Source organism: Clarias gariepinus, chromosome 6 (genome assembly GCF_024256425.1).
Source record: "Clarias gariepinus isolate MV-2021 ecotype Netherlands chromosome 6, CGAR_prim_01v2, whole genome shotgun sequence".
Classification (NCBI taxonomy): Eukaryota; Metazoa; Chordata; class Actinopteri; order Siluriformes; family Clariidae; genus Clarias; species Clarias gariepinus.
In genome coordinates, this window is record NC_071105.1 from 26,481,388 (window position 1) to 26,625,566 (window position 144,179).

A 144,179-nucleotide genomic window follows, 5' to 3' on the forward strand; every position below is an offset into this window, starting at 1 on the left:
GAATCAGACTTGCAGTGCTCAGTCTAACAGTAGCAATTTTATGCTTGGCGAAAATGTGTTGGAAAAATAAATAAAAACTTAAACACGGAACATGGAATGCCCAACATTAGTAGAACAGCGGCAGAGTGGTCACACTGTGGTCTCGCACCTCCAGGGTTGAGGGTTCGATTCCCACTTTCCTTGGTGGGTTTCATCCATGTAATCCAGTTTCCTCACACAGTCCATGACAAGACATGCAGACTCGGCTAATTGGCCTTCCCTAATTGCTCGTAGTGTATGACTGGGAGTGATTGTATGTATGTGTGCTTGTGCCCTAAGAACACCATCCATCCATTTATCCATCCATCCCCCACGCTTATCCTGTGTAGAATCATGGGTGGCCTGGAGTCCATCTCAAGGACCTCATGACAGAAGATGGGATACACCCTGGATAGGTTGCTAACCTATTATAGTGGAAGCACAAGCACACATACACACAATCACACCCAATCAGACAGTACAGGCAATTTGGAAAGATTTATCAGCCTATAGCATATGTCTTGGGACTGTGGGGGTAAAACTGAATTACCCAGAGGAACAAGCAAAATCTACATACATCACTACAACTACTGGAATAACTACAAATAGGGTAAAGTAATGAAAAAAAAAAAAACTTCTAATTCTGTCTAGATTGAGACAGATTGGCTGTTTGGCCAATGTTTTTATCCTCCAACCAAAATTGTTCTTCCGCAGTTCCATCGATCAGTGAAACTCAACACAATGAAGTTCAGCTATTAGAGCGCTGACACACACCGGGGTATCTGCTCATATCATATGTGTAATATGTTAGTTAAATTAGTTACTGGTCTCTTTCCATATTCAATAGTGACTTCGTATTCCTATGAAAGCACTTCAGAGTCTTGCTCCTGCCTACCTTTCTGAGCGTCTCCATCCTTACATCCCGTCGCTTGCCCTCAGGTCCTCCGGCAGCAGACTGCTTGCAGCTCCCTTTCCCAAGCATTTTTTTTTTATTGCAGCTTTCAAAATTTCAGCTAAAAACTTTTCTTTCACCAAAGGTTTTTCTACTCCTTAAAGGTTATTAGGTGTTATATGCACTGTAAAGCCACCTTGGATCTACAGAAATTTCAAACACATAAGTGCTTTAAAAAAATCTGTTTATTTATTCATTTCTGTTTTTCTCGCATGAATTTGTTCTAAAACCAACCTGTAGGCATAGCCTGGTCTGGACAAAGATTTTTCTTTTACAGGCAAGAAACATCCCCTGGCTGAAGAGTTTGTGGTGTAGAGTGCAACTTTTTATCCTTAGTAAGCCCGGGTCTTTACCAGCTCGGGCTAAAGAAAAAGGCTGTAGCTGTAGCAGACTCTCACTGCAACAACTGCAAGGACTTGACTTTGTATCCGGGCTCGATACTAGATCAACACGCATATCTACTGCAGAACTGTCTCCAGTGCCCTTGTACGCTCTTCAAAAGCCGACTGGCAAAAGCTTGAGCGAGGGTAATTTCAGATACTACAGAGCAGGCATTTTCAATCTTATCCAGAAAGGGCTGGTGTGACTGCAGGCTTTCATTCCAAGCATGCAGCAGAAGCCACACCTGATTCCACTTGTTTAATGGGTTCATCTTGATCTCCAATTAAGTGTTCCTTCTATTCAGATGGAATGAAAGCCTGCAACCATGCTGTGCCTTTGTGGATAAAATTAAGACCCCTACCTCAGAGGTTCCTGGGTTATTATTGTAAAAATCTTGCTTCATCCAAGGAAGCAGGTCATGGTGTTTTAAAGAGAATAAATGTTTTCAGGTCAGACACATGATAAAGAAGATGACATGTTCAGCATGGGTACACCAAGTGTCATTAAAACAGTTATTATTTTGAACATTAAATAGACTATTTATTTACCTTTCATATCACTTATCCTGTTTACGCTTACAGAGGCTCATTCACACACTACGGGCAATTTGGGAACCCCAATTAGCCTAATCTCTGCGTCTTTGGACTGTGGGAGGAAACCGGAGTAACTGAAAAAAAACCCTGGAAGAACATGCAAACTCCAAGGCAACCATGCGAACCACTATGCCACTGTGCTACCTATTAAACCTACATCAATCAATTAATTTTTTCATTAACAGTATAGCTTAAGGCAGTGTAGTGGTTATCACTGTGGCCTTAAACCTCCAGGGTCAAGGGTTCGATTCATGCTTCGGGTCTGTGTGCAGAGTGTGCACGTTCTCCCCCTGCTTGGTGGACTTCCTCCGGGTATTCTGGTTTCCTCTCACAGTCCACAGACATGCAGAGTAGGCTAAATTGTGTTGGCAAATTCTCTGTAGTGTGTGAATTGATCACCCATCTCTTAGTGATACGCCTACAGTAGTGCACCAAGTCCGTGGGATAGACTCAAGGCTTATCGGGACACTGTACAGGATAAGTGGTATAGACAATGAGTGAGTGACAGTACAGCTTAAAATACACCTAAAGCTGGAAGTGTAGTTTGTGATCTAAGAAGATTAAGGTGTTCAGTGAACTATGACTCATTATTGAGTTAACTGTACTTATATAACAGGGAAACAAAATCTACTTTTTTATTAAGCTGATTAAGTAAAAACGACAACCCCTAATTAATGTATTAGGATTAGTGGTCCAATCATAAAACAGAAGAACTTGTCAGCATGAGGCTTTCATGATTCCTTTAGAAACACTTGGAGTAGAGCTGTCAACCTAAGGAGTGCAGAAAATAGTAAACCAGCATAATGGAATTCTCAGTTAAAAAAACAAAAAACAGGTCTATATAGTGGCTGTGTCACATCTTTAGCAATAGCTCAGCTGGAACTGCAATCGCTCCCAGCTTTAGACACTCTCCCTTGAGAGCTTCTCAGGGCTGCAGCTGACATTTCCTGCTGATATGCCTTCCCTGCTCGTTTATCGTTCAGTGACTGCCCCTTGCTGTTTTACTTCCAAAGAGACGAAAGAGCACAACTGAAACAAGCTAATCTTCCATTAGTCAGCATCGAGGGCTGACAGGAGCGCGAGTTAGGTTTCAAGATAAACGGCATCCGAGCGCCTTCGCTTTCGCGCTGACTCTCCTTCGGCACATGAAAAAAAAAATGACGAGGCCCGAAATCATAAACTTGAACGGCATGATTACAGGTGGTGTACGAGTTTAATAACTGTAGGGAATGAAAGAAGATTTTAATATAATGAAAATATTTTATATTTCATTTCAAGCTATGATTGAAAAGTTACAAAAATATTACACGCAGAACAAAAAAAGGATTTAATATTACATTCATTTAAAGTGATTGAATTCAAGGTAGACATACTGTAGTCCTCAGCACAAAAAAAAAAAAAAAAAGTCCATTTTATCTTCTTGGGTCCCTGTGAACACTCACTGATTGGGCTCGTCCTCGTCGTCACTGTCCAGTTCCTCAGTATTCAAGACGCGTATTGTACAGTGACGACGCTCCAAAAGAGCTGTATCGCTTGCAGTGTCCGTGATTCCGACTTCACCCAGAGCTCCTGACGTCTGCGAGCTGTCTGTTTGTCTCAGTCCTACAACCGCTCCCTCTCCGTCTCTCGCTGTGCTGCTGGACTGAACGCTTATTTGAGGCACGTCCTGGCTGATCCTCAGCTCCTCCTCCAGCCTCTCTCCCAGCTCCTGGATCATGATTTTTTCATGCTTAAGCTCCTGAGAGCAGGGGCAAGTCACTGCTGCTGCTGGTCTATCTTTTTTCTCCTTGTCTTCGCTCTTAGGAACACTGCTGCCATGCTGCTCTCCTTCCTCACTGCTGGAGCATTCTTCTTCGTCCTCGCTGCTGGTGCACTCTTCTTCTTCCTCGCTGCTTGAGCATTCATCCTCTTCCTCACTGCTGCTGGAGTCATTCTCCTGCTCATGTTCCTTTGCTGGCGTTTCCTTCTTTATTCGCTCTTCCTTTTCCTCTTCTACCACCAGCTCAGCGGCTTCCTCCAGAATCTCGAGCTCCAGGTCCAGATCGTTCTTTTGCAGCTCAGCTTTGTGTAACGCTTCAGCCAGGGCCACTAGGTGTTTGGACCTGAAGGGAGAAACAAAGGCAAGCAGATTAAACTAGAGAAAAGAGTCTTCTACAGCGACGCACATGACTGGATAAAGAATGCAATGGTCTATAAATGCAATGTAGTGACTCTCTTCCTTTCATGACAGCCACTCCTATCCTGTTAGATTTGTCTTAGGTCGTTCATATTTCCTTCGCTTTTGTCAATGTGCTTGAACCCTCATGACCCTGTTTGAGTCAGGAAAAAGAAAAAAAAAAGTGGCACATTTTGTTATTGTGTATGATAAAGGACAAATTAAATTTAGGTGTGCCATTTTGACGAAAAACAAAAACAAAAAACAGCTAAATTCACTGTTATATGATCTCCATGCCTTATTCGCACAGGAATACTACACACTCCATGGTGCACACTAATACTCCATCTGAATAGACCTTTAGCTTTAACTACAGCACACAAGGTGTTGTCCAGTTCATGTGTGAAAATGATTCCTCATGCTCCCAGAACCATCTTTTCCCAAACTGGGATATTCCTGTGGGTCATCAGGCTAGACCTGGCTAACTGAAATAACCCCAGATCATAACACTGCACGATGTACAGTACGACAGGTCCATCTACATACACAGCTGTTTAGTCCCAGTTCTAATCACACTGTTAAAACATAGATGTGATTTCTACTGATGATTGACATTTATGATGCAACTTAAACTAGCGTTTAAGCGATCACCGATATTGTTCCAGGTTTTAATAATGTGTTGGATAGTTCTTAACCCAAATCCATTTATTTTGAATCTTCTCAGAGATTTTGTTTTCTTTGCTTGATCCAGGCCAATAATTCGACTATTCTGGAATGGCTTTTTGGCTAGTCAGTGAGTATGCCTGAAATCTGCGGTTTCCTCCCCAACATTTAGGTGCATTCAAGATTTTATTTCAACATACTATTTAATGAATCAGGTCTTTGGGCAAATTTGGGTTATTTACACATTGGGTTAAAAACTTGGCATATATTGGGCCAGTTATCTCTCCATTTTATTTTTGGATAATGATTAGTTATACATGTGTAATTATAACTAGCCAATTTATATTAGTTGCTTGATTAATTTCAATCTTTGCCTTTTAAATCAACGCATTGAAATCATCTCATTATTTCATCCCTGAAGTTGTTGTTTTTAGTCACTGCCAATGATACGCATCACTGTATGATGTGAAACCTCAGCACTTGCAGTAAAAGGAGTCTAGATGTTATAATAAAGTTAGTCTGAGTAATACTGGCTCATCCACTACATTTCCTGGAAAGGTAAAAGTTTATGTCATTACCACCAACCTTGGAGGAACAGGGAAGTTTATTTAGTCTAACAGGAATGTCCCTGCCTAAAACAAACTGGTCTAAAATCAACAATAATATTTATGTCATGGCTTGGGCTCATTATTAGTTTCATGATGTTGTTTTGCCATACTTTATAAAATCTTATGTTAGTTATGACTGTCAGTCAAATGTCGATTACGCGTCTGCCTTTCATGTCAAACTCCCAATTGCCGCACCAATAAAGAAGTCACCGGGTCGAATCGGGCCACCCTATTGGAAAAGGTCTAGCCACGCCCCTTGGTAGTGAACAGAGCACAAGGGTTAACAAAAGCATTATACTTGTTATTGTTATCCTTAATCGACTAGACAGTGAACCTTTAGTGTGGGGGATAAAGTTCTTTTGTTTCCAGGCATGGCTTGTCAGATACACTTAGAGTTTTGTGTGTGAGTAAAGAAGCCGGTACACAGACGATGTTAGAATTCACCTCACAGAAAAGCAGTCTCCATGACTACTGTTGGGAGAACTCCGTAGTAGCACTTCAGTGCATGCTTATCAATCCTGCTCTCTGGTGGAATAATTATTTTAGGAGCGAGACAGTTTTTCACACTCACGCACAGACACACAGACACACAGACACACAGACACACAAACTTACTTGCACACTTGCATACCCACCGTTTGAAACATTTCAACACGTTCATATTTCTGATATCCCAATTTCCCTGCAAACAGTTGTGGACGTGCAATTTGTTCCAAAAAAAATAATAAAATAACAATACTTCCCAAACCAAGTGCAGCACTTTAAATAAATACAACAACCTGCGCCGATTTCAAGCTCTGCTAAGGACTCACTGAGCAACACGACAAAGCTGCCCTTCGAGAGGAAAGAAAAATCTGCTACAATGTGCTGCATGTAAAGCTTATAATGCAAAGGGGCCCCGGGAACATGCATTATTCATGCGCTGAACAAGTCCGGGTCGTTGCTAACACTCAAGTGGCTGCTACTGAGCACTCCAGACAGCTAGCGGTCTACATCGGCATGGTGATTATTGGAGCGTCCAGAGTGCTTCTGAGGTCGCGACTTATTCACCGGGGATTGGTGGGGGGAACGAGAGGATACGCAACCATCCCTGCTTCAATTAACCCACCACTGAGAAGCGAGATGCCTCCCTATTAGGGAGCGGGGCTAATGATCTCCCGCTTGGTGAGCAAAGCAAGCTATTGAGAGTGGGAGAGTTCAGCTAATGCCTTTGGAGGAGGCTGTTTATACAGCGCTTTAGCCTCGAGTGCCGCGGTTTAGCAGCCACAGGTTTGGGGATGGTAGAAGGTGGAGAAAAGAGCAATCTGTTACAGTGAGGCGGGAGAGCGAGTTAAGAGAGCGTGCCGCCGAGTCTGTGTTTGCGTATTCTCGTGGTGAAAGGCCGACGAGGTAAACAAACGCCACGACTCCAAGAAGTCTTAAACACGCAAACCTCCCATGTTGTGCAAGAAAGCCACAACGGCTTTCATGATATATTTGCAGTGATGGTGCAATCAATAATGCCTAGTATGCCTGCAAACAAAGCCCAGAAAGCCTGTAGGATGTAATCTAATCTTCTGAGAAATCTACAGGTTAACAGTCAGAACCGAGCCATCCGTGCAACACAAGATTTCCATGACCCGGGATCATGTTCTTTAGTGTTAACACAAGTCAAAGGAATAATGTCCTCCAGGGCAAAGTTGATTAAGCAACTGCTTTCTTCTTCAGAGCTGTTCGTTCAATACGGCCTCGAGCCATGAGCTTCGGCCGACCACGAAGATGGTGAACGCAACACGATCCTGTAAACACACCTGAAAGCAACTGTAGAAGCTCCTCCAGCACTGTGTCCAGGTCCATAAAAAGCAGCGAGGTGCTTCCTGAAGCGATGCTGCTGCAGGAAGTCCCATGGAAGTAGCGGCACTTCAAACACAGGCAGTATTCTCTTTCTCCCCGTGGGAAGTCATTATTGAGTTAGAGCTGCAGAGGCGTGCTTGTTTTCTCTCTCTCTTTCCCTCTCTCAACCCATACCCCCCCCCAACCACCCCCTCCTTCTGCGCTTAGAGAATGTGTGCTTACGGTGCAAACAAAAGCTCCCTTTTTGGGCGAGGGATAATGTTGTATGTGATTCAGTCACTGGAACAGCACTGTCGTGGCTTGCAGTAATTAAGTGACGAGAGGTGGCTTTCAAGGTTGGACGGGGGAATAAAATAAAATTAAATTATAGCTTGTCATGACCAAGGGGAAAAAAAAAAAAAAGAAAACAAAAAACACACCAGAGACAGTCTGGGGAAACGGAATCAACTTTGATAGCAAGTTATGAAAGGTTGAACTCCTGTAAAAGGAAAATCAAAAAAGATTTCCAGGCACACACTGCAATGTTTTACAACCGCTTAACAGAATCTAAATGCGACTTCACACTCTTTTTCAGAATTCATGAATATAAAAGGGAACGACTTGATAAACAGTCGGTAATAAGTAATATGACTTGTCAAATGATCTCACTTATTGAAACTAAGCAGGCAATATCCAGCGATACCACGGCCATCCACAATTAGCTGCATACTCTCTCACGCAGACGCCAGACACCCGGTTCGTCTGTGAGCACATGGTCGAGGAAGAGGGTAGATCAAGCATTTGTCAGAGATGAGAAGTTTAAAAAAGATGCAGCTGGTCGGCTTCACCCTCAGTGTTTCTAGCGTTTTTAATTCAAATCAAATTCAAATTTTCTGTCACGTACACAAGCATACACAGTATGATATGCAGTGAAATGCTTACACAACTGGTTGTGCCCTAAAATATGGAAAGATAAGATTCCATAGCAAGATGGAAAGATTTTACCGCAATGAAAAAAAATTGCCCCAATATAAATCTGAACAATTTACAGATTTGCAATTTACAAAATTAAGATATAAATATATGAAATGTAGTAATTATACAAGGTGTGCAGATTGCGCAATGTGAAAGGATATATAAGGGTAAAGATTTGGCAGATAAGATATGATGTAGGTATGAAAGTAGCAGTATGAGTGAACAATATCGGATGAAATGAAATGATGTGTGTTTCGGCAGCCGTGTTATTGTTTTACCGTAAAGAAGAGCTGAACAGGGGATGGTATTCATTTTAGAACACTACCTCTAGAATACCTGAGATACAGAGCATACGGGTTTCTGGGATCTGCTTAAATAAAATACTTGCGTTGGTACTTGCATTTAAGATTAAAATAAGCTTTTTGTTTATAGGATGGACAAATGGACGTTCAGAACATGCAGCTTTTTTGGGTTAACAGTTAAAAAAAAAAAAAAAAAAGAAAAACACTCACCCTAAATCTTATTGATATTATAGATGTTCTTCACAGTACGTCGAAGTATATTTAAGTATAATCGCCTTATAGTGGTGTGACCCATCTCGATCCCACAATCACAGCGCAAATCCCAATGCCCGTTGCACTACACTGAGGTGCGATACGCAGATTAATTAGCATGCACAGATGACGGATCTTTCATCGCAAGCCGTCATACGAGTCTCCTGTTAGCACCACATGTAGTCACCTTGCATTAAATACGGTAGAAAGGCAGAACTTTATAAATAGAGTAATTTGCCTCTATTTTGGCACTCACTTACTCGGAGGAAATCCACCAAGCACGGTGAGAACATGCAATCCCCATACACACAGAGACGGGAATCGAGCCTGGCCTGGAATCGAACTCGCACCCTGAAGGTGCAAGGCGACAGTGAGGTTAGGTTTTAGTGTCAGCTAAGGAAGGTAAAGCAATCCTGGAGCAGAGAAAGTTAAGGGCCTTGCTCAAGGGCCCAACACTGGCAGTTTAGCAGTACTGGGGCTTGAACCCAGAGTCTTAACCATTTAAGCCAATTTTGTACCAAAATAAATAAATAAATAAATGAATGAAACAAAATAAATAAGTTTAATGTCAGATGCAATGACCAGATTAATGTCAGCTCATACCTGAGACGTTGACCAATGATTCCTGACTTTTTCTTAAATTCTTAAGTACACTATTTTGTGCAGCACTATTACGTTTGTTATAAGGACAAAACAACACATGGTACTGGACAACATATACTGTAGGAATTTTTACTTGCCCATTATGTAGGAAGATTTTTTTTATATGTCTACCCCTTGTAGTAACTTTCAGGGTCATCTGTAGTTGCCTTTGAAGTTACAGAAAGATAAAGAAGAAATATATCCCTATGTTCCGCTCACTTGTTTTTTTTTTTTAAATGTGCAATGGAAAAAAATGCTGTGAGTCACTGGCCATGCGAGTTCACTAGAGCCCATGCTGAGAGTGAATTGCCATGCAAGTCCCAAGACCAGAAACCCTGCCCTCTAAAGCAGTAGGACACTTTCACCCCCACATAAACAAGACTACTTACTGCTAAAGTTTCACATATTGCATGTGTGCACTCAAGTTTATGGATAGAGACAACTGGAGCAAGGGATCGACCGGATCGTTATGCATAATACCATAGGTTTGCAACGCATTAAACACGGCTACTAAAAAAACTACCTGCAGAAAAATTCCATCTGGAAGCGCTTAAAATGAACATTGTGTAAATAACGACTTACATTAATTATTATGTTGCCTTAGCACTACAGGATGCTTAAACTCTCATGAAAAAAATGCAGGAAAGTTCAATAGCAAAGAATTTTTAGAAAAAAAAAATAGATGGCAGTACTAGGGCATGTTTCCAAGAAAAGAAGCCGTTATAATAAGAGTCGTCTGAATAAAAAAGTGCTCAGGGAACTGTAGAACAAAGATGTCAGAAACGGTTCTAAGACAAAAAAAAGTGCCTTTGTTTTTCCATGCAATGAGCCAAATACGCCTGAAATGCTTTTCTACTTTACCAACAGCATAACGCTATGAAGTGTTCTCTACAATTTACAGCTTTTAAAGCTGAACGTTTGTGCAGCACATCCAACCCAGTCTCACAAAGGGGAAAAGGGCAAAACAAAGAACATTGCCTCAAAAGACCTTTCAATTCAGACAACCATCTGAAGCCAATTTCCTTGAAAACCAAACGCCTACACTCCACTTGAGACATTTCCAACTTTATTTCCCTGACTGCTTCTGAGGTCTTTTATATTTTGATTGCCCCCCAATGCAGGTAGAGGCTGAAACTCATTTTCCCACAATTCCCCACTGCAAAGTGATTTAACACTAGCTGACAGAGCTCAAGTCCACTCCAGGGGGTGGACTGAATGGTTTTCCAAAGATCTGACCAACATGGCCCCGGCAGGCCACCATCCTTGGCAGCTCTGTAAGACTACCGCAGAGAAGCTTCTGTCCTGTGAGAGTAACGCTTGGCTTGTCACCAAAGTTCAGACAATGTGCCATTTCTTTCGGTTTGAAAGAATGAAAAGCCAAGTCCTGAAGTCCGGCACCCTGCGTTGCTATGGGTGCCCTACGGAATCCAATTGACCCAATTTAGTAGTTTGGAAACAACCAGAGAATGCAAGGGAAGATGACAGGAACACACGGAAGAAAGGGAAAAAAAACAGAGCTTGTCTTATCTTGTTGGCAGAAATAGCACGAAGAGAATCCATGCTTGGGTTACTCCAACAGTTTGGATAAGGAGGAAAATGATAAGAAGGAGGCGAAAAACAAAGCGCAGTCTGGCACCATTGCTGTGAGTCCTTGGCATCTCGTCAACTTGCTAAAGCCACGCTGAAATGAATAACACAGTGTAAGCATGCCTGGAGTCTCTGTCTTTTTTTTTTTTTTGGCTGAAATGGATAGCAGAGATTCCACTACTGCAAACTTTCCTCCAAATCAAAACAAAGCATGAACGGACTGGGCTACCGAAGCTAAAGTGAAATATTTAGTGAAAGCCTGAAAATTTGTCAGTCAAAACAAACCATAACCCAGTATTACTGAGAGAGGCAAAATGCACATATTCGAAAAATTGGGAATGACATTTGTAAGAGCTGAGTCGTGTAAAGTGCTTGACTCCAAAGAAGCAAAACAACAAAAAAGGTTTAAATCTCTTAAAGTTAAAATAAAACCTAAGCAACAGATTTTTTTAGGGTTGGAAAGCAGATAACACTGGCTGGTGCTACTCCGGGCATGATAAGTGATAAAGATTGTGATAGCCTGGCAGAAGTCCAGGGTGGTGTCTCAGGAAAGGCATTCAGGGAAGCCCGTCAGTCAAATACTCGTTTCCGCTTCAGTCACTGTGTCCCGTTTCTGATGGGAGGAACCTCACAGCAACTTAAATCAATCCCATGCCATTTACGAGGCCGTAAATCGCAACCTGCCTTTTCAGCAGACGAGGCGAGTGGATGGAGAAATACTCTGAGCGTTACCAGCAGTCGGATTTCAGGCAGATGTCGTAAATCATCCGGTGAGGTAGCGCTCATTAATCCCTTTGTCTATCGCAAGCAGCTGATTGTGTCAGCGTGCCGATGAAAGATTTGGGGAGCCTTCACACAAGTGGAAGCGATCAGATAACGTCTCGGGCTGAGGCAAATCTCGCGGATAACCGGCAGAGCAACACGGAGTTTAAATAATCTGTTATCAGATCTGTCAGGAGTAGAAAAGCTTGCCACAACAAAGTGCGAAAGATACTAGAAGAGCTGCCTATGCAAACCAGAATGGTTGGGATTTTCTTGAAAAAGCTTCTTCAGTCGTTTTGCATGACAAGTAGGGCTTCTTCCACACAGCAGGAGCTAGGGTATAAAAAAAAGCAGAAAACGCTCAGCTGCAAATCGATTCTCAATAAGATGTCGAAACAAACGGAAAATAAGGAAGCGGCAGTATCTTTTCCTTCAACGAATGCCTCGAGGCTAGCACGAAGAACCCAGGAGCCTGTGTGCTGCCTGTCTTGCAGTTCTAGCTTAAGGCTAACAGTTTAAAAAAAGCAAAGCACTTTGAGTTGTTTACTGAACTGGGAGAGGAGAAAAGAAATAGAGGCACCATTTGATCATGGGTCAATGCCATCAATATCTCGGTCGATCCACTTTGCAATAGATGAAAGGCGTGGAGGAAGACAGTATGCCAAGTTGATATTTAAAGGCAATGGAAGGAAACTGTTCTTCCTGCTGTTTCATCTCCTTGATGATCTGGATAGGACTAATCGACTCCTTCAGCATGTTGACGGTGGGAGCTGCTCCACGCACTCTGCAATCAAGACGAAGTACTTCTCTGTGTTCCCCTTACTTTTCCTGTTTTATTATTTTTCTGGGAATGACCTGCTGTTGTTGAAAGAATGCTGGTTTTTGTTCGATACATCGAACATCATGGCAAAAAAAAAAGAGGAAGTGCAATCAAAAAAGTTGTGCAAAAAAAAAAAAAAGGTTTTCAACTTAAGAGGTACTATACAGACTTGACAACCTCAGAAAAAAAAATCTTCCTTGGACAGCTTTTTTTTTCTCTTTAATTAGGTTCTGACAACGTTTCCCCTCTGTTTTTTCAGAAGGGTAAGATTATTGGGGTGCATCAAACAAAGAAAAGAACTGATGAGATTTGAAATGACTGGAACTGGGTTAAGAACCTTACAATACATTGCCCAAACCTGGAGGGATAGTGCTGAATTGTCAACTTTGTGGAAAAAATCATGAATTAAGATTACTTAAACACTTTGCGTGACAAAAAATCTTCCGTAAAAACCACAGCTTAATAGTGTTTAAAACCACATGTTTAATAGTAAAAGTAAGAGCATCTCCAGACATGCACAATGTGATGAGAAGTTACAGGTCTGGGACTAACCAGGTGTGTGGCAATAAAAAAAAAAATAAAAATAAAAAAAAAAAACACTCGTTAGTAAGACTAATAAGAAAAAAATTGCTAGGGATCATAAAGAAATGACTTTGGAGCGATGAAAAAAAAGATCATGTGGTTAGATGAGTTCAGATTAACCCCATATCAAAGCGCTGAGTGTATGAGGGTTATATGGGAAGCTCATGAAGCGATGCACATATCACGCATAGTGCCCACTGTACAAGGCAATGTTAGGATTGTTGCTTCAGTTGATCAGGTCTAGGCTCAGCGATGTTATGTGGCAATAAAATGAAATCAGCTGATGACCTGAAGGTACTGAATAACCAGGATATCACATCAATGGAGGTTTTCTTCTCTGATGGCACAGGACTCAAAATGTGAAAGACTGGTTCTGGAAGCATACACAGCTCACACACATACATTGCTAGATTTCATTTTATATTAATGGACTCAAAAACAGCTTTATTTAATTTACCACAAAGCAAAAAGGCTATGTATTTTAGTAGGAAAATCAACTCGACACACATGCACAGATCAAAAGCTTATTAACATGATATGATGGGAAGCGAGTAAGACGTCCAGTAAGTGGCAGGTAATAGAGTTCAAAATGCCTGCACAATTAGCAATCATTACATACTGATATGTCGTTTGGCTCATTTTCTACTGAATACGTTTGAGCAATTACTCATACTCGTACTCCAATGTTAATATGAGAAATGTGTAAAGGCTGGCAGGCCTGGAGTAGTGTGATGCCAAAGCACCTGCAATGCAAAACCCATAATTCTATCATTTTAAGTCATAAATCACAGTTTGCCACCAAACATGAAAAAAGGGCTTGCTGGGAACCGCTTAAATTCCAGATGTCAAACAAAATGCAGAAAGCATTTTTCCTAAAGGCAATCGGAAGAATACTATATTTTAGAAATGCACTTATTTAAATAGCATTAAAATATATAAATAAGTGACAATTTATATAGAAAGTACAAGCTTAAGCTGGGAAATATCACTTTAATCCTAAGCATATCAGTCTGATTTAGTTTTATTGCTCCTGACTTGACTGACCCGACTAAGTCTGATTTGTATGATTAACCCAGTCTTGTCTTTTTATTATAAGCAAGGTACACATGTTTAAAACCAATAAAGAGCATGTAACCAATAGCCCATGTTTCAGTGATACTTGTGTGATGCCACAGGCAAACTGCAGATATTCTAACATTTACGGTATTTACAGACTGAATTGATGAGCAGTATGTGCATTTCACTATTACAAAAATACGTAATAACTTAATGAGGAAATAAACCTATTTTGGAAAGTTTTCATCAGACTGATTGATGAGTCTCTTATATGGCTTCCAGTAAGCTGAGGCAAATTAGTAAGTAAGTAAAATGATTTCATTGTGGTTTTCATGAAATATATGCTACCTGGCTACAAAAGGTCACGGTTCCACAAGGGTCAAATTATTGGCCTGCATCGAGCAAACAAAACATATCAAAGCTTAGAAACATAGTGCTGATTTTGCAACTTTACATAAGAAATGTAGTCAGAATTATTATTATTTTTTTTGTATTCCTGAACGGCTGTGATGGGAGATCACGTAAACGTTTGATGAAATTGCATTATTAAAAACTGACAGTACTATTAAACATGTTTAATGTCCAACAGTAAATGTGAGAGCCTTTCAAAACGCACAATGCAATGAATCATAAATTACTAGGGAGCATAATTTTGAAGCAATAGAAAAAGGTCATGTTGTCTGTTGAATCCAGATCAAGCCTGTTCCAGAGCGATGTGCGCATCAGAGTAAGAGAAGAAGTGCATGAAGCGATGCGCCCATCATCATTCATAGTGCCAACTGCAGAAGCCTCTGGAGGATGTGTTAACATCTGGGGGTGTTTCAGTTGGTCAGGTCTAGACTCAGCAACGTTATGTGGCATTACAACAAAGTCAGCTGAGGACCTGACTGTACTGTATGACCAAGTTATCACATCTATCATCATAATAACAATTATGTTCAATAATTAATAATGAGTTTATTATTTGATAATAATATTAGTTAATAACAAAAACTGCTTTCAACTGCAGTTTACATGACTGACCTGATTTAATTAGAACAGGACGATGTCTTTAATGTCTGATGTTTTTTATATACAGTGTGGTTTTACGATAGAAAATGCCCGACACTACTCTGAACAGACGATTGAATATTACTCACTTAATACTAATTGGCCGTGAAGACTTTTGTCTCCAGAAAAATCCGTGCCAGACAGAAAGGGGGAAGGAATCCACCGGGTCCTCACAGATTTTTATCATCTCTGCATCTGGGCACCAGGCCTGTAACATCAGGGCTATTTTTCCCTGCTGGAGCCTTTACACACAAGACTACAACTTCGCCTGAATACTCGCCAACAGAGCTCGTAGCTCATTACTCAATTATGTGCTCACTGGTTTAGATTTTAAACATGCAAGTAATTGTAGTCAAAGGATTTTTTTTTTTTTTTGAGGGAGGGGTGGGACTGCATTACTATTTCCACTAAATCTGAGAAGACGGCTTTGGTTCTGCATAACAAACAAGAGCTTGAACATCGTTCATCCAGAATGAGCTGCAGGACTCTTAAGGCGAGCACGGGTACACAAAGCCATGACACCAACCCGAGTTTTCAATTGTGATTAAAGTCCTTATTCCTACAGCAACACAGAGCTGAGCTCACGTTCACATTCCAGAACAGACTAAAACCACAAATACGCCTGTGTGCAGAAGGGAAACGATTCAGATTTAAACATTTTTTTTATCCCTGCTTCCAGCTCGTAGCCTTGACAGAGGATCAGATGGTGTTTGGACTATTTTCAGAGCTCAAGTATTCATTTATACAGTATGTTTTACCTCCCCCCTCCCCCGCACACCCCTCAACAGCATATGGGGCAATAATTGCCTTCCAGTCTGACCTACACAAATTAGCTCCGGGCCACTTCACATTATTTGTTCCCTAATTACAAACCCGCCCCCTCTTCCACCGCAACATCAATTTGAGTTCCCTTAAACTTCCCATTCAGCCACTTCAAAGGAATCTATGTGAACTTACTTAACCCGCTGGATCCAAACGCAGTAGTCTGTGATGTAGAGGTCGTTGAGGATGTAGGCCGGCTCGTTGTATCTGAAGATCTTATGGATGGCTAACAGGCATTTCAGGACAAAGGCCTTACCTGGAACGAGGAAAATCATTCAGTAGATTAGCCAAGCGGCAGAGAAGAAAGGAAAGCCTGTTTACATGAATCACTGAGGAAGAACTTAAAGCCATGATTCTAGGAAAAGATAAATGATTACTGGTCACTTATTCGACAAAACCTTTCCCTATTTTTAAAAAGACGGAGTTAAAAAGGCGTGCGTGTTTGTAGTGGAACTAAGGACAACAAACCTACGTCTTGAAAAATGGTACATAGAGAGAGAAAAAAAAAAAGATTGCTAACATAACACCATTCTCCCGAAGAAGGTGTAAAAATATCTCCCCTTAGTGCATGATAATAGGAAAATTGAAGAGGCATGAAAGGAGAGAGAAGAGAATAGTGCGAGAGGTGCATGAGAGGATACTCCGGGCCTCTCGCAGAGTAGCCTGGCAGCTGGTGGAGACATTCCAGCCTCATGCAAAAACAAACAGTGCTCTTGCACTGAGGAAAGCCTTGTAGAAACATTTGGTTCCCGTTTAAGCAGGGGCTCTTTTCCCTGGCAGGAAAGAAAAAGACTGACTGCTGCAGCTCCATGCAAGAAGACGAAAAAAAAAACCCTCTAGGGATCTGAACCTCTCTTTACTTCTCTTTCTCTTTACTTCTCTCTCAACAACTCCATGACCTCATCCATCCATGTGGAACCTTCTGCTCGTTTCCTCTCTACTCTGGGTTTAGTTTCTTTTCTCGTGTGTGTGTGCGTGCGTATACAGTATATGTAAGCTATTGTTTCATTAGTAGTGCTGAAGTCCCAGAGTGGGAGTTTTTTTTTCTGAGAACTTTAGATTTGCTAGACTTTAAAGAGAAGCTGAAAGACCGGAGTACTGTAATGTAAACCAGAGGGATGGGGATGACACAATGAGGAAAGGCGCATGGAGAAGTGGTGGCAAGGTTCGATTCAGAACGTCATCACGCATCGTGCAGTGGAATAATGAAGGACTGTATTAGCATATCGACCGTGCTATTCGGTAGGTTCGAGATAGGATTCAGAGCCATTGCTGCCAAACTAAACCTTTGTAAGACTTATGATTATGTTCTGAAAAGGGAAAATTGTGTCTTTGTTGGTTTCCCAGTCAGATACTATGTGGTGCGCTGGAAAAATGATTGCTTTGGATAAGATCAGTTGTGGGGTGTTTTTGAAAATAATATACTTTGAAATTTCTGTCAGGAAAGCAGATGAATTTCCCCCAAATAAATGGTTCTGTTTTAAAAGCTTGCCTAAGCTTTCTTTAGCCGACTGCCTACAAGGACACATGGTGTGACGAGCCAGTTTAACAAAAGTAGCTGTAAATGCAGTCAGTCTGTATTAGGATGTCTAAAAGCTTGTTACGTAAGCGTGTTTTTTGATATACAGACCATGCCATGATTTAAACTGATTATCTAGGCGCGACAGCTACGTATTCATACGCGTAATCAATACGTTTTGTAATCCAGCTGTCAAAATGGTTGTGATGCTTTATTGCTATCAAAACAGGAGACACGCTATAGATGACATTTTATGAATGTGTCCTTTTGAGGCAGGTGGACATTTACAACATGGCACCTTTTGTTTCCAATGATCAAAATTTTCAGGTCATGTGACTAGCAGGTCTGAAAGTCTACTCTTGGTTTAAGCTCTGGGATATCACATGCAAATCCTGCATTTGTTTTGAAAAGGATATACCAATATGCAAACCAGAGAGCTGTCTGTAGAAAGAAAAAAAAAAAGCACGCCATTTTGCAGCCGAGAAAAGAAGTGAAATTCTTTAGATCCATTGCACGGGACAGCCAATGCAACAAGTTTAAATGCACTGAATAAGAAAGCCAAACGCTCATACAGTACTAACAATCTGACACTGGAAAACAGCAGGAGTTGGTGACAAGCATTATGAGAGCTGTGAAGAAAAAACACCACCACCAAACTGTAGTCAGAGGAATTACCAAGTGCAGGGATGACGGTATCACAATCCACAGTTTGATGGAGCCATTGACAGACAAATATAGAGGCCAAACCACAAGATGGAGAACCACTGTGAGAATCAAAAGGCAGGACTGGAATTACTGAGAAAACCCGAAATGAGCCACAAGAGTCCTGGAACCAATATTAACCTTTACTGATGGTTTGTTACAGAAAGGAGTGGTTCATGATCTAAAACATGCATGGTTTTCACTCAAGCACGGTGTACAAATGTCAGGGCTTGGGCTTCTAGGACATGCACAGGAATCGTTATTGATGATGTAACTCATGATGGTACTCTAGTATCAGAATAAACCGAGAAGTCAGCTGAACCATTTGGTCTACCAGTTTACAGAAAAATGCATCCAATATACAGTAATTGGGAGGAACTTCAATATTCGGTGAGTCCCAAAACACAGAGCTAACACAGCAAAGGACTTCATCTGAGAAAAATGGGTAAGGTTTAAGACTGTCCGAGTTAATCACCAGATCTTAACCCTATTGAGTAGCATTTCAGCTCCTGGAGACGAGCCCATCAAAACAAACAACAACTGGAAGAAGCTGCGGTACAATGCAGAAAAGCATCTCCAAAGAAGAATGTGGTGGTTTGGTGATGTCAGCGGGTCACCGGCTTTTTGAAAGCAACAGATATGGCAAACATTTTTAAACGCTTTAACTCGAGACTAAAGGTTCCTATACTTTAAATCACCTAAAAACCCAGGTTGTCTGCCACCAATGATGCCATGCCACTTCACTTTTTTTTCTTTGCATATTTGTCTCACTTAAATGCTTCAGATCATCAAACTAATTTTGATGTTACAAAAAGATAACCCACATAAAATACACCATTAAGAAAGAAAAAAAAGCTGTCCAAACCTCCCTGGCCCTATGTGAAAAAAACGTAATAGCCTCACTGGAGGGTTTTTTCGAGCATGAACAGCCTGTTTAAGGTCATGTCACAGCATCTCAAAGTCTAGATTTTGACTAAGCCACACCAAAAAAATTCATTTAGGTTTTTTAAATTTTTTAATTGGCCATCTAGAGGTAGACATGCTGGTGTTTTTTTGGATCACTGTCCTGCTGCATAAACCAAGTGCACTTAAGCTTGAGGTCACTAACTGATGGCTGGACATTCTCTTTCAGGATTTTCTGGTATAGCACAGAATTCATGGTTCCATTAATTAATTGGCAAATTATATATATTTGGATAGCGTTTTTCCCCTTAATACATGGAATCATCAGGAAAAAAAAGAAAAAAAAAAATCACAGCACTGTAGATGCAAGCTTTGGAAAATGCAAGCTGACATTATGAAATATAGTCTCAAATTGTTTTTGTTTTTTTAATCTAATTGAGATACGTTTTCAACGTTTAGCAAAAACTAAAGAACTGGTCTTGCTGTTCTAACACTTTAAGCTATATATGGTGCTGATCAGAGTGATGACTCATTTCCCATTGGAAATCTATAATTCACACAAAAGTGCAGTAATGTTTTCCCATAAGTAGATTAGATTATAAATGTGGAGACAGGCATGATGATGTAATGAAATCTTCAAATCGGATTTTCTACCTTTTCCTTTAAACGCTTTTAATAACTTTACTCTGGCACTCGATATGTGTACCTGTTCAGAACTAATGTGAAGTGTTACACCAGGATATCACACATATTTAAGGAACACTATATATTACATATATATATATATATAAAAATACATAAAAATACATACATACAGTGAAACCTCGGATTACGAGTAACACTGTTTGCGAGTGTTCCGCAAGACAAGCAAAGATTTTTTTATAAATTTTTGACTTGGAAAATGAACATTTCTTAGTTTAGGAGTACGGAGTATTATGTATCACACATGCGCTTCTTGTTTTCACAACTGAGCCAATGTTTTTTCTCTCTCCTGCACTGCGGAATTGTGGGTAATCGTCTCCCCTGCTAGTCCGCGTCTCTTACTGGTATAATCAACATCCGTGCACACATGTACTGTTTACTATAACACTGTGACTACGTGTGTGTGTGTGCGTAAAACATATTTTATTTTGTCTGTATGCGTGTGTGTACAGCGCATGTGTAAAGCAAAAGCAAGTCTCATTTGAGACGTTAAAAATCAATTTTCTCTCTCTGTAACAGCCTGCACCGTTGGACACAACACGTGTCTCTCTCTCTCTCTCACACACACACACACACACAGAAACCCACCCCTGCTACTTTTACAGACACACACAGACACACACACTCTTTCTCTCTGCTCTTCACAGAAACACTGCTCTGTCGCGATTCTTTTCAAATGTAAAGTACAGGTTAATTCGTTTTATTTTTACTTTACAGCAGTGATTCCATTAGTGTGTCGCTCAATCGAGTCTCATTAGAGAGATTCCTTGTTCATTTTTCTGATAAAACAGTGTTTTTTTTGTTGTGTGCGCACGTGTGTGAAAAGAGTGGAGGAAGGGTAACTGTGTAAGACTGGGTAATTGGTCATTTTTCAAGCTAATTACTCTAAATAAACTTCTTGTCTGCGGCAGAGGTAGGTTTTGGTCTCGCCCTCCTGGGATGGCCTTCATGAGAGCCAGTTTCATTATGGTGCTTGACGAAATTTGCAAATGCACTTGACAATACTGTTCTTGCAAGAACTATTACTGAAAGGCTGATCTCTGTGTCTTAAAATAACAACTAACTGTTGTTTTTGTTGTTGTTACGTAATAACCTAATTCCATATGTGTTATTTTATAGTTTTGAAATCCCCGGTATTCAGTATTGTTGTGGAATGTAGAAAACAAATCACTAAACAAAAACAAAGAAATTTGCAAGTGACCCCAAACTTTTAAAACGGTAGTGTATATATACACGCACACAGTGGACCCTGGATTATGAGCATAATTCGTTTTGGAAGCGGGGTTGTATTTTATTATATATATATATATACACTTAAACTTTAGTAAGTGTACTTTTTGCCTTATGTTGCCACATTATGTCATCTGTTGATTTTCTTACAAGCTAAGTTAAACCGTGCTTGCCTGGAGAGTGTTTGTCATCCTCGTGGTTCCATGTTGCTGAGTTGTTCCACAAAAATATTTAGCAAACACCACCATCAAAGCCATGAATCTCTGGAAGCTACATGTTCTTCAGAACACCAAACATGCTGCTGGAGGGCTGTTTTAATATTTACCCCGGGTTTCATTTCCTACATGGCCCTCCCCCTGACGACAGGACCTATAATGCATTCGTTCCACCGATATCTATGATGGCTTGCTTTACAGCCGTTTTCGCTCAAGTGGATCGGATTGGGGAGGGGTGCGCGGGTCTAATCGGATTTCCCCTGGGAATTTAATTAGCGGGGAGTCACGGCGTAATGAAGCGGTTCATGTTTTAACGTGAAGTAGTGATGGAGGTTGCCGGTATGGCTGGTGTGGTTTGTTAACGCCGATGATGACACTGATGTCGTGGTGGATGTGCGGTATAAACTTAACAGGACGAACGTGATTATTATTGCTTTTTAATAATAGGACCTAGAATCATAAGGAAATGCTGCAAAAGGTTTGAGGTTTGTGTTTTTAACATATTTGGGCTATATTCATATTTAAATCGAAGATTTTTTATTGATTTGGTCTCTTCTTCATTGTTGACCGAGTGCAGAAACAAGTGCATCGTCCGCTTAGACATTAAGCATTCCACAAGTAAAGAAGTTAGAAATCAGTACAACAAATATTTAAGTCCAGTTAAGCCCTGAAATGAATTCCTGAGATGGTTGCATATAAAAATTCCATCTTTGTAAAGATCTATGCTCAGCCACAAGAAGAAATGTCAAGCAATATGAATAATTTTGTTATTCCGTCCAACATCCTACAAACCCAACCACCAGAAATCATGTGGCAGGTTGTAAAAGGTTTTTTTTTTAAGCTTTTCTATAGAAGACCTAGGAATAAATAGTAATTTTCCAAACTAATCCTATGACACGATATGCAGAACATATCAGCTAATAATGCATACAAATCAAAGCGCATACCTGCTTTGGAGCGGAAAACAAAAACAAAAAAACAATCAACTGTTCGTCTCCTGTGATACCAAAAGGATTTGCCCTCCGAAAGACAGCGTGCGGCAGCGAGTTAGAGAAGAGTTAACACGAGCTAATGAGCTCGCTCGAAACCAGTGCAGCGAGGTGTTCACTTTCTAATGAGCCACGGCCGCGCTAATCCAGCAGCTAAAAAGCCCTTTAATTGCCATCATTTACAAGCATTAAACCAACATGCTCCGGATAAGCTCACTGCACACATCCTAAATGTATTTACACAGAGTGAGTCGCCCCTCTCCTTCCCTCCCTCCCTCCCTTCCTCCCTCTCCGTCTCTTGCTCTCTCTCTCTCCTGCTTTTTCTCTCAGTCAGACACTTTGATTTAAAGATTACTCTTCCCACAGAGATATCAAAGTCAAAAGCGTGTACGCTGCAAATCCAGCGCTCCCTGTGAAGTCTCTCTCCGCCTCTCTCTCTCGCTGACAGAAGCGGTTAGATATCCAAGCGTGAGCTGAAGCAAATCTGTTGACTTTACTAAGAGTAAAGACTCCTTTAGCCATCACACTCCGCAGGACAAGGACGGATTTCTGCGTGCTCAGTCCTGACTGTTTCTCAGCTTGTCGTTGTGCTGCCATGTTTTCTTTGTTCCTGTTAGTTCAGTGAACAAAAGCACTCGTTCTCCAAGACACTGTTCCATCGATCCTGTTTAAAGGAGGGAAAAAAACAAAACAAAAAAAACACTACTCTTCCTCTTGCCATCGAGCGGACAAAGGGGCGACCGGATAAATTCTTCTTCAACAGAAAAGCAAAGCTGTTCAGCTCTTATTAGGGCCACACAAGGGAATGAAAGGAGGAAGAAAGGCAGACTCTTCTATGTGAAAGCCGGGTCACGTTAAGGTCTTGACCCTCGACTTGACCCCTGGCGCTGTTTGAAAACCACTCAAGGGCCTTTATTGTGACAGAGTCCTGCTGCTGAGAGAGAGAGCGAGACACAGGGGGAGAAAGAAACAAAATGTGAAAACTCACCACCCTGGAAAATGTGAGCAGCGTCCTGCACCGCCGCGGTAATCAGACTGAAGTGGCGGTACAGCGGGTAACACAGCACCCTGCGTCCATACGACACCAGAACCTCTTGTAGACTGAGATATGTCTGAAAAACACACACACACACACACTGATCTTAATATCCTTTTAACATCCTTCCATTATTAATTAGTGCTGTCAATCAAATTCAGTTAATCAGTCATAATCCTTTTATCAATCACGATGAATTACAATTCTAAAATACTCAGATTTACCTGTATTATAAACATGCAATAAAGAAAAAATGGTCAGAGGAAACAGATTATGCACTTTCATAATATCTTAAACATTAATATTTAACATTTAATTCAAATCTCTCAAATGGGACTGCATGCAGTGACTGAGTATTATAGGGTGTGGCAAGTAGTATGGGGTGTGGCTTGAACCCGGAACCTTGAATCCAAAAACCAACAACCTAGAGCCGTAGCCGCCTGAGCCACCACTCTCACATCTTACATTTAATGTATTCTTGTAAAAATAGTTCCCCTTGACAGTAACAAGAGAACACAACTTTGGTTTTATCCAAATTTTCAGCTAGAAGCTTCTTATAATGCAACTTGCCGTTCAGCACACCTGTGATGTTTCCTCAGTCATCCTATTAAACGTCATTATCACACACAGCCTCGTTAAACCAGGTTGCAGATGTGGGAAGCCAGTAGGGTCAAACTTGGTCAGATGATAAATTTCTCGTAAAAAAATAGGAATGTGATAAAATCTCTAGATTATTCGCATGTGTTAATGCTAATTCTCAGGGCAGTAAGCCGAAAGTCCTGCTCAGATACTCAAGCAAAGCTAATTTCTATCCCGGCAGGTGACTGCCGAAAGCTCAAAACCTCCATAATTAACAAGATGTTTCGTCTAAATGCCAGCCCAGCTTTCCACACACACACACATTCCTACACTCTGAATTCATCTCCTCACCTAAGGCTCATCATTAACCTGCCCTACTCAATAAAATCCACTCATAGTTTTCCACGAGCCCCTTGCTTCCTCGCTCTATTCCTCTCCCTCTTGCACTCAACACTTTACTTGTAACTGCAGCAATTAGTGCTCCAATTACTCCTAACGACCCGACGTTTTATTGAAGGGGTAAACACAAGAGCCACTCTTAAACACCTTCTGACAGCTTCAAATCGCCGAGGCTTAAAAATACCATATCATCTCTGATACTAGACATTTCCACGGGAGGAAAAAAAAAAAAAAAAAAAGAATCTTCGTCTTCCTAACTACCCCTGCCGCCCCCACCTCCTCCCTCCCGGCTCTCTTCTTTCAGCAGCTTGTTAAGAATGCGCCCCGAGTCGTTGTAGCGTGTCATCGTAGCTCATGCACTCCCCCGGGCTATTAAACAGCGGTGTAAATAAACCAGCGGCGGGAGGCAGAGGACAGCGAGACTGGTAGGAGGCAACATTAGTCAGGCTGAGTGGAGAGACAGAAAAAGAGAGAGAGGGCGCGAGGGATGGGGTTGGAAAGAGATGGAGATACGGAGGGCAGTTCCTTGACAGCAAGAGGAAGAGTGAGAAATTGAGGCAGCGATAAAATAAGAGACAGACGGATAGTCTGAGAGATAAGGCTGGCGATACAGTGAGATGAGGGAAAAGATAGCAAGTAAGGGAGATAGAAAAAGAGAGAAAAGAAGACAAACATGGCGATGCGTCTGTGAGCGCCTCTATTTGTGCGTGTGTGTGTGTGTTGGGGATAGGTTTGGACGCAGCTGGAGGATGTCATTAGCCGGTATCCATTATCAGAGTGTTGGCTCGATACTGAGAGGAAGGTTAGGTTACTCTCCCTCATTGTCACACTCGCCGCGCAAATGTGTAGGATTAAGAGCTGCGGCCACCCTGGCTCACAGGCAGGAAACACACACACACATACACACACCAGTGCAAAAGTATGCAATACACCTAGAACAAAACAAAGATAATCAAGACGTGTTTCGTGTGTTACAAGCATGTGTAAAAGTTAGTGCCCCCCAGTTTGCTGGTTTGAAGCGTTCAGGTGTGTGTTAACACAAGGTCACGAGGAAAAGACGTAAGCAATGATCTTAGAGAAGCAATTGTTGCAGCACATCAGTATGGGAGGGGTTATAAAACCAGTAAAGTAAAGCAATTCACAAGTGGAAAGCAATAAAGACAGCCGCCTATCTTCCCAGGAGTGGACGCCACAGCACCTTCACCCCAAGGTCAGACAGGCCTCACCGAGCATGTTAAATGTTAAAATTCATCATAGCACGATTACAGTGTGTTTGGAAGTGCTGCCAGGAGAAAGCCACTTCTGTCTAAAACACACAAGGCAGCATGACTAGGATTCACGAAACTGCACACGACTACTGGAACAATGTCCAATGGACAAATGAGACTTGGTCAGAATTCCCAGCGCCATCTTTGGGTATACCAACTGTCAAGTACGGTGGCGAAGGGATGATCATTTGGGCTTGTTTTGCAGCCAAAGGGCCTGGGCAGCTTGGTCAAGATTCAGTCATGCAACATGAAAAATCTACATCAGAATGACAAAAAAAAAAAAAAAAAAAATCTAGATTTCGTAGTGGCCTAGTCAAAGTCCGAACCTTAACCCTCATTGAAATACTGTGGTGGGACCTGAAGAGAGCTGTGCATGAATGAATGCCCAAAAATCTCAATGTTTGTAGCAATGTTGTAAAGAAGAACGGATCAAAATGATGAGATATTTATAAAGTCATATAGAGAATGATCACTTCTTGTTATTGCTGCTAAATGTGGATCTACAAGCTATTGAAACATAGAGGGTACTTAGTAATACCCATGTGTTTTTTGGGGCTTAAGTTTTATTAAACTTAACTGGATGAACCGGAACACCTGACCTCGATAATGCTCTTGTGCTTAAATGAGCACATATGCCAACCGCCAAAAATCAAGTGGGAAGCCATCTCAGAAATGATGCTTATTATTAAGGAAGAATAAATCTTTAATAGGGTGTTCAACAAAAGAATTTTTTTCAGACGACGTCTGTCATTTCATGTTCGCATTCGGACGGGACTAACATCTCCGTATTTATCACGGAGGTAGGAGTGTCTGTGTTTTACATGTGGGCGTTGCGCAAGATCACATGTCCAGGATCTACATCCATTATTGGTGCGCAAACTTGAATACCGGTGCGCTAGAGACAGTACGGTAGTTCACGTTGACCAAAACACAAAAGAAAATGCATCTATCACGACGCACACGACATTCGCATTCAGACGGGATTAGATCTCTTAGAGGACCTCCGAGTTTGCTGAAAAACAGTAGGTAATTTGCTCTGGACTTTTACAGAGGTCGTGTGAGAGGAAGACAGACATGGCAGATTCGGACGAGATTAAAATCACAAAGTATGTCTGTGAAACAGTAATTTCTCTAACGACCCCCTGTAAAACTAGTCCCGTCCGAATCGGGCTAAAGACATATAAATGTGATGACACTCGGTGTTTGACCACATCTCTCAAATCACCCTAATGACGCCAAATATCTTTCCAAATCCACATAAAATTCTTTAAGGGAAAGTCAAATCCTTAATCCATAATGACAATCTTTGTTTTTAAATTAAGCACTACTGATAATCGGTGGTTTAGTATAAAGTAAGAATCCCATGTGCACAAACTTAAAAGTATGAGAAAGCTTAAAAGGTTTTTAAATGGAGGACTGTAATGAGATCCCTTTAGCCTCAAATCACTTACTTTCATTCTTTCCACTGCATGTGTTGGAAAATCTTGATTAATATGTAGAAACCAGAATTACTGTGGAATAGAGTACTTCTGACTCTACAATACGACATACTCAAAGGAGACCTGGGACTCGATTTTGATGTCAATGACTTAGACTCATTTAAAACAAAAATATTAAACTATTTTACTGAATCCAGCAGTAATCTTTTCCCCAATTGAAGCTAGAGAAGCTCTTCTATTGAAGTGGACTACACGGGCCAGCTTTCACTTCCCATGTGTATCAGGGTGCTTTGGGCACCCATGACCCTGTTGCCAGCTGACTGATTTTCCTTACTTTTATCACTTTTGGTATGTCCTGACCACTGTAGACCAGGAACATCCCACAAGAGCTACAGTATTGGATTTGCTTTGACCCAGTCCACTAGGCCATTACAATTTGGCCCTCCTCCCAGTAGCTACAGTGCCTTGTTACAGTGGCGACTGGAAATGGGTGGGATATATTAGGCAGCAAGTCAACATTTCCTGAAATTGATGTCTTGGAAGCAGAAAAAAAATTAATAGGCAAGCACAAGGATTTGAGTGACTTTTACAAAGGCCAAATTGTGATGGCTAGACGACTGGGTCAGAGCAACTCCCAAACTGCAGATATTAATATCCCTGGTCTGCAGTGGTCAGGACCCACCCAAAGTAATCCAAGTAATGGAAACTGGTGAACTGGCAACTAAGTCATGCTTGATTCAATAGAAGCGCTAGCGTAGATCAAATTGATCAAAAGGTTAATGCTGGTTGTGATACCATCTTAATTTCCAAGGTCAACATCCAAGCTATCAGACAGCAAAAGAATGAGCTGAAAGACGACTCGTTCCCTGATGACTGAAGCACTTTGGGGTAGTCGTGTTCCCAGAGATACTCATTCAGATAGCATTCGCCTCCAAAGATTATGCTGTTTACAACAACACAATGACTGGATCTCAAAAAACCTGCAGCTAAGGAACATCAGATGCAAAAACAGCAACTTCATATTCTGTGAAGCTACACAAAGCAAACCCCAGGGGTAAGTCGAATTAAAACGAGATAACCATTAGTACACACAGTCTACACATCAGATGCATCTTTCAATTAAGTTAAGAAATTGTACCTAGAAAGTGATGAACACAAATTTTAATAAGCCTGCGTGAATGCACTATACTACTTAAGTTATCTAACATTATGTCTTCACGTGTAAAGGCCCACATTATAAGTTTTTCTAACAGGTTAATACGGGCCTTAAAAAGAATCCTCCCAAAGGATGTGTGTTTATGTTCCGCTGAAAAACCCATCAGAAGAAAATTAATTTCTTTATACCATCACTCCTCCTCCAATTGTGCTGTTTCAGTGTCTATGTAAGTCCCTTTAATTCGAACCTTAAATACCTTTAAATATGACTTAGAATTTGAAGTCCAATACTGAAGCATTACTTCTGAATTTGCAAAACAAGGCTCCAATGCTCTGAAAACCGCTGTTTTTAAAAAAATAATGCACTCAAAATGTGTGTGAAAAAAAAAATGTCAAGGCCACATAAGGCCATTTTTGGCGTTTTCTTCTCGATGCTTCCTCTCTTGGCGTAATCATGAAGGCTTAGTCACTCCATCTGTCTGCCTGTCAGGTACAAACACACACCTGCTCCAATTCCTAACACACACCACTGCAATTCTCACCTTTCAGTCTCAAGTGGCCTTACATACCCTTACACAAACACAGCCCCCCAAACAGCCACCCACATGGCCAAAAATAGAGCTTTTGCCCAATAACATCTGGAAGCACTCCAGGAATAGAGTCACTGAGTGTGAGTGTGTGTATATGTGTGTGTGTGTATATGTGTCTGTGTGTGCATGCAGGTGCTTAATTCAGCATCTGGTTCGACATGTCTTGACCGATAGCTCATTAAGCAGCTGCCACTGCCCTCACCTCATGACACATTTGCGCAGTGTTGGTGCAACGTGTTACAAAGTAGAGCAAAGTTAGAGGACTTGGATTACTTTTTTGATGTAACGATTAATCTAACACATTATGGCTGCCATTTAAGTACTTAGTTATTAATTAATTATTATTAATAAGTTATTTAGTTACTTTTTTAAAAATGTAATCCGTTATTCAGAAAATTTATGCAGTCCGTGAGCAAGACAGCAGCCATTCCCAATCCGTTATTGTATGTGTGTGTGTGTGTGTGTGTGTGAGAAAGTAGTCTTACAAGCCCTGCCCCCGATACCCCCCGTTATTCCTGCTGTTATACCCCTATCTCACCTATGCGGATTGACTATGCAAAAACTGACGCGCAGAAAGATGGAAACCTAATCACAGCGCCAAAACTCGCGGTAAATCATGATGAATCGCACTTACGGCTACCGCACAAAACCGGGTAGGTGAGATAGGGGTATTCTAAGTTAACAGATTATGGGCCAAACTTCGCTGAGTGATGATGGTAGAATAATTCTAAGTCTAAGGCGCTGCGTTCAGGTTGTAGTCTCTCCTGGAGGCGTGGGTTTGACATCCCACTTCTGACTTCTTTTGCGTTTGGTAGGGCAGTGGTGGCTCAGAGGGCTAAGGCACTGAGTTTACCGACCGGAAGATCGGTGGTTCAATTGCCACCGTTGGGCCCTTGAGCAAGGCCCTTAACCCTATCTGCTCCAGGGATCATGGCTGACCCTGCGCTCTGACCCCAGTTACGCTGGGATATGCGAAGAAGGAATTTTACTGTCCTGTAATGTATATGTGACAAATAAAGGCTTAACTTAACTGGCATAAGCCACAATTCCCCACCAAAAAAAAGATGATGAAAAAAAATAAAAAACTATCCCGGGTGCCAATAATTCTGGAGCTGGCTTTACAAAACCGTTTGCTATTATCATGCCTTTAAAGATGGTCACTAAAATCAAGGCTTTTGGCATAAACAACTCTCTAGAAAGCCACAAATCTGGCTGTGTTATCATCCCACTGCTCTACAGCCTGTTCACCCACCACTGTGTTACCGAGTGTGACTCAAACCCCCTCGCCAGCACCGCTGATGTCACTGGGCTCGTGGGCTTGATGACAGCGCAGCTCAGAGGAGGTACGCCTCCTCCTTTCCTTTTATTAAAGCAAGTTTAGGATTGTGACTTTAAACATAAATGAGGCATCGGTTAACTTGAGCACTAAATTTGCCTCTACTACCTACTTATTTCATCATCTTGATAGTAGTATTTAATTAAATTGCTAAATATTTTTAGAATGATTTTAAGGTATGAATTAGTGTTCATTCATCCTTAGTCAATGCCTGGTCAGGGTTGCGATCATTTACCTTCAGGCAAATACATTTTTGAAAGATTTCAGGAAAAAGAAACAGGAAAATTTGCCTGAAAATGTCATGGCATGTAAAACCAATTGCGACAAGGTGAGACCCGAGTGATGTATCGGAGGTTGAGAAACCATGCTGATGGTCTTGGTATTGCTATGGCTTATTTATTTATTTTACAGTGTTCTTGAGGAGTAGCATTTCTATTTAATTAAAAGAAAGAAAAATGACCATTAGGGTTACAGTCACACCCACTTCAGGCTTTAATACGAACACCACCAAGGTACTGATACTGAGTGTGTTCATGTGTAATACACCTCATTCCAGACTCCAGATTTCGACATGGGGATCTTTTTCTAAGATCTACAGGTCTGACTTCGTTTTATTAGGGGACATTTTACTCATAAAAACTTTGCACAACTGGCAGATAGTACCAGTCAAAAGTTTGGACACACCTTCTAATTCGATGTTTTTTCTTTAGTGAATTATTTTTTACATTCTAAAGAAATACTGGAGATTTCAAAACTATAAAATAACACACACAGCATTAGGTAATAAAGTAATATCATCATCATCATCATCATTAGTTAGTTGTTATTTCAAGACATGAAGGTCAACAGTTCTGGAATAGTTCTTGCGACAACAATATTGCCAAGTTCATTTACAAAACCAAACAAGCACCATGATCATCCTGGCTCTCATAAGGACCCTCTCAGGAAAGTAAGACCAAAACCTACCACTGCTGCAGAGGAAAAGTTCATTTAGAGTTACCAGCCTCAAAAATAAAAAATGATGGCTATCTAAAAAACAGGCTAAAGGCTTTCAACAGTTTAAAGGTTATCTCAGTGGAGGTCAAAATTTGCCTAATAAGGCTTGGAAACGAGCCACCTACTATAAAAAAAAAAAAAAAAGCTATACAGCTGTTTGAAAGATATAGGAAAATTAGATAGGGCAACGGTGGCGCTGAGGTTAAGGCTTAGCTCATCAAACAGTCCCCATTATCACCATGGTGTCATGGAGTCCTTGAGCAAGATTCATACTTAACCCAAAACTGCCCAGTCCTACTTCACAGAAAATGCAAATGTATACAAATATCCTGTTCGAAACGTTTTATCCTTGCAAATTTTAATGACATATGCCTGATAAGGGCTCCATGAAGACACGGTTTTCCAAGATGTAGTGGAAGACCTTGAGTGGCCCGTGCAGAGCCCTGACCTCGACCTCCCCGAACACCTTTACGCCACAGGACATTTTCCTGTTATCAGGGCCTGTTACTGGCTGAATGAGAGAATTCACAGTCATGCTGTAAAATACATAGGAAAGGCTTTCCAATAGAGAGGGGGTTATCATAACCACAAAGACGATCCTGTTTCTGTAATGTGATGTTTAAGAAGCAACAATGTGATTGTCAGGTCTCCACAAAGTTTTGAAGACTCATGCATTCCATTTTAAAAACCATAACTTGGTAAACTTCAGTAGAATTTGGTTCTTCAGTTCTTGGTTGTGGACCAACTTCTAAGCTTTTCAGATTTTAATGATGAGAACATTTGCCTACAGAGCCTGTAGCCTGCTAGCAGATCATGCAAATGCCAGCAAGCAACTGTTTGTCCTGCTGCAATCTGGCAAGACATACTGAAGTATTCAAAATGATCCAAACCTATTTGAGCTACACACGCTTACAGACTTCTCTTATAACACTAAAATATTGATGTAAAATACACTGACTTATTAAATTAATAGAAATGCATGTAAAAATGGCCATTTGTAAAATGAAGCAAATCAGCCAAACACAGATCCTTGCAGCCTTTTAAGATAGTATGGGGGTTTTCACATTAGGGATCTGGGATTGTTTCGGTGAATACTTGCCCTCAAAGTCTGGTTCATTTTGATTAGTAAGAACACAAACGTTACCGTAAAAGGTGTTCCTGTGGACGGTACAGCATACTCGGGCATGGCTCGAATCAGATAAGAAAGCCAATTTGTACCAGAACACAGAAACGGACCGGTGTTTAGAACCGCTGCTCATCTGGAAACTCCATGTGCAGACGCCAGTCTCATCCTCTGATCTACACACCCAAAGCTAGTAATAAAATAATTTCCCAAAAATATCAGTAATAAGAGGCAGTCTCAAAAAGTTTCTAGACTAGTTTTGGTACACACCAACAAATGGCAGCCCGTGGCTATAGGCACAGTCATAGGGAGCACAGACCTTCATAAGTCAGTCTGCCAAAAGACGTAGTCCTGTGTACATCGGGAGCTGTGCAACTGGTGCTATTCTGACAATGTCTGCTGTTTCATCATGGACAGCAAGTTAGAACAAAGTGAAAAGGTGTTTTAAGTGGTGCACACACTTCAAGAGCGGAAAAACATCTCTGGAAGACGTAGAGAGATCACAAAGACTTGTGCATGATGATTGTCGGAGAACTAAGCTTAAGAGCATTGTGTTATACCAGTACTTCACTTCTGTCTTTAAATAGCTTTTAGATTTGATCCAAACTGTGTCCAAGTACAACGTATCTTAAAAAGATTGTCTAGAGATTGGTACTCACACAGAATCTCTCACGTGCCAGGTTCATCCTCTGACCAACACAGCCATAGCTGATAAAGTAGGAAGGTATTCAAGAAGGTAGCTCTTAACATTTTCCCCCCGAAATATCAATAATATTAAGCTCATCATTCAAAGTCGACGTCTTTGTTCTCTTTGTGTTTCCCGGCAGCTCGCAAACTAACTAGGTGCATACTGCCAAGAGTACTCGAGTACAGACAATACAACACTGGCCAGTGGGGGAGTGGGGAGGGGAACCAATTGTTCCTGGGCACGGTACGCATCAATCATAGGAGGCTGAGTGGACTCGAGCAACAGTCTGCAGAGTTTATATAGAATGGTGCAGAAAAAAAAACAACCAAAAAAAAAAAAGAAAAACATCTAAAGAGCTGTAGTTCTGTCAAGTGTCTAGGCTGGTTTGAGGACCATAGAATCTCAAATAAGAACTCTTACTACAACTGGAAAGGACAGAAGGGCATTACAAGTCACCCAACTACACTGGGTTGCTGGATATAATCCAGATGTTCTATGTTGTACTAAATTGTTGACATTGTTTGACTGGTTCAGTTCCAGACAAAAGTTTGGACACACCTGCTAATTCAATGTTTTTGTACATTCTAGAAAAAATACTGGAGATTTTCTTGCATGTTCTTGCATGAACAGTACCGTCAAGTGCATTTGCAAAACCCACCAAGCACCATGATGAAACTGGCTCTCATGAAGATCATCCAATAAAGCAAGACCAAAACCTACCTCTGCTGCAGAGGAGAAGGTCATTTAGAGTTACCAGCCTCAAATATCACCAATTTACAGCCTTTACCTCAGATCAGAGATGGTAGGACGGCTTTGCAGAGCATAAGCAGCAGAGAAAATGTACAAAGGAGATCACTGCATATTTCGGATGCTTTCAGCATTGTTTCACAACGTAGAAAGAAATCAAATCAGACAAGACCACTGAATTAGGCGTGTTCAAACTTTTAAATGGTAGTTTGTATTACTGTACAAACATTTTGTCTTCACGTACATCTACACTACCGAGATAAAATCCAGCATACCGTACCTCCAGCCAGCTTAAGGTCCCGCTGATTTTTCTGATGGTCCACGCTGACTCCACCTACGACACAAACCAATCACACAGTATTATATCACTCAAAACACACATGCTTAACTTAGACTGACCACATCAAACATCTCCAGTTTAAGTTCCAGACTTTTCAACGACTTTGCTCTTTTCATAACGAGAGCAACGCGTTTTCACACCAACAGGTCCACGCGTTTCCACAACGGACACACTATAAGGAAATCTGAATTGTTTTCCAGCTTTTGCCAGAGGAAACTAAAGCGCAGATGTGCAAGACAGTTTACAGTACTGTGTGCCGTACGCTTGGGATGCATTCCAACGGTTCTGTTTATGGGAGTTGCACCCCAGGTCTGAGCAGAATTATAGCCTCAGCTTCTCCGACGCATTAAACCTGTGATTTAAAACTCATATCCCTGAAGAAAACACTCTTTTTAGATGCTTTAACATATCTATTTTTATTGCTGGTATGTGGCATCTGTTCAATCAGTCTTTTTTTTTTTTTTTGCTTCGTTTTTTCACAATGGCGTGTGGAATGACAAACGTGAACAGTCTGACAGCTGGGGTTTGAATTATATCATCATGATTGAGGAGGTATGTCAATGTCTGTGACGTTAGGCCAGAATTCTGGGGCTGACCCACAGCTGGATTAATGCACGGACTAACATAGGTTGAAGCCCTGGGTGATTAATCAAAAACTCTGAATAAGCACACAGGCTTTCCTTCCAGAGATCAAGATCAAGATAAAAAAAAAAAAGGCATTTATGCAACTTGCTGCTCAAATTGTTGCTTTGATTTCCTTAGTTCATATACAGGTTTTCTGTCATTATTAAGCTTGTGTTTAGTGGTTAAGCTGAGGGCAATTTGAGCGCTACAATCTCATGAGCTCTTGATATGAGCTTGATGATCATTATAATCATCCTGTTAACCATGTCAGATAACAGACAATACACTGGCAGAAAAACAAAACTAAACACACTTCTAATGTTTCATTTGACCACCACATTTGATTACAGATTCCACTGTGGTGGCCAGTTCATGTGTGAAAATAATTTTTCACGGTCGCACAACCACTCTTTCACAATCTGAGTCCTGGAATATGGTCGTGTCATCAGCGTAGAAAAAGACACAGTCGTGGCATCGTGGTTCGCACTATGGCCTTGCACCTCCAAAGGATTCAAGTCCTGCCTTAAAGACCGTGTGCGTGGAGTTGGTAAGTTTCCTCCCACAGTGCAAAAACATGCAGATTAGGCCATCTGGAGTCTCTACAGTAAATTGCCTGTAGTGTGTTAGTGTGTGCTTGTGCCCTGTGATGGACAGCACCCATGGCCAGGGTGTACCCTGACTAGTGTCCTAAGGGGGGACCCTCTGGGGTAGGCTCCAGGCCTCCTGCAACCCTATAAAGGATAAGCGGCTTTATAGAGCTTGAATGAACGAGTGATAACCAAGCCACATAACCTTGCTGAGGTCAGACCTGACCAGCTGAAGCAACCTTAGATAGCTCCAGAGGCTTGTAGAGTGGGCACTATGCATGAGATGGATGCATGACTTCATGTGCTTTCCCATTCTTACCCAGATGTTTCCACAGCTCTGGACTAGGGTCAATCTGCACTCATCGGACTAGATTACATTTTTCCATTGCGCCAAAGTCCAATCTTTATCGACCTTAGGAAATTGAAGCCGTTCCCCTTTAATTATGCTCACTAACAATTGAGTTTTTCTTTAGACGTACAGCTGTCTGGTATCAATTCTGTGACTTCTCATTAGACTTCCATTAATTACAGCTGTGATATCTACTGTTGTTCTTCTATTTCTTTTTGTGCTTGTTTTTTCCAACCACATGTCTTCTGCAAAGATAATGGTTCAACACTATCCTTCCAGGTTTCAATAGTCCATTGTACCCAATTCGAGTAATTCTGTTTTCTTTGCATGCTTCAGGTCTCTAATTCAACCCCACTGAAACAGGAGACTTCTTTTTTTGCCAGGTGGGATAAGATAATATGATGCAACAAAACAAAGAACTTTGGAAGATGGATTCTGCTAACCTGATCAACATTTAATCAACAAATCCAAAAGGTAACGACATACCTCTAAAAAAAAAATGTGGACAAGCTTTAGAATAGTTTTTATTATATGCACCAAACTAGGTGGAACATGTTCTGTAGAAAGCCACATAGACACATTTGATCCTGCAAACATAGTGGCATTCTGTCTCTTTAACTCTGGTCATTATGTTGTAAGACTAAGTGTCAGAATCCTTTGTGACTAAAACCACCTAAACACAGGAAAACCAATTAGACAAACTGTTCATCTAGAAACAATTAACAGAACATTGTGAATAATGAGTATGATTGAATAATTCTAATTACTAATAATTGACATTGAAGCAGAAATTGTAATCTGATGCAATAAAGGTAAAAGCGTGGCAGAGTAGTTGTTATTATCCCGTGAATTGTTTTCTAACCCCATTCCATCAGGACACTTTCTGCAAGGTTGACAATGTTGCTTGAAAACATGTTGCACGATATTGTGCACTTTCTTTAAAATTTATGTGACAACCCTTAATTTAGACACTTGCATGCTTTCTTGATCTCTTTTGTGTTGTGCTTATGTCGTCAAAATTGCTGTAATCACAACCCTGCTCTTTTATTCAGCTTGACATGGTAAGCTCTCTTTTCATTATACCCCTAACACACACACACATGCGCAGACACATTTGTATTCTCGCCTTGTGTTGGCTATTAATTAGGATTTAAAGCTTTTTTTTAATGCGCACTGTCTCTCAGTGTGTGTTACTCTTCTATTACTGTATGATTCAGGCTGCTGTGCTCTGCATACGGTCCATAAGCGCTGTTTATTTTTTCTATTTTGAGCAGTTATAGATTCATGTCATGGTGTAGATATAATGCCTCAACAACAACTCAGGCCCAGGTCCCCCATCACCCTACGTCCTAAGATCATGAGAAAAATTCCACCGAATCCGTGACTCCTTACAGCCGGATATGATGCAACACAAGAAAACAAGTGCTACACTTACGTTGTGTTCTCCTTCTGTAGTGCGCACATCGTAGACGTAGGCCAGGATGATGTCGACAAGACTAAGCCAGACGTGGCGTCTTGTTGCCTTATTCAGCAAATAGGAACGATTTGTGAACTTTCTCATTTGCTCTTTTTCCTCATCGGTGAAAATCACAGCTGTAGAGAGAAAGACAGAAACGGTCAGATGCACTAAAGACAACTTGGGAACGCCAACCAACCTAATCTGCATGTCTTTGGAGTGCGAGAGGAAACCAGAGTACCTGGAGGACACCCACCAAGCACGGTGAGAACATGCAATCATCATGCACACAGACCTGAGGTGGGAATCAAACCCAGACCACAGATGCATAAGAAAATAAAATAATAAAAATTAAAAATTGTACAATGCTGCTTGCAACAAAACATCATAATTATAAATTATGGCTCTACATGATGACTCAAATAGATGTCATGGAAATGATGACATACAGTACATACTTGAATGCCACCCCTACCGCATTGAGCTGCTGCCACACGATTGGCTGATTAGATACCTTTTTAAAGTATAACATTTTTAAAAATTAAGTTTATTATGTGTATGACAAATAGTTTTTCTTCCACCTGAAATATGGAGACCTTTGCGTATATTTATATTACAGACTAACACTATTTCTTATATATTATTTTAAATGTCTTATATATTATTTTCCATTATGTATTCTTTATACAAAAGTTTGACACACATCCTCGCCCGCCCCTATACATTTCAGATACATCACTTATACGTCGTAATATTTAAGGGTAACAAATGGTTAAAAAGAGTCAACCATTAGTAAATCTAATATTAACACAGTAGTCTTGGGGGGAAAAAACATAATTTATTCTACAACTATATATACACTCACACACTCTCACACTGGAATTATGTAATTGTCCCACATCTGTGGTGATTTAACCCTGTGATTATGGCCCGGGGTCGATCTGACATGGTGTAGATTCTCAATGGCCTGGAAAAGAAAAGGGTTAAACTGTTCTCTGTACTCTGTGGCCCAGCAGGATGGGAGTCTGAATGTCGGCCCCAGCAGGGGAAATTACTTAAATTACTTTAAATTACTAGAGATGCACTAATTGCAATTTTCTTACCAGATTCCAGCTTCCTTTTTTAAAGTCTGACCTGCCAATTTGGATTCGGCTTGATTCCGGTTTCTTAAAAACTATCATTTACAGCGTACCGAAACATTCCCCTAACTTTTCCTTAACGGACTATTCAATTGTATGTTCATAATAAAACATGACCAATTCATTCATTTTCACACAGAGTAATAATTAACAGTTTCACAGAACTGCACAAGGTTACAGGATTTTCTTGTACACCAACAAACTTCAAAATAAAAACAAATCGATGATGATGATGATGATGGATACCGTACAGGTAAAAAGTGACATTTGTGGAAAATAAAATAGACTAATGCATCTCTTTGCTTCATAATAAAGGTTCTGCAAAGATTTAGGTCAATTCACAAGAATGGTCTCGCGGATGGAAAAAGTTTGTCATTACGAGACGACGGATAGTGAGCTCTACTGTACGCGTCACCGACATTTCTCACGGAAACCGCTCCAGGTTACTGGACAGAGCTTTTCTGTACAAATATAATCCATCAAAAAAAGGCGACAAGGAGCGACGAGGTATGGCGAATGTCTATGAGTCGCTGCTCACGCACTGTTCGCAGGTGGCGGGAAATATCTGGAGGAAAGCTCGATTAATGAGAGCGCGCAGGAGCAATCTGCTCATTAGACTCGGCCGGGATTCAAACCCGCAGTCTCTGGATGGTGCAGGAACTCTTTCTAGTTGCGCTTGATCGATTCCTATCACTGGACGATCGAATGATGCGTCTTTATTAGTTACTGTATGCACACAGCATTTTGCATCTTATTTAAGTATTATTGAAATAAACACTTTTATTCAGGAAACCATCAATAATAATAGTAATAATAATAATAAAAAAAACTCCAGGATTGAAAATTACATATTTTAATCATGTGATATTGAAATAAATAATATGTAAATAAAAATTTACCAAAGAGAAAAAAAACTCCTTTTCTTACTAAAATGAAAAAAATGCCTGTTTTTTTTTTATTTGCTACACCCTGCTGTTTTCCCTTTGTATATATTTTTAAAGACGTCTAATCAAATTCACATTAATGTCAAATGAAACTGCACCCAACTGTGCTAATTGGTTTTTGAGCAAAGGCCAGCAGCCACCACCTGAGACCTACTGCTTTTTAATTACAACTGCTGCAAACAACGGACGAGCCGGAGCCAGGCCCGAGTCGTGTGGAGCGAGATGAGCATCCACACCACCGCAATCCTGCTTCCGACTGAGATTTTAACACATCGCAGAGTCCAGCTTCGTTTTCACACTTGGGTGGGCAGCCCGCCCTCGTATACAATCGATACAGTAAATCAATATTAGCACGCACGCTGATTGCACACGTTTTTGTGCTGTTCGTTATCGCCCGTGCTACTTCATTCACGACTCTTTATGACAAATGAACGCGGACGAGATTGCAGGCTGCGCGCGCTCGGTCATGGATTACGATTCCTCCAAATGGACGAGTGTTATAGAAGAAAAGCACACGCTGTGAAAATGAAAACGCTCTTGACAGCTGCTTGATGTCCCACACTCCATGTAGCTCTCGTTTACATATCGTGTGGGAGACCCAGGATCCGATCACAAAATGCAGGAATTATCGTTACCAAGATAGAAAAGCAAATAAAATTACGGGCAGGTAAGAGAGAAAGAGAGAGGCATCGGTTCATATGTTCTTCTGATTACCACCCAGATACGGATCAGACTGTTGCGCCGGGTTTGGTTAGAACTAAAGGTGTTTTCAGGCACAGCAACAAGATATAACATAACTCATTAATTAATGCAAAATGAAAATGTTACATTTTTGCCAAAAAAAAAAAAAAAAAAAAAATCATTAGCTGTAATGATGAATATAATCAGTGCGAAAGCTGCACGGCACTTCTCTGCATTAAAAACCTATTAAGCAATTAAGCTACGAGTGGTGTTGAAATTTGTGATGAAATTTCTCATGAATGAATGCGTAAAACCGATATTTACAGAAGACGTCGAGCACAGTGCGGTGATGAGACTCTTGGCAGCAATAAAACATTTAAAATTAAATCGGTGCAGACATTTTAAAGAAGGCCGTACATCTGTTAATGATGATCTGAGCCAAGGTGGCTCGGCAGCCACTGCAGTCGTTCCTGTGAACATTCATCAAGCGGAGGAAAGCCTGCTGCTTGAAAACATGCTCATATTAGTTTACAAACGCCACTTGCGCGTTACAGGAACTCGGCTGGGGGTTACTGCCACATCCTCCATACAGCTTCATGTTCACAGGTTTGGGCCGTAAAAGGAGTTCCTGGGAGGCCAGCGTTACAGACAGTTCAGAAAATCAAAACTTTCTGCTTTGATGGTATCCAAGCACCATCTGGGATAAGTGGATTAGTGTAGCAGGGGATTAGAAAGAGAAATAATTGTGCTCTGTAATCAAAAGTCCCGGTTTGACTTGAATACTTCACGTAGTTACAGTAAAGCTATATAATACTGAAAAGCTAGCATGCCTGTTTAAAGATTTATTTTTCTTAATCCTGTAGCCTGTAACCCCCCATGCTTTCTCAGTCTGTCTCCCAATAAAATAAGAGTTTGGTCACTGCAGTGACAGGCGGAATTGTATCCCCCTGCAGCACCTCTTTCCCCCAAACGCACTTCTCTACCCATATATTGTGCAAAAGAAAAAAAGATGGATGTCTGTTTCGGTGCAAGCGCGAAACAAAACATAGATACGTACAAAAGAAAAGTTGGACTCCATGATGCAAGTTTATTGCTCAGCGATGGATCACTGTGAATGTTTAATGTGTGCAGCTGAAGTAAATGCACGGAGTGGGGATTAATGAGCTTGACTGATGCCTTGATAATCCGATGGGGCAGAAGAGAGAGAGCGAGAGCGAGAGAGCGAGAGAGAGAGAGAGAGAGAGAGCAGTTTAGGAACAGCTGAATGTGTTCTCGCTGGCAGCAAGCTTCCCCGATATAGAGCGCTTGGTATACAAGACACAACTGATCTGGGATCTGGAGGCCATTACACAAACACACACACAGTTACACATGCACTTCAAACGAGGTTGCTGGCTGCAGCTGGGTCTTGGCTTGGCCAGGAGCTGCTGGATTCCTGCAACATGATGACAGGTGTGCTCTCTCTCTCTCTCTCTCTCTCTCTCTCGCTCAGGCTGAGCCTTTGTACAAAAAGAAATGATAAATGTTTGACTAGGTTTCCCGAGCCTAAGAGACAGGCCGGTGTAAATATACATTTGAAACTCCAGACACTTGCTAAAGCGAGCAAATAAATCATTGTAATCCCTTTTTAATTACTGCATATTGAGAATATCCTTTAAGAAAACAATATGACAGCTAGTCTGTGAGGTTTGGGAAACGTAAACCATTCATCTATTTACAACACTGTTGAATGATCTCGCCAAATCTCAAAGTGGTCGCCAACTGGAGTCAGACCACTCGAGTCAAGACCGTCTTTCAGCCGCGCAATTAGACAACATTGATGTGAGCTGAACTCGCACTCGCAACAAAACTTAACCTCCTGTGTGAAGCATCCTGACATAAAAGAGCTATTGGAAGTGCTATTTTAAAACTGCATTAATCGAGGATACGATAAAGGTATGAGGTGTCGTTCAAGTCAAAATAGGACTTCTCAAAAATGAAGTACGGTAATGAAATTCTTAGCTGCAGTAAAATATTTGAAAGGTGCAATTGTTTTAAAGAAACATCCATTCACGAGCAAGTGTAATGCCTGACAGATAGAACTCGTCACCAGCTTGACAAATCTGCCTGTGGGAACTGCACACACAATCATTCACAAACACCACCACCACCACATTACAGGAACTCAGCCAGGAGTTATTGCTGCGTGAGTCCATGTACAGTCCGGACCTGACATATCCAATCTATTTCCACATGTCTGGGACAGTAAAAGAGTTCCTGGGAGGCCAGTATTTCAAACGTAAAGCAGGCAGTCTGTTCCAGCAGACTAAGAAATCTTTCTATCGTAATGGTATCCAAGCACTAGTGTAGCAGGGGATTATATCGAGAAATAAAGCAAGTTTTATTCTCATAACAGTGTTCTGATATTCACTGAAATCAAAAGTCGCAGACTTGAACAGTCAAATGTGGGTGGAGGATACGGGGATTTTTAAACACGATTTTTACACAATTTTAAAAGTTTAATATAAACCATGATCAAAGTCATAGTTATGACAAAACATACAATACTGGTCACACACCTTTTAATTTAATGTGGAAACAATACACATGTGGAGGAAAGTGCAATCCTCCCACTACTGCATGCATGAGCTTAAAGACGCCTATGATTAGATGTGGGTGAGCAGCATGACAGCATGGTTAATCTGCTCCCTAGACTGCTGATGGATGTGACATCATCTGGGATTCGAACTCACAACCTCTGGATGATATTTTGTGCCACTTGGAAGCCTTTGTTTAGTTTAGTATAACGTATTTCGGACCTGAAATTCAAGGTGAAAGGCGCAACAGAAAGCAGTCACCCTTCGATCTAAAAATTAAGTTAGAATCTGCGCAACAAAGCAGCTTAGATTCTTGACGTTTCCTGCAAACATCCATGGAGCTGGGCTTCCAAGACAGCTAAACTGGCCAGACTGTCAAGGAGGACGGGATGGCACTATATCAATTACACCGACACGGACATCTGTGAGCTCAAGTATGGGGAAGTGACACTCCTACAAGTGTGCTCTGCTGCTCTGTGGCATTGCTTGCTGGAATGGGAATCGGCTGTGAGAATAGTGGGGGGGATTCAAACCTAGCTAATTGCACTATTTCTATATCAAGTCAAGAAGAAAAAAGATGATCTCAATGCCATTAGAACTGTAGATGGGGTGGCTGCTCCTCCACAGGCTGTCCTTCTTACCCATTTGTATGACAGAAATGCCCATAAAAATACTTCAAACGAGAGGGAAGCTATTAAAGAACAACTGTTTCAGACACCTGACCTTGCAGTGACCTTGATCTTGTTTAGATAAATTCCAAAATGATTACCAAAAACTAATTAAAATCTATTGAGTTCATCTGCCGGTGACACTGATAATGCCATAAAAATCCTACAAATGTTCAGTGGCTCATTCTCGAGATATCGTGCTAATGAAAATCTATGACGGACGCGGAGACAACCTGATAACACCAATTAGCTGCAGAGGCATAGGAATAGCGCGGACTGCTAGCCCCGTGTCATTTTCCAAAAGCTGGTGTTTTTTTGTTTTCAAAGCAGATGAAAAATAAATTAATTATTACCCCGCACCGGTCCTTGTTGTAAAAAAGTTTGGGTTTAATAAAGCTAATCTTCATGCAAAAGAGTGTGACTGACACACTGCATTGAGCCAGTCAGATAAGGGCTCCACAAAGAGGAGAAAGACTCTAGTTCTCCATAAGCAAATCCACAGAAACGCCCAGTGGAATAGAAAGAAGCGGTGCGGTGACCACATTTGCAAGTGTAAACATGCAACTGCTCTAAACAATGGAGTCAGTCAAGGCACCGAGAATACCATTATCATCTCAACTAAGTCCATCATGATATAATTTATCATGATATTGATATCTTCATATCGCCCCAGCAACCATCATGGCTAGCAGTTCAGTAAATAAACAAAGCGAATGATTATGAGATGCTGCCAACATCGCCAAGGCAACAGCCCAGCCATGATGGGAAACTCAATAATAATGCACACATATGGAATTGGCTGCTCATTTGTAACTTAATACAGATAAGCAAACTGGTTAAGAGGATTGGTTATGATGGTGTAGTGGGTAGCAATGCCACCTTACGTCTTAAGGGTTCAATCTTGACCTCATGCTCCTGTCTGTGTGGAGTTTCTGTGAACATTGTCTTCCGGATTCCTCCAACCTTTAACAAACAGGTTGTCTGTTATCTTTAAACTACCTCTAGGTGTTAAGTGTGTGTGCTTGGTGCCCCGGAATGCACTGTCTTCCCATTAAAAATAAGATTAAATAATCTGTCAAATGTACCTTACTGCACAGTGATATTTTTTCCCCACATATTCCAATTAGGGGTCGGAGCACAGGGTCAGCCAGGATACAGCACCCCTGGAGAAGATAGGGTCATAAACTCAGACCTGGCAATTTGGCCCCCAACCAGTAACCCATTAACTCACTCATTGTCTATACCCCTTAATCCTGTATACAGGGTCACAGGGGGCCTGGAGCCTATCCTAGGAGACTTGGGGCATAAGTCAGGGTAATCCATTGTAGGGCACACACACACTCCGGCCAATTTTTGGACCGCCAATTAGGCTAATCTGCATTTCAATATTTGGATTGTGAAAGTAACCAAAAAGTGTGAAAGTGGGCTAACCACTAAGCCACCATGACTAGTAACCCAGTAAACTACAGAGCCACCACAGTCCACAAAACTATGTACATCTAGCCTGTTTTCCCCCCCTCAAACCCTGGACTGGGACAAGGTTCCTGATCCTTTTCCAACCTGATAAAGATGGAAATAATTGGGAGAATTACAATATGTAATCAAATAGAAACACTGGACTGTGTGCTAAAAACATCCCCCTCCCCTTGAGTCAAACCGCATGTAAAAGAAGAGGTCAAGATTTTGCTGTGGGTTGAGAAACATTTGGAACAACATCACATAATGCAACGCTTCATCCGTCTATTCGAAAAATCTTTCTAAATGAATGTAGCGCTGCATACCCGAGGTGAATTTCCATCCAAACTCAAAAGGCTGTTCACGTCCTGGAATTCGGAAATGTTGTCCAAGACAACAACTGGGCCAACGATCATTACAAAAAATATAAAAGTAAACACATCAGAGTTAATTAACTTTAATTTTATGACTTAACAAGGATGATGCAGTCAGGGGAATCTCTGAAAAGCAAACAGCACTGATGGAGTGTGGAGGCAGGAGAAGTATTCTGGCAGTGGCATTTACGATGTCTGAATCACAGCCAGCCAGCTTGGAACTGTCAATCCAGGCAATTAAAGAGCAATAAAAGGTGGCTTTACATGAGGACAAGCTTAATGCAGCATGTGCGTGTGTGCGCGTGCTCAAGTACTCATCAGCTACAGATCTGTACTGTTTTTTGTAGTAGACTTGTCATTAGAGACGGTGCTTCCTCCAACCTGGCAGATCTGTGATGCAAAATATGTAAGGCAAACATTCACACGTTCAGAAAAACCATGAGGCTGGTATCTGTTGCAGATTAAAGTGTTCCTATTTGCAGCACTTGCAGTACGTCTTACGGGGGAGGGAAAGGAAAAAAAAAGTTTGAATACAAACCCGATTCGACATTAAAGAGATCATTAGCTGAATGTGCAATGCATATTTGAATGCGGTACAGCAAAACAGTGACACACACAAAAAAACAACGAATCAACACTCACATTATACATGACAGGTGACATTTAAAGAATACGCAAAGTTATGTCTTAGAAAAATGCTTCAGCTTGGATTGCTAGATGTTGCAGGAATCTACAGTATGAAGAATGGTTGTCCAGAGAGGAACGTCTTAGGAACCTGGACACTTGACCCCAACTTCTGGTTCATTTTGTTAAGTGAGAACCGCTAGAAAATCTCGTCTTGAGCATGATACAGCGTACTCGGGCACAGATCAAATCATTTACATTTATGCCATTTGGTGGACACCCTTATCCAGAGCAACTTACATTTTTATCTCGTTATACATCTGAGCGGTTGAGGGTTGGTGGTGGGGTTTGAACCTGAGACCTTCTGATTTGAAGTTAAACACCTTAAACATTAAGTTACCCCTGCCCTCAGAAATAAAAATCTGAACACTGAAGTGGAAAAATGTTTAGAATGCGACATCATTAGTCCTGTCGGTCTCCTCTGAAATCGCTAGTCTCATCCTCTGACCAGAGGTTGCTCTTGACTTAAAAAAAAAATGCCGCGCGTACTTCTGGTTGCACTTACATTCAGTCGTGTGTACATCGGGTCAAGTGTGTGTCTGGGAGCCATTTAAAACATGTTTGCGTAGATGTGCGTAGATATCGCACACTGTAGGTCCCAAGAATGAAGTAGTCAGCCAAGATAAAACACAGCCAACTCTCACTTTCTATCAGCAGCTGGTGCCAAGAGGAATCACAAATTAAGGTTAAGTGCGGTTTAATGTCTGTTTATTTCATATTTGACTTTATTTACATGTCTTTTCTTATAATCAGAAATATAATTATAGTGTTGGAAATGTAATTTGGTAATATATTGGTAATATTGGTAATATTTTTTGGGTGGCGGGAACGGATTATTTGCATTCACGTTATTTCCTACAAGGTACCCGAGGTACCCCTGTAATAATGTGAACACAGGGCAATCGTCTCTGAGCAAGGTATGAGTCAATTGTGCCTAGTGTGAAAACTGCCTTAGAGGTCTGGGTTTTAAATTTACAGTGTTTGCTTTAGGGTATTTAGATTAAAGCCTTATTTTTTATGTGTTTGAGTTTAGTTTTGGGTTCACTGTCCAGATTTTTGGGTTCGGGATATTTTTGACATTTGCGAAGCTTGACAGTATCATTAATTCTCCTAGGTATCAGGATTTAAATATAAATCAGCATAAAACCTGGTTGCCTTCGCAAGGAGTTAAGACTTGGTTATAAACGATGAGCGAGACGATGAGTCAAACATTCTTTCATTACCCATCAATCACGGATTTGAAAACATCTGTAGTTTCTGTATCTATGACTAATATTGTGGGTTATTTTTAACTCGTGTTTTTTTTCCTTTTAGTATTCGTAATGTGTTTTTAGAAAGCAGACGCTATATATCAGCATAAATTATTTAAACGTTATTAGTTATTTCACGGTTTATCCCTTATTCATGTTTTAACTGTGGTTAAGCACAGCAGCATCACATCCCCCTCATCATGGCTTGGAAACGCCCTCATCTGATTTCTGACACGGAGTAAACAGTAGAGGAAAGCAGTTCAAAATAACACTTTTGGGAACCACTTAACGGCATTATTGAATCAGAGGCTCCATATGCAGCGTGGCTACATTACTAAATCTTAGACGAGAGAATCTGGAGTCTGCTAATAAATTGTCAGAGTCTATAAAGCTTTGCGAATAAATAATTCATTAGTCAAATGCACGAGGCTGATTGACTGAAAATCAGATATAACAGTACAACGTACTTTTTGCACAGGCAGGTATGTAAATACATTTTGAAATATTATTGCAGCTTTGTGTGTGTGTGTGTGTGTGAGTGCAAAAGAAAAAGACTGAATTGTGAGCTGTTCTTGAAAGGAAAAAAAGAATCCCACTAATGTGTGTGTGTTTTTTTTTTTTTTTTTTGAAGTGTTACAGGTGCCGTTAGAAGACAAGCATGAAGGATTGTCATCTCCTGAGCGTGCTGGTTGCAAGAGGCCTAGAGCAGTGCTCTAATAAACGGAGAGAAAAACACACAGTAACGCAGACAATCCATCAGCTGAAATGCTACGGGACTCCTTGTCAGAAATGGACCGTGGAATCTGAGATCCAGATGCTCAGAGATAGACATTTGTGTGTGTGTGTGTGCGTGTGGATGATGACTCTGTGAGACAGACGTGCGTGGAATGCGTGTGTGTTAAGTAGCTGTTCTTTACGGGGCATGTCTGGCAGGGAGCGTATCAAAGCTCCATGCCGCTGATTGATGTCTGCTTACAGAAGACTGACAGCTGCTCCGGTGGCACAGTCATGCTCTCGCGGATCTGACACGCGCCTCTCCTCCCGTCGTTATCTCTCTCTTTCTGTCTCTCAACAGAGCTATCTATTCCATCTTAATCTTCTCTCCTCCTGGGCTTCCTCTGAGCCACCATACGCTGCCGGCTGAGTGTCATTTGTTCGTCAGGGCCGCGGGGCTTCGCGAAATTAACCGGCTTCTGAAGGTAGACGAAGTGTACACGAGTGCGTGATTGAATTGTCGGTTCGTCTCGGCAGCGCTTAATCGCTTTCATCTCTCCATACGCACACACACGCATGTACACACTAGAGTCAATGACCCATGCATCACAGCTTTAAATGTGTCAGATAAACCCATTGATTTTAAATGCCAGAGACAAGAATAAGAGAGAGGGAGAGAGCAGAATGACAGTGGGTTTGAGAGTAGGCAGTTTGGAGTGGTGTGTATGCCTCACTGACTAAAATACCCAAATGAATCATGGTGCGTGTCAGTTGCAAAATGACTCTGCAATTTAACACCACAGCTACAACGGCAAGCGTTATCCTATGAGTCACGATCGAGTTAAGTAATTCAAACTGACCACAAGATCCAAAGAGCTACAATCTTAGTACTAGAGCCAATAAATTACACTGTCATTAGTGATTTAGTTACAAAACCCCCAAATCCCACAGTCTGACATGGGTTTTTTCTATTATTTTTTGGCAAAGTGATGCCACCTGCTGGTTCCTTCTGACAACTGGTGGCTGAAAAAAGAAAGCAGATGGAATAAAATGTTCGAAATTTTTACAAATTGATGAGCAGAGACAGTAGGGAGAGAGACAGTATGTCTCTGTCTTGGGGTTAAAGGAGGCAAGCTTAATTTTCCATTATCTCAATTGAAACCGGATGTCATTACGTTTGATGGTTTTTTTGGACAAATTTAACCAGTCTGGAAACTTGAAATGGTGAATTAAAAACATAAAGCAGCATTGCGAAGGAACATGATGTGTATGCATTTCCAGCAGACAATTAAAACAAACAGTCAAACACCGGTAGTGCTGCCTGGATATTTACCCAACGTATAGGAATAAATGAATGCTTTTAGTCATCCTCTGATTTAATTTGAAACCTCTTGTACACCGTGTACGTTGAAAATTTGCAAGAAAAACAAGACGTCCATATTGCTGTTTTTCTGCCTGAAGCCTACATGGCGAACATCAAGACCTTTCCTGAATATGCACAATCAAATCTTACTAATTACATAGACGAAATTAATAGAATTGAAAAAATATATAATTCATAATAAAACAGTTTTTACGTTTTGTTTAACGTACACCGATCAACCATAACAATAAAATCACCTGCCTAATATTGTATACAACAGGTCCCTCATACGTCACCAAAACAACTCTGAACCATCAAGACACAAGACCTCAGAAAGTGCTGTGGTACCTGGCACTAAGGCGTTATAAGTCTTACAAATCGCACGACCATTCGGTGGCTACACAGCTAAAAACGCAGCAATCGTTGACGCACTGTGGGTTCGGACACCTTCCTATCTTGGCCAAAAATAACTTTTTTTTTAGCAAATTCTGCTACAGTAGCTCTTTTGTGGGATTGACCCAAACCGACTGGTCTTTCCTTCCATGCAGATTAATGAGCCTTGAGCGCCCATGTCACCAGTTATGCCTCAGGGGAGTATTTATTTATTTTTTTTGCAGGTGAATACCAGACACACTCCAGAAGACCTGCTGTTTTGGAGACACTCTAGTCCAGCTTTTGAGCCATGACAATATGATCCTCACTAAAGTCTCTCAGATTAATTACGATTGCAGATTCTTCCTGCTTAAAGCACATGAACACCAAGAACCCGACTGTTAACTTGTTAATATATCGGACCCCGTGACAGGTGTTAATATAAGGTATTTATCTGTCCATGATTTTATTAATAAACTTTATGCTCAGTCTGTATTTTCATTTGTTGTTCTTTCGCCATCAATCACGTCACAGGTTAACAATGACTTTTGTACTATTTACTTTAAGATATTAAAACAGTACTGATCTGGTTGCATCATATCATTGCAGACTACAAAAAAGTCAACTAGAGCCACGGCAAATAGGTGATATCCTGATATTGATCTATTAATTTAATATCAAGTGTAAAATTGAATGAATCATGTTTCACTATTGCGATTGAAGGCACGAGCAGATCAAGCTCGCAGTGAACAAGAAATCATACATCAAACCAGAGAGGCAAAAAAAAAAAAGAAAATGAAAATTGTACTTAACTGGACGTGTTTTGGGGACCGTTTGACAGTACAACCCAAACAAACACAACAACAATAATAATTATTCACCATGTTTTGGCTCAGTCTCTTACATTTGCAATGACTAGTACCCAAAACAAGCTATTGATTATGATGACCTGAATGCTGAGAAACGTTCTCGTTTTGTCTGTAGTGTGGGCATTCCTCATACAGACATAGCTGTACAAATGATGTGTTACTGCAGTGGGTGGGAACACACTCAATCTTTTGTTCATTTATGAACCAGGCAGCTGAGCGAATATGAAAAATGATTTGAAAAGACATATTTCAGAGACATGTCCCCCAGCACAAGCCAATGCCAAAGCCTGCTGTCCTTTTTTTCTTCATTTAGATCGCATTGGAAAAATTTAATCGCATCAAGTATCTGACAATTCTGGAAATTGTAATACAGGACATGAGGATTAATGATTTTAATGTACCTTACACATACATTTCTACCCTTAAACCTCCAAAAAAATATTTTACGCATACTTTTGGGGAATTTTTAATATCTAAAAATGGCCTAAAAACTCCTTGGAATTCCTCTCATATAGAATGCAAGGTTATATGAATATACTAGTGCTGGCAATAGATTTTTTTATTTTTATTATCTAGTTAATCACAGTCAGTCTGTGATTAATCATGATATGCACAATCTTAAAGTATTCAATTTTACTTTTATTATAAACATGCAATGTTAAAATAAAGAAATGCATGACAAACTGGTTAGAGAAGACAGATTGTGCAGTTTTATAATATCTTAAACATTCATATTTAATTAATTAAACCGGCATTGCATGGGGTGGCTAGGTAGTATGGGGTGTGGCAACCCACCGACAGCCGAGCTTGAACCTGGATCGTTAGATCCAAAAATCAACAACCTACTGTAAAGCCTTAGCCACCTGAGCCACCACTCCCACATCTTACATTTAAGGTGAATCCCAATTCTACCCCTTACCCCTACCCTTAGCCCTACCCCTCCGTTTGGCGCGTTCACGTGAAGGGGTAGGGGTGTCTCATTTCTCTTTTGGTTGGAGGGGTAGGGCTAAGGGGAAGGGCCAGATAGCCCTCGAAACGAAGATTTTTCTGGACCTCACTTCAAACGAAGGGCTAACGAAATTTTCAAGATGGCCGCTCACTCGAGCAAGCAGACCCGTAAATTTAACGATTTTTTGCCATTAATAAGGATTTTTATGAAAAGTTTTTATTATATGTATATTAATTTTCGTCTTGTGTTTGTGTTTATGGTGATGTTTTGTAAAGAAACGTTTGCAAAAAAACCACTAAAGTTTGCTAGCGGATAGCGCCGATTGCGCAATATTACAAAAATATATTTTTATGTCATATACACTTTACTGCATGCTACAAACAAATATGAAAGTTCAGTAGCACGGCAGTTTGCCGAGCTTTTGACAACGCATTGTTTGTTTTGCTTACGGCCATACTGTATGTGTACATGTAAATGAACGGATGCGTATGATGACGTATAACAGTGTTGTAGTGGTGTCCCATTTCTTAGGGGAAATATTTTAACCCTTCCCCTTTCCACTTCGTTTTAAGGGACAAGGGGAAGGGGCGAGGGGTAGGGGAAGGGGTAAGGGGTAGAATTGGGATTGGGCTTTAATGTGTTCTTATACAGCTCAAGCACACAACTTTGGTTTTATCCAAATTTTCATCTAGAAGCTTCTTATAATGAAAGTTGCCATATATATATATATATATATATATATATATATATATATACACACACGTATATATATATTTATTTTTGGACATAACCTTTTAAAATCACAGGTACTTTAGTTCACTCACTAGATTCATCTTCAGGCTTCATCTCCCTCCACCAGGGCTTAAAATTGACATGGACTAGCCTCATCTCCTCACCTTCATATAAATCAAGCCTGTCAGAAATAAACACAACCAAGTCACAAACAGTCTCTTTGGAGAGCCAATATATACAATAGATCAACTAAAGTACAGACAGATGTACAGTCATGTGTCAAAGTTATTGTAGCAGATCTTAGTATGAGGCAAACACAACCTCATACGAACAACATTACCAAGTACCCCTTGAGATTTAACAGCTTGTAGATCCATGTTTTGCAGCAATAACTTGAAGCAATCGTTTCCTGTATGACTTAATCAGTCTCTCACATCATTGTAGAGGAATTCCTCTTTTTATCATTGCTTCAGTTCATTGAGGTTTTTTGGAATTCTCTTTTGCACAGCTCTCTTAAGGTCCCACCACAGCATTTCCATTGGGTTGAAATCTGGAATTTGACTAGGCCATTCCAAAACATTGACGCTGTTATTTTCAGCCATTCTGGTGTAGATTTATTTGTGTGCTTCGCATCATTGTCCTGTTGCATGACCCAACTTCTGCTGAGCATTAAGTCGAAACAACATTTTGGTCTCATCTGACTACTGGACATTGTTCCAGACGTTTTGTGGTTTGTTCAGATGCAGTTTTGCAAACTTTATTTGTGCTTCTGTGTACTTTTTGGATAAAAGAATTCGTGCTGTCATGGAGCATATTATCTGAGCATATTATGATATGCTCAGAGGGAATAACAAAAAAACACATGTTACATCTCAGACCCTACAGGCCTCACTGAGAATGGTATTGTTATGTTATTGTTTAAGTCTGACCTTGGGGTGAATGCCTTTCATGCTGTAGATTGCCAGACCCTTTCCAGTTTTGCTCAACAATTGCTTCTCTAAAAGACCATTTTTTTATGTCTTTTCCTCTTGGCATTGTGTTAACATTTACATTTAGGCATTTGGCAGACACCCCTATCCAGAGCGACTTACATTTGTATCTCATTATACATCTAAAGGTTAAGGGCCTTGCTCAAGGGTGGGATAACTTGGTGGTTGTGGGGTTTGAACCTGGGACCTTCCGAACCGTAGTCCAATGCCTTAACCACTGAGCTACCCCTATCCCCACACCCAAGGGCCCAAGAGCTGCAAACTGCTAAAACTTCTGCTTTTATAGAGGTCTGTACATCTGCTGACGATCAATTAAACAAGGGCTGATGATTAGAAGCACTTGGCTGAAACTTAACTTACCCATTTGAATCCTGTGGAAGCAATATGGGGGTGTATAGCATTGCCCACATGTTATTGCCTTCAATTTTGTTAAAAAAGGGAAAAAAAGGGGGGGGGGGGGGTAGTACTAAGCCTAGTAACTAACTACTTAGCCTAGTACAAAGACCCATGATTTGACAGATGGGGGACTAACTTTTAGACTCAGCTAGTGACATACAACTATAATTCTACAATTTATATTAGTGTTTATTTTAATGTTTCACAAATGCTATTTATAATGCACAGACAATCTGTAACCTGTAACATTTACTGTGACTGCTTTACAGGTTTTTTGCCATGTTTAAAATGAAAGGCGTTATAACAAAATTAATGTGTGCAATCTTTTTATGTTTGAACAACTTTGTTTATTACAAAATGGGATATATAAAAAAAAAAAATCACATGCTGTGCTTGTGCTAATTTTCCATATAATGTTTTATGATGGGTGTTATTTGTCAAGCTGAATACAAATGGGTTTAAGAAGTCACAAGTCATTTGGTATTCATAAAAATCCTGTAAATGCTACAGAGTGTTTGTAAAATGAGTTTTATGAATTACTGCCCTTACAAACTATATATTTTCACCACATTTACAGCATTTAGAACGATCTGCCTAAGACACATAATATATGCTGCTAAACCATGTCTGCCAAATGCATAAATGTAAATAAAAAAAAATGTTCACTGGCATAGAATTGAGTCAAATGATTTCAATTTCTACTTTAACCCTCATTATTCAATTTGAGATACTTTAAAACACTTGACCATGGTGTCACTACATGCAAATAAGCTTTGGCAGTAATGAGCCGCGCACCCAATATGTGATCAATATACGCTCATGACATACAAAGAAAATCAGTGCTTATAAATATTTTGTATTATAAATATACTTTTATATATATATATATATATATATATATATATATATATATATATATACACACATTGGAACCTCGGATTACGAGTAACGTGGTTTACGAGTGTTCCGGAAGACGAGCAAAGATTTTTAATAATATTTTACTTAAAAAACGAGCATTGTCGTGGTTTACGAGCACCGAGTATCATGTATAACACATGCGCTTCTTGTTTTGACGGCGTCGCGTCATCAAAACTGAGCCAATGGTTTTTCTCTCTTTGGCGCTGCGGGTATTCATCTCTCCTGCTGGGTTTTAGTGCTCATCTCTTACTGGTATAATCAATCCGTGTGTGTGTGTGTGTGTGTGTGTGTGTTTCTTTCTCTTGCGCTGCATAGTGTGTGTGTTATGTGTGTGCGCGCATAATTTGACACCACGCCGGTCACACACAAACACACACGCTCTCTTTTTCTATCGCCTTTACTGTGTGTCAGTGTTTGAGTGTGTGTGTGTGTGTGTTATGTGTGTGAGGTTTTTTTTTTCTCTTGCGCTGCAGTGTGTGTGTGTTATGTGTGTGCTTGCGTAATTTGACACCGCGCAGGTTCACACACACACACTCTCTCTCGTCGTTAGTGTGTGTCAGTGTTTGAGTGTGTGTGTTATGTGTGTGTACGCGTAATTTGACACCGTGCCGGTTCTCTCTCTCGCCTTTAATGTGTTTGTGTGTGTGTGTGTGTGAAACAGAGAGGGGGTGCTTCACTCACATTATTTCTTATGGGAAAATGTGCTTTGATATACGAGTGTTTAAGAATACGAGCCCGCTTCTGGAACGAATTATGCTCGTAATCTGAGGTTCCATATATATATATATATATATATATATATATATATATATATATACACACACAAATACAGCCCTGGAAGAGGATAAGAGACTATATATATCCATATATATATATATTATATATATATACACACACACATACATACACACACACTGTATACAGTATATAAAAATTGCACAGAAATGCTTAGTGGAAAATATGGTTGCTTTGTTTATGATTATCAATATAATTTGCTTCTCAGGGTTTGATAGCTAAAAATATACTAGGTGTGGCAACAGCAGCAGCAATATAAAGTATTTTAGGAGATAGTAGGAGATCCGTGTGAGTGCCTCATGTAAAGAAACGACGACTGCTCTGGTATAACCCCTGTAAAAACATATGAGGAGGAGAAAATGTGCTGCTATAAGCAATAATCAAAAAAATAATAATAATATGGTCTGGTATGCAGAGCCTCCATTCTTTACCTGCTCCTTCTGCTAGCTTTCGACTGACCTACAAGCTCGAGATAACAATCACACACATCTAAGGAAATCATTACCAGAAACAAATACGTCATTCATGTTACACGTTTAACCTTTCACTTTGAGTAAGCTTGCCTTTATGCTGAGCGAATGTTATCAAAGTGTGCTTTGAGTGGAGCTTCAGCTGTCAAATCATGGTGGAGGTTGTAAATCAGGAAGGCTGTAGCTTTGGCACCCTGCTTCTGCAACACCATAAGGTTCAGAAACGGGAAGAACCGAATGCTAGGATTTCTTTCACTTCCAGTGTGTCCGCATGTCGCGTTTAAACAAGAGATAACTGAATGACGGGTATACTCACAGATAGTGGTCTGAACAGAATATGGATGTCTCTGCTATTAAGCGATCAGATCTCCTTTTGGAAGGGGTGGAATTTTCCGGGTCTGTCACATCAATCACTTCTGACAGCTCCTCCTGAGGGGTGCACAAAAGCAAAGACTTTTTATTTATTGTTTGAAAAATAGATGGGAATCTTCCAAGAAAGATGTGTGTTGCCTGCTCCACCCTCCACCCCTTTTTTTTTAGAAGAAAAAATCAAATATAAATAGCTAGTGCATCCTTTGCCCTCATCCTTTTCTTTAAAGAAAAACTGCCATTATTTCATAAAAAACTTTCAAACTAAATGAAATAGCTATTGCATATCTGTGCTTCTTGATAAAGGTTCTAGGAAAGTTTGATTCTCATAAACAATGTACAGTAAACCCTTGGATTGCGAGTAACTTGGTCTGTGAGTATTTTGCAAGATGAGCAATTTTTTTTTACTTAGTAAAGAAAGTTCATTTCCCTTGTTCATGAAGACTTTAGGGACACTTTGGATTGCTATCAACTTATAGATTTAGCCAACTTATATATGTGTATGTTAATTGATTATGTTGATTAAGCAAAAAAGAAATACTATAGCTACATATTAAGGGGACCTTTAATGCAAATTCCTTTTTAGATGGATCTCCTGGGTGTATGTACAAACAAAATGAAATGTGAAAAAAAAATCCTCTTTTTGTTTTGGCTTAAACAAGCCCATTAGCTCCTATAAGATGACATCATTGTTGCTCAGCTATGTAGGGGTCAGACTGCTGTAGCTTATTTACATAGACACAGAAACAGAATGATTGAAACAGGAAAGAGTAGAGATTTTAGTAAAAATTTGTTTAGAAATAAGCTTAATAATCTAATATTTGTTTTTTTGTAATATTATTTTAAGAAGGTAAAGTAGATAAATGTAACTATATTCAAGATATTATTTTAAGAACCAGTAAAATATGGGAGCTTTAAAGTATAGAGGTGGTAGTTTTTATGTACTACTAAAGGTATGAACGATCATGCTGGTATGATGTCATCTGGTGAACTCGAGGTTAAAAACAACTTCCTGACTTTCTGTATAGGAATACAAAGTTAAGGGGACCTTTTCTTTGTTTTTGTCTAGTTGAATAACTAGATAAAAGCGCCACGGAAAAACTTCATAGGTTTCAGGAAAATACAAACACCAACAAGTGAAAAAGAACCTAAGAAGGTGTTTCTAAAAATTCTGTTCCTGACACAGCCAAGTTCAAATGTGCTTCTAAAATGACGGAGGTCACAAAGTTTTCTGTTTTTATGCTGTTTCCTTTATGTCTAGTCTTTATACCTGAAGTCGAGAGAAAACCCCAGTCCTGAGGTTTCCAAAGCCATATTTCTGCAGCTTTTTCAGGTCGTCTTCTGAGGACTCAATGTATGGCTGCTGCTCGACCTGCCAATCAAAATCCTCTTCTTCATCTTCCTGACATGCCTCGCTCATGCTGCATGCTCCTTTAAAGTTAGGCAAAGGCAGAATAAAAAAAAGAAGGCAACTTTAGCAACATAGAGGAGAGAGGAGCTTGAGTGACAGAAAGAGTAAGCGTTATGTTTCAACATACCAGTCTCTTCGACCAGAGGCTGTGCAGACCTGGAACCTTTGGGGGCCAAGAGACTGGTGAGCATGTGCAGGCCCTCAAAGTGTTGTCCTGCCGTCTCCTTAGGGACTCGCATTGTGAAGAGACCTGACACAAACACAAGCACACACAAGTTCTCATTAATAAACGCAAGTACTGGAGTGCACATTTTTCAATATTTAACGAACCCAACATTTTCCAATAATAACCAAGTTTAACTCAGCCTATCAGTATTAGAAGAAAAGTTGTCATTATACCTTTATCCTTATATTCATATAACTGCTATAATTAATAAAAGTGTGCGCATTAATTAACCCTTAAATCTCAAACAGCATGAATATACATTCTGGAAATACAACACTGGTCAATGTTTGATAAAAAAATAAAAAATAAAAAATAAAGACTCCTGCCAGTGTGCATTAACAGGGAGGCGTCAGACATCAAACCATGTTTATGGGCGTTTAGATACGTCATGTAGACTCATGCCGTTATTGCTGGAATATAGGAGTGACTTTGCAAAAATGTACACCCTACAAAATGCTCATTTGAATGGTCTTATTACACAACCATCTAAACACATGATCACATATTATTTTTTGCTTAGTCATGTTTATATAGCTGGTTAAAATGAAAGAGTATTCATTTTATCATACTGCCTAGGTTGTGCTAAAAAAAGTGTACAAGACACTCCTTACCGCACATTGAGCCTCTATATACAGTATATATTGCACGTTAAAGCATAATAATACAAACTAAAATGCTCTGGGTTTTAAGAATTAACAGTGCTTATATTCCTACATTGCATGTAACAATTCCTTAGTTGCACGATTTGATAACAAGAAAATAAAAAATAAATAACAGGGCACTGTTTTGACACGTTCTGTATCTTGGTTAAGACCAAATAATGTGACAAATGATCTCATTAAGAGAATGTTTTAAAAATTTTAAGGATTAACAGTCCTCATCTTCTCACATTAAAATTAACAAATTTTACATTTACACTGCAATATTTAACTATTAAATGTACCATTTTGTATTAAAACATTAATCTAGGCTAATTATTAAAAGATATCGACAAACACCATCTAAATTCCTGACTGTGCATAGATTACCTGTAATAATAAATCACAGCCTTTTGTAGTTTAATAAATGGTCCACAGGTCCTTACTGAAATTAGAAATTAAGTTAATTAAGTGCTTAACTGTGCAGCAGTGTTTAAAGTTACTGCCTTGCTAAATCGTGCAGGTCTACAAGCATCATATACCTATGAAAACTTTCCTGGTGGGTAATAAAGGCAATGATCTACTTCGTAAACAGGTTTGTAACTGATTTTATATCCTGGTAAGTTTGCTTCCAGATACAGATAAGTTCAAAAAAACTGCTGTATTCAGGAAAACACACCAACATTACTGGACTAGTGCTTTTAGCAATAAACGCTGACACAAAACAAAGCAGAGTCTAGCTGTTAATCACCTTGTCAGCCAAAAAAAAAATTATACACTTCAGGAAAAGATAAATAGCATGATGTATGTTATATTAATATAATATTAATAAAATTATCATATTATTATCATAATATTATCATGTATATCAATATACAATGTTTATCAATAAATTTAGTAAGTTCTTTCTTTCCCAAAGTGTTTGTCATCAAGTGACTCGAGGATATGAAAGACCATTGATTCCATTACTGTAAGTCACAGAAACATGGATATACAGCAATGTAGTGTCAATGATCACAAGCTTTTTGCCGACACTGGCATCACTTTATACTTCTCCAGTAACACCCATCAATAAATAAACTTCACATTTATTGTCAATGCAAAAGCATGATGACTTCCAACAGGGTTGGAGTTGCCATTAAACAGTGTTGCAGAGACATGGCCTCAGGCTTTGGCAAATTTGTTTATTTATTTATCTCCCCCCTTGGGTTTTTCCCCATAGTCGAGGTTGCCCTGCATCTCAGTGCCTCTGTATTTTATATGGTCATAGGTTTAAGAGCCTTGCCCAGCAACCTGGCAGTGGTGCCACTTAAACCCCTGACCCGCCGATCAGCAACCCAGAGCCTCAACCGCTTGCATCAAGCTTAAGACCGGTAAAGGCATGTGGAAAGAGTGCGATTTGAGACTAATGAGAGTTTGGAGAAAATGGCAGATACAGATACAGCTTTTTTACTCGTGCAACTTTTGATAATGTTACCCCATAAAATGCATTTCTGTTGCATCTCTCAGAATCTTGTAACCACGGTACAGAATCGGTTATTCAAGCTGAATAACGGTCAATTTTGGCTGATCGACTGGTGCATCTCTACTATAAACTCAATAAATCATTAAAAAATCAATTTTGGAGTCAATGTGGTGATGATACATGACTCATAATTCATATTTAAATCAATCCCCCCCCTTCTCCAATAAAAGTATTATCTAACATACAGTCGGCAGTTTGAGAGATTGCCTACAGTTTGAGCACTAATACTGAAAATGAAATGAAGCAATTAAGATGCGATTGAAGTCTAGAGTCCAAGCTTTAATTTAAGGGGTTTAACAAAAAATATTACATTAATCATTTATGAATTAGAGCCTTTTGTTTACCAACACCCTTTTTTTTACAGACTCAAAAGCCTGTGAAATGTATGAATATAAAGATTCATCTTAAAAAACACTTTGATGCCTTAATAATGGCTTTCAAGTAGTTCTAGTGGAGCAAAATAACTAGTTTATTAAAGAAGCAAATCATAATCCGTCAATAATAAACGGGCGAGGTTGTGCTGTATTGCTGGATATACCGTACAGTAGCACAACTGTGATGCCTTCACTCCCCCTCATGTGATATTGCTTAATTATAGTTCTCCCTGTGCACAAAACAGATGATTTCACTAATTAGTTCTGTCTGAAGAGTCGTGCTAATTAGAATCAGCTGCTTCAGTTAATGGATAGAACAAATACGTGGCAGGACTTTTACTTCCTGAAGCTGCGAAGTGAATTATGAAATTCTGTGTCAAATTTCAGTACATGATCTTCAGGAAGCGATCAAGCAGGCATGGATTGTGTGAGTGACACCAGAGGACCACAGGCATCTTTTTGACTCCCTGCTGACTCCATGCAGGGTTTAAAGATATCGAGAATATCATTAAAACACTGAATTTCACTTCTGTCTCAATATTTATGGCCGGACAAGAGGCCTGGAGAAAATCCTGTAACCTTGTACAGTTTTTATAAAAAATGTATTAAATTAAGTTACAGTGGAACCTTGGATTACAGGCATAATTCATTCCGGAAGATTCCAAAACACTCGTAAACCAAATTTATTTTTCCTACAAGAAATAATGAAAACTCAAATTATTTATTCCACAGCCCAAAAAAAGAAAAACATAAAATAATAATACGAAATATAAAGAAAAAATAAAACAAATTAACCTGCACTAAAAATAAATCCCGACAGAAAAGTGTTTCCGTTTATGCGCGCAGGCGCTGTGTGTGTGTGTTTGTCGTTATGTGTGCGTGCACGTAATTTGACACCGTGCTAGTTCACAAACACACACACACACTAAAGGCGTGAGAGAGAGAGAGAGAGAGAGAGAGAGAGAGAGAGATAGTGTGTGAACCGGCACAGTGTCAAATTATGCGCGCACACACAGATGACAAGCTGAGGGAGAAAATGCATGCACCGATGTTGATTATACCAGTAAGAGACGCGCACTAAGACTGAGCAGGGGAGATGATTACACACAATTCCAGAGCGCAAGAGAGAGAAAAAACATTGGCTCAGTTGTGATCACGTGACGCTCAGTGTCAAAACAAGAAGCTCATGCGTGATACATGATACTCGGTACTCGTAAACCAAGACTTGCTCGTTTTCCAAATCAATTTTTTAGTTAAAAATCTTTGCTGTATTTTACAGGTTTCCCTGTATTTTAAAGTAATGAAATTTAAAGTAGGAAAGTAATGCAAAAGTGTGGTAACTTTTTATATTAACTGACATAAGTTGTTCAAACTGCAGATGCTGGTAAAAAGGTAATACATAACACGGTCTCCATCACAAAAGATGTATTTGTGATGTATTTGTGGCATCATTGTAGCTAACTTTGAAAATCCCCTTCACAGTTGATGGTCTCTCACTGCATGGTTTTTTCTCGGTGCTGGTTTCGGCTTCTTTAAACTTCTTCATCCCTTTGTGCACACTGATCTTGTCAACCGTGTCATCTCCGTAAACAGTCTGTATCACAGTGCGAGACCATCAACTGTGAGAAGGGAGAGTTTCAAAGAGGATTTGAGAGTTGGGCTCTACAATGCCACAAATACATCACTTGTAATGGAGACTATGCTGAGTAGTACACCTTTGTATAGCGGAAGAGTTACTCTACCAGCATGTGCAATTTAAACCACCTCTGGCAGTTAGTTAAAAAAAGTTATGCCAACTTTTGCATTATTTTTCGGTAAAGCATTGTGCATGCTGTAAATTATAGTTCTTAAAGGAAAAAAAAAAAAAAAGAAAGAAAGAAAGAAAATCAATGTCGGCCAAAATCAGCATCGACAAGTCAGACTTTAAAAAAAAAAAAAAAAAATGCAATTAGTGCATCTGTAGTAATACTTATTTTTTTTAACTACAGGAGAATATATTATTTTAACAAGATATAAATTACTTGTGTTGTTTTATTCTGTATTTGCGTTCTACCGTAAGCTGGTCACTTAAATCCTCAGTAAAGCACACAGAGATACACTACACTGAGATACAGTAAGCTGATCTAAGCTGATCTAAGCTTATTTGTCTGCCTTTTAAATCCTACTGAGAAAAACATATCAGTTGGCACATGTCGGTTAGATTTAATGTAAAATGACACTCTCATTCTCTGTACATTAGCTTGTTCCTCAGTACGCCAAACCCAAAAGGGAAAATAAAACAACTTGGTCGTTCCTTTAAGATTACACTCCATCCATTATGCTGGAGTCAGAGAAATCTAAGTCAGAGAATCAATGCCAGCAATAACAGCAATTGGAGTACAACTGCCCTGCACTGCCAGCACTGCATATACTCTCTCTCTTTTTTTGTACAGAATACAAAAGCAACACTGTGCACACTTTCATTACAAGACGAGTTGAGTTCTCCTCTACATATTTATAAATGACACTATTCATATTACTCGTGCACTAAGTGTCTGATGTTAAATAACCAGACTGCGATTATTACAGGCAAAATAATAACAATTTTAATTTGTTAAAATTGATGTTTCAACTCCTTCCCAGATTAACTTTCAGGGAATTCAAACATTACGTACCGTAATTTGACCACAGACGCCCAGACCTTTATTTATAACTTTTGTACTAGGCCAGTCACTTTCTAAGAATGAATTTAAGTACAGTGTTTATAAACAATTATGTGCCTAAAATGTTAAAAACTTTTATTAAATAATGATGCTCTAAATGCTTGCCCTAAAAATTTCACTCACTTTTCGAGTGGCAAAATAACAAAGTGGCTCCATCTGTACATTATACAACAGTTCCGAGCAAGTCATCTGGATGAGAGGCATTCCACGACTGGTGATAATAGAAGGTAACAGCACTGAGACGTTTAACTATACGCATCACTCTGCATCATAGGTGTTCTAACAATCCTCAATTACACTAATGGTTGGTTGCCAGCATGGGTAAAAGTAGGTCTGTACGGTTCACATATATTATATGTATATTCAATTTTTTATTCATTCATTCATTTATTAATTTATTTATTTTTGTTCACAGCTAACATGAGATACACACGTAACCAGCTTCTAACACAAGACTGAATTCCAAATCCCTTCCTAACCCTTGATCAAGGCCACTACTTGGTGTGCAGAACAAATACAAGTGGATTGTACACACTTGCTTTCCATTTTACACTATTTAAGCTTCAGTCCTGAACCCCCTCAAATGAATGTAGCTAATATTCTAAAGCAGAATAAATAGAAACATTAAAGTTAATCTTGTAAATTCAGGAATGTCCTTGCATACTATGGTATATAGTACATGTGCTGATATTCAGCACAACCTTATGTGAACTTTTTATATAGATGGTGTCTTAGATGTACATTTTATCAGTGTCTTCATCAGGACTGTGCGAGTAGAAAAGGACACATTTTCCCAAATGACCTTTAAAAGAAAATTGACTGCTGCAGAGAAATGTGTGTCATTAAAGAAAGAAACATTAATTACTGCAGCAGTTCTCAGACCAAACCATAAGGGAGACCATCTGGCAGTACAGATATACAATATTAGCTAAGCCATCATTGTAATCCATAAAACACTTAACAGTTTGTAGTGAGAATAATTATGCTAGACAAAGATTTTCTTACAGCTTTAAGCTGTATTTCTCCGATCATGGCTCTTCTCGGGCTGTTGGACCTGCCTGATTTACGCGGGAATGTCTTCTGATTAGAGCTCGCTGTAATCTTGACCGACCGTCTGCTGCTGCTGTGAGCGGTCTCGTCTGGACGTCCTAAAAACACTCAACTGCCCAAAAGAGCTCGTCTTAACTGTGGACTCAGTCACTCACTCATCATCTATGACGCTTTATCATGTGTACAGTACAGGGTCACGGGGGTCTGGAGCCTATCCCAGGAGACTTGGGGCACAAGGCGGGGTACACCCTGGACAGGGTGCCAATCCATCGCAGGGCACACACTCTCACACTCAAGCCGGGGAGAAAATGCTAATTTCATGCGCACAGAACCGAGGTGGGAATCAAACCCAGACCCTGGAGACGCAGGCGACAGTACTAACCATTAAGACACCGAGCAGATCAGCTGAACTGCACCAGAGATAATGCAATTTTGTCACACCACTAGCAGAGCTGAGCAGAAGCAGGGGAACAAGTGGGGGGAGGGGATCCTCTTGTATGAGGTCACAATGGGAGAAAATTTTATTGGCTTGCTCAAGCCCCCAGCCAAAATTAAAAAAAAAGGTCAGAAAGCAAAAATAGTTTTTCTCCCCGTCGCTTTTCACCCAACTGAATGACTAAAATTACTAAAAGGTGAAGTCACCCAGAAATATATGTGATCTCAGGAAGTTTGTCCCCCCCCTCCTCCTTGCCGCTGTAACATAATGCTTGTTTATTATACAAGATGTGTACACTACTCTATGATGCCTGTTTGTTTTTTTCCCCCCGATATTAATCGAGATGGATTTTAACCATGCATAGCTGTCTCTGTCATGACTTTACCAGCATTTTAATTGTTTGGCTGATAAAATCATCTAAATCAATTTTCCCCTCAAACATTAGACTTGAATTAGACTTTTTAATTAAAACTGTCAAAATTCTTCACTTCTTCTTTGTCTTTCGGCTGTTCCCTTTCAGATGTCGTTACAGCGAATCATCAGCCTCCATCTAACCCTATCCTCTGCATCCTCTTCTCTCACACCAACAAACTTCATGTCCTCTCTCACTGCATCCATAAATCTCCTCTTTGGTCTTCCTCTAGTCCTCCTGCCTGGCAGTTCCAACCTCAGCATCCTTCTACCGATATATTCACCATCTCTCCTCTGAACATGTCCAAACCACCTCAATCTGGCCCCTCTGACTTTATCTCCAAAACATCTAACATGGGTTGACCCTCTGATGAACTCATTCTTGATCCTATCTATCCTTGTCACTCCCAAGGAGAACCTCAACATCTTCAGCTCTGCTACCTCCAACTCTGCCTCCTGTCTTTTCTTCAGTGCCACTGTCTCTAAGCCGTAGAGCATTGCTGGTCTCACCACTGTCCTGTACACCTTTCCTTTCATTCTCGCTGATATTCTTTTATCGCACAACACACCTGACACTTTTCTCCACCCATTCCAACCTGCCTGTACTAGCCTCTTCACCTCCTTTGAACACTCTCCGTTGCTCTGGACCGTTGACCCTAAGTACTTAAAGTCCTGCACCTTCTTAACCTCTGCTCCCTGTAGCCTCACCGATCCTCCTAGGTCCCTCTCATTCACACACATGTATTCCGTCTTACTGCGGCTAACCTTCAGTTCTCTGCTTTCCAGAGCATACCTCAACCTTAACAAATTTTCCTCCACCTGTTCCCTGCTTTCGCTACAAAGCACAATGTCATCTGCAAACATCATAGTCCATGGGGACTCCTGTCTTACCTCATCTGTCATCCGGTCCATCACCAGAGCAAACAAAAAGGAGCCTAGAGCCGATCCTTGATGCAGACCCACCTCCACCTTGAACTCTTCTGTCACACCTACTGTACAGCACATCTCACCACTGTCTTACAGCTCTCATACATGCCTTACACCACTCTAACATACTTCTCTGCCACTCCAGACTTCCTCATACAACACCACAGCTCCTCTCTTGGCACCCTGTCGTACGCCTTCTCTAAATCTACAAAGACACAATGCAACTCTTTATTACCTTCTCTGTACTTCTCCATCAGCATCCTCAAAGCTCTCAAATGTCAAAATTCTTCACATTAATTAAGAATGAAATATGTTCCAGTAACGGTGTTTATGTGCTGAAAATTATTCTGAACTTCACATATTACAGCTCACATAAGCACGATCTGCATGCAAGAGAACATCTGGTACACACTAAATACGTCTGGATAGGAGTTGAGGTGTTTGGGGAAACCAAGAGCAGTGCAGTGTTGAGGTAAAAATGAAACCAGTCACACAAAACCACAAAAGATTTTTCTTTTTTTTAAGCGGGTGGGGGGTAATTTAACTGGACAAAATAAGACATGTTACCAAATACAGTACTAAGAAATCGAGCGTCTATTGTCAGTAAATAAAATATAAGGAAAATCAATAGTAAATAATAGATAAATATGTTCAACTCATGTATTTGTAGTCTTCATCTTTCTAATATATTTGAGTGCAAAAAATCTACAAATCTAAAAAATTTAAATGGCTTTTAATAGCACCTGTAGTAGTAGTATTGTTACTTATACCATCACACACTCTCTAAGCCATTTGCACTAGATTTCTAAAACAATTCTGGTGACACCGCAAAACATTTTGATGAAACTGATTAGATACATGATAATCTTCATCAGTTCAAGTTGTCAGATTCTTTTAAAAATGAAGCTGTGTCTTATGTAGGAAGAATAGAGTTTAATCAGTTGTTTGCTAAACTGTTTTAAAGAGGCTTGCTGTAGTTGCCAAGACTACTCCGGGCTTTTTATGCGACACATTACACCTTACACATATTTACTTACTAATAATCACTAATAAAATATGGATACATGTGCTTAGAAAAATGAATGCATCCTGCATATATACTCAATGCGAACACTGAACACAGGTTACATATCATGTGATGTAGACGTCTTTAATCAATCTTATACAGGGTAATTCAAAAAGAATGAACCGATTTCACTACGCAATATTTTATTAAGGAAAAGTAATACAAAACTCCAGCCAAGGCACAAGTATTCTACTCACAATCAACTTTTATTTCCTGTCTTACAAGTGTTTAATGTGACCACCACCTGCAGCACAGACAACATCAATGCGATAAGAGAATTCCTCCCTGGTGCGTATCAGCATATCACGATCCACTGAGTTGATCGCTGTTGTTCTTCGATGTTTAAGGTCATCGAGGTTAGTGGGTAGCGGTGGAACATAAATACGATTTTTTTACATATCCCCACAAGAAAAATAAATAAATCACAGGTCTAAGGATCTCGCAGGCCAAGCACAAAGAGCAAGGTCATTGGCCCCCTTCCGACCAATCAATCGCTGGGGCACTTTTTCATTTCAAAAAGCTCGAACCATCATGTGCCAATGGAGCCATCTTGTTGAAAAATTTATTCATGCGGATTTGCTTGCAATGAAGGGAAGAGCCAGTTTTCTAGCCTATCGAGATGGTTTGCTCTGTAATCGCCCCTCTGTGGCAGCCATTCAAAACTTAGATAACCTCATTCAATAATGATGCTAGAGAACTGAAGCAATTAGTCCTGAAATCAGTTCATTTTTTTTTTCACCCTGTACAACTGCCCACATCATGCACTCTCTAACTGATTCTAATAAAGAAGAAAATGTAAAAATACAGTACCTGGCCAAAAAAACGTCACCACCTGAACTTAACCAAGCAAATAGTTAAGAGCCTTCTATTGAATAATTACAGAAGTGATTAATATGGTTCAGCTGGCAACAGGTTATTTAACCCTAACTGATGCAGTGAGTAGCTTCTCATTTTCTAAACAACCATGTCAGAAGAGATCTCCTGACATCTCCTGTGGTCATGGCAAAGATGTTACTCTGTTTCAGAAGGGTCAAATTGTTTGAGAAAACAACTAAGGAGATTACTGAAACTACTAACATTAGGTCAAGAACTGTAAAACACATTTTTTAAAACCTGGTAGGATAGTGGTGAATCCTCACCTTTGAGAAAGAAAAGTGGTCGGAAAAACATGTTTAATAATGAAAGTAAGAGCATTTCCACACTCACAATGCAAGGATAACTCAAGGGATTGGGGATAAGGAATTGTGAAGCCCCAAGAAAACCACTTATCAGTGACGCTAATTGAAAAAAAATTTTTTATTTGCTAAGGAGCATAAATAATGCACTTTGGAGTAATGGAAAAATGTCATGTGGTCTGATAGATCTATATTTATGCCTAGATGGGCATCATTGTGCAAAGAGAAGTAAATAAAGTGATGTACCCATCATGCCTCATGCCTACCATACAATCATGTGGTTCATCTGTTGGTCAGGTCGAGGCTCAACATTATGTGCTCAAAAAATAAGGTCAGCTAACGGACCTGAATATACTGAATGAGGAGCCTTTTGTGCATAAATGTTATGTTTTTCCTTTACCTATGATGCCAGGATTCACTAGGCACAAATTGTGAAAGAGTGGTTCAGGGAGCATAAGACATCATTTTTACACATGGATTGGCCACTTCACAGTCCAGAGCTTAACGACACTGAGAATCTCTGGGATGTGCCGGAGAAGACATGCAGCAGTCCAACTCTCCAACCATCAGTACAAGATCTCAGAGAGAAATGAATGCAAGCTCTGGACGAAAAAAAAAAATATTGACATTGCATAAGCTTGTCGAAACAATGCCACAATGAATACGCGTGCCGTAATCGAAGCAAAAGGCGGTCCAACAAAATATAAGTGTGCATCACTTTTTTTTGTGTGGGAAGTGCATTCTCAGTTGGACTTGGTTTTCTGATCAGCCTAAATTAGGGAAAATAGACATTTTGTGTTTTCTGTGTATTTATTTAGTAAGATCTAGAAGAGACAATCTCACATGTGCAGTAAATGTTCCAACATAAAACTAACTCTTTAAATGATTCCTCACTCACTCACTCATCTTCTATACCGCTTTATCCTGTATTTAGGGTCACAGGGCCTGGAGCCTATCCCAGGAGACTTAGGTCACGAGGCGGGGTATACCCTGGACAAGGTGCTAATCCATCGCAGGGCACACACACATACACACACTCACACACTCATTTACACACTACGGGCAATTTGGGAACGCCAATCAACCTAACCTACATGTCTTTGGACTGTGGAGAAAACCGGTGTACCCGGAGGAAACCCACCAAGCACGAGGAGAACATAAAAACTCCATGCACACAGAGACGGGAATCGAACCTGGCCGGGAATCGAACATCCTGGAGGTGCAAGGCGACAGTGCTAACCACTAGACCACCTAGTAAACTAAACTCAGATTTAGTTTTTCCTTCTATGTCACATGTCACTGCTATTAGTGCTAACATACCCCCATTATTCAGACAATATAGACACGGGTGAATGCATTGGCTATTTTAAAATGCTGGTAAAATTTTCTCTTTTTTTTTACTTCTAGAACCGCGGTACTTTTTAGTCCTGGTATACCGTACAACGCCAGTACTAACAATGAGCGTGATGCTACCTTTATCAATGTCAAACGAAGCCTTTTCTCTTCCATCTTGGATTATTCTTCCAGGCAGAGTCAATCTGTAATGAGAAAGAAAAATCTGAAACATATGGCCCTAAATTCCATTATTTAACAAAACCGCTCATGGGTAGGTCAATCACCTGAGAAAATAGGGCTTGGCATAGAATTTGAAGTCCTCGCCATCTACGTAGACGTCAAACTCGGATGTTCTTGTGTAAGGGACGCGGATAACCAGCGTAAGAAAGTCAGAGTCTTGACTCAGCTCAAATGCTGGTGTTATCATGATGCGTTCCTGATACTGTTCAGCATCTAAGGCCCTGAAAAAGTGAAAATGAATCATCTGGAGCTTTATCAAGATAATATGACACGTTATCATGTGACAGTAAAATGAAGCTGAAGATATCCTGCAATAAGATGCACTTCTGCAGGAGTGCCTCAACACACAAGAAAAAGCACGCTGATCTGTTCTTGTGTTGTATTCTGTATCTGTATTTGGGATAAAGAAGCTTACCACTGAAAACATGTTGTTACCAGGAGGAAAATAATTATTTGATCCCCTGCAGATTTTTTAAGTTTGCCCACTTGCAAGATTTCGTCTCATGAGGTAAGGATAATCGTGAAAGATCAGTCCAAAACTTCACAGACCAAAATTTTGCTCTTTGGCATCAACTCAAGTTGCTGTGTTTGGAGGAGGAAAAATGTTGGTTATGACCTTAAGAACACCATCCCTACAGTCAAGCATGGAACTGGAAACATCATGCTTTGGAACTGTTCCTCTGCTAAAGGTACAGGCTTGACTTTGCCGCTTTGAGGAGCCGTGTATTGTAAAAACTTGGATGAGAACCTCTCCTTCCCTCAGCAAGAACACTGAAGATGGGTCATGAATGGGTCTGCCAGCATGACAATGACCCAAAACATGCCGCCAAGGAGCAAGAAATGACTTGCGTCTGTGCTTGCCAACAAGCGTTTATCCACCAAGTACTATATCAAGTTTTGCTTGGGGATCAAATACTTATTTTACTCATTAAAATGCGACAAAAGTTATAATTTATCATGTGCTCTTTTCTGGATTTTTAATTGACATTGTCTCTATCCTTTAAAATAAAGCTTTGATAAAAATATTTATTTAAATTTAAATATTATAAGCTTACAAAATCTGCAGGGGACCAAATAATTATTTTTCCCACTGAAGGTCCCAGTGGACCTAAAAGTAGAGGTTCCAAAAAACTAGAGATTTCACATTGTCTACTACAGCTCCGTATATAATAGTATCAATCATACAAATTCAAATTTTTATCTGTGTACGTGACAAATAAAATTTTTGATTACGCATGCAGTCTCGCAATCCACAAGCAAAACATTTGCCATTTTGTCTAACATTTATTCCTACCACAAATAATACTGCCAAGCCACATAATGATGAATTGCTAAGTGCACCCCAACAGATCTTACATAACACATGATAAGAGACCATGTACTGTACAACACGTTTGGGGACTGGGAGTTTTATGATACGGGGATATTCAGTTAATGTTAAACTATCATTTAATAAAAGCCATACAGTATGTTAAGTGCAAACTGAATAGCTTGGGAAGCTTTATAACACAACAGCCCCGGCCCAATAAAAGACGTGTGTATACATTACATCTAAATATATTAAAATATAATTGAACAGTCTTTTGTAATTTAATCTGAAAAATTGATCTGGGCATTGGTGGCTCCATAGTTCTCGTCTGCCATGCGGATGGGCCCAGGTTCAATTTCCACCCAATGCCCAAAAAGCATCCATTGGATGCAGTGTTGGTCCCAAGCCCAGCTAAAATGGGAAGGTTGCATCAGGAAGTTTCCTCCTAAAAATCCAGTATCTTAAAATATGACATTTTTGTATTTGAAAATTGAGTAAATTACTATTCACATAGAACGAATACCTTGTATCTCTCTGTCTGGTTCACTACATGCAACCACATTCATTGGGAAGACTGCTGACCTGACAGCTGTCAAATAAATGATCAACATCCTCCACAAAAAGGCTAAGCATCAGGAGGCTGAAAGGGCTGGCTGTACTACACGGCTGCATGAAAGCATATTTATGAAAAGTTAGCTGGAAAGGAGAACAGGGATGACTGTCAAGCAAAACAAATTCAAGAGCAAATACAAGAACTGTAGTGAGGCTGGAGTCAGTGCATCAAGAGCCAACACACACACACGCCCTGGAAATGGGCTATGACTGTTGATTTCAGACGTGGTCTGATGCTATTCATTGTCCAAGCCACTCCTGAACAAGAGACAACGTCAGAATCATCTAACCTGGGCTAAGGGGAAAAATGAACTGCTGTGCAATGGTCCAAAGTCCTCATTTCAGATTAAAGTAAAGTTTGCATTTCATTTGGAAATCAAGATCCCAGAGTGTGGAGGGAATGTCAAGAAATCCAGTGTGAAGGTTTAACAGCTGGTAATGATTTGGGGTGTAATGTCATCTGCTGGTGTTGGTTCACTGTGTTTTATCATATATAAGTCCAAAGTCAACGAAGCGATCTAGAGGGGATTATAAAGCACTTTATGCTTCCACTTTCTGCAATTTTCCCTTTTCAGTAGGACTTAGCAACTGCCCATAGTGCCGAAACTACCACTAACCGATTTGCTGACTGTAATATTACGGAGCTTGATTGGCCAGCCAACTCACCTGACCTGAACCCCAATGCCGCATTGTTGTTGTTCATGCTAAAGGAGCCACGACTAAAGTCTTAAATGAATAAATAAACAATTTTTTTTAGAAGTCGAACATTTCTGTATCCTTTTATGATTGATATTAGAAAATATTATGAGATACTCAATTATATCCTTATCCTTAAGTTTACCAGATATTTATTTCATGATTATGCAAAACCTTCACAAATTTCGTTTCTTTTTGTCAGTCAGAAACTAATAAAACAGTCTTCCAGGTTTTTGACCTCACGAGTTGTAGCATTTTCCAGACACAACAACTGTTCAGCATTGAAAAACTACAGACATTCTTCCTGACAAAATGGCTTGGTTTTACATCGGGTCTGACATCACATGCAAGAGCTCAAAAATATAAAAAAGGACAATGCTGGAGGATTTATGGAGATTAGTGTTATAGTAGTGTATATATAACCTTCATTCATATTAATTTTTTTGCATATTCTAGTAGGGAAGCTGGGGTCAGAGCGTAGGATCAGCCAGGATAGGGTTCCCCTGGAGCAGATAGGGTTTAGGGCCTTGCTCAAGGGCTCAACAGTGGCAACTTGGTGGTGCTGGGGCGTAACCTTTAGATTAAGAACCCAGAGCTTTAAACATTTGCGCCACCACTGCCCCAGGTCAGGGCTCTGTGCGGGCGCCTTGAGCTCTTCTCTGATTTGAGTAAACTATGTGCACAAAGGGCCATTATCATGCTGGAACAGGATTAAGTCTTAGTGAAAAAGACATTCAGGCATCTGTGTGTTTCCACACACTAGGCCCTACTTCAATGCCCTACTTCCAGCTCTGTGGAAAACCCATGACTGTGAGCGTTAGGTGTACACATACTTTTGGCCATGCACTGCAATTTTTGTTAACTTATTTAAAGTTGTTAAATTTGGTCAAATTTGGTCAAATTTACAATTTATGTTTTTTTTGGGGTTTTTATTTGTAAAAATGTGAATAAAGCATATAAAATATACTGGTGGACTATGTTACTTGGCATGTGCTATTCACCGTCATATCAGTATATCATACAGCTAAATCATGTTAACACTGTTGCTTCTTTTTCCAGACTTGTAGGCGCTGTCTAATCCCCATCAAACATCAGAGACACGGCTGTTAAGTCATCCACTGAGACTTCTCAAAGCAGAAAACACATAAGACAGGTCATGAAAGCGAGTCACTTCGAACCTGTGTATTACTACTGCACTAGTGTGTGACATCTCACTGTTCAGCCACTTCATGGTGTGGTATACCAGGACTGCTGCTGACCACAAGGTGGTGATGAAAACTGCTTTCACTCTTAAACATACGCTACGTACATCTGGGCAAGAGCTGAGCGTACAAAACATGTGGCGTCATTAGAACACATCTGGACCAAACAGCGAGACTCATCTCTGCCTTGGCCATCTGCCAGCTCAGTCCACCTATAAGTATATGTAACTTAGACATTTCTTCATTTCTAACTGCTGTGCATGTTCTCTGTATCTAAAGTCTATGTGCTATTCCATAAATTCAGTCCATATGTTTTTTTTTTTTTAAAACAATTAGTATGATTCAAGCTTTATGTATTACTGCCAGGCAATACTGTGCACACACACACAATGGCAATTAATCCTCTGTTCATCATCTAGACTTGAGTATGATGTGCTTAATGGTCATACGTTGTTTTGTATAGGTGTGCGATTAGTCTCCTGTATGATTGTTTGCACTGTGTTTCTGCAGTTTCATGTTAAATGTAGCACTGAGTCCAGGAGACGTGGTCCAGGTCCAGACCGAGGTCCGCCATTTAGTGACGCCTGAACCACAAAATTCTCTCTATGTTTTTTAAATTATACTTCTATTAATTATGTATATTTAATATCCAAAAATTACTTTTGATACCCAAGTACAGTAAATATCAGATATGTATACTATAAGACTTTTGCTTAAGTAATATTCGGAAAGATGACTTGAACTTCTACAAAAGTCATTTTCTGGTATGATGCTTGTACTTTACCTTTCAGGTACTGCGGAATCTCGGCATACGACTGGCCTCCCAAAGGAATTTTCACCTTAAGAACTGAAATTTCACATAAAATTTGCATGAGGATGTAAAGCATTTTTATCCTACTGAAAAAACAGCCGGTGCCAGGAGGAATCATAAATTAAGGTTAAGTGAGGTTTTAATGACTATTTGTTTTATACTAGTGTTAGCACGCATCATTGACGGGTAAAAAGTGTGTAGAAATAGTTTTAAGGTTCGTCTGATTTAATAATACAAATAAATAACATTTTGTAAGGTTGAGTATCTTACACCTTTTTACGCTAAGAGAAAGTTGTCCTAAAATGTGTTAAAATTCACGTCTTCTTTGTCTTTCAGCTGTCACCACAGCAAATCATCTGTCTCCCTCTAACCCTGTCCTCTGCATCATCTTTCCTCATACCAACTAACTTCATGTCCTCGGTCACTACATCCATAAGTCTCCTCTCTGGTCTTTCTCTAGACCTCCTGTCTGGCACTTCCAACCTCACCATCCTTCTACACAATCTCTCCTCTAAACAGGTCCAAACCACCTCAAATCTGGCCTCTCTGACTTTATCTCCAAAACATCTAACATGTGTTGTCCCTCTGATAAACTCATCTTTGTCACTCCCAAAGAGAACCTCAACATTTTCATCTCTGCTACCTTCAGCTCTGCCTCCTGTCTCTAAGCCGTAGAGCATCGCTGGTCTCGCCACTGTCTTGAACATTTTCCTTTTATTTTCGCTGATAGTTTTTTATCACACTTGACACTTTTCTCCACCCGTTTCAACCCACCTGGAAACGCCTCGTCACCTCCTTTCCACACTCTTCGCTGACCCTAAGTACTTAAAGTCTTGCACCTTCTTTACCTCTGCTCCCTGTAGCCTCATAGCAGCTAATTTTAAAGTAGGTTATTAAACCTTATTAATTTAACAATCTACTTTAACAGTTTAACAGTTAACTTCAAGCAAATCCCTAAGGATGGTTTTATTAAAGGTTCATTAAATTCAGTCAGACATTTTTGTGTGATGCTGTGACGAAATCTGGCTGGATAGACATCCAGACAGACAGAAATTTTTCTGAGACTGGTTTCAGGTCCTCCAATGTATGGAACGTAAAGATATCATTAAAAGAGCCCATTTTAAGCAATGTACAGACAAAACCTTTTACAATGGAACCTTGGTTTACAAGCATAATTCATTCCGGAAGCAGGCTCGTATTTCAAAACACTTGTAAATAAAAGCAAATTTCTCAATAAGAAGTTATGTAAACTTAAATTATTAGATCCATAGTCAAAAAAATAAATAAATACATAAAAATAATTAACACAAAATAAAAATAAAACACATTAACCTGCACTTTTCCTTTAAAAAAGTAAAAATAAATCCCAACAGATAATGCGCACAGGCGCTGTGTGTGTGTGTCTGTGTATGTGTGTGAAGCTAAATTAAAAGGACAGTAGGATTTAGACCCCCCCCCCCCTTCTCATCTTACAGGGTAACCCCACCTCCTGTCTTATTTAAGTTTCACACACACACATTAACGGAAAGACTGTTTTATCGGAAAAATTAACAAGGAACATCGTTAATGACACTCGTGTGAGCGCATACTAACTGAATCACTGCTGTAAAGTAATAATAAAAAAATTGACCTGCACTTTACCTTTGAAAAGAATCGTGACAGAGCAGTGTTTCCATTAGAGAGAGAAAAAGAGTGTGTGTGTGTGAAGGCGAGAGTAGGAGGGGTGTGTGTGTGAAGGGGCATGTGTTCAATGACACGCATGCACATAAAGGCAGGCTCATACAGAGAGAGAAAATGGATTCTTAACCTCTCTAATGAGACTTGCTTTTGCTTTACATGCGCGCTGTACACATACGCATACAAACAAACCCCCCCAAAAAAAAACATTTATGCGCACACACGTGGTCACAGTGTTATGGTAAACAGTACACACGTGCACAGATCTTAATTATACCTGTAAGAGCCACGCACTGAGTGAGCAGGGGAGACGATTACCCACAATTCCGCAGCACAAGAGAGAGAAAAAACGTTGGCTCAGTTGTGATTATGTGAAGCTTGGCGTCAAAACGAGAAGTGTATGCATGATACATGATACTCCAGGACAAAATTTATTAAAAAATCTTTGCTTGTCTTGCAAAACACTCGCAAAACGCAGTACTCACAATCCGAGGTAACACCGTATTTATGAAGATTTTAGTTAATTTACATGTCTTTTCTTAGTGCTTATATATGCAAAAATATGATAATAGTATTGGAAATTAATAATATTGGTAATAATTTTGGGTGACTGAAATGGATTATGTGCATTTACATTATTTTTTAGGGGGAAATTTGTATCACAATATGAAATTTTGCCCTAAAGAACTGACTTATTAAATTCGTATCCTGAGGTTTCGCTACAAGTGTGACACAAACACTGACATCAATTAAATTATTGCACTTTAATTATGTTGAAAATTTTAATCAACCGATAATGGAAGCGAAAGACAAATATTCACTTCTGGTAATGTTTCTTTCTGCTGCATCGGCAACGCGTCGTATCGAGACACCACTACATCGGAATCGGTTCGGATCTAAGTCGGTTGTATCGTTACAGCCCTGATCGTTAGCGTTTTTCAAAGTGAAGCTACTACAGGAAGCTTCTGGAATGCAGGGGAACAGTCAGATCAGGCGGGAACACAGGAGCTAAAGCACTGCAGGGCTAACGTTAATGATGATCCAGGGTTCACATGCACGTGTGGGTGTCCTGTTTATACAGCAACATACACTGTTAGCGAGATCTAAACCCCAATCTATCCTGGATTGCTAGCTAGAGGTAAATGCCTTGATAGGACACATCATGCACATTTTATGTCACACAGCAAAGTGTATAAGTAGGTTGAGATTTACACATGGAAAAACTTTATTACTGGGTTAGCTAGCAATCATGCCTTGCGGTTTATTTTTAGCATCAGCGTTTGACTGATGTAAATCTGGTCGCATTTAAAATTAACAAGTGATAAAAATGCCGCGTACGTGACGGCAATTTGGTGAAACAAGACATACCTTAATATCACGCGAAAACACTCTGAAGTGTGGAAAATAACACGAACACATGGCCCAGTTCCTGCTTCACGCAGCGTCAATGCGGATACCGTAACAACGGAAATAGAAACGCATTCGCAAAAAGATCACCAAAGGAATTCGGACACAAAAGCCGTCAAATCAGGCGTCATTGAGGTACATTGATACAAGTCAAACAATATGTGTTGGATTAATTCTACATAATAATTCGTCACGACAACTAAGTAAAAAAAATAAAAATAAAACGTTCGGTTAGTTTTTAAAAGCCCGGATTGTTTACTGTCTTACGGTAAAAGCGGCGATGCCCCGCCTCCCTCGGCAGAGTGAGTTTGTGGACGCGCTAAGCTCAGCTCTTAGACTTGGCTCTTCTTCACAATGTGAGCGAAGCGAGCGTGGCAGCGCTGTCGGAATCCGTCCTGATGCTCCGTTTGGACGTTTAAACGGGTTCTTTCGATGCGTGGCCGAGCGCACGGAAAACTTTTCCAGCATGAGGACTCATTGCAAGATCGTGGCGCTCGCGCTGTGCTTCGGAGTTTTCTTACTTGTGTACTTTTTCGGGGGGAACAGCGCGGACGAGCCCCCGCCGCACAGGGAGCACCACAAACTTCCCAGCGTCCCCTCTGCCTCTGGACTTGGCAAAGTAGTTTCCGTGAAAGTGGTGAAGCCTCCACAGCAGATCCAGCCAAATCGGAAAGAAAGCTACAAAGGAGACGGCGCGATCTCTAAGCTTAGGTAGGATCTACTATCATCATTATTCATTTCATACGTCTGCTTCTTCTTCTTCTTCTGCATGGCTGTGGAGTTGCAAAAAATGCTAAGTTTATATATATATATATATATATATATATATATATAAAAGTGTGAGTGCAGATTTCTCTTGCATCATATCATCTGAGTGAACAGTTGCACTCTTACTGATCAGTCCAATAAGACTCATAAGGTATTTGTGTGTTCAGTCTGGATTGGCTAGGATTCATCTTCTTTAACATTTCCTAGAGACCAGCTGCATTCAAGGACATCTCTGAGCCCTGTGTGCACCTAACCAACGTTCGCTCTCTGCACTGATCATCCAGCAGTTAGAATCAATACAAAGAGAAAAGCAGATGTGCCTGTCAAATATTTCAGCCTTTGCTTTCTGGTTCAAGCGTTTGTACATTCAAGAGGATTGGGGGAAAACTTTGTGCCCTGCCATATAATATGGTGTAACAATCCTCAGGATCTGTGCATGCATCCATTCAGAGATCTATCCAAGTGGATCTGGAGACCTGGGTGTGAAGTGGGATCACACCTTAGAACTCTGGACACCAATTGATTGCACTCACACGCACTCACTTACACATTCAAAGTATTAGACGCACATTCTAATTCTATGTTTTATTACTTCATATTTTAGTGGTTCAACATTCTAGAACATTACTGGATCTTATTGATTATTAAATGACGACAAATATGGCATTAACAACAACAGTCAGTTGTTATTTTAAGACAGGATGGTACATTGCTGTTCTGAAATAGTTCAAATAGTTGGAATAGAAGTTGTTTATTCAGGGTGACCAGCCTCAACAGCCACCAATTAACATCACCTACACATTAGATTAGAGCTGGTATAAAGGCTTTACAGATTATAAGTAGCAGACACGTCTCAATACCAACTGTTCCTATTTTAAATGCATTCAGCATTGTTTTACAATGTAGAATTAAATAAAAATGGAATTAGATGGTGTGTCCAAACCTTTGACTGGTTGTGTAGGTGCAGTTAATTCATCTTGTATGTTTTTGGGAGGTGGGATGAAGAAACTCATAAAAACCCAAGAGAGGCCATGCAACACTCCACACACAGCGGTAACCCGAGCTCAGTTTCATACCGGGGCTTTGGAGCTGTGAGGTGCACCACTACACTCTCAGAAACTGCCAAAAAATAGTAATCTATTGCTGACATCAAAGCGATACCTTTTCTAATTGTCGAGCGTGTCCTGTGTCCAGATAGGTTCTTGTTTTAAGGCTGGCTTTTCAAAATAAATCAAGGCCTGTTTGTGTATCTAAAAGCATTTCAATTATAGCATTTTATACCGTATTTACCATGACCGTATTTGAAGGTCCACACTGTGTAATGTTTAAGGTCTATGATGGTTGCTCTATAATTAAAAAGACATTTTAATTTATCTTAATAATGTCAGATCTGTTCTTGGGTCGCAAGACGGTTCATGCAAGCATATTGTCTGGTCTATTTATCAGATGATTATTGTGATCAGGATTGACCCGCGGTCACCTTGGAAAGAACCGACTCATTTCCGAAGGACTCCCGTGAGCTAAGCAGGGAAAGGCCAAAATCAATGATCAGCTTGTTCCGTCTAATTGAGCGAGCATGCTCCCTTGTGAGCGGTTTTGATTTGGAACGGCGTTATCCACTCAGGCAGCCGCTGCTTTCATTCAGGGGGATGCAGAAAGGAGCGATTGTGAGCCTTACTGAATTAAATGTGGATGAATCAATGGCATTGTTTTTTTCCTCAGATGCGGAGCGTTCATGCGCACGGGTCCTTGATACGATAAGGCTAAATTAACATCTTGCTGTACGAATCACAAACAGGAATAGTTTTAACAGGTATTGTTTGGGTGAATTTTGACCTTCCTCATTGTTTTCTCACACATAGACGCAGAGCACATCTATTAAAGAAACACACGGGCAGGCTTTAGTCACCACTGGAAACTGTCGCTTTGAGTAAATCCTTTACACGTGAGGAGAACAAGGAAGTGCTATGTGGAAAATACCATTAAGGGTAAAATAAATGACCTGTTTGATTTAGCTATGATCGCTGCTTACAGTCGTTGTTTTTTTCCGTTTTGCGCTCATCCTCCCTCGGACAGACTTCCTGCCTTACCAGGCTGCGACTCACAAACAAGTCCCTGATGAGGCATCGCATCATTTCCCCTGATCTACTGTCGAGTGTTAGTGAGAGGTAAAGAGTGCATTTATGTGTGTGTGCTAACAAGCCAGGCTGTTTTTAAAGTGCTTGAAGTGGTGTCACAAATTCTTGACCGAAAAAAAAAAAACAGTGTGTGCATCTCACTTTGGGAAATGTGTTTTTGAACACCATTGAATGACGAGGACGACGAGTGAGCAGCTAGTGAGTGGGAACTGATGCACATTGCTGCTTGACATTCAAGTATTCGAGAGAAGATTTAGTGTAAGTGTAAATGGATGAACTGCATAAATAATTTATGTGAAGGATTAATCTGAAATGTGGTAATGCATGCTAGGGTTTTTTAGATAGTCCCTGGATAGCTTTCTAAAGGAATTCTTCATTTTAAAGACATGGTGGGAGGGTTCTTCAGTAAATAAAAAAATATATATATTTCTTTAAAACTATTTGAAGAAATCACGTTAGATATTCAGATGAGGATGCAGGAAAATACACTCCCTACTTTTTGTCTTGTTTGTATTGGCGAGGGTTTAAACAAGCTAATTAGATTGCCCCCTCTTGTGACCTCTAATGAGAAAAGCTCCTCCCTTTGCTTATTGCCCCGCCCTGCGGCTGTGTGGAGGGGCGTGGTTTAATGGGAGCTCATTTAAATAGACACTGAAATGCCATATTTGAAGGAGGGTTATTTTAGCCAGAGTATTAACAGACACTTTGAAAGATTTTTGAGACCTATTAAAGGAATAGTAATAGAGTATATGAAACCTTCAAGGTTTTTAGATTGTGCTTAACTTGCCATTTTACATATAATAATTTGATCCAAAGACTTTTATACAGTAAATACTTTACAACTTTTAATACTGCTACTTTATTTCCACCTCAGTTTGATGTTCTTGTCATGTTTTACTTTATTATTCACTATTATTCATTTCTAGGCCCTCTGCGTTAGTAAAATTTAATTGACTGAATAGTAAACGTCTGGAATAAATGATAAAGCGTCGTTTCAAAAAATTCTTTTATGTGGTTCAGGAATGAGTCTTTATAGGAATTTTGCCTTACACCACAACAGAGGACTCTACCAAAGGCCTTGAATTCTTATCAGCCTCGTCCTCGTGAGAGAAGACGAGAGTGCGTCGGCTCAGGAAAGAGCTACGAACGTTCCCCCTGGATTAAGTTAAATGAAATTGGAGATCTGGCTTAATCCTTTCATGAGGCAGGACTCTTCTCTGTTCTTTTGGCTGATATTCCTCCCAGTGAGTCACAGAGTTCATGATGGAGTAATGAAGCTGTGCTGTCGCTGCACATGTGCAGTCTGTATACATTTCCTCCACGCAAGCATTACTTCTTGTTGTTGCTGTTCTTACTGCATGTGATATGGGGCGATATGACAAAAAATATCATATTGCATTTGAAGGAGCTTTACTAAACCACAATATGTATTATAATATATAAGTTTGTTCAGAAATATGTGCCAGTAATTACAATAGTTTTAATATTTTACAACTTTAAAGATTCAGCAAAAATTGTAACCTATATATTCTGTTTATAACTCATGTGTGTATTAAAAAGAAATCTCAGGGTAAGGGTAGAGCTTGTAAAAGCATATTGTCTAGCTTTTTGAAAGTTGGTGTTTAAACTAGAAGAATTGCTTGAAAGGTTGTGGGGGGGGCGGGGGCAACTATGCAATGCTATAGGAAAATAATCAATAAACAGGGAGGTGGTTAATTATTTTTAGCAAATGCAAATAAGTTTATCAGCTTGTAATTCCATTTAACATTGTGCAACATCTGCAAGAAGATACTTGTTCAGCATGTGAGCAATGAAATTTTTAAAGATTAATGTATGTGGATCGTCTGCTACCGGAAACCCCATCCCAGCTGTTACTATAGTAACTGCATTAGAATTATGCTGTATCATGTGAGCAGGAAGCTGGTAATAGTGAATATTGATATGGCTCTGATTTAGCTATGCCTATACTCAGTATATCTGCATAGTGGCGAGTTCGATATTGCTTTTTGAGATGTTAAAGATTAACAATTAATTTTGTTAAGAATTTACTCGGTTAAAAATGTATTAAGCATTAAGTTTCGTATTGCATGTAGTGGTTAGATTGACAAAACACTTGATATTGATAGTGTGGCGGCTAACCACAAATAAATCAGTGTATGGGAGACACTGGATAGTGCCCAAGGGGCAACCTCCGGTTCTGAACAAGAAGTGCTAAAATGTGCAAATCATTAAATGCCACTACTTGCTCCAAATGTGAGTCAATCCCCATAGGTTCACATATTAAAATGGACAATTTTACAACAAAAACAAACATGCTTCAGAAAAGGGTTTTGAGTCTCCATAGCTAAATGTCGCATTCGTGACAACAGTAAGTGGGTGGATTTTTATCAACTCATCAGTGAAAATAATATTAAGTTATAAAATTCTGCAGAATTAGTAGAGATGGATTCCACACATTCCATAAAAAGTTTTAAAATGCGTTTTTAAATGTATTTGTTTGCATTTGAAGTAATAAAAAACTAAACTCTTAACACATTGGCAGGCGACACTGCATCCTGTGTGGTAGGTTTCTGTTACAATGTTTTGAGTGACGGCTGCATTGCAGGTGTCAGACTGCTAGCTGTTTGCTATGCATTACTTTAGCTAACCAGCCAACTGGATATAATTTAATGTTGCTGTTAAATTTGCAACAAGAATTGTACTAGTGGACACAGGACCATATAAACGGGATGAACGCAAAGTAATTAAACTCAATCTCAACCCCTGTCCCCCTGCTAGCATTTTAGCTACGCTAGCTAGTTTGTGGTAACTGAAATAAGTAGCCATGTTCCAATCAACAGCCAGGCTCCCTTTGTTTAGCCCATTTGCCCATGTAAGGATTAACCAGTGTTTAGGTGGAGTCAGCTCCTGTCAAGATGATGACGACCAGAGCTTCCACAGCTGAGCTTCAAAATCGCAAAATAAGCACTAGCCTAGCCTTAATCGCCTAGCTCAGTAGCTATAGTAGCTCACAGTGATTTGTGCATTCTTGTCAAAGTCACTCGCAGTAAAATACTTCTTCCTTAACAGTGGGAATATTGATGAAATGCACATGTATTGTTTACCATGTCCACTGGTCCCACCATCGCTGTGTACTCACTACATACTGTATATTGCATTCAAGCCACAGTCACACTGAAACTAGATATTACATTAGTGACAGAATGACAAGTGGAGTGAATGTGAAACCTCCCAGTGCAGTTATACTAAATAAAAGCAGTTATAAATAATTCGAAATAATAGATCCCATCAAAACTGCTGTGCATTAAACGATTAGTTATAAACTGTCTTTTTTTTTTTTGGTGCTGCAGTTCTAGAACATTAATTCTCATCAATCAGATGTGAGAATTCAACAGTGGTGTGATCTAACGAACATATTATCACAGTATTATCTGGGGTGTTATGAGGTGTTTATAACACCACCCTTGCTTAACGTCTGATTTCGTTAATTTGTCCCTCATTTATTTAAAGACTTTTGATATGAGTCTTTAAATAAACCAAACTCTCGAATCCTAAAAATCATAGTCGTTGGTCTTAGGCTGCATGGTTGGTCTTCAGTGCTGGTTTCCCTTTTCTTTAAACGTCTTCATCCTTCTGTTCAAAGGGCAATTTGGTATTTAAAAACGTTTCCCAACTTTTGCATTACTTTCGGTTAGGGATGCACCGAAATGAAAATTCTGGGCCGAAAACGAAACCGAAATTTTTGGATGCACTTGGCCGAAAACCGATACCGAAACCGAAAATGGCTTCATTAAAAAACATGTTTAAAATATTTTTTCTTTTTGTTTGTATTAAAAAAACTACAAATTAATTAAGCAATCAAACTTTTATTGATAATAAATAACAGTAATAAGGCTGTTTAACAATAACAAAACTTGCTTCCAAGTGCTTCCAAACCGCCGACATACTCCGTGTTTGATGCGTAATGACAGCGCGAACGAGACGGGAGGATGGGAGAGGCGTGGCGACAATTTCGGCTTTTATTTTCGGCGCTTTCTTATGTTTCGGCCGAAACCGATAATGCTATTTCGGCCGAAAATTTTCGGCGGCCGAAATTTCGGTGCATCCCTACTTTCGGTACAGTGCTGATATTTACAGAATAAAAGGAAAAAGAGATTTATTCAGAACGCTCCTCCGCCTTCATAAGTGTGCAGGGTTAAGATCTATCTGAATGAAACCCTGGCATGTTTATCACCTTCATGTGATTTGTATAGGCAGATAATACAAAAAAAACACCCTTTTTTTTTTTTTCATGTTGCCGTGACGGTAGAGCAAATAAACCAGAATGATTAAAGTAATAATTCTGAAAGTGCGGTAAGAAAACGTTTTGTGCGCCACTAAAAACCTCATCGAGTCGTATGGTATTTTTCTGTATCACTCCCATGTGTTTTTCTCTTCCTTCATCTGTCTTGACCTTTTTTTTTCTTTTATTTGTGAAGGAATCCTGTTTTTTTTTTTTTTTTTTTATAGCTAGAGGCTCGGCTTGTATTCTGCCTCCTTTTCAAGTTGGTTTGTGTGCGTCTGCATGACTTAGTCACATGATTAAAGTTTTACTGGTGAAGCGCAGTTGCACCATCAGGTTTTTTGTACTGTTGTGAGTGTTGTCTAGCATCAGGGAAACATTTCCACAGTTCCTAAAGAAGCCTTTTTAAACAAATGTTTTTTGCCGTCGTGTCCCAGGAGGCCAATGTGCCGGTTCGTGGCAGGAACATTACATAGAGTCATAGACATGTCATCTCTCTAATCATCTCTCTCTCTCTCTCCCTCTCTCTCTCTCTCTCTCTCTCTCTCTCACTCTTGCTCCCTGTCTCGCAGTCTGTCTGTACTATTCTATATTTTCCCTGTACTCGCCCTAAGCATCTGAACGAGTTGTAATTCTGCTCACTCCAAATCCTATCCTTATGAAAGCAAAGCAAATCTCAACTTTTCTGCTTTTACTCACTGGCTTTCGCAGTTCATTTACAGCCAAGAATGGCAAGAAAAATCAGCCTTTGGCAGGCAGGGATCATTTTGTGTGTGTGTGTGTATGGGGGAGTGTTAATTCAGTTGGCCGGCGATCGATTTGCTGTGGAAAAAGCCTGCTGACAAATGCTGGCTGGACTCCTGAGTTCAGAGAGAGGATTTTCTCTGATTGGAAGACGCACGTTTATTTTTCCTGTCTTTTCTGCTCAGGGCTGCTCCATCGTCTGAGGCACTTCCTGCACATTACTTCCTTTGTTGAAATCATTTTTAAAAGTCTTTGGAATTTTTTTCTACTGTGTCTCGTTATAGCAAGGCATTACCTGATTATTACCTGCTGTACGCACACGCCATATAAAAATGACTTCTGGTCCTCCTCTTCCCAAATAACATCGTGTTAAATGTTTCCAGATGTGCCGAATGGGGCTGCAAATATTTTCGCAGTCAGCCCAGTGAAAGCTTACAGCTTTGTGCTGGCAAGTCCTTGATGAGAGTACAGAGTATTCCCTTTATTTTGTCCTCAGTTGTTTAGCTTATAACAGAAAGGAAATCTAATTTGTCATTTTTCTGTGTGTTTAACTGAGTGACCACAGAAAGGCTGAATTTAGCTTCTTGGAACTGACTGCAATAATACCATGTTTTCTGAGAATGTTCCTCTTGAGCGAAGCCAGCGAATAAGAAGCCTTTGCAATCGTCGTGGCGGCTTTATTGTGTGGCGAGCGAGTGATCTGGTTTAAACGCTGAGCAGCAATGTCTTCAGCATGCACTCCTCCAGGCATCATTTTCAAATGAAATCTGCTCCGTTTATTGACTGCTGAGAGAAAGTAAAGGCCTCATGGGTAAAACGGAGCAGCGGGTAGACAAATCGTTAATTCATTAGATAGGCCATGTTATGTTTACCCAGCGGCCCAATTAACTAAAGCTAAAAAAATGAGCTTAATTGTGTGCACTTAAGCAGACTATGGAAAATAAATGAGGACATGAAACCCTACGAGAGACGACTCTTATGTAGATGGAGTCTTTATCCCGGCTTGGTGATGAAGCGTGTCCCATTGGTACTCTCGATACCAAGGCAGAAAGTTTTCGGAAAATATTTCAATTATGTGCTGTGGAGTTCTCTTATCTCGTATGAAGAAGTTTAGCGAGCATGTTCTTGTTGGTCTTTAGGGAGGCAGTCAAAAATACATTTGAGCATCTTAATATGTGTAGTAATATACACTATATGGCCATATGGGGTTTTTTTTGTTTGTTTGTTTGTTTGTTTTTGGTCAGGCTGGTGGTGCAACGTTGAAATGTGTTTTATGGAGCAACCTCAGATCACTTGTACAGTGGGCACAATGCATGATGGGTATATCACTTCATGTGCTTTCCTTATAACCCAGATGCACCCATCACTCTGGAACATGGTCAATCTGAACTCATCGGACCACATGAACCCTTTTCCATTGTTAAAATCCAAATCACATTAGGTTCCTTAACAAATTAAAGCACTTTTTTCTGATTAGTCTCATTAACAAGTGGTTTCCTTATGGCTAGCTGTTTAGTCCCAATTCTTTGAGTTTTTATCACATTGTGTGTGTATGAAAACGCTCTTAGTTTCACTATTGCACATAGCTGAGGTTTAGTTGGTGATTTTTAACCACTCGACTTCAAGTATTTAAGTAAGCCTCATTCATGATTTTATTTTTCCAACCACATTTCTTTCGCAAAGTTGCCGGTTCAGCACTATCCTCCCAGGCTTAAACCATTTGTTAAATTGCTCTTTAACCAGTTCCAGTCATTTCAAATTCTCTCATTGTTTTCTTTACTTGATGCAGCGCAATAGTTTGACCATTATGAATTGGCTTTTTTGTTTTTTTCGGCCAGGCAGTTAATACATGTCTGTCTGTCTGTCTATCTAGGAGTTGCATGTTTAAAACGTACACATGGATGTTCTTGGAAGATAAAGTGATCTTGAATCCTCATGGTGACATAATGTATGTCAAATGATGGTCTGCTTTGGGTATCTACTCGATACAGATAGATCTAACAATCTGTCACACTGCAACGTTAACAATTGACGAGAAGCAAAAAGTCTGCAGTTTTTTTTGGCTTGCATGTCAAAGTGCACACCCATTTCCTCCCCCATAGCACTGTTTGAGCTTCAGTAGAATAAAGTGTGAAAACGAGGAAAAAAAGAGAGGAACCTTCAAGGTGAACAAAAGTCACAGTGAAATTAGACTGAATGAGTAAAGCAAGAAGCAGTGCTAGTGTTTTATAGTGTTAACAGCCTACTAATCCTGCATGTCTACTGGGCAAAAAAAAAAAGTCCTAATTTTCAAAGCTGCAAATGCATTTCTGTTCATTTTGTTAGGGCGAATATATTTAAATGTCAGCATATCGGAGCAGCATAAATATATGATGATGTGTTTAACTACCTCGTGTATTTAGAGTCCGGAATAAAGGAAGTAAAGAAGCTCAAAAATAATATGGGGAAGTACCACACATGTTGGCAAAGCTGTTGTCACACTGTTGAGGGGGATTTCAGTTGAACTCTGTACATAGTTTATAGAGTTCCTTTGCATTTGATGAAACTTCTCTTCTTTGAAGTGGGCCAGCTAATATAGTGTCTCTCATTCTTAGTGTATCATTTCCCATTTGCATGATGTCTTGAGTAAGAAAACCCCATTAAATCGTTTAGATAATTTGAACTACATGACAAATGTGTGTAAGCAAGTGAATAAAACTGGCATCTGAGGAGCATCTGAACTTGATTTTAGTGTTTTAGAAGTGAGAAAAAATAGTGTGACATTTCTTTGTACACGGGTGAGTAAAGTTATCCGGCTTTAGAATTTATTTAATTATTATTATTTTTTTCAAATGTTTCCTCATGTCTCGTGACCAGTAATGATTCTATTTAAGAAACATTCACCTTCCATAGAGCATCGGTCCAAATTTAGTTTGCAGATCTTACATTGCTGTTACAAATAAACTGATGTAACACGTTCACAGATGCACAGCAGTTACTGGGGAGACTTGAACGGAAAGCACTGAATTCGGCCAACAGAATTCTTAATATAACGGAGTGTGGATCATTTTTGACTCACCCCCATATTTAACATGTAAACATATAAACTTGTAAATAGAGGCAAACTGCCCATACTTTGCTAAAATAGTCAAATAATGAAACAGTAAATCCACATGGCTACACACCAGACTATGAATGGATTGTACTATACAGTGTATGCAATCATTAGCTTTAATCATATGCGTTAGTTAAATCCAAAACAGTGACTATACAGTTCGTTATTTAAGAAATAAATATATATCACTTGCCCAAGCATATAGCATGTTTCTAACAAAACCCAAACGGGTCGACAGTGCCTAAGTCAGGATGACATAATTCTAAACAGCAAATTATGCCTTAGGATGAAATGCTAAATAAAATTTTGAACAAATTTGTTCATTTGACTTTTTAATTTCAGTTTAATTCTATTTTATTTATATAGGGCTTTTAACAATGGTCATTGTCACACAGCAGCTTTACAGAATCAAAACATTTATGGAAATGATCTTGAAAAATGTGAGGAAATATGTATAAATCATCATTTTAGATTGTCCCTGATGAGCAAACTGAGTGGCAAAGAAAAACTGGCGAAGATAGCTATAGAAGAAAACCTTGAGAGGAACCAAACTCAACAGGGAACCCATCGTCATTGAGGTGATATCAGATAGCAGAGACTCATAGCATAGCAGTCATACTGTGTGTTAGGAAGCTGGAAGTTCAATATAAGGTGCAGAGGTCTTTAAGTTTATATCAAGTCCACTTTTGAGCGATGATGTGCTACCTGTTCCATTAGGTCAAACTACCTGAATTAATGGAGAACACATCCTTTGTAGGTATCATTTTACAAAATATCCTGATTCGACACATTCTTTAGATTTTTATTACCATTTTAAAGAAACTTTGGAGCAGGCCTCCTGCAGGACTATAAAGGAATGGCAACATTTTACCATCGCAAATGAAAGTATACACTATATGGATAATCGTATTTCCCCAAACCAACAATGACATTGTATCCAAATACAGTGAAACCTCGGATTACGAGTAACTCGGTTTACGAGTGTTCCGCAAGACGAGCAACGATTTTTTAAAATAAATTTTGACTTGGAAAACGAGCATTGTCTTGGTTTACGAGCACAGAGTATCATGTATCATGCAAGCGCTTCTTGATTTGACACCGAGCGTCATGTGATCACAACTGAGCCAACGTTTTTTCTCTCTCTTGCGCTGCGGCTAATCATCTCCCCTGCTGGGTCTTAGTGTTTGTCTCTTACTGGTATAATCAACATCTGTGTGTGTTATGCGTGTACGTAATTTGACACCGCGCCGTCTTTAATATATTTGTGTGTGTGTGTGTGTGTGTGTGTGTGTGTGTGAGAAACAGAGAGGGGTTGCTTTACTCACACACAACCGGCATGCCCAGCAGTACATTTTCTTATGGGAAAATGAGCTTTGATTTACGAGTGTTTTGGAATACGAGTCTGCTCCTGGAACGAATTATGCTTGTAATCCGAGGTCCCACTGTACTTATTCTTCAATATGGAGTCGGTCCCCCGTTTGCAGATATAACAGCTTCCACTTTTCTTAAAAGGCTGTGCACAAGATTTTGGAGTGTTTTTGTGGGAATTTGTGCTTATTCATTCTGTTGGTCAGTCGCTAATGTTGGACAAGAAGGCTTCGCTCACAGTCTCCGTTTCAGTTCATCCAAAAGGTGTCAATAGGGTTGAATCAAGGCTCTGTGCAGGCCAGTCAAGTTCTTCCACACCAAACTCATCGAACCATGCCTTTATAGTCCTTGCTTTGTGCACTGGGGCGCAGTCATGTTGGAATGCCACAAAGTGGATTGTTACCACAAAGTTGGAAGCATAGCATTGTCCAAAATGCAAATACATTTGTCCATATAGTGTAAAAAATGACTATTTTTACACTAAAAGATGATTTTTTTTTTTATAAAGTATAAAAAGAATAAAATAAATTATTTTGCGAGTTGTTCTAGACGCCCATCTGGCTTGGAATGGGCAGATCTATCAAAACTTGGAGGCATGGTAATGCAGTTAGTGACTGAATAATGTGAATGTTACAGGACACTAAGAGTTTATTAAACTTCTATCTAACATTTCTGTCATGCAGAGTGTAGAAATGTGTGCAGTTCTGGATCAATAAACATCCATCCATTAATCCTTGCATCCCTCTACTTTAATGTGGCTATGGGATATTACATCTGAGTCAGAAAATCATAAAGCTTGCTGTATTCATGGCAAGCTTGCTATGTTGAGGTTATACTTTAAAGATGATGTATTACTGTCCTTTTTAAAATGTCCGTGTTCATTTTCCAGCTGAAATACCTTTCAGATCATGTGTTCTGGCAAGCATGGAAATCCCTCTGTTTTACTTTTGCTCCAAACAAACTGTTCCAATGTCTGTAGCTTTAAATGCAAACGAGCTACTGCCCCCCATGCCTCTTCTGTGACCTTTCCATCCTGTGCTTCTGTTGTTACTGTGGTGACGGGGCAGTCTGTCTAGATGCCGGGAAAAAAAAACCAGTAAGTATACGGAAATGGCTGGAGTTGTAAGCAAGGGATTCATCTTCACACAACTGATCCGGAATCACGTTTAAAAGTGGAAATGAGGTTTTGGAGATGCACGCTTTCAGAATGCAACTGGACAGCTCTAAATGTGTCCCGGTTTTCACATGTATACCCTAATGGCAGCATATTTTGACTCTGAGAATGTTAAGACTCTCTTAAAGCCCCGGATTCTAAAGAACAAAAAAAAAAATTCTTAGCAAGACAAAAGGGCCCCAAACACGCTGTAACATTAGCACTTTCAGACATCAGCATTATCATGGCGATGATGCAATAGCGATGACCTCATCATGCTGATGTCATAGTGCCTGGGACCTAGGAAATCTGTCGGTGTGTGCCGATACGTGGACTCCCACACTCCCACTGAATCTATATTTTCCTCCATCTCTGATAAGAAATATAAAAGTGTTGTTGTTGTCGTCAAATGTATTTAAATTCGGCACTACGCCAAAAGTTTTAACAGAAGAACAAATTTCACACATGGGTCACTCAAATCATTGTTATTCACAGTGAACAAAAACAAAGCTCTAGCCCTTACAGTTTCAAAGATATGAAGATAAGCAAAAGGCTAACATCTGTCTCTGTAGAAATGCACTTGTTCCCCGAAGACTGAACTTGCTGTTCAGACTCTGCTGTAGCGAGAAAATCACAATGGCGTAGAGTGAAGCAGTTTACTTAGTTAATCCTGTGCTTCACTGAGCATTGAGCTGGAGAACAGTCTAAAGTGTCATAAGTGGCAGTAATCTGACTGGTCAGTTTGAGCACCCAGTGGAAAAATAGACCAAGGGAATTTACCCATGTGAATGTCTAAACTTGTTCACAAAGTAAATTCAGGTGACTATTAGTATGTTGTTCACATGTGCAAACAATAGTAAGGAATATAGTAAAGAATAGTTATAAGAATAGGAATAGTTCGGTCTTCCTTCTGAGAAGAAAAAGCAAATCGATCTGCAACATCTGCATGCTGAAAAACAGAAATGTAAGCTCTCTGTTCAACATTAGATCCAAGCATGTAAAGGCATAGATATATAGTATTGTTTATACTGGATAATCTGTTCCTACAAAAGTCCAACTCTAATTGGCTAATTTGGTAATCTGAGTATCAAAGATATGAAACCTGATGAAATTGTGTGTGTAGTTACCATTATATAAATGTATATAATGTAAATCAGCCTATATTCCCAGTCAAATTGGTTAAATAAAACATTATATTGTGTGGAGAAACAGATTTATAGCTACCTCCAGTGTGGGTGATTTTCTCTATTAATTTTGATTAAGTACAATTAATATTTTAATGTGATTGAAAGTAATGTGTGTGTGTTTTTTTGTTTGTTTGTTTTTGTTTTTCTACAATATAAGCGATTGTACATGTTCATCTACACTCTGTCTGGCCAAAGAAATGTCACAATTTCAGAAGGGCCAAATTATTAGACTATTAAGCAAAGAAAACAACTAGGGAGAAAAGATTGAGTTAAGAACCCTTTAACTCATTATTAAAACCTGGAAGCATAGTGCTAAGCTGTCAATTTTGTGGACGAAATGAGGTTGGGGAAAAAAATCAAGAATGAAGATCACTTAAACAGTTGGTAAAATTGCATGGTAAAAATTCAACAGTTAATAAACATGCCTGTGGTTTTAAGTGCATTAGGATACATGTACAATGTGCTGAGAAGTCACAGGATTGTGATTAAACCACTTGTTAGTGAGACTAATCATAAAAACTGCTTTAATTTGTTAGGGAGCAAAAAGGTTGGAGTCTGGAGCAATGGAACATGGTCATGTGGTCTGATAAGTTCGGATCGATCCTATTCCAGTCCGATAGGAGCATCAGGGTAAAAAGGAAAGTGCATCTAATGAGCGATGCAGCTGCTCATTAAGGCAAATATCTAATCAGCCAATCACGTCAGCAACTGACCGCATGTAGGCACGTAGATATGGTCAAGATGATCTGCTGAAGTTCAAACCGAGCACCAGAATGAAGAAGAAAAGTGATTTAAGTGATTTTTAACATGGCATGATCATTAGTGCCAGGCAGGAATTTCTGAAATTGGGATCAACTGGGATTTTCACAGACTGCCATCTCTAGGGTTAACAAGGATTGGCATGAAAAAAAAAAATCCAGTTCTCTGGACGAAATTTAAATTTACGATTTACTGATTTTGCTAATTTAGATTTATAATAATGCATTGATGGGACAACTGTTTATAGCTGATTGGTCTAATGCACTAATTTTGCGAACCTTACACCAGCATTAAATGGAACTATAAACCCATTACAAGTGGGATTTCCATTAAAACGTTAAGAATTGTAATTATAGGCAAATCTTTGCTGTATAAGAGAAATAAAACGTATCAAGATGTGACGTTATTAGCCAGTACTTATCTGAACACGTGGTCACTGATCATCACCGTCACGTTACATTTGAATCCTTACATCATAATATGTTTCAGTCCCACAAGTTTTGCAGCAATTACGTTTAACTTCCTTGCCTTGCGATCTGTTGGAGAACTGACCTAGCTTGTGTAATTTATCTCTCTGAGACAGGGGAAAGTGTTTTGTGAGGGGGAACTGAAATCTTAAAAGCAGGTCATCTTGGTGCCTAAGGTGTGTAGTGTGATTGGGCCTCAGACAGACAGAAAAAGTATCACATTTTTATTTTTTCACTTCTCAGCTTTGTTCTCCTCTGTATCAAGGTCTATGGTTAACTTTTAACTTCGCCTTCTTCTGTTAAAGTCTTTTGATGTCTACTTTCCATCCCTTCTCTTTAGTCTTAAGACTTGGTTTCTTTTAACTAAATCCTAATAGAAATGGAGCACCGCATCCCCAAGGTCATCTCTGGTTGCGGTGCTGGAAAATTTACCAATTGTGATGGGTGCAGCATCTGCTTAAGATATGGAGAGCCCTGACTCCAAGCCAATTTTGCAGAATATCAGAATGAAGCAGTGCTGGACAAATCGATAGCCCAGGTACTAGAGACAAGCAGATTTTATGTCTTCACTTGAATGTCAACACTTGAATGGATGGCCAGGTTATCACATTAATGGGGGTTTTCTTTTCCTGATGTCACACGCGTATTCCAGGACTCAGATTGTGAAAGAGTAGTTCTCGGAGCATGGTGAATCATTGTAATGGTGTAAGCAAGTTACTCTCATCCCTCCCCCCTGAGAGAGCTCGGCCAATTAGCTCTCGCTGTGCCTCCGGCTGTGAGAGGAAAACAGCAAGGTTCGAACCTGCGATCTCCGGATGATAGGGCGAGCGCTTTACCACCGCGCCACTCGGAGGCTGTTATTATGTTTCTAATTCTAGTTTGAGAAATGCAGAATACGAGAAGATACATCAGTTACCTGATATTTATATCTAGATGTTACTTCTTTAAATGTGGCAAATGTGAATGTTACTTCTTCAAATGTGGTCATTTTATTTGATCTCACCTATTTTCAAATGATAAATATTAAAAATATTAGAACATGTGAATGACAAGTGTTTGTTGTTTATGTTTAAGTTAATCTGAGACTTTTGATGAATTTTCTTGTGAATGAAGAATAAAACTGAATTACAGAAGACTTCAAGCACAATAAAAGTGGTTAGACTCTAAAATCGCAAAATCTTTTTTTTTCTTTTTTTTTTTAAAAAAAGCCCATATGTCTGTAAATGACGATCCCGTCTGAGAGGCTCGGAGCCCACTGCATTTGTTCCCTTGAACATTCAGCAATCTGCCTGATCCTTGAAAATGTACATAACTTGTCACCAACTTGCGGAAGAGACGTATCTGTCTTTGGGAACTGTACACAAAATCATTCACAAACACCACTTGCACGTTACAGGACCTCAGCTGGGAGTTTTTGGTCACATTCCTGGTACAGTCCTCACCTCACTTTAAGCAGTTTTTTACATGTTTGGGCCATTAAAGGAGTTCCTGGGAGGCCAGAGTTTCAGACATGAAGCAGGCAGAGCAATCATGGTTGCGGCGTACTGTGAACTTTCTACCTTGATGGTATCCTAACACTAGTGAAAGGCTATGATGAGTGCATTAGTGTGGCAGGGGATTATATTTAGAAATAAAGAGAGTTTTTTCTATTTTAATAGGGAGACGTGTGTTCTTTTCCTATGCAATTAAAAGTCCAAGTTTGACTTGAACACCCCTGGCATGCCTGAATGTGTCATCTTTGTATAAGCCCTGGTTTTTACCTGTGATGACTGCATTTTTTATTTAAAAGAATGAACCAACACAGACCAGGGAGCTGTCTATGGGGTAAAAGTGGGCTATTTTGGAAGAATAGAGGGGGAAATAGATCAGAGCTGTTGCACAAGCATTGAGCATAGAAAAAGGTTTCAACAATTTGTAATGTCCTAAAAATGAAAGAAACATGAATGATGTGTGTAGAGTCCATCCTCACGTCATTCATCATTGTCAGTTATAGTCGTGTTATAAAACAGGACATTCAAAGGCTGGATCTACTAAAGCTAAACTATAAATAAGACTAATTAAGTTGCTTTATGTTTTAAATGGTTTTGATTTTCATGCACAGCCAATATGTTAGTAAAGAGTTATAAGCCTTGTCCCTTGTTATAACCCCTGCAGGCAGAAGAGCGAGCTTGGCCAGTCCGGGTTAAAGGCTCCTCGAGCCGAGGACATCATGCACCTTGCAGTGGTCGCTTGTGGAAACCGACTTGAGGAAACACTTACCATGGTTAAATCAGCACTCCTTTTCAGCATCAAGAAGATCAAGTTTCACATCTTTGCAGAGGATGAGCTGACAGAGCAGTTTGAGAAAGAGGTAAGAGTTCTATTAGAGCTCTGGCTGTCACTTTGTACTTCCCTTTCCTTATCACGTAAAGCTTGTGGTTTATTTTTTTTTATCACATTTTAATCCATATTTGGTTGTTCATATTTAGCAGTACTTGTTCGCACTTGGTTGATGACTTATCTCTGAGATGAATGCTCAAGAATTTATCAGGAAAAGCAGGCCCGAGTCATTTCTCTTGCTGAATCATATACGTTTAATTTGACTTCAGGTCTTATCAGAACATCAGGTCCTACCATACTTTCTACTGTGATTCACTCTTTGAATTTTGCATTATCAACCCACACAATGTCCTCCTTGTATACATAACTTTTTTTTTTTTCTTTTGTGAAGGTCACTTCTTTTGTGGATTTTTGTCTCCATTCTGCTCTGTTCTGCAACTTTTCCATAATTCCTCATGTTGTCATTATATACTCACTCACTCATCTTCTATACCGCTTTATCCTGTATTCAGTGTCCTGGAGCCTATCCCAGGGCTTGGGGCACGAGGCAGGGTACACCCTGGACAGGGTGCCAATCCATCGCAGGGCACACACATGCACACACTCACACACCCATTCATGCACTACGGGCAATTTGGGAACGGCAATTAGCCTAATCTGCATGTCTTTGGTCTGTGGGAGGAAACCGGGGTACCTGGAGGAAACCCACCAAGCATGGGGAGAACATGCAAACTCCACGCACACAGAGACAGGAATCAAGTCTGGCCTGGAATCGAATGTGGACCCTGGAGCCGCAAGGCGACAGTGCTAAACACTACACCAACGTGCCGCCCTTGTCATTATAAAATTATATTTTTAAAAATATGGAATGCTGCTGTTGTTGTGACAATGACCGACAATGAAACTTGAATCGAAGTACTTAAGTGATCATACTGAATTTGGTTGCCCTTCTTACCAAATCTCAAACCCTTCCACATTATTGGTGAGGGTATAAGATAAAGCAGTAGGCTTAATGACTTTACATTGTATCGCCAAAACTTTGTGGACGCCTGTAGATCACACATACAGGTGAATTATTAATCATATACAAGTGGGGACTTTAATGGCCCTGTGGATGATTTCTTATCTGCCGTGTGCAAGGCTCGGGTACAAATCCCACCCAATCCCCAAACCCCAACCACTGGATGCAGTGCCGGTCCCAAGCCTGGATGAAATGCTCACGAAGGGTATAACGCTTTATACCCTTCCTGGTATAAAGGTGTAAAGCCTGTGCCAAGTTTTTTGTGCGGATTAGATAGTCCACTGTGGCGACCTTTCGACAGGAGCAGCTGATAGACAAACAACGTAACATCAATCATAGTGGAACCTCAGTTTATGAACACCCCAGAATACAAACAAATCGGTCACGACCTAAAAATCTGTCCATGTTTAGGAACTCCTCATCGGAACAAGACCCAGAAACACCGTCCCATGTCCGCTATCAGCTGTACAAATGCATAAGTATGTCACCCAGCATCAGTTTTGTTCAGGTTGCGGATTGCACACATGATAAAATAACTTTGTGCAAAGTGGAGTGACGTCCAAGTCTTTGCCAAGAGGTATCATCCGAACAAAACCGTGGCGTTTCGAACATTTACATGTATTCCCATGGAAAAAACTGAATTGACTATATATACTAGTAAACTGGTGACAGGATCATTGACCCCCAATGGTCCCTAAAGGCATCATTGGGGGTCAATGATCCTGTCACCAGTTCAGGGAGCAAAGACTAGCCGATCTGGTCTGATCTGAAATCCAGTGCAACACAAGTTCCTGAAAAATATATGCTGGCTATGATAGAAAGGTAGCAGAACACCCAGTGCATCACAGCCTCCTGTGTATGGGCTAAGCAGGTAAAGCAACCACAAAAGGCTCTGGACAAACAAGTCTCATCCATGGAAGCCCCAGCCCATAAACCACAGCACACAAAGGATCCGCAGCTAACATACACCTTCCAGACACCACAGCACACCCTCAGAGGTCTTGGAGAGTCATTTCCCAAGGGGTCGGAGCTACACCGGTGGTACAAGGGGAACCATACACAATATTGAGTTTAATGTTTTGTTTGTTTAATGTTATGGCTTATTGGTGTATGTGCTTCCACTTCCATTTTTCTGGGAAGCCTTACCACAGGAGTTCTTGAGTGTTGACCATTTAGTCAGAGTATTAGAGAGATTAGGTCAGGTCAGGTGAGTGGGATTGAGGTCGGAGCTCCACTCTTCCGCTTCCTCTTGGCAAAATATTTATTTATGCCACTCACTTTGTAGCCTCTTAGTTCCAGTGAGAAGAAACATAATGCTACAACGTACAAAGATACTGTTAACCAATTGTATGCTTCAACCTCACCGGAACAGTTTGACCATTTGGAGATTTGCCTTAGCAGAGATGGAACAAACAAGTGGAACTAAAAATAGTCCAGGACACTGATAGATCAAACCCAGTCACACAGATTGATTAATGGCCTAAATCACTTCTCTTCCTTTGTAGAGTTATAAAGTGTCTGCCAGAGTTTTTCTCCTCTCAGAAGTTCTTTGTTTCTTGGAGATTAATGAGGCAACATCACAGTATGAAACAACAGTTTGGGGGGTTTCTGTTTTCCCTCCGGACCTGTCTGACTCATCCTGGTGTCCCACTTCTGGGTGGAGATCTCGTCACATGGAGGCCCTGTCTGGTCTGCTTGAGATGCGTGTGGTACCTGGTGACAGCTCCACTGGACCATGAATATGGTCTTGCATTTGGCTCATGTAAACCACAATTCTCTGATGACTTGTGACTGCAGTCACTCATTAGTTCAGGACTGAAATTTCCATAAACTGTTTTTTGTACCTGAGCCTTTGAACGAAAGTGGATTCCATATTAACTTAAACACCTTTTCTGTTATACTGAACTGATCAGTCCCTGCTCTCTGTTATCACCCAAATCAGAATGGGTTCCTTGTTTAGTCTGGTTCTTCTAAAGGTTCCTCCCTATATTGCCATCTCAGGCAGTTTTTTTTTACACTTTTCAAACTCATTTCCCTGTTTTAATTTTATTCTGTAATGCTGCTTTACCATACGACAATGACCATCGTTAAAAGCGCTATATAAATAAAACGAAACCCACAATTACTTTTTTTCCTCTAACATATTTACTTTTCCACTGTCTTGCACCATCATCTAAGGCAAATGATAAATCTCTTTCTTTTCACTTTGCTTGCACCCTTCAGCCTTATGGAGCAGAATGCACTACCTAGTGCCCTCACACAGAGTGCAGAAAGATTCAAGATTCATCTACACGTGCATGTCTCATTTTTAGGGCTGCGCAGTTAATCAGATTTCAGTTTCAATTACAGATTTGGCCTCAAGCAATAATAAAAACAAGATAACTGTGATTAAATGTTTATTGTGCCACATTGTGTTCTGCAAATAGTATCATTTTGTTTAATAAATCCAGTGCTTGCTTTTGCTTAGCAGCACTGTGCGTTTATTCCTTACTGAAGTTCCAAACTCACTCTCAGCCTTGCTGTGGAATTTAACAAATTATTATTATTATTGTTTTTGCTTTCGAACTTTTTCTTTTTTTTTTTTTTTTTTGAGTTGCAATTGATGTTTCACGTTCAAGAATATCCACTGTTACGGTTAAGTCCAATAAGTTCACTCACTCACTCATCTATGCAGCTTTATCCTATCGCAATGGGCCTGGAGCCTATCCCAGGAGACTTGAGGCAGGGTACACACTCACACTCATTCATGCACTACACACAATTTTGGTTGCTGTCTCTCATCCTCGCTCGTTTATTTCCCATCAACGTTAAATGAGAAATGTCTAGGTTTATTAAATTGTTATGAAGTCAAGTCCCTGTTTCTGAATCTCGGATAGAGTTATTCTGTGTAATCGAAAACCGACACAAACACGCTGCCCCCTTCTACTCTAATCCTGCGTTCGGATTTGTTGCCGAATTTTAATAACCTGCTCTGTCTAGTAGAGAAGACTGTTCATGAATCCAAATGCATAACTCCAAATGCATAACAAAGTAGCTCGTACAACCTCTAGTGTGTTAATATATTCAAGCCAGTCAGACACGGACGTCCCAGCTTGTACTCAGCACCACTTCAGCGCGGCTGTTCAAAAGGGTCGCGATGGAAACGAATGGAAAAAGCCTTCGAGTCATTTGTGCTTTGATCCTTTACCCATATCAATGACACAACTTCTGGCTTTTGGCATTGTGATCTCTCCCTGCGGAACAAACTGTTTCATAGTGATGTGGACTCGGCGTGCAACACAGCAGAAAATGATCACAGTACACATGTAGAACAAGGCAGCTTTTAGAGGCTGGTTCTACAGATTTTTTTTTAAAGGAAAGCAGGATGCAGGCAGCAAAAAGCTATAAAAGAAAGAAAATAAAGATGAAAGAAGATCATTAACTAATGTGAATACTTCTGTCTTTAATAGTTTGCAGTGCAGAGGTTATTGGAAAATTTCTGTATTCTGTAGCTTTTAGGCTGTTGGTCTTGAGTTAAGTTCAATAGCTTTGCCAAGTATATCAGATTCTCACCTTTTGTTTTAGTTAAAACCGCCCAAATATTCATCATTCTTTATGAATTGGCCAAAACAATAACAAATGATTTGCTATGAATTAGGTTGCTTCTGTAAACTGTCCTCGTATCCCATTGTTAAAAATTCATGCACACCTTACCGTGACACATACATGTGCTCCCCGTGCTACCCCATTCCAGATCGCGTTCCTCTTTTATGTTATAACAGCCTTTCATATTCAGGAAAGGCTTTAAACTAGTCTCGGAGTGTAGCTGTAGGGTTTTGCTCATTGTTAGGTTTTAGAGGAGTGTTTAAAGTTTTAAGATGAATTAAAAGGAGAAGAATTATTGCTTAATGTCTCTCGACACACTTACTTACCGGCTGAGCCTCGAACCTGGTAGTTTATTATTATTATTTTTATTTTTTTGGTCTGAAAAATCTATTTCTGAATATGTATCTAATAGAAAAGTATTAGAATTTGTTTTTCCAATACATTTAACCCTTAATTTAGTGGCGGATAAAAAAAATAAAAAATAAACAGAAATGCGTCTGTATCAACTAAAAACAAAAAGGTCCTAAAATAATAATTATAATAAATGTAAAAAAATCTGCTGGAAAGTTTGTACCACAAACACAGGGTGCCTAAGACTTTTGCTCAGTACTATATGTCTTGTGCATTGTCATAATCCAACATATTTCATGACATACCTTTTAATCAGTGCAGTGCAGTCTAACAAATTCCAAAGCTAAACCATAATCATAGTTGTGATTGGAGGATTGTAACCCAAGTTAATAAGGATTACTAAAATGGATATTCTTGACTTCATATTTAGGATTATGCTTTGCTTGTCCTAAAGGAGTGTTGGCAGAATTGTCTGATTGTTTGGGGTGACTTGTCGAACAGATAGCATTCCTGACCACATTCATTTTCTGTCTCAGCTGAGCCGCTGGCCACGGCCGCTTTCCTTCAAGCTCCAGTACAAGCTTTACCCAATCACTTTTTCCGTGGGGAATGCTGAGGAATGGAAAAAACTCTTCAAGCCATGTGCTGCCCAGAGACTCTTCCTTCCAGTAAGGGCTCACCGTCTTTTTTTCCTTTCTACATAGCATACATAGCCCTCTACATATCTGTCCATATATCTCTATCTAATTTAATAACGTTATCTTAACTTTTTTGAACCTCAGGTCATCTTGAAAGACGTAGACTTGTTGCTGTATGTGGACACCGATGTCCTTTTTCTCCGGCCAATGGATGACATCTGGAAATTCCTGAAAGCCTTCAACAGCACTCAGCTGGCAGCCATGGCCCCTGAGCATGAGATCCCTAAAATAGGATGGTATAGTCGTTTTGCAAGGCACCCTTTCTACGGCGTTACAGGAGTCAACTCTGGGGTCATGCTGATGAACCTCACACGCATTCGCAGCACTCTGTTTAAGGTGAGAAGTAATGTGGTTTACTATATATCTACTGATGTAAAGATGGACAAATTATTTAATTTGCTGTTGGTTGTTTTTACAAATACGAGGTGGTATCAAAAAGTTTCAAGGCTGCACGCACTGTCACAGGGAGCACCGAGCTTCATAAGTCAGTGTGCCAAAAGACATTTTCCTATGGACATCTGGAGCTGTGCTATTCTGACCACGTGCGTTGGTCATTTGTTGAAAACAACCACATCTGGGGCACGCAAATCTTGAATATTTTTGATACACCCTCGTAGTTCATCCGAGCCTTGAACAGTTGTGTGAAGTACTTATGAAGTTCTTTCATTTAACTCCTTAAGTCCATGATGTTTTATTTGAGGCTACCACAGGCATAACCACCACCTTAGAGCCCTGAACTACTGATGACTTCTCATTTCTTAAGATGAAATGTTAGATGATCATTATTTTTATCTGTCTTCACTGAATTTTACAACCCTCTCGGAGGAGTAGCATGTCAGTGAAGATAAATGGAAAGTATAAAAGCTTGCCATTGAAAAAAATTCTTTTACCTCCTCGTCATACCCTACGTTTATCTAATTTATGTGACTCTTCAGCCTGCTGGCAGGGACCATGTTTCTAAGATCAAAGACGGCCAATTGTCCTATTAGACAGAAAATATTTTACTGGTAAATGTGCAGAATGAGGCAATATCCTAGAGATTTTTATAGTCAAAACATAAAAACAGACATGATCCAGGATTGTGGAGCAGTTAACCTTTTGGCATAATATCAGCTTTTAATTTGGAACCTTGGAAAGTCTCTGTTCGAAACAAATTTTTACTCTTTGGCTTTTAAGTAATGATTCTTAACTTTTGTGGTTAGATTATTATTATTTATTAAAAATTTTTTTAATTAACATAATTTTATGTTTTTTTTTTTTTTTTTACTTTCAGTTTGATTTATTTTCAGTCACTTGTTCGGGCCCAAGCACTATCACATCACATAGTGTGTGACGGACTCTCTTGTTTTAGTACTCTTTTTTTTTTTATTTTTATAAATGTGCCATCAAAAAACACTTAATAGTCACAATAATAAAAAACGGCTTCAGTTCGCTAGATTGGACTTCGGAGCAATTAAAAATGGGCATGTGATCTGATGTGTCCTGACTAATCTTATTCCGGAGTGATGTGTGTGTCAGGATAAGAAGGGAAGCACATATGCATATTGTGGCTCAGCAATGTTATGTGGCATTGAAATGAAGTCAGCTGATGACCTGAAAACACTAAATGATCAGGTTATCACATGAATGCATTTTCCCCGTTGGTGGCATGGCCATATTCCATTGTCATGAGTCTGACTTCAACAGGAGCTGAGACACATTCTTTCATCTTCTAAATCCTCCAAGTGTTTCTTCCCCTCAGCCAGGGGTCAAGTATCAATTTTTAAACATGTATGATGGCGGTGGAATTTTATAACACGTTGCAGTCATCCGATGGTCTGATTGTTTTTTTTTTTTAAACCTGACCGAGGCTTTAGTGCTTACTTGTCCGTCACCTGCTTCATGAAGCCCTTTATACAGCAACACTCAGAGACAACCGAGATGTATGTGAAAGTGGGTGCTTGCAGTATTCTTTCAAACTTGCAAAATCCATGAGGGCCATAAATAAAAATATTCTCTATTGACAGATGTCTGAAAGTAAGCTACTAGACTCATTGTTGTGGAAAATAACCTGCCAATCTCGGTTTTATAGAACAGCATGATCGCTGGCGGCCTGTCATGGGAGGACTTGCTTAATCCACTCTACCAGAAATACAAGAATCATATCACATGGGGGGACCAAGATCTCCTCAACATTATTTTCCACTACAATCCAGGTACGTTTTTTTTAAATTATTATTATTATTTAAAGCTGTGGATATAGTTAAGGATTTTAGGCCTAAACATCAGCTTATTTTCAATCAACAGTTCCTAAGCTCAGTTAGAACTTGCTTATGGTTATGATAGAAATATATTCTTATAGACCTATTATTATTATTATTTAACACACCCGTAGGACATGTTTCATAGACCAAAACATTCATAGATGGTTGCCTCGTCCTCATCATCCCTTGTCAGAAAATCAATACAGTTGCATGAGTATAAGAGCAGACAGTTGCTCAAGCCACCGTGTGTAAGAAGGTAAACACTTGACTACTCTGGAGTGACTGTGACAAACTCCAAGCAAGGTGTTGGGATTAAGTGCTTGTGTCGGTGAAGGGAGACTTGGCACAGCTTGTGTTTGTCTGTCAGTGAGATGGAGCACAGCCAAATATAGCAGCACAGAAAAGAGCCATTCAGACGTGTGAAACGAATGTGTGAAACAGGCTTGTTAAACTCCGGGAGGCAAAAAAAAAAAAAAACACGAGTGTGTAGACTTTTTGACATTTGTCTTTGTGACTGCTGTAATTACTTAAGGCACTGTATTTTTTGCCATAAAATGATCTCTACATTTATGAAATCACACGCACAATAGAGGGTACCCATGTTCAGGTCCTGACGTTTGCATGGTACCATTACCTGGGAATGGAGTGTGCGGGCAACTTGCTGCAACTCCTTGCGCTGTGTACTGTTACTACACAGTACAACTAGGGTTGGGTACCGAACCCATATAACCGGTATGTACTATAACCGAATCAGATTTCAGTGCCTCACTTCAGTGCCACTTAAATGCCTAAGCAATCAAACGACATATTTGTTCCCCGAAACGGATGTAAGAAGCATCATCACCCTCACCGCAAGGGAAAAAATAATTTCCAGATTGAGAAAAATGCATGCAATCCAGAAAGTTTGAATAACACAAATCCAACTAATCTTTGTAGTGACGCCAGTGTCGTCACATTCCAACTTAAGCACAACTTGGGGAAATGAGTGCGGCGCATGCACGCAGTAATTACGCTTGCTCTGCCTGCAGCAGGTAGCGTTCAATTGAAACGCCTAAAGCTAAACATTCTAACGTGTGGCTGTATTTCACAACAAAGGATTCTGACACAGAGACATGCGACAGATGTCTTCTTTCCAATTGCGTGTAAAGGGGGAAACACGTCAAACCTAATGTAACATTTGAGATGAAGTCGAAAGCAGAGGGTTGCACCGTGTTTAACAGCTTATATATATATATATATATATATATATATATATATATTAGTGTGTGTGTATGCAGAGATCAATTTAATTTCAATTTAGACTATTCCAGAGGGTTAAAGTTGTAACTAGTATTAGATCAATATTAATATCGTTAATACCGGATCGGTATTGTCTCACTGGTACTGATATTCAAGTACAACATTTAGCTTGGCCGACAGATCATACCACTGCCATGTTATTATTCCTGGCATGTATGCTCTTCACAGGAAACACACTTAATTAAAGCTAGCAGCATAATGAGATGTAGAATTAATTAATTCTTGACACAAGCAGTCCTGAGATACTGTATATATAATGAAAATTTTGGAAAGTACAAAAACAGAAGTGATTTCAGTAAGTGAAACAATATTTTAAATTAAGAATAAACAACAACAACAACAAAAATGATTTTAATGTGTAGCTGTTTCTTTAAAAAAAACTGGTAGGGAAAACTAACTAAACTCCTTTTTTTCACCCTAAGAACACGTTTTTATCGAACAACGAGTTTATCACAGTCTTACATCATGTTAAAGAAATATTTATCCCACTTTTCTTTACAACATTATCAGTTCATTGTTATAAGTCCCGGTTTGACTTGAACATCCCTTGTAATAGGATTACACATCACATTCACCATATAGTGAATATGCACATATTATATACATGTTGAAATCTTCCCTAGGGCACACACAAAAAACAACAACTATATTTGTTAAACTATATTCAGAGGTCTACGGTGTGTTAGGATTATAAAATATGCCTCTATAATCTTGTCTGCAATGAGACGGTGTGGCTGCAGACGTTAATTCCATCCAAATAGGAGCCAGATCTAATACTTGTTTGAAGAACAAGAACAACAGGTTAAGCAGGTGGAGAGAAACCTGCAGCAGCACCGGCTCATTGCAGTTGAGATTGAAGACGTCTGGTGTCCCACATGTGACGATCAGAACATCTTAAATAGTACTTAATAATGTACATGCACTAGGACTGGCACAGGTTTGGTGTGGTAAGAGATTTTAGGTGTGTTTTTTTTATTCTTTTTTTATTTTTTTTTGCATAAAACAATCTGGGTAAAGTATTATGAACTGATTTGTGTATTGTGCATTCTGATTCAGTTTGGCTAACCAGAGACACAATTGAATAGAGATGGTTAAAATCTAATCAGGACACAATCCAGGAGCCAAACGCATGAAATGATCATGGTGTATCATTGTGAATAAAGCACAATCAGGACTGGGCGATATGATGATATACTGTTAACCCTTTAGGTCTAATAGTAAGCAGGATAACAAAAAGAAAAAAAAACTAATTTTTGATAATGTGATTTGTTTTCTGTAAAGAGATGTTTAACATTTATCTTCAGCATAAGTGCATTGTGTTCGTCAGAGGAAAAGTCATTCCATCATGTTTGTTTAGCTTATAAAGCTTGTGTAGAGAGATTTACATAATCTAAGACAAAGGTTTATTGGTTAAATAAATAAAGAATTATAATTGTTGATTGGGTGGGAGGGAGTGTTGATAGGAGACATTGGTTTAACATTTATTTTAAAAAGGTTTTTTTGTAAGCACTCTTGTCCTGGTACTCCTAGACATGCCGACATGCTGTACACCAGTCCGGTGTACATAATTAACATCACAGTGTGTTATTTCTTACATCATACATTATACCCTAATACTAATACACTTTTTCTGAAATTAATACAGATGTTGTTTGTTTTCCTTGTCTTTGACTGGTTACTAAATGTTGTTCCTTTTTTATGTCATTTAACAATATACTTGTATGAAATAAAAGTAGCACATGGTTTTCATAGAAATCTGTCACAAAGGTCTTTTTTCAGCCTTCGGGGCTTTTTTGAAGGTCGTGACATAAAATTCCCCCTATTCTAATATGTCATAATGGTATTGGTATGTCCTCTTTAAATGTGCCCACTGTGCCCATTATCTTTCTGATGCACCCAGGCGGTGATGGCACAGTTACTTGGACCAAATCATCGTTGCTTGCAACTATATTTAACAGTATATGAATTAAAAGTAGGCCATGTTTGTCTAAGTTTTTTTTTCCCCTAACACTTTTTTAATAGTGTTTATATCATGAATAAATGTGTTTGCCTCTACAGAATGCCTGTATACATTTCCATGCCAGTGGAACTACAGGCCCGATCACTGCATGTACGGCAGCAACTGCAAGGGCGCCGAGGAGGAGGGTGTGTCTATTCTCCACGGCAACCGTGGCGTTTACCATGACGACAAGCAGCCAGCTTTTAAAGTGGTGTATGATTCTATACGCGATGTGAGTCATTCCTGTACATGCATTCATATAAAAAGAAGTATGTAGGTGACCTTATAGTATTTCCCTATATAATTTTCCATTTCTATTCCATTGTCCTTGTGCTAACACCTTGAGCTGATTGAGCTGAATGTGCATGATGGGTACTTAATCAGCTCAGTCAGGTGTGAAGTGAGGAAAATGTCAAACAATCATGTAACAGTAATAGTGGATGTAATCATGCAGATACAGGTTAAGAGGTTCAGTTCATTTTTGCATCAAATAATCTCCTGCCCTTTTAGCAATCTTAAGCTGGACATTTTTGGAAAGCCTGCGCTTACTGTAGCCTCAGATTCCTGTTCCTGCCTGACAAGAGCAGACCTTGATGATCTATCTATGTAGCTATGCATTGCACTGCTGCCATAAGTTTGCCTAATAAGATGAATGGGTTCCTAATAAAAATGACTAGGAGGGGGATGTGGCTTTTTCAGATTTTCATAAATTTAACCTCTCTCATTACGCCCTGAAATCATTTTCTTGTTTTTCAGTATCCTGTTGGGGAAAACCTGTTCCAGTCCTTGTTTTATCCTCTCCAGACCAAATTCCTGGACACAGTTAACACACTATGTGGCAGAGTCCCTCAGGTGTTCCTGAAGCAGATCGAGAAGACCATGAAGCTTGCGTTCGAGCAAAAAGTGATCCGCCACGCATCCGCCAAGCGTCGCTGAACTGCAACAGATGCAGTTTATAAACGACAAGGGGAAGAGCTGATTCTCCAAACCCAGTGGTGTTTTTTTAAACTGGAACATGTGCAATACCAAGAACTCGGTGTGGTTTCCTGAAGAGTGTTCTGTCTGGATGATGGAAAGGATGATGCAGAGCTTCTTGGATAGACTGGGTTTTAAGCAGTGGTTATTATGGAATAAATGGCAGCTTGATTAGAGGGAGTGCTCTCCAAAGAACTGAACCACTTAAGTATGAGAGGTTATAAGATTAATACCTAAAAGGTATTGGGTATATGTTGAATGAATTTAGCTGGATATTTTCGAGAGAAGTTGGTATAAGTGATGGTAAAATGTCATCTTTTTTTCCTCTTACCCAGTGTAACAGAGCGACAGATTGCACGCGCACACCCACACACACATTATTATTAGTTTGACTCTCGTTGCAAGGAATATTAAGATAACTGCACAGACACAAAGACATGATGATGAAAATGCAACTAGGGACCAGACCGCGAGCCAGACAGAGGCAAGAGCAGGGTGGTGTAGCACTTGAATGTGCAATGTTCCTATTCAGAGATGATGTTTTAGAAGAAAGCAAATGCCAGTCATTGTTGCCTTCGGGCAGCGTTGCAGAACTGAGTGACTTTATTGCCTGATAATGGACTCCTTTTATTCATTTTAGTAGTCAGCTCATGTCTGGCTCCCTTTCAGCTAAAATCCTGTTTGCATACTGTATATGCTTATGTCTACAAGAGAGCCCTGGTCATGTCACAAGCCGTAAATAATGTGAAATCTGTGTACATTCCTTCATATCATCTTAATAAGGTACAGACAAAGCATAAAGCTTTCCATCTTTCCAACATGATAAAATTATATTCTGATAGGAACCGCTAAAAGCACAATATAGTTTTTTTAACTGCATTATTGTTTTTTTTGTGAAATTCATGCTTCTAAAACTGGATACAACACAAATTTGATCTCTTATAGGCTTCTAGGAGGCATAAAATATGGCAGCGAAATTGCTTTTGGAAGCTAATATACTGCTAATGCAGGAGCAATATTCCGAGACATTTGTGCTATTATTTCCATCTTGTGGCAAGAACCGATAAAGAGCAGAAACAGTCTTATAACACACTCAGGACCATTTTTATAATCCATGCCCCTTTCAAGGTTGTGCAATGTTCTGCACAGACTCACTGATCATTAATCTTCATTCCCCTGAAGTGTGTTGCATATATAATACGTAGATTATTGTGTATGCGTCACATGTCTTCAAGTCAAGATCCTACCACCTCCTGATCAAGCAAGGAAACAAAACTAATGAGATCAAGCTAATGGGAAAATAATTATTTCCTATTTTGTCAAATTTAAGGAGTACATTACATTACGCAAACTTAATTCAAACAATAACATGAGGTGGTGAGGCTAGCTGCTTTTAAGCTAGTAGTTGCTTGACAGAGGAAAACTCAAAAGAAAATTGATGAATTCATCTTTATAATAAAGATTATCGGTATCTTCAATATCATCTTATTTTGTTTTTTTGTTTATTTTTTGAATGAAATTACAATTTGTCTTTTTGAGTTTAAACACATTTCATTGGTCTTAATTGTTTCATTGGTCTTTTTTTTTCTTCTTTAAAAGTTTACTAATCCACTGACACCATCCACTGATATTGGTGCAGTAGGATTTGCTCTACATTTGGCTTGCCTCATAATTACACCTACATATTCGTCTTCTGCTAGCAACAAGCTAGCTAGCTAACTTAAATAAGTGATTGAATACACTGATCACCACCGTACACCTTCTGAGGTCTTGTGGAGGCATGCCTTTAGGCGGTTTTAATGTTATGGCTGATCTAGAGGCAAATGTATACAGCATAACTCAGAGGTTTGAAGTTCCACTTTGTTTACTTCAGATGTTGTTTACTGTGTTGATTTGACTTCACTCCTTAAACAGTGGGAATAAGCTCATAGTTAAATGGATTACGAGTTAACGAGTATGAATTTTAAATCGAGAGGGCTGCCTAAAACGAGACGAAATGCTAGAAAATGAAGTGGTGGGGGGGGGGGGGTATTGTGCTTCTGTTTTAAGGAGCTAACAGGAACGGACACTCGATCGTTTTCGCTTATATTCGAAATCGTTAAAATCTTTTGTCCTGTTAAACACGTAATTTTTGCTTGCAACCTATTTACAAGAAAGATGGAAATATGGTACCAACTAGCAAGCGTTTTAGCACCGGAAATACTTTATATACATGTGAAAAATGTTTGGAACTTCTTGTTCTTCCTTAAAATACTTGTGCCTCGTTGGGAAGCATAGATTTCACATAAACTACAAATAAAAACATGTCAATATTGTTTACTTGTCCATATCCGATCACCAAATAACCCTGTTCATAGACTCCAGAATCTCCTGTCTGTTTACCTTCTTGTGATATCCACTTGCGATTACATTTCAGACTTTATGATGATCATGCTTATACATTTTTTTATATATATAATTTTAAGGTCTAAAAAAAAAAAGAGGATAAAGTGTTGTAAATAATATGAGATAAAGATAAATGTGACCATCAGCACAGAGAGCTTTTTCTTATCTAGGACTTATCATCTCAGTGTTGATGAATTGGAACATTCTGAAGCATTCAATTATGTCCTTTTTTTCAGTGGTGTCAATGCATGTCAGAAATGTTATAAATTAAAACACATGCTTTTCCTATTATACTTTTCAGCTTATTATATAATCAGCTATGGCTATTTGCATCTGGTCAGGATTGTGATACTGTCCTATTAGAAAATCCAGCTCGGTCTGAAGAGCTGCCAAAACCAGTTTGAAATGATGATGACTATCTTCTGCCAGCTATTAAGGAACTAGTTTCTGAACGACTGCTACTAATGCACAATTATAAGACCTTTTAAGAGAATAACACCACAGTAAGACGGTTAAAAGCTCCAGAGATGATTTCCTGGCTAGTCAGCTCAGTGATTGGTCATCCAGTGTCTTGTGACAACACTGGATTCTTCAGCAGCGACTGATTTATTCCCAATAACAGCAAATTTCAAAGTGTTTTATATTTCTTACAAAACACATTTGTCAATTACAATGTAATTTTTAGAAAGGATACAATGTTTACATTTAGAGAATTTAACAGACATCCTTATCCAGGTCACCTAAAAACAGTGCTTTGAAACCTATAGAATATATTCTGTGCCATTCATTTTAAAAGTTTATAATTACAGATAATGTTGTTAGATCTTGTTATCATTTATGTTTTTTTCCTTTACTAAACACTTTCTCTCTTATTGCTCCCACTTAGAAAAAAAAAAAACATTCAGTCTGTTATTTGGAGATAGCATGTTGCTGGGAGTGCAAGTGAGCAAAACTGGCTGTTCTCCACAAGTGAACAGGGTGTGATGAACTCTCTCTCTCATAAGTACACTAGCCAATCACCGGCATTTATTATCCCATGCATGAGGAACAGGGTGGATAGTGCTTTGCTTTAAGTGGAAGGAAGGCCACCTTGTGACTCACCATGAGCAGGGGTTTGCAAAGACGCAAATGTTTCTAGTTAGTGTTAGACCTAACTAGTTGGTTGGGCCCTTGAGCAAGGCCCTTAACGCTGTCTGCTCTAAGAATATGTGTCATGGCTGACCCCAGCCCCCAAGCTGGGATATGCAAAGAACAGAATTTTACTGTGGGTCATGTACAAATATTCCACTAGTGACAAATAAAGGCTTAAATTAAAGATCAAGGCCAAATTAATGAAGGGGCCAAGACCTGACTGTGGTGTAAAAGTTACTCAAGAGTTCTTCTGTAAATGTTTGAAAAGACAATAAAATAATTACTGTGCAATGTCATGTAAGGCAATAGTAAATTGACAGTTTCATAATGAAATGTAAGTACATGTCTTTTCCTTCCTTTGAGATTGGAATATAGCCAGCTTTAATCATGCCTTGAAGTGAGAATTCCAAAGAAATTTCTGCTTGTCAAAGAAGCCAGATTGTTGGTCTGTCTGAAAGTGAACTATTCAGGAGACCAATAGCTAGAAATCTTGAAATAGCCCTTTCTTCTGTTGGCAGAATTTAAGTTTAAAGTAAATGATAAAATAATGGAGGGGTCATGTGAAAAGCTCAAACACACTGAGCTTCCGTTGTCCACTGTGTTTTTTTAAGGCTATAAATTACTGAGGGAGGAAGGATGGTGGTTCAAGCCCCAGCTCCATTAAGTTGCTGCTGTTGGGCAAAGTCCTTAACCCTGTCTGCTTCAGGGGCACTGTATCCCCAATTTCATGAAAAGAATTTCACTATTTAAATGTGTGTGTGACAAATAAAGGCTTAGCTTAACTATGTTAAGGAACAGTAATGACATTATATATATATATATATAAACAAAATATTAAAAATTGTTGTTGGTCTTTCGGCTGCTCCCGGCAAGGGGTCGCCACAGCGGAATACCCAGTCCGCACAGCAACTTTCACAGGTTTTACGCCGGATGCCCTCCCATTTTATCCGGGCTGTGGCACTACATCTTATGTCATTTCAATTCAAGAAAGAGAGGGCTTTACCATTCTTAAATTTACATTTAATAACAAAAATGCTTAAAGATAAAATAAAATATTATCCTCCTCATCCTTCTTATAGTCAACGAAACCAAAAAGAATGTCTTTGTAAGAAACATGGTCTGGTTTCGACTTTTATCTCTGTGTGCATGAAGATGGCACGTTCCCCCCGGTAATCTGGTTTCCTCCCACAGTCCAAATATATTCAGATTAGCCTAACTGGCGTTACCAAATTGCCCATAGTGTGTAAATGTGCATGAATGCTGACCGGAGGGACTATCATTGTCATACATATGTGAATAAATACATTGGTTACAATTCCCACTCTGGCAGTGGTTCCTGGATGGATTTTTTTTCCTGACTTTTTTTCAAGAAAAATATTGACAAAACCATTCCTAGTATGACATCACCAAAAGTGACAGCAACAAAAAATGTTGTAAAATCATAAACTTGGCTACAAGTTTATGAAAATCATAACTTGGCTACAAGTGTATTGCTGGGTTTAAAATCTGAAACGACAGGAGCTAGAAAGTACGTAGCGCGAGCGCAGTGATCGGTGACGTAATCTGTAAAGGAAAACATTCGCTAACGCGTTTGAATGAAAAGGCTCGGCGGCTTTTCTTTGAAGTTAGCGATTGCGTAATGGGGGACAATCCGTAGCAGGGGGAGGGGGGGGCGTTTTAGGGCATAACACCGGAACTATTGTCGGAGCCGCAACGCCTTGTGACCAATCAGATTTAAGCATCCGACGGCGCTGTGGTGTAATAGTTTAATTAGTAACGGAACACACACTGTTTGAACGATAATCATCCTAGAACACTAGCGAGTGTTTGATCAATCAGTAAACCCGTTAAAGATCACACCGCACTGTTAATGAGACGAGAGGGCAGGTCTCACGGTGTAGTGTGCGGACTACAACACCGGCGGCTTTCCACGTGTGACGTCACGCGCGCCATATTGATTTTTTTTTCCTCTTTCCCCTTCAACTGTAGCCATTAGCACGCCGCTTCGTGGTGGATTAACACGCTCGAAAACATGGAAATAGACTCCCTTCTTGAGGCTCTAAAAGGTTCTTCTTCTTTTCCTGTATTTTCTAGTGAGGGTTAAGGTTATGGAGGCAGACCGGTGGCGGAGAGACCCATCGCGAGAGGCTTTAACGTTAACGAAAGCGGTGTGTTAGCTCCTCAAACCTTCGCGTTAGCACGACAACTTAGCTTTCTCGTTAGCGCTCGCCGCCGACTCGTTTTTTTTTATTTCGGGTTGGGATTTGAGTCGTCGCTTTGTCATGAGTTAAACTGCGAATTGTGGTATAAGTAGGTTAGTTTCGCTTGGTTTACGCCTTACGGGTTTAAAGAGTTTGTGTAAGGTTAGCGCTTAGCTGCTACCTGGTAGCTGTTCCGGTCTAAAGCCGAGTCCTGAGCCGCGCGTTCGAGCTAGCTGCGTATTACACACCTCAGAGTAAGGCTTACCATAATGTCCTGAGTACTGGCGGGTTTTTTAACTTCATGTTCTCACGCTGTGCCCGCGTTGTCTTGTTTAGGTTAAAGACATGGTGTAGCTTTAAAGTCTATGAAGTTTCAAATCAGTGAAGCTAATATTTAGTGATTAACTTTCCTTATTAATGAACTCAAAGGAGTAATCTATAAATGGTCAATATTCAATAGCTTTAGATCTGTTCTTGTCAGGGTGGATAACCCAAAAGTGTGTACTAAGAAAATAATCAAGAGTTGTAAACAGTATACACTGTAATGTAAATTACAATCCTGTTGTTGACCTGCTGTCCGTGTTTCTCTCTCTTGTCCTCAGATTTCGAGAAAAAAGGGAAAAAGGAAGTGTCTCCAGTGTTGGACCAGTTTCTAAGTCATGTCGCTAAGACCGGAGAGACCATGTAAGTCATGTGGACGCCTTGTTTTTCACAAGCTCAGAAATGGTGTAAGTTGTAATGTCATACATGGAGTGTGTGATCTTTTTTCTCTTTTTAGGGTCTCATGGTCGCAGTTTAAAAGCTACTTTCTGTTCAAACTGGAGAAGGTGATGGAGGACTTTCGTGCTTCAGCGCCAGAGCAGAGAGGACCAGCGAACCCTAACGTGGAGTCCGTCCCGTTTGAGGAGATGAAAGAGAGAATCTTGAAGATCGTCAATGGATACAACGGGTGAGGAGCTTTATACAGGGTTTAACAAATTATGTATCTATTGAAAATTCCAATTTCGGAATTACCGACACTCCGGAATGTAAAACCTTATTAACTCATTGCTAATGTAGTTTAACCAAGTTAAATGCAAAAATACACACCAAAGCAAACAAGTACCCCCCACCAAAAAAAAGCCGCACTTTAGTACTTCAACTTAAGCTTTGATTACAGCACACAATGCTGTAGTGTGTAGTTTGTGTGAAAATGATTCCTCGTGCTCTCAGAACACAATTTGAGTTTTGGATGGGGGAAAAAAATCCACTGATGTTATACCCTGGTTATTCGGCACATTCAAGTTATGAGCTGACTTCATTTTATTGCCACATAATGCTGAGCCTAGATCTGATTAACAAAAGCCTTTTTTACTTGATTAGTTTTATTTAAAAAAAATTCCTTAAAGCCACCAGCTGTTTAGTCTTGATCCTGAGAGTTCACATCACATTGTGTGTTTGTATATAGAAATGCTTTTTCTTTTATAGCTGTTGTTTTTAGTTTTGTTTTTTAACACACAAGTTCAAGTTTTTGTTATCTCCGTTTGTGGTTGTTTTTTGTTTTGTGTCCGCCCCCTTCTTGACCACATTTCGTGCCCAAAGTTGATGACTTACAGCACCATCCTTACAGGTTTTGATGTGTTAAAAGGTTCATAACTCAGTTCCAGTAATTTTAAATCTCCTTAGTTGTTTTTTTTTGCTCGATGCAGCCCAATAATTTGACACTGTTTAAATGTCAACTACTGTGTGGCCAGGCAGTGTATAATAGTTTTTTATTTTTATTTTTTTCTCTAAAAAGATTCTTATGTGGAATATCAGAATGGTGCCCATGACAAGTAAGGAAGTCTCTGGCCAAGATTTTGGCTATGAGATTTGACTGTGTTCAGAAAAATCTGGTCAGCTTCTCTGTTTTCATCTTAATTTTTGTGCGTGAAGCGATTTACTCAAACCAATACCTCATGAAACAATCTGTTTGCCACCATGTCTGGAATACTGATTTGTATCTGCTTATTTTATCGAGCTCTCATCTGATCATTCAAAAGATTAAAACCAGCAGTCGCCTTAAATTGTCTAAATTCGTGCTGCCAAAACAAGGTATGGACTCCACAAAACCTCCGAAGATATGTTGTGGTTTGTGGCACCATGGCATGGACAGCAGATCCCAAATGACAGTGTCGGGATGCATTATTCTGATTAAAGAGAATACTTCGGTCATGAAGAGGTGTACTTGGTCTGCAGCAGTGTTAATGTAATTGGTACGTGTCAATGTAACGTTCACATGAAAGCCGGGGCTCAAGGTTTCCAAGCAGGACATTTTTCAAAGCATCATAGTGCTATGGCCGGCTTGCTGGTTTCCTATAGTGCCATCTGGTGCAACTGCTTACCCAGGAAAGCAAAACAGACACCCCCGGCCATCCAAATAGGGTAAAAGAAAACATGATTTATCAGACCAGGCCACCTTCCTCCACTTCATTATAAACTTCTAAAAAGTGTTCAGCATGGACACCCTGACCATTCTACGTTTAACAGACCCTTACAAATATGTTCTGACATCTTTCAATCACAACTGACGTTAATTTTTTTCATTAGTTTGTGCTACAGTAGCTCTTCTACGGTGTCCGACGAGACGAACAAGCTGTCGCTCCACTCGCGCATCAGCGAGCCTTGGGCATCCATAACCCTGTTTTCAGTTCACTGAACCATTTTGGCAGGTACTAACCAGTGCAACCCAGGAACATCCCACAAGAGTTGCCATTTTGGAAGTCTTTTCACTATCATAATTTCACTCTTGCCAAATTGACACAGATCCTTGCCTGATTTCAAGTTCACACCACTTGACATGTGGCACTACAACGAGATAATATTCACATGACCTGTCAGTGTTTTCAGTGTTATGGTGTTTGTAAAAATAAATCTGATACATGTTTTAACTGTGGAAGCTCTAATAACCATTTTTTTTATTATTAATAATCATCCAGTTTTTGATGTTTTTTTTTTTTTTTTTTGTTTTTGACTTGCTTTGACATTAGGCAAAAACCGCGTGCAAGTCTTTTTAAATTTCGCATTGGATGTCTTTTTAATCGATTTTATGTCCATGTCAGTCCTGAATCACTCCCCCCGCTAACATACACAGTTTTAAACCAACCATGTCAAGATGTAGATAATCAAAAAGATGTCATCCTATTTGCTGATTATGCATTTTCTGTTCATTAATGAGCCTTCATGATTTTCCAGAAAATTGTGCTAGGTCTTAACCTGACTTTGTATTTTAACTCTGCTCTGTGTTTAAACTCAACATTTTTTCTTAATAATCTTTTGAATTCTTGTTTTAAAGTTCAGGTATAAAGGGGGTTATGGAAAAGGATAGTTCATGCTTACCATTGTGAAAGGGCACTATTAACAGACTGGAGATTAATCGTATGTATGGAAAGAGACGGTTATAAATTGATTGGTTTACTATATTAAAAAAAAAAGTTTTTTTGAAAAAAAAAATTCACACGTGTATTTGATGTGGCCCTTTTTTTCATGGCCCAGTTTTTTACTTACAGTCAGCGCCCCCTGTTGGTGACCAGACAGATTGTTTTTGCTCATGATTGGCACTGGACAAAGGCATAGCTCCGAGTCAGCAATTTAGCTCCATAACATGCTTGCTTTTCTTTTTCTCGTGTGTGTATATATGTGTGTGTGTGTATATATGTATATGTATATGTATATGTGTGTGTGTGTGTGTGTGTGTGTGAGAGAAGATATTTCTTTATATGGAAAATTTGACAGCACACGTGCCTAGTAATTACATATATGCTCTACTTTTCTTTCCTAGGATTCCATTCACTATCCAGCGCTTGTGCGAACTCCTCACAGATCCCAAGAGGAACTACACAGGAACGGAGAAATTTCTCAGAGGGGTTGAGAAGGTAAGAACATATGTTAATACTAAATTCAAAAGGTTCAGAGTAGTACAGCGTCACACATCGAGGTGTTTAACTCAAACTTAAATAAACATTCTCCATTATTTTTATTTATTTACTTTACTTTCAGTAGTGTAATGTCTTCATTATTTACAGGCATTTCAGATGATTTTAAGTCTAGTTTAGGACACATTCAGGAACTATTAATCCAGTCTGAAATATGGCCTCCACTTGCTCTGTAAAATGTGCTACATGACAAGTTTACCTTTTAATGGTTTAAATAGTGTAGACACAAACAACTCTTTGCTTGAAAAAATGCTATTTTCCCCCCACACACTTAAGTTTGTTTGTTTGTGTCATGTAAAGTTACTACTAAAGCTCTAATATTTTGGAACAAGTTGTAAGTTACATTAGGTATTGCTGTCAAAATTAATCAAAATTATTTGACCAATCAGGCTTTAAAAAAAAATGACTGTGGTTGTGTAAATTGTTGCTTCATAAGCCCCTTTATCTTTAGCCCACATTGTTCTTGTTAATCTTTGTTTCTGTGTGGAGTCTAGGCACTACTTGACCGAAATTCAGCTTGCCCGACAGCTTTAAAATGTAAAACTTGTCATTTCTAATTATAAAGCATGCGCAATTCCTAATATTTAGAGCATATGTTACCAGAAGCTGAACAGAACCCAAAGAACTCGCACTCCTAAGGGGAGAGAGGTCTGCCAGTCTTGAAGTTTACCACTAGTTATTTTTGCTAAAATTGTTTGACATGTAAATATTGTTTGCTGTATAAAATGTACAGGAAAAGGTTTTGACTATGACTTGTAGCATTGCACCATGGTATTTTTACACTTTCTTTTTTTTTTTCTCCCCCTCCCAGAATGTAATGGTTGTCAGCTGTGTGTATCCCACCTCTGAGTAAGTACTATTGATTTGTCAACTCATTTTATTAGCTCTGCTTATGTACAGTAGAGATTAATGATCATTGATTGCAATTGTTGTTACATTTTCAGAAAAAATGGATGTAGTGGTGTTAACAGAATGAATGGAGTCATGTTGCCAGGTAGCACGTCCATATTCACAGAAAGGTAAATTAGGTTACCGTTATGGATCCATATTTTATTCTACCAATAGAAATATGACAACTGCTGTTACATCCTTTTGCTTAAATCCACTTTCTTTTACAACCTGTTCCTCAGGAAAGTGAATGGGCCTGGAACACCCCGGCCGATGAACAGACTGAAAATTTCCCCATCTAGCTCACTGGCCACAAACGGTCTGCTGGACAGCACCGAAAACAAAGATTCAAACACAACCGTGGGCCACAGCAAACCTGTTGGGTAAACTTACCTACTCTGACCTCTTATTAGTCATATTTGTTTAAAGAACTCTACTTGTTAATATTTAGCTTGTTTAAGCTTTAGACTATAGGCTTTAAGGTGCATAAGATGAGTAACGCACACTAAGTCTTATGTTCTTTCCTATGTTGAAATTAAGACACTTGATGGGTGTAAGTGATATTTTGGGTAAAATTGACAAATATGCAGGCTTTGGTTTATTAATCACTGTTTACTGCTATTTATAGTACTTTTTTAATGTAGAGCCTTTTCTGGAAGCTTTCATGCTCTACAGCAGTTACTTGCATGTGTCTAAGATTTTAGCATAGTACTTGGAATGGAAGCTCCTTATGAACTCTCTTTACTGCCAGAAGGACACATTAATTCTTTTGTTTTGTTAATCAGTGGTTGCTCTTTTAACAAGTGGAGCCACTTGTTAAGGCTCTGGGTTACTGATAAGAATGTCAAGGGTTCAAGTCCCAGCACCATCAAGTTGCCACTTTTGAGCCCTTGAGCAAGGCCCTTAATCCTATATGCTCCGGGGAGCTGTAGCCTGGTTGACCCTATGCTCTGACCCTACCGTCCTAACTGCGATATGGAAATTATTTTTTAAAATCTAAATTACTTGTTTTATTAAATGATTTGTTTAAAACAATAAGAGCATATGGGGGGGCGGGGATAAGTTTGCATGATTTAACCACTTATTGCACTCACTGAAATAAGCAGAGCAGTATGTGGGATGTGACAAAATTACATGCACTTAATCAACGAAAATGGTATAATATAAGGGGAAACGCATTTTAATTGATTTATAATTGTGCTGGTTTTGTTTGGTTTTGTTTTTCAATTTGACCTCAGAATTTTATTATTTTGCAATATGTTAATGATAACTGAATGATTATGATAAGGATACCCAAGGCACTTTATATTGATATTAACTCAACTACTCCAGAATTCAGTATTAGTGTTGAGTATTAGTCTCAGTTACGTTAAAGCTAATGCTTTAGCTAGGTAGCAGATAGCAACCGGTAACATATAATGTTATATTTTGTCACATGCAGCTTTAGTTCTCTGTTTAGCTGCAAGAGAGCGATCATAGAATAGGAACAGACAGCCGCACACAGTATATGTGATTGGGGACAGGATACGGAAACTGCAGTTGACAATGTTCAAGACACCGACAGCACATGGAAATAGTCACAGGACACTGGCAACACAGACAGGTAGTCACATAACACAGGACGATTCAGAGAGGCAAGCACACGACACAGGGAGCAGGCACAAGAAACAGACGACACAGGGAGCCTGAGGAAAAAAAATTCAATGTGTTGTTAAAGCTCATAAGTGTTGGAGAGAGCAGTTCTAATATCTACAAAAGCAGGAAAAGGGAGATAAACCCTGAAAAACAGACTATGTAACATGGGGCAAAGATGCGTTAATTCAAAAACCATTCATGTACCAGGATGATGCAGAGCTGAACATCCTGTGCAACGAACATTTCAGAGAGGGAAATAAATTTTGATCAGTTCCGGAAAATGTAAGATGTGACGAATTAAACATTGTATTGGCTATTTAATATATAATATAATATAAATATTGTAATGTAGTTGTTCATATTTAGTCCATGTAAAATGATAAACCTAATGTTCAGTACAATTTAGTTATTGTTGTAAAGATGTGTAAGGTAACCTATATTTAATCATATCTGGTCAAATGTCGGCTAAATTCATTCGGTGGACTTTCAGAAGCTTTTTTTTTATTATTTAAGACTGACCTCACTATAAAAAAAAATGAGTAAAATTAAAGGGTTTTTGTTTTGGACCGATTGTAAGGTTGGTCAGATGACTCACCACTCGCTAAAGTTTGGGAGATGGGTATCGAGGTTCTAGAATTTTGTAACTTGTGTTTATAACTTTAAAGCATTCTGTGTGTGCGTGTGTGTGTGTGTGGGTGTGTTTCAGTGATGTGTCAGGTCTTGGGTCACCCTTGAATAGCTGCATAAAAAACAAGCATGCAGGAGAGGAAGAAGACTCGGAGGAAGAGCAACAGGAGGTTAAGAAGCTCAAGTTCAGTGAGGAAGCAGGTGAGGAGGACGAGGAAGAAGACACTGAAGTTGAATCAGATGACAAGACCGTTCAATCTGAGGGGATGTCCGATGTGTCAGAAAGCGCTGAGTCACCATCCTCCATGATGGAGGAGAAACATGAAGGGCATGAGGAAGAGCGGGAGGATGCCATTTCAACGGCAGCTTGTGAGGACCAAGGTAATGCCTGAAAATGTTCTATAGGAAATGTTTCTGTAGAAGTAGACCATGTTTTTGCTTTATCCTAGTCTATTAGTCAATTAAACATAATTCTTAAACACGATCCTGTTTTTTTTTTTTTTTTTTTTTTTTACACAAAGTTAAGTGGCTAAAACTCTGATCATGGGTGGAGGCAATATAAAACTATTTTTTATATACAGATTTATCATCTAGAAATACCAAGTTATTATTCATATATGTATTTTAAAAAAATCATTAATTTAACGGTCAGATTGATACATTATTATAACAGTCCTGTCGAGTTACTGAATTTCTGAATGTTTCTCAAGTTAACCTTTTTTTTTTTTTCCTTAGAATTTTTTTTTCTATCAGTTAAATTCTCTTGTGCCTAAAAACAAAGTACATGTCTGCGTTCAGAGCCTGATCTCGAATTCTTTTTCTGTCTCCACAGAGCCGTCCAGTACTCAGTCCGAATCTGCAGAGCGGGAAGTTCCTTCCGGCTCCGCCCAGGAACCCAGTGACATGGACCAGTCAGAGCAGACAGCTCCTGCTTCCAGCCCTGAGAGGCAGGATGTGGGAGAGGAGTCTAGTGAGCCGGACAGTAGTAGTAGTAGTAGTAGCAGCAGCAGCAGCAGTAATGAGCCTACTGCCGGCCCTGCCGCCTCTTCTGACTCCACCCCCAGTGGTGCAGACTCGCCCACAGAGGGCAGCGTGGAGTTGGGGGATCTAGACTTAGAAAACACAGAAGAGCCTATGGAGCAGGATTAAGAAGCTTCTGAAACACAAACTTTGTAGCATAAACAACAACAACCAGCGTGTGAAGATTTGATAACACACTAACAGGACAGGCTCTTTTAACTAGGACCACCGACAGCCTTTTGGTCCAGCATCACTTACTTTTTCCAGCTCACTTACCTGTTATGGGTGGACACACTATGCTGGTGTACATATGTGATGTTTTTTGTTTGTTTGTTTGTTTGTTTATTCACTTTCTTTTTAGTTTTGTATTGAAGGTTTTAGACTGGAAGTTTATTTTCTATTATTCCCCCCTCACCTAAGTACCACTGAATGCAGCTGGTCTTCAAAGGCATTTCCTCCTCTGTTATTGTAGAGTCGAGGGATGATGATCTCTCTTTTGGTTCTTTTGTTTTTCTTTTTGTTTTGTTTTTTGGCAATTTAGTTACACAGACTTGTTCTAGAACAGTAGATTTCTGCTTGCTTTTGCAGTTTCTCCAAAGACCCATAAGTTATTAGAGTTAAATGCAAGGGCCATAAATATATGTATATAATTTCCTTTTTTTCCCCTTTCTCCTACGTAGTTTGGGTTGTCAGTTAGGAGTTGTTACAAGTCTGTGTATGGACCCATGTAGGAAGTATGATCAGATGGGTATTGTTTTGTCCATTGTACACATGCCCCTTTCCTCACATTGTTCTCTCCTTTCCCATATTAAACTCCTTGTTGTGGCACTCAAGACTGCAATGAAGGAAGGAGTTTTATATAAAAGGTACATATACTTAATGGAAACTATTTCAAATTGATGACCATTTTTGGTTTACAAAAAATTATTTATACGAACATTTCAGTAAATATTTTTTTTCTGTTGAAATCTATCTCTCCATTTTTTTTTTTTTGTTTTGTTTTTTTTAAGCCAGTCTGAGAATTAGTCAGATGAGCTAAAACTGTTTGTGAAAGTGGGAGCGTGTGAGAGGCGCTCGTGTCTATATCACGCTGTCTCACCAGTTACAACTGACTGCCTCTACTGCACCTGTACTGTTTTGATATTTAGAATTTTTAAATTTCTGTAGTTTTGTAGAGCATTGTGTTCACTGCTGTTTGTGGATCCATATTATTGTAAGATCTTTCTGTGTATACTGAATGCTTGTGCTTTCAATGCAGTATTCAGGTAAAGCAATAAATGTTCTGATTTTAAATGTGCAAATGAGGTGTTTTTTCTTTGTTTTTGTTTTTTTAATTATCTAAGAGTTTCTAATTTTTATTGTACATAACTTGTGTTATCTTTGTAAGCAGTGAACAGGAATTTCATCTGCTGCACTACACATATACAGTACATGGAGTGAAGTAGTAATGCAGACTGGTCCAAATATTACCACGAAGTTGCTCTTCTGTATAAATAACATTGTTCATAAGCTAATTACATTAAGTTAATTTTGTATACACTTACATTGTACATTAAAAACATGGCCATTTAAAATGTTGTCCTGCTCGGTCATGATTTAATTACTTGCGCTCTCTCTCTTTTACCTAGCAATCTATTTGTCTATATGTTGCATATGAATCCAGACCTTTGGGGTACTGTAGGTGTCGTGTTTTAGTAAGTTAATAATTTGCCCTCTTGTTCTATTTCATGTTTTTATAGGAAATGCTATAGTACGATGTATGGATCCATTTTCTAAAAAGCTGCATTGTAAAAATGTCTACAGCTAAAAATCTCATTACGTCGTAACGTTGCATGCAAAAACAATATGAGAGCCAATAACTTTAGCTGACTAGCCAGCTAAATGCCATCAGTAATCCTGTAACTTGACAAAATGAATCTTATTTAAAAACATTAGAAATATACTTATATATTTAATGCTAAAAGAGAAATATTTTACTATTATTTTTTGTTTATTCAAGTACAGGTGCATCTCAATAAATTGTCATTGAAAAAGTTGATTTATTTCAGTATTTCAAAAAGTATATATTATATAGATTAATTACGCAGATATTTTTCAAGTCTCTGTATGAATGGAGTTTGCATGTTCTCCCCGTGCAGTCCAAAATTACTAATACCCGGTTAAAGGACCATGGTATCCCTGTGCTTGATTGGCCAGCAAACTTGCCCGACCTAAAGCACAGACAATCTATGGGGTATTGTGACATACTGTGTCATAGATGCGAGACACCAGACCCGACAACGCAGCAGAGCTAAAGGTCACTATTAGAGCAACCTGGGCTTCCATAACAATCCAGCAGTGCCACAGACTGATCGCCTCCATGCCACACCTCATTGCTGCAGTAACTCATGCAAAGGAAGTGCTGACCAAGTATTAAGTGCTGTACATGTTTATACTTTTCAGTTCAACCTTTCTGTTAAAAATCTTAAGTAAACTAAAAAATTGGTCTTAAGTAACATTTAAGATTTTAATTTTTGGGCTTTCATTAGCTGTAAACTAACTAACTAACTAAAATATATCAGTATGTGTGGAATAAATCTGTACAACGAGTTTCACTTGAAATTATTGAAATAAATCAACTTTTTGATGATATTCCAATTAATTGAGATGCACCTGTATTTAAATTTCAACATTCAATGATATATCATATAGGACGTGAAACAACAGCCACTGCTGCTAAATCGTTCCTGGAAGTATTATGTATAATGATGATGAATTATGACGAGAAAGTGGGGCCTGTATATCCAAGCCCTGTTGACTGCCAACACACAGGTGAGTGCTTGCATTTTTCCACCAAATAGGCGGCTAAGTTACAAAACGGTGAATAAGGCCATGCTGGAGCTGGTAGGGCTGACACCACTACACCATCACTGGCAATTCTGGAAGATGATACTGGTGAGGGAGACAAACTTTTTACATTAGTTATTACATTAGAGACTGCCACTTGCCTACAAAGCATGGCTGTGGTTTGATCCAACAGACCTGGTGCTGGATGTCACACTGGAGCACCAAAGAGTGGATCTGGTGTTGCCAACCGGAGATTCTCTTCAAGGCCATTCAGCATAACCTAAGAGTATTGCAAAGCTCCTCTTCTCCCACTGGGCTCTGCCTACATTAGCCCCATAAAAATAAAAGCTTCTGTTCTCTGCCAGGAGAAGGAAGGCAATCTCGAGTAACTTCAACTCCTCCTCTGAGAGCTGTGGCTGGAGTTGTCGGTGCTCCAGTCTCTGCTGCCCCAGTGACTTTTCCTGATCAGAAGTTAAAATACTGGGTTCTGGTTGAACATTTTGCACCACTAATGCCCATTATGGACTTATCCCTGTAGCACTTATGTAATCTAAATAAATCAAAGACAGGTTTTTGTACATTGGTCAAAACTCGCTCTTGCAATAACTTTACTTTTCATACATCGGAGGACACAAAACCAGTCTAAAAAACCAGAGGTGAAAAGAATGACCTGTCTCGTCAACATTCAAATTCAGCCATTATAATTCAACTGCATATGAAAGCTTTACAAATAATTCATTTATTGAGTTTCATTTATTAATCTAGACCTAAAAGTTATCTTGCATAATTTGACCCCCTCGTGCATGTTACAGCTACACTAGGTGTTATCCATTGTAATGAACAGCTGTGTTTTATAGCTGGGTAGCTTACAGCACGATTTCAATCTCATGAGAGTGTCTGTAATCCCTGCGCCTCTCACTGACTGAAATTTACCCTTCCTCTCGAAGGAAATAAAAAGTGGATTGTTCAAATCCAGCCATGGTGCTTAGCACCTGCTGTGTTTAACTGTAGACTCTGAGTGCCAGTCTCTGGGGAAATAAGCCATGTCTCTTGGGTAATCGAGATAGCTCTTAAATCAAAAGAGGTGTCATGTAATTCACCGATCATCCAATGGCTGTCCTCATTAAAACATTGAGCCTTTGTGACATGGGAGAGTTTGCCAAGCATAAGCTACTTAAAATGAGGCAGCCGTGTCAATATTGTTGGAATTTGTTAGGTAGATATGAACGCATACTGTAATATGCACACACACACTTCTGCAGTCTACCCACTGCAATCCACTATATAATGTTGAAGACATTTATGAGATGTAGGTATATTAATTTTAAACTGAAAGAGTACATAAAACATGAATCCCAGTTTTTGCCCGGAGAGTACCACCGGGTATCAAAATGTCTGCACTAGAAAGATGACCCTGAAACCCTGGATCAATAAATAAACAAAACTTTTTGCATTATATAGAACTACATACTTCCTACTTATTAATTGTCTTTCAGTCATATTATGAAAATTGGTTTTATTGGAGCTAAATAAGCTACTAGTTATGTCTTCCTAGTCATGGTTCCACTTAAAAATGGTGATATGTTCAAAGAAAAGTCACAAAAAATGGTAAAAGCACAGAAAAAGACATCATTACATGATCTTTTAATTACGTAAATGTTTATACAACCTTTCCTTCAACTCTGTTTGAAAGTTGTTCTTGTTATAAGTATAAGTATCAAAGATCTGGAGAAAGTGTTTTGTAAAACCCAGACAGCAGCAGTGCAGACTGTCTGAGGCAACATGCCATCAAGAGGAGACAGTATTCATGATGTAAAGAAGGATAGGCGTATGGCAGAATAAAAACTGAGTGGGCAGCCGATCTATAGGCTATTTAGACAGAGCAGCATCTCTGTATTTTTTCTTTCCTTTGTGACAAATGAAGGAATTATCCGAGGTATGAATAGTCACCATTTAGTCCTTACAGTACCAAAGAACACATAGTGGACAATGCAGAGAAACACTCTGCAGGTTCACTTCATTGGAATAATGTGATATCGATCAATTGGCTACAAAACATGGATGAAATTACTTTGGATAGAAATCCCAGGTTTCTACACTAAGTAACATCTGAATTATACGGCCACCAAGGCATGAAACGTAGGTTTCTTGCAATGGCATTTACTCTTTTTGCTTAGATGATGGCTAGTAAAAATACAGGTTCAGAGACGTTCTGCATGGGCACATAAGGAGAGATCTTAAAGGATTTCGGGACAATGGGGAAGGGGGGATACCACACTGCGTTCTTGATACATAAAGTGATGTATAGCATATGTGCTGCCTTGACCTAGTAGTGCCCTTGTGAACTTGAAGGTCAAATAGACCCCCCCCCCCCCCACCTTACTTCCAACTGATTGATGTGTTCTGATTTCAGACCACCTCACTGCCTCTCAAGAAACCCCTTTTAAAAGATAATCCTTGTATTTGGATGTTTTTGTAAGCATTGATAGATAACCAAACAAATTGCCTAAATTGTAGTGAAAGATGGCTGTAACACAATGCCATTTTTTGCAAAGACTATGGCATTTCTCAGTTTGTCACAAATATGCACGATAAAGAATTAATGCACCAAAAAAAGTGACAGAAATTGGAAAAAGACATAGAAAAATTATTTAATATATAATGTCTCATACACACAAAGATGGAGCATGTGAGTAATTTCCCTTACATCCTTAGATAAACCGATGTGTATTTTTTTTTTTTACAGATAGTGAGTATCCAGAATATGTATACATGTTTATTAGATACATATTACATATTTTTAACTACATATGTATTTTTGATAAAAAAAAGTCAGTTTCATCACACAATGTATGTAAAGTAAGTTTTACTTAATTTTTTCTAAGACTTTTGATTAAACAATGAAATAGCTTATTAGGAAATTCTTTTTGATGAATTAATGCAAAATAATTAGGTCATTTTTGTCAGGTGTGCAATCTGCCCTATTTAACAGATACTCCCAGCCAAAAGTATCGGAAATAAAAAATATGAATATGAAAAGATAAATCAGAATTTTAATCTTCCTGATATGTACATCTAGATGTGTTAAACAAGTATAATATGCACCTTTCATTTGAGCCTCTTTTAGAACATATGCATACCTACTATTTGGCTCCTTATCCCTTGCTTCCACATACTGCATGAAGCTTAAACAACATTCCTGTCAGGTTACTATTACAAATATCACTGAACATGCACATAATAATTTATACTTAATTATAAATCCAGTCCCAGCTAGGAACATTATGGAAAATATATCTTGGCCTTGTTTTCATATGTAAATGTCGTATGTTGTAATGGGAGTATTTATGCTTTGCTGCCCTCTGTGTAATCACCCCATTGTTTCCCAAGTCCCCATCTCTGCATGGTACTTATTCCTGTTGTAATTTATTTCTGCCCTGTCAGCAAAGTGTCATGCATACATATTTCTTGCACCTTGACTGCAGGACAAAATCTTATTTCATCTCACTAAGTACTGCACACTGTTTATGGCTGTGATGACAATAAAGATAAAATTGACTTGTCAACTAAACTGTTGCATTCTTCTTTTCTTATACTTTTTCAGGCTTGTACACAGATTCTTTCTATTGTTCTCTGTTTTAGGGATTTCCTCCTATAGTCCTCTCTTCATTTGGATTAAAACTTTGCCCCCTTTTTTTTTTCAAAATGGCTTGCACCGTCTCCCAGAGACAATTCTCTGGTCTTCATATTGGTTTATCCTTTTTAACATATAGTATGGCATTCACAGCTAAAAGCCAGAGCTTAAACCAAGATCAGAATTTAGAGCTATAAGTTGTTTATAAAATTTATCTAACAGGGCAATAAGAAACACCTGGCAGTCACATATGCCATTTCTTTTTTATCACAAAAGGTGCCACCTTCTGAATTGTTTAGCCCTGTACCAATAAGCCATAACTGGGTTTTGTGCCAACATGGGGGCCCTGGGCAGAGCCTCTGGGGTTGTGCTATGGGTTACCTGGTGTCTATTACCAGGATGTTAGTAGCAAATCATTTGTGTGCTGTGGATTGTGGGGTGGGGCAGGGTCTCTGTTGATAGGACCTGTTTGACTGGTGCATCCCATGGGTGCTCAATCTGAGTCATTTGGAGCCCGGGTCAGTGGCCTTGTTTTTTTTGCCCACTGGACCCCATCAGGACACAGGCTGTGCTGTACTGCAAGTTTGAATGCCTTTCTACCATGACCATCATTGACTTTTTCAGCAATTTGTGCTACATTGGCTTTTCAGTGTGATCAGACCAGACGGGATGACCTTTGGTCTTTGTGGGCATAGGAGTGATGAATCACATAATTGTCTTTTGATCTCAAACTCAAATCAACTTAGCGTATGGCAAAAACAGTAGAATTGGCCATATCTTTCCAATACTTTCCTATGGGACTATAGATGCACAGCAACCGATGTCATTATAAATCTAATTTTATGGTTGTTCCACTTCATGTTTCATTACTTAATCGGATTAAATGCAAACAAAGCATTCTCATAATTACAAAGCATAAATATGATACACTGGTCAGTTTATGAGTTATTGGGGATTTAAAACAATCTCAGTCCTAGTAAGTACTTCTACCTTAGAGACATGAAGAAATCAACTGCGTTTCCCAACCAATAAGTGGAAAATATTTTTGGAGTGTTGAGCAAATCTCCAATATAGTTAATTATAATGAATTAATTTGATGTTGATGTTCTGTAAAATATTTATATGGTAAGCAATAAGTGAATATGTTCTTTATTTAAATTTTCTACATTTTTTTAGGGAGCAGTTTGCCAATGTACTTTATATTAACCATAAACTCAGTTAATTTCCAACATTTGTTGGCTATGTTGCAATGTAACCAACTGGCTATTTAAGTTAGTCACAAACTTCATAACTTGTAATGTTTTTTTTATTTTTATTAGTGATACTAAATTGGAAAGTTGTTTAGAAATTTAGCTAGCTCCATAATCTATACTGTATATGTCTGATCAGACTATACCTCTTCCCTACAGCATAATAAATAAACTATCCTATGGATGATGAATTGTGCACTTGTTCTATTTCTTCGCGTTTTTTTGTTGTGTTGTTAAACAAGAAAGTTGCCAAAAAAGCAAGCTAGCTCTGCATGGTACACAAAGTGAACAGGTTAAATGCTTTTGTTCAATTATTATCTAGTTGGCCATAAGTTATCAACTAGTTATCTAGATAATCTTTTGGATGTGTAACTTTGGAGAAGTTCAAATATTTTTATTTTGTTCTTGGAGAGATGTGAAGGAAAACAAGTGACCTAGTAGATAGTACAGGATATCTAGATAGTAGATAGTCTCAGGGGGCAGCCCACATGCTGTAAACCGTGTGTTTTGCTTCACCTTTCAGCATGAGCTCCAGTCTGTATTGCTCACGAGCCTCCAGTGACCGGAGAATAAAAAAGAAAAAAGAAAAGAAGAAGAAAAGGAGGGGGCAGGAATATGGACCTGAATGGTTTCTCTTCCCAGTGCGTAACTAATCTGCCTAATTGCACTGTGACATTACTTTAATTTTAATTACTACAAAGCCTTTGAAGACGAGCTATGTCTAATGGTTGATATTGTTTTTCATGTACTGCACATTTACGCATCGGAGGAAGAGATTCGTAAAGTGTCTTGTTGGATGTGTTTAAAGGTCCTTTGCATTAAAAGATGAAATGTGTAGAGAAACCAATCATGGTTTTGCCAGTTACATACAGTATATGCATTCTAAGTTTTGTGACTTTCTAATGACCTAGTATTTAAATTTTAGAGCCCTTGTCATATTAATTACTGCTATTTAAAGCTTTATAGAAAATTCACTACATTGTTGTTTCCTACAGCTGAGATTTCTAAAATCTATATTTTGATGCTCTAGCCAATCCAATCTGACTACATACAGTAAAATTATTCATTTTAGTATTCAGAATCCTCAACTTTTAAATTATCAGTAACAGTCTCTAAAAATGAAAAATCCCCTTCATGCCCTTCACATTGTCTTTACACTTTCAATATTTTTTGCCGTTCAAAGGGATATTTAAAGTTTTGTGCAAGTGCTCCACTTTTTTTTTCCTCTGTAAGTCCACACTTCTCTAAATGATCAAGGAGGTCATTCTTCAACCATACAAAATCTCTGTATCATCCAATAGAGGGGAGTGTTTAGTCTTCCAGCCACTCCTAAGTGGATTACCCTTCAACCAGGACGTAGCAGCCTGTCTGAGTGCCCTGGGCTGGAGATACGATTGCGCTCCTCCTCCTTCTCCCAATTTCCATTATCCCTCAACCCAGGATGAAGACAGGATGGGGACTCTTCTCCCAGAGGCTGTGTGTCCAATGCAGCCTTCAGACTCGACTCTCAAAGATCTAAATGTATGTAAAGAACTGACTGGCAAAGTCAAAGTTTGTATTTCATTAGAACACTTTGATAAACTTTAAATTGAGTTTGATGAAATGTTACAGTTTTGCATAAATTGCTTAAAGCTCATGGCAACACCATATCAAATAACAAAGACTTCTAGAATTTATAATTAAAAGGCACTTAGTAAAGTTATCTTAGAATAAAAGTACAATCAAAAATATACATAGTACATGATTAGTTGAAATTTAATTCTAACTAAAAGCTACAAAATCTGTGGTCATGTTATATTGACTACTGATTGAGAGCAGTGTCTCCTAGGTGATGTGAATGCATGTGAAATCAAGTAGCATATGGGAACGACACAACAGAGCTTCTACAGAGCTTTTATTCTTAGGACTGAATCATAAGGATTGACTGGTCTTGAAATTTGCCCATGTTTCTACCAGTGTGGTGTTTTAAGAATGCAGAAAATTAATGTAAATTTGCGTTTTTTATGTACTTTACAGCTCCTACCCCTTTTTAGCTAATTTTTCAGCAAATCAAAGCATCGCAAGCAGCAGGCATATTGTATGGATGGTTAAATAAAAAATGTATTAAACAAACTATACTGTCTTTTCACTTAATCACTATCACACAGTTCCAAATGTGTTAAACCATTTAGGGGTTGTGCAAGATCAGAAGATCAGAAAAACTTTCATGTTATTACACACACATGAATAATATTGGCAAAAATTGTAGAAGGTATTTTATGAATATATCCATATATATATATATATATATATATATATAAATATATATATATATATATATATATATATATATATATATAGATATATAGATATATAGATATATATATCCCCAGCTATATATACCGCTCATATTATATATATATATATATATATATCCCCAGCTATATATACCGCTCATATTATATATATATATATATATCCCCAGCTATATATACCGCTCATATTATACCTCTCAAAATTTGGAATCACTTGTAAATTTCTTTGTTTTTATTCAGTGATTTATTTTCTACATTATAGAACAATACTGAGGATTTCAAAATATGAAAGGACACGTATGGAATTAGGTAATTATGTAAAGATAACTACAAATCAGTTGTTATTTTAAGACACGGAGAAATCAGTTGTTATTTTAAGACACGGAGGTCAGCGGTCAACAGTATTGTCAAGCCTTCATCAGCTTTAAAGATCATGACTAGAGCTGATACATCTCAATATGAACTGTGTATATATATGAACTGTACGAATTTTAGTATTGTGGCAATGCTGATGTGTGCATATATATACATAGAGATGTATCTGCTCTACTCATGATCTATCTATATATATATACACAGGTAGACCTAATCAGCATTGCCACACTACTACAATACAATAGTTTATAACATTATTAATCTGTAACCAAATAATTTCATTTTCTGTTCATATTCATTCACACTAAACAGAAAAAAGGCACATTACTTCCTGTAGTCTGTATTTCCCTAATCACTTTGGTAGCATCGACATGACTTTTTAGTCCATCCCGACCTAAATCAGCCAAAAGATATTGGCAGAAAATTCACCACCCAAGCTATAGATAGAAAAAGCTAATTATACCACCTAAATGAATTGACAGCAGCTCTTAAAGCCCAAATCAAAGCAGATAGAATTATGTAACACAAGCACATGCTATCTGAAACAGCTAATTTTTTATTCACTGCTAACTTCATTATAATTTTTTCAGCCTCCGGATTTATGTGAGAACTGAGGATGAAGTGTTAATGAAGTGTTCATGTGACGTTGCATTCTCTGGCAGAAGAAGCTGTCAGATGTTCTACACATACAGTAGCTGCCAAACAGCAAGTGTTACTGAAACCTCGTTTTAAATAGCATCTATATGCCTGGTAGTTCTATACATGGGTAGTGTACAAATAGTATTGTACAATATTATAGTTTAAATAAATTACTCCCATTGCAAATAAGGGCATTAAAACTCTTCATAGCTTCAGATATTACAGTAACGCATGTGGGATTCTGTGGGAAAACCTCTCGATTTCCCCAGTTGGTCGATATCCTCAGGTACAGGAAGGGGGGGGGGGGGGGGTATTGCGGGGGTGAGATTTATAAGATATTCTCAAGTCCATGTTATTCAGGGTCGCACCAACCTGCCAGACAGACCTTAACCAAGACTTGGCAAAAAGTAAATAAATAAAACCACAAACTTTTAGTCTTTTAGTGTAAGAGGCTCTCAGGCTTAATAATAAATCATTTTGAGTGCAAATGCTATTTAAATCATTTTTGTGCTGTTTTAAGGTGACATGAAAGAAACCTGATCAGAGATGTTGATGTTGATTATAGCCTTCATATTGCATATTTAGCCGACACCTGTGCTTCACCATCTGTTTTTACTGCAGAAACAGGTGATGGAACATATTGAATGCAGTCTGCCAAGTCTGTTTTCCTTGACTCCGGTTGTGCACACAGTAGTAAGGAAATTGGAATTTGAACTCAACCTGCTTGCAGTTTCCCATTTACTGGTTTGTGGAGTCCAGAACCTTTCCTGTCTCTTACACTCTCGTGTTTTTTTAAAATGCTTTTTACAGCTATACTGCAGTAAAGTACAGCTAGCCCAGGTAACTGTAAATCCACAAAATATTTCTTTTGTTCATGGAATGATCCGACCCATAAAAAAATAATAATTATTTCTTTTTAAAGCAATCGATATACTGTACATGAATACATTAACAATGTCATTTTTGCAGTGTGCAAAGCTCCAGATCTATTTCCCACCTTATTCCCTAGCAGAAAAGAAACAAAGCCAATTCTAAAGACATTAATAGTTCATTCCTAGAGAGAGAGAGAGTGAGAGAGAGAGAGAGAGAGAGAGAGAAAGAGCTACTGTACCCTGCCAGTACGTCTGTAATGGATGTTCCTGCAACTATCTATTTTAGGATTCATTATAAACACGTCAACTGATACTTGATAAGTATGTACACAAGCATTTTATGGGTCCAAACAGCACTTTTCTTTATGTCCCATACCTGTGGTCTTAGAGTGGAGATGCACAAAAACAGCTAACCGAATTACTTATTTCAAGGGAAATTTATTTTTATATATGCATATGTATTGATTACATTTATTGAATTGTATTACATTTATTTTTATATATGCATATGTATTGATTAAATGTATTACATTGTGTTACATTTCATTTTATAGATGCATATAAATTGATTAAATTGCATTAAATGTATTTTTATATATTCAATCCAATTCAATTTGATTTGTATAGTGCTTTTAACAATTGACATTGTTGCAAAGCAGCTTTACACAATCAAAAGAACTATTGAAGTTTGTATGATATGTGAACGTGTATGAATCACAATAATAATGATGAGCGAGCCGAAGACGACAGCAGCAGTGGCAAGGAAAAACTCCCTGAGATTACTTGAGAGGAACCAGACTCAACAGGGAACCAATCCTCATTTCAGTGAAACGCATAGAATAAATTGATCTGCACCATACTGTGCGAGACTGGAAGTATAACAGGAGATGTGTTTGGAGGCTCCAATATATATATATATATGCACCTGTCCCACACTTTTGTGTCTTAAATGCAATACTGAAGAAATGTCATAATAAACATTATTTAAAAAGGCAAATTGGTTTCCATGGAAATAGAAGTTCCCAAGTGAGCACATGATGCACATATGCTCACAATCCACACAGTGTAAACAAAAATCAATAGAAAAAAGTTAAAGTTCATCATATTTTCTGCTTAACTATTTATCGGGTGGCATGGTGTATGTAGTGGTTATCACTGTGGCTCCTGTCTGCTCTCTGGGTATTTTACCTCCAGGGTCAAGAGTGCGATTCCCACCACAGGTCTGTGTGAGTGGAGTTTGCATCGTCTCGTCATGCTTGGTGAGTTTCCTCTGGGTACTTCGGTTCCCTCCCACAGTCCAAAGACATACAGATAAGAGTAACTGCCACTCCAAATTGCTCGAAATATGTGTTTGTGTGTGTGTGTGTGTGTGTGTGTGTGTGTGTCCCACCTTGTGCCCAAAGTCCCCTGGGATGGACTTCAGACTCCCCACAACAGTGCATGGTGACATTTTTGCTTTTCTTTTTATTCACTTCTCAATAATTGCATGTTAACCACAAAGTTAGAAATATAGAAATATAAAAGCTTATTTATGTATTTATTAAGTCCTATTAGCCTGTGTTATTATCAATCCCATTTAGAAAACTGTGCAAAAGCATTATTTTCCAAATATGGTAGGGGTAGTGAACTGGTAAAAGATCAAATAGAGTTAAATAGGCCGAGATCCAGAGAAGATTTTTTAGTCCAAATTCGCATACAGACTATGGTGTGTGAGTAAGTGACTCCTTTGTTAAATAAATAAATAAATAAATAAATACCACCCTGATTAAAGTTGAGAGACTGCAGCTTCTATTCAAGCATTACAGTCTAATAAAATGCTTTAATTAAGTCTTTTGAAGTCTGCTGTCTTTATAGATGTCCACCAGCCACTCAAGTTAAAAGCAGTGATGGACCTGCTTTACTGACGAAGCTTTTAATGGCCATTTTATCGAAGGCTTGAAGGCAGTAAAAAGTGTGAATAGAAGACTAACAAACAGCTAATTTTCTCTGTATGCATTATGACAGCAAACTTCTTTTTAAACAGAGATTTCTCTGTGCACCTGCATGAGATACCTACCTAGATGACCAGTACACTGAACTGTTGCATGCCTTGAGGAAATGCATGAGTGAGCGGAATGATTGGGTTTGCAACAGCACAAGTGGACTTAACTTGAATTACAGCCTGGTAATAGTTCAACCTTGATTATTGCGGTGTTGCACAACCCTTTAGCTCTGCATGTGTCCAGTGACGAACTCCTTTAACATGCCATTATTGCATTACGCACAGGCCATGATACAAATTCCACTTTTTTTTTTCAGCAGAGTGAACGTAATGCAGTAATGGTTGTGACAGGTAGAAGTGAATTCATGACCTCTTAATACAGTCTGTGGATTGATTCTGGCTAGATTTAAGACTAGAAGTAGCTTCTGAGCTTGTCTTTTAAACCTTGTTTAAGCATTGCATCATTTCCCAAGAGAGGCATTAGGATATTTAATGCTCAATAAATGTAGGCTTGCTGCAAAGTAGATTTCAGGAGAGGAGGAAAAAAAAAAATCATTAATCAGGGAAATGTTTGCTGGATTTTTTTCTGGACTTTTGCACATTGCTGAAAGTAAATTTTATACATTCGTCTAGCATAAGACCTAAAGTTGTGGTGTCTGGTTGATGAAGTTATGTGCAAAAATACATGCAACATGAATGTCAGTGAGTAAATTTCTCCTCTAATGATTGCAACTTTATTATCAACTAAAATGTAAAGATAATTCACTGTTTAGGTATTAGGTCTGATCTTTCCAAGGCTAAAATTGATGGTTGTGACTCTTATAAGAACAGAATGCTTTAAATCCAAAGGACCTGCAAAGAAAGAAATTCCCCCGAATCCTGCTGATCGCTGCCAGACTAGCATTTGCCTGTTAGTTTTGTCACAAACTCTTCAATAAAGCCATTTGAAACATATGTCTACAAACAGCACAGATCTCTATAACGACTTCCAGGAGCTTCTAGACAGTGAACTCATGCCAAAGCTGTGAGATAATGGCAAGAAGGTGCATAAATTTTATACCATGTTGCCCTAAAATACTAAAATACATCTCTCTTGTTTTGACACGATATATATACGACTCAAATATTTTACCATCATTAACATTTTTTGGAAAAGACATGATAAAACATGCAGTGCAATGTGATTACGCATTACAATCTGGCTGACCTGCTGCACTCCAAGGAGCCATAAAGACCTAATAATTCTGGCTGATATAAATTACACAAGTAAGCCAATATTTAAATTGTTAAACTGTTTGTTCCTTTAGGAACGTGTCCAAATACCATAACAGAAAAAATGATAAATGATTATAGAGAGCATTTAAATAAGGAGAAATATGGCCTGGTCATAAAAATTAAAAGCATTTTCATTTGCTATTTACATAAAGTAGCATTAAAAACATAATGCTCAGGCTTGGAGCAGGGTTTCTTCTTATGGTCTTTCTTCACTTGGTTTAAACAACTGGCTTTGAACATTATAGACAGATGAACTACAATTTACGAGCGGTAACTCGTAGTGTGAAACTCCAGTGAGAAGGAACTCAGAAGAGCGTTTTTCCTGCACGCATTATAGCCCGTGTGTGAACTCTGAGATTACCATTTGAATCCCGTTTTCACTGGTGTACTCAAAGAAAAGCAGTCCCTCTTCTACACTTTGACATTACCCCAAGACAAGGACGGCAATAAATTTCACAAAAATGTTACACAAAAGCATTGTTGCATTGCTGAAAGACCATTCAATGTCCATGACAAAGCAGTATAAATTGCTTTGTCTTGGCATTGACACCATTTTGCTTCTTTTAAAACCAAATTCCACGAGTCTTTATTTGAGAATTACGTTGCTCAGTGTAGTAGCTTGGTGAAAGACTTAAATGACAACCTTGGCATTTGACACTGGCTGGTTGCCCTTGGCACTACAATGACAGTCAGGAGATCCCATGTTTTCTATTAGGTGCATTTAAAGACTGTCGCTCTGATTCTTTAGGATTTCTACTTAGGATTCATAGAATAACTGAACCTTTAAATAAAGGGGTTTACCTTCCTAAAAGGGTTCTGGTTGGAACCTTTCTAGTAGGGATTCTGTATAATGCTTTTAAGAGTTTCTCCAGAAGAGACAACTGAAGGACACTTATGGATGCTTAACAACTACTTTAAGATGAAAGACCTTGAACAAACAATCAGTTATGTATTAATAACGTATCATAATCACTTCTGCAGGCAGCTGAAGGATACTGCTCAAACTAATTATGAGAACAAACCTTTTATGGGCTATCATATTTTATTCTGAATAAATGACTATTCTGTTCATCCTTCTAGGAACCTCTGTAGTCCGACTAGGGGATGTGGAGGCCAATGATGAGCATTGTATTTATTCCTATTTTGTACAACCTTAGTAGGACCTCCGGCCAACATTCTCACGCCCATTCACACTACGGGCAGTTTGGGGATACCAATTAGCCTTATCTGCATAACTTTGGACTGTAAAATAAATACCAAGAGATATGCAGTGTGTGTGTAATATATCTATATATATATATATATATATATATATATTACACACACACACTGCATATCTCTTGGTTTATCTCAGTACATACATGGGGCAAGACTACTGACATGAAAGTTGTCCCCCAGGGTAACCCACAGAAAGGGCTGTATCACAGCATATTCAGTGAGGATTGCCTGCAGAGAAAACATGTGATAGAAAAAGGTGCACAAGCAACTGAAGATTGTCAAGTAAATCATTAAGGAAATTTTCAAGCAAAGCCAATTCAAGAACCCTGGAGGTGCGAGGTCACAGTGCTAACCACTATGCCATGATGTTGCCTGCTGCATACATACACATTATTAAATTATTGATGTAGTCACTATGAAAAGTTATTAAGAGAGAAGCACATGTGAAAAATCATGCTTGATTTGATGGCATTCTATTGCTTGTTGCTTTCACTGCAAAGTAATGAAACAGCGTGGACGACAAACCTTTGCCAACAAATCCATGTACTGGTCAAGGGTCAAACAGCTAGTCAAGACAATTTATGGTAGTTGATCATTCTGCAGTAAAATAAATCTTTTTTGGCCTTTCTTTCAGTTTATTTCTGTGCTTTTACAACAATGACTGCAATTGCATGAAGGTAGTGCTACAGTATTTCTTTATTTTCAGTCATTTCATCTTCTTCACACACCTAAGACCTGCATGTATATGATGATGATGTATTAATAATGGAATACCTCATATTATCACTGTTTGAACTAAACCGACATCACTTTTCACAAATTTTGGCAAATCTTTATTGATAGAGGTCTACCTGAGAAGCCCTATCTGGGAATCATGAATGTTAATATTTGAAAAATGTTTAATACTTTAATAGAACCTGGCCCCAGTGCCACTTTAATATAAAATATCTATAACAGTTCAAGTTCTGCATGAAGATTGGGGCAATAGAAAGTGGCAGTGCTTAGTTGGAGAAATCAGACACAAGTTATACTTTTTCGGATAATGTTGGACCAGAGATGAAATGGTTCCCACACGTGCAATAATTTCTTTCTTTTAATTACATTTTATCCTGGTCATAGTTGCTGAGGATCTGTGTGAGGATATCCCAGGAATCCTGGGCGTGAGGTGGGAATCCAGTCGGGAAGAGATGCCAGGCTACTACAGGGCACCAGGTAGTGGTTCACACTCTTATCCACACATAGGGACAACTCTGTATAGCCAATCCACTAATGGATCCTTAATAAGGTTTATTGGTGACTCTGTGATTAAGCCTCTGGGCTATTGATCAGAAATTGGGCATTCGAGCCCTACCACTATTAAGCTTGGCACCGATGCTTAGTGGATCACTTCCAGGGTCCGGGTTTGATTCCCACCTCTGGGTCTGTGTGCATGGAGTTTGCATGTTCTCCCCGTGCTTGATGGGTCTCCCCCCACAATACAAAGACTGTAGTAGATTGTAGTGAGACTGTAATGTAGGTGGGGGGCTGAAGCCTATCCCAGGAGATGAGGCAGGGTACACCCTGGACAGGGTGCCATCCATCGCAGGGCACACACACACACGCAACCACTCACCTATTCACACACTAAGGGCAATTTGGGAACACCAAATAGCCGAATCCACATATCTTTGTACGGTGGGAGAAAACTGGAATACCTAGAGGAAACCCACCAAGCACGGGAAGAACATGCAAACTTACACAGAGAAACAGAGACAGGAATCGAACCCGGACCCTGGAGGTGTAAGGCAACAGTGCTAACCACTACAACACTGTGCCGTTGTAAAATAAAAATAAATACAATGGTAATTACCATTGGGCTCCACGGTCCCTAATTGGACGGCAAACGCTTCTAGATGGGAGGGTGGAGTATCAAACTAAATCCCTGAAATCAGCTTGCTCTAGTGCCTGTATTAAGGTTGACCAATTGCAGAAAAGATCATTTACCCTAGGAGCAATTTTTTTTCTCATTGTCTTTTTACAATTGCCTTCTTTGTCATGTACTCTTTCTCAATGAGTAACATCATAAATATTTTAGGATGCTAATTTTACTGATTTCTTTTACCATGTTGGTCATATGCAAAAATTATGGTTAAAAATGCAAAACTCTACACAGGTTTAATGTTTTACTTTTAAAACGCTCGCACTTGCCTATTTAATAATAGGATAAGATTGTTAAATCATAGCACATTTTAAATGATTTGACTAAGCATGTCAGATGATAGGGTTACACTGATGTAGCCACGTGCTATTATATTAAACTGCATTATGGATGGGCTTTTGTCTTCTGCTGCAGCCGTGCGTTTTCTAGTATCCCTACAAAGAGCCGTATTCGCCCGGCCTTCAATCTGAAATATCTGAAACTATTTTACTTGAACATTATAAAAATCCTTGCTAAGATTACATTTTCCTAAGTATGCTTGAATTCACTCCATAGAAGACACAATAATAACTAAGTGGTACATGCTGCTACAAAATGTTTTATAGAGCTATTCTCCAAGGCCTAGTGAAACACATTATCCAAGATGTCTTTTTATAAAGAGAACAAAGCTTAAAACTGGGAAGAATAAATTAGAGTGATTCCTAAAAATAGAACAATGAGCAAATGAATGTTTAAAGGAGTAGAAAAGGAAGGAAACAGTATTATACATTCATAGAAGACTAATTTAAACTGCTTCTGAATGCGGAAATGCCATTGCAGTTCGTGCTTCTCTACTCTTCTTTCTCTACGCTTACTCTTCAAATGAAGAGGGTACTTAATATTCAAGGACGTGGCCAGTTATGTATTGAGCTTTTACTCAAATAGTTAAAAGTGCTCCGTAAAATGAGCCTGTAGTTATTGTTGTCCTACTTTTGAGATGATTCATGATTCATTACAGGCCTACACACACACACACACACACACACACACACACAAAGAACCCTCATAAAGTAAACGCTTGTAAGCATATTGATACAATTTACAACTTACATCAGTAGGTGTGTTTACATGGCCCCTAATATTACACTAATAATTGGAACAAAAATGTGCCATGTATCAACCCTGTTCAGAACTGACTGACCTGATCTGGCCCGATCCCAACGCATTTTCAATCGGAAAGAGAGGAGTGGTGTAAACCTTTTAAAATCAGTACAGTCCTGACCTTACTCCAAGCTATTTCCACATGTTTGATCCATTAAAGGAGTTCCAGCGTTTCAGACATAAACACAAGCAGTTTGATCATGGCTCAAGCGTACTGAGATAACGTTTTACCTTGATGGTACTCTAGGTAGCACTAGTGAAACGTTGGGATAAGTGCATTAATAAAGCAGGTGAAATGTATAGGGGAATGAATGAAGTTTTCACTCTCCTAATCATGTTCTGCTTTTCTGCACAGTCAAATGTCCTGGTTTGACTGCTTTATCATGAAAACATTTGATCCAATTATTTCTACCGAGTTTAGAATAAATATATTCGTTCTTCCCACTTGGGGGGTAACATTAATTGGCGTGCCCAGTTTATTCAGCATGTTCCGGATCATAAGCTCAGGAGAACAACTCTTTCCAACTTTCATCCACTGGGTTTCTGGCTGAGGAAGGTGCAATGCTTGGCTCAGAGTTTCATACATAGTACAGCATCTTCTTCTGGCATATTTACATCAGGTTAAACACTTTATGCATGCACGTGAAGTGTTTCATACCTATGATTTTTATATGAAAATGATGCATCTTACTTTTTTATTTATGAATAGTTAAATAAGCAGAAACCCTTTAACAGAAACCCTTAATCCCATAAATTCATCTTGGGGTTAATAATTTACTGTCCAATGCATCAGGAAAACGTGTATGTCTGCACATACATGCAGTTATCTTTCTTCTTCTTCAGTAGGTCACTGGTGCATGCAGGATCGAGCCAATGCAGTTTATCGAGGGTGACTACTAGGATCTGCAGTAGACATCAAAATTGGAATACTTTGGCTTCGTTCAGAACTGAAATGTGCAGCATCCATGTTTCAGAACCATAGAGCAAAATTTGAAGGATCAGTGTTTGGAAGAGGCCAGACTTGGGTCTTGAGGGATATGTTGACCTTATTTCTAAAGGCACCACTTGAACGAGGTGAACGCTGTAATTAATTGTCCAATCTTGCTGTGGACAACCTCTGCTGTGGATGCTGCCTGCTTAAATTGCTCACTGACCAAGATATTTGAGCTCTTGTATTGGTTCAAGCCGGAGTCCGCTGAAGTGAACATTGGCTCAAGGTCCATTCATTGGCATGATTTTGGACTGGATGTCCTATAACAACAGACTACTTTGGGTTCCACTCCATTCAGCCAAGAACAAGCATCTGATGCCATCATGGGCACAACTCATTGCCATTGTACATTTGAAGTCTTCGGCTAATATAGCATTCTACTGTTGTCGTCCACCCATCTTAAGGGTTGTGTTATTTTGAGATGTGTTGTCTGTGAAGCCCCAATGTGATGGACAATCTAAAATAGTACACAGATCTATGATTTGAGGCACAATATTAAAAATGTTTATTGTTTTTTTTTTCAGTTTTCTCACTAAATTTATTAGTGCATCATGTCAGGACAATACAAAACATACTGAATAAAATGCATGGATTTAAATGTGGCCTAGCCGAATGCGACTCCTAGTAACATTTCATAGTATTAGTATACCATGTGTCTTTTATATTTCTCATATTAAGTTGTAAAATAATTGAATAAAGGATAAAATAAGATTCTGGGTTTTGCTGCCTTTCTAAATCAAGCAACACCACATGAGGTCATGATCTGTAGTTTGGGAACAGTTAGTTTAAATGTCACATTTTGGCCCTGATTTCCATGCTTCCACATTTAATTATACTAAAATTGTATTTAATTATAATTACAGTAATCAGAAAAATAGTCTTCAATACTTTATAATCTAAAAAAAAACACCTTCCCAAATGTGTTCGACTGATGGCACTTAGTTAGTAACCCAGTGTAAATGTCTGTGTAAATTCAACGAAGGAAACTTCAAAGCACTTTTGTAAGTCGCCCTGGATAAGACCGTCTGCCTAATCCCTAAATGTAAATGTAAAACTGTAAGTCACTCTGGATTAGGGTGTCTGCCACATGCTCAAATGTAATGTAAGAAACTAGGCATCAAAAATTAGTAATAAAGTTCATATTTCTTGAACAAATTTGTTAAAACAAATTGTAAATGTACTTTAGTGTAGGCAGTGGTGTCGTCAACCAGTTTTCTCAAACGTCTGGGGATGGAATGCACTTCTGAAGGAAGTTGTTTGGAGGACAACCTCCTGTCCTCCAAGTTCTCCAGTGTGCGAGGTCCTGTACACCTCTCCACAGGAAAAAAAAGAAATCACATGGAGTGAGATCTGGGCTTCTTGGAAGCTATTCATGAGGTCAGAAAATGACCACGCCCACACAGTAAGAGCTCCAGAAAAATTTGGTGGTGCACCACCCTGCATGAATATTAGGTTCTCCTTGTTGTTCTCGCAAAAAAAAAAAAAAAGAAATGTAAATGTAAAACATATCATACTACTATTGCCTAGTTATTGCTTGTTATTTTCACCCACCCTGTCCTTCTCATACACTACCAACCAAATTATTGGTCAGTTTTATTGAATATATTTTTAGTTTTGTACTCTTGATGTCATGGTAAAACAGAAGGAGCCATGTATATAACAAAGAACGCATGCCATATTTACGACTGAAATACACGTCCTCTCTATGCAAAAACCTTCTGCATTTTCTCAGTAAAAACAGGGTCTTAACCTCGTCTCGTCAGAAAAGGCTGAGAGGGAGCCAAGAAACCCAAGCACTGGCTTTATCATTCAACAGCTGCTCCACTCTTGCATTCTTTTGCTGTGGCATTTATACAAACAAGATGAGGTTGGCCTTCCTGGACTGCCTGGTTTAATTCAATACCAATATGAAAACATGCCAGCGGCGGCAAACGGCAGAGAGAGATCAAAGTAATCTCAGTCTGCATCAAGAGAACGAGGCATTTTGGAATTGAATGCAGGCGGCTCTTTGTTTGGCTTGCATGGCGTATTGTTATCTCCTGTTAAACAATGTGTCTGCCTTTGCGTGTGTGTGTGTGTGTGAGAGAGAGAGAGAGAGAGAATCATCCTCTAGGGGAAATAAATTACACACCGTGGTCTGCATCAACCCTGAGGAAGAACCATCAATTACATTCCAACAGACACAGGAGAGGGTGAGACTGAATGTACCTTCCTGCTACTATTAGCATAATTCTTCCTGTGAACTCATGTAGATCCAAATGCACATGCCAGCTGCCTGAAAGGCTCTTAAGCAGGGCGCTCACAACTTCACTTAAGTCCCACGAATTACATCTTTGAGGTCTTGATATATTTGTTGGGTTGATATTCCATTTTAAAATTACCCTACATAGGGAAATGTTTCCAAAAGCAGCAAAGATTTATTGCGCTTTTTGTTCACAGCTGAGTGAACAGTTTAACAGTGCAGCTCCCTTAGGGCCTGCTTTAAGCTATAATGTTATTTTTAAGTCAAAACTGTTTAATACTGGAGCAGAAATT

At 39.2% G+C, this 144,179-nt stretch overlaps 3 protein-coding genes across 3 annotated transcripts; 2 read left to right on the top strand and 1 right to left on the bottom strand.

Moving 5' to 3' along the window:
* Nucleotides 1-3,165: 3,165 nt before the first annotated feature.
* Nucleotides 3,166-76,981, bottom strand: shq1 (SHQ1, H/ACA ribonucleoprotein assembly factor). Its single transcript, XM_053497806.1, has 12 exons — nt 76,903-76,981; nt 69,272-69,448; nt 69,126-69,190; nt 57,250-57,372; nt 56,982-57,142; nt 55,659-55,771; nt 51,867-51,955; nt 36,984-37,141; nt 33,929-33,982; nt 23,281-23,404; nt 16,168-16,288; nt 3,166-4,046 (listed from the first exon to the last, which is right to left on the bottom strand). The coding sequence occupies exons 2-12, from the start codon at nt 69,412-69,414 to the stop codon at nt 3,383-3,385; spliced, it is 1,815 nt and encodes a 604-aa protein (XP_053353781.1). The 5' UTR covers nt 69,415-69,448; nt 76,903-76,981; the 3' UTR covers nt 3,166-3,382.
* Nucleotides 76,982-77,265: 284 nt separating this feature from the next.
* Nucleotides 77,266-107,352, top strand: gxylt2 (glucoside xylosyltransferase 2). Its single transcript, XM_053499248.1, has 7 exons — nt 77,266-77,652; nt 95,056-95,251; nt 100,714-100,845; nt 100,960-101,211; nt 102,947-103,070; nt 106,476-106,648; nt 107,173-107,352. The coding sequence occupies exons 1-7, from the start codon at nt 77,408-77,410 to the stop codon at nt 107,350-107,352; spliced, it is 1,302 nt and encodes a 433-aa protein (XP_053355223.1). The 5' UTR covers nt 77,266-77,407.
* Nucleotides 107,353-112,744: 5,392 nt separating this feature from the next.
* Nucleotides 112,745-122,805, top strand: ppp4r2b (protein phosphatase 4, regulatory subunit 2b). The gene is made up of 9 exons (XM_053499387.1): nt 112,745-112,973; nt 113,711-113,792; nt 113,887-114,057; nt 116,908-117,001; nt 117,873-117,910; nt 118,006-118,080; nt 118,192-118,332; nt 120,291-120,592; nt 121,044-122,805. Exons 1-9 carry the CDS (start codon nt 112,940-112,942, stop codon nt 121,358-121,360), a joined length of 1,254 nt encoding a protein of 417 aa, XP_053355362.1. The 5' UTR covers nt 112,745-112,939; the 3' UTR covers nt 121,361-122,805.
* Nucleotides 122,806-144,179: the final 21,374 nt, after the last annotated feature.

Coding starts and splice junctions, on each gene's coding strand:
- ppp4r2b (XM_053499387.1), top strand. CDS start 112,940: ATGGAAATAGACTCCCTTCTTGAGGCTCTAAAAG. Junction 117,002..117,872: donor TTCTCAGAGGGGTTGAGAAG/GTAAGAACATAT, acceptor TCCCCCTCCCAG/AATGTAATGGTTGTCAGCTG. Junction 117,911..118,005: donor TGTGTGTATCCCACCTCTGA/GTAAGTACTATT, acceptor TTACATTTTCAG/AAAAAATGGATGTAGTGGTG.
- shq1 (XM_053497806.1), bottom strand. CDS start 69,414: ATGATAACACCAGCATTTGAGCTGAGTCAAGACTCTGACTTTCTTACG. Junction 16,289..23,280: donor TGCTCACATTTTCCAGGGTG/GTGAGTTTTCAC, acceptor TCCTCGTTCCAG/GTAAGGCCTTTGTCCTGAAA. Junction 4,047..16,167: donor GTTTGGATCCAGCGGGTTAA/GTAAGTTCACAT, acceptor TTCTCCCTTCAG/GTCCAAACACCTAGTGGCCC.
- gxylt2 (XM_053499248.1), top strand. CDS start 77,408: ATGAGGACTCATTGCAAGATCGTGGCGCTCGCGCTGTGCTTCGGAGTT. Junction 77,653..95,055: donor GGCGCGATCTCTAAGCTTAG/GTAGGATCTACT, acceptor TAACCCCTGCAG/GCAGAAGAGCGAGCTTGGCC. Junction 106,649..107,172: donor TGTATGATTCTATACGCGAT/GTGAGTCATTCC, acceptor CTTGTTTTTCAG/TATCCTGTTGGGGAAAACCT.